Source organism: Panthera onca, chromosome B1 (assembly GCF_046562875.1).
Source record: "Panthera onca isolate mPanOnc1 chromosome B1, mPanOnc1 haplotype 2, whole genome shotgun sequence".
Lineage (NCBI taxonomy): Eukaryota > Metazoa > Chordata > Mammalia > Carnivora > Felidae > Panthera > Panthera onca.
The window spans coordinates 99,334,207-99,478,385 of NC_138342.1; the positions used below are offsets into that span (position 1 = coordinate 99,334,207).

Here is a 144,179-nt window from a genome sequence, read left to right on the forward strand (position 1 = left end):
TCAAAGAAAGGCTTCTGGAAGCTTCCACAAGATACTTCCAGATATATTTCATCGGCCAAAATTCTGCCATATATCAACCTGGAGTTGGAAAGGAATGTGAGAAATGTTACCACTCTGGGTAGCCATGTGCTTACATTTAGCCCCAAATCAGCAGCAATGTCACATTGGAAAATGAATAATAGATATTGAAGACAGCTATCATTTTTTTTGCCATATTTTCTGTATCATTCTGGATTAACATAGTTTTTATTTCCCTTTTTCCTACATTTGATCTTTACTTATCTAAATCCAGATTCTCTGTTAACTGGAGAAAATCAGAAAGTCCTTGACATTTCATGAAATTCTTCAATATTAGTATTATTATGAGGCAGATTTTTAAAAGTATGATATTGCCTATAATGTTTCTAAGTAAATACTTATATTTTCACACATGTATATTTGATTAGTGTAGGAATGAGACCAAATCCAGTTCTGATAAAGTGACTAACAATAAGTTGCTTTTCAATATGTCGTCTTAACTATTACAATACAATTAATTATCAAAGCACTTCAGTGACTTGAGGCATTATTTGATAGACTGCATTTTGCTCAAAAACACTTCCTTTCCTATCTTGGTGAAGGATTATTACTTCTGTTTCACAAACTTCAAGCTTGATTATGTGACTTGCTTTCATGAAAAAAAAATGTGACTGGAAGTGACATGCGTCACTTATGAACAGAAACCTTAGGAATCAGTACATAATTCACCATGTTCTCTTTTATTCTGCATGACTACCAGTATTGTCCAGATAGAGGTGACCCCATCTGCCTGGGTCCTGAGCAAAGATAACGAGGGGCAGTATTTCATTTGACCTGGGAGATTAAGGAATAGTTTTGTTTACTGTACCATAATCTTGCCTATCCTAACTTAAAAAATAATTATGTCTAAATTTCAGGATTTCTCAAACTCACTAGTCTTGTCAATCAAAGCCTTGCTTTTTATTGAAAGTCTTCCAGCGCTTCCTATAACACAGAATAAAACTAAATATCTTAATATAACCAACAAACTCAAATGATTTTGTCCCTGGCCTATGTCTTCTGCCATGCCATTCAGTAAAACTATCCCCCACAGCTACTGCACTTTGGACTTGCTAGCCTTCTTTCTGTACCTGAAAAAAGATCAAGTTTTTTGGAGCTCAGAATCTCTGCAATGATGATCTCCTCTGCCTAACTGCCAGTCCCTGAGCTGAATATATCTCTTCCTCCCTGTCATGCAGGTCTCACTGCAGACATACTTGGCACACGTTGCTAACGAATCCCCCTTCTCTCAGGAACTCAGTCCCACAATTCTATTTTCTTCATACCACCGCCAACATTTTGTTTAGCTTGTGGTTTACTAAGTTATTTTAGGTCTCTTCTCACTAGACTCTAAGCAATGTGAGGGAAAAGGGACATTTACTGCCTGGAATGAAGTGGATAAGCCAGAACTGAATGGTTGAGATGAGATAGGACAACATTCGCATGAGATGAGCCTGACAAGGAACTCCTACTATTAATTCAGAAGTATAAAGGATATCAAGGCAATTTCTATCATTGGCTGGATTTCCAAAGATTCGGAAAGCTTTCCAAAGCTTTTCAGAGTAAGACTTTAAAAAGATCATCGCTTGGATAAATCTAGTATCATTTTCTCCAATTACATTATCATCTATAAATGTTCAGGCTCGGATCAAAGTAGGTGATAATTCTGCCATGATGTAGCAATTGGAAGTTCATGTTTAGGGTGCATTTGGAATTTTTGAATACTGAGGAACATTATCAGTTAGAATTGTGATTAAATTTAGCAGTAAAAACTCATATGGGTAAACTGCTTATTGTTCTGGTTATGGAGGCAGTTCACAGAGGCATCTATAGGGAAGCAGGATTTATTCTCAACCTCCTGAGATACTAAACCCAATCTCTCAATATGCAATTAAAAATGTCCTCTTTTCAACATGTAATGAGGACAAATGAGAATATTTAAATTCAGTTGACAACAGGCAGGATGGGGTTCAAAGAAAAAACCCTTGGTTTATCTAAATAGTGACAATTTAGACTGTGGTTGTTCAATGATATGGCTTTTGTGGTTTATGAAAATGATTTTAAAGGGAAAATATTCTCTCAGTTATCTCAGAGAGTCAATTTAAAGGCATTGTTTCACCATACAAAGTTTTATTAAATGGTTATTCTTTTTGTGTTTTTGTTTTTGTTTTTGTTTCACAGAATGAGATACATTAAACTAGTTAGAACTTCTGGAAACCAGCATGCTTATAATCTTGTTTCTTCACTGAGATTCACATGATTTTCACATAATTAAAAGTGATAAATGTTAGATAATTTATTAATGACTTTTTTCAGTCTGGTCCCTAACTGCCTACCAGTACTATTCTTCCAACACTAAATGCCTTTTTCAGCTGAAGAAAGTAACTAAATTCAACAAAATACATTCAAGACGTTTACAGTTAAAATTATGAAACATGTCCTAATTCTAACCAAATTGACCTATAGAGTCAATGCTGTTTCAGTCAAAATCTCAATAAGCTTTTGTTGATTAAAATTGGCTATTCGATTCTATCATTTCTGTGGAAAGGCAAAGGTCCTAGAAGAGGCAAAATCATCCTCAAAATAAGAATAACAAGATTTTAGAATGTCATTACCATATTTCAATACGTATTAAAAAGTTATACTCATCATGATGCCATGATATGGGCATAAAATTAGACAAAAATATCAATGAGACAGAATTTAAAAATCGAGAAATAAACTGCATGCTTATATGGTTCATTATTTTTCAACCAAAGTGACAAATTCAATGAAGGAAAATACAGTGTATTTTCAACAGATGATGTGAAACCACAGAATAAATTTGTATCAAGAAGTAAAACTTCCACCAATACCTTCCACCGGATGCAATAATTATCTCACAATGGATTATAGGCATAAAAAGTAAAGTTACAAATCTTCTAGAAAATACATAGAAGAAAATATTTGAGGCCTCGGGGAAGGTAAAGATCCAATGGTGAGGATGCAAAATGTACCATTATAAGTAGTGGATAAACTAGACTTCATCAAAACTATACACTAAAGTAATTATTCTTTATTTATTGTTTAAATATTATCTTTTCTACAGCTCACCAAAAGACAATATTTAAGAAATGCAAGGGAAAGCCTAGACGAGGAGAAAATGTTTGGCCATATATCTAAGGAATAGTATTCAGAATATATAATATGCTTTCATAAATCAATAATAAAAACACAACTGCCCCATACAAATGGGATGAGGGAGCGAAAATTAACAGTTTATAAAAGAAAATATATGAATGGCCAATAAGCATTTTTAGAACCTCCTTGATAGAGTTAGCATTCAGGGATATCCACACTAAAACTACCAGCTTAGAAACATTGGAATGATTATAATTAAAAGGACTAAAAACACCAATAATTGATTAAAGTATAGAGCTACTGGAATCTTCATATCTTGCAAGGAATAGGAGATAGTCCAATCGTTTAAGAAGACAGTTTGTAGTCTCTACATGTAGTTAAACATGTAGCTACCCTATGACCTAGGAATTCCATAGGTATTTAGAGAAATTAAGACCCATGTCCAGAAAAAGACACTATCACACTATCCAAAGCAGCATGAACTAAACCCTGGATATTAATTAGAAATAACTATGCTGTGTAGGAGTGGAAACAGCCAATCATCCTCAACATGAGAAGGAATAAATACATTGCAGTATAGGTACTATTTTTAAAAGAATGAACTACTAGCACATGGAACAACATTGGGTGGATCTCAAAAGCATCTTATTGAGCAATGAAGCCAAACCCAAAACCCTACCGTGGGGATCTATTACATTAACATCGAGAATAAGTAAAATTAACTTTTTACTTATTGGTGGTGATAAAAACAGGACGAGCAATTTCTTGTGGGCATTGGAATCGACTAGAGGTACAAAGGAATTTTCTGAAATGATAGTAATCTTTCATAGTTTTACTAAGCTGTTGGTTACACGGGTACACATAATCAAATTTGAGGGACTTCCAGCTCTGCATGAACCTGGAAATCACTTTTCTGTTCTAATAACAAATAAAAAGTGAAGCAAACTGAAAAACAACTCTTCTTAAATCTGGAAGAGAAGTGAGGCTGCAGGGAAACTCACTGCGCTCAAAACTGAAGACACAGGGAATCACAGCTTACCTGAGTTGAAACCCCAGTGGGAGCCAGTGCCGGGGTAGGAAGCCTGAACTGTGGTTGACAAATTGCGGGAGGCTCAAAGCAGACAACTGAGTGTTAAAAACTCCAGGGGACCCAGTTAAGAGAGGCTCCCGCACTTTGGGGAGCTTTTTCCCCAGCACCTGACCAGCTTCTCACAGTAAATACCTTTCCTGCTTCTGTCTGGGAAGGGGAAAAGGAACCATTTTGACATATGCCAGAGCACTGTGTTTTTATAAAGGCCTATCCTCTGGCGAAACTAATTGTTGAGAGCCTCACCTGCCGGGGTTTTAGCAAAGCCTACCTCACCTGGGAGAAGGGAACTATCCAATCCCAGTCCAGTCTAGCCATCCTGTTCTACCTAAGGGGAGAGAAAAAAAGGAGGAACACTTGTGAAGCTCACAGTCCAGGAGCACAGGCTCACTAAAAGAAAGACCTAATCACAGGGCTATAGAATTCTTCCCCTTCCCCCACACCTCACCACTGCATTGCCAGAGGCCTATTTGCAGCAGTAATTTTGCCTAGTGTATCATGTCAGCCTATCAGGAAAAAATTACAAGGACATACAAAAAGGCAAAAAACAGAATTTGATTTCTTTTAGGTTTGAGTGTCAGGTGAAAAGGATTTACTGATTTCTCCTGCTAGATAACACTCCTTTATTACAAAACGTAGAGAAAAAATTCAATAAAAGTAGCAGAGAAGAATGATAGCCTAACTCTTTTACCTTGGTGTTAAAATGCAAGATGCTTGAGGCAGTATAGCATCCTTATACAAGATTGCACCCAGCTAATTATTATTACATTTGCTTTCATGTGGAAGATTGCATGTGTTTCTTTTAGGAAACTATTGCTTTAAAAGCAAAAACTGACAAGTTCTTAAAAACAACTTGCAAATTCCTATCAGATTATCTCAAAGGTGGGTAGATATATATTTTAATTAGGGAAATGAAATCTGGAACATTTTTATGCAAAAATGTAATTATAATGGATATGAGTGTCTCTCATTGCCTCTCAGTCTGCTTTTTCTTTTTTCTTTTTTTTTTAATTTTATTTTATATTTTATGTTTCCGGTGGCCACTGTAACAAATTAACACAACGGCTTAAAACAACAGAAATTTTTTCTGTCCCTGTTCTGGGGGCACCTGGGTGGCTCAGTCGGTTAGGTGTCCAACTCTTGGTTTTGGCTCAGGTCATGATCTTGAGATTTGTGGGTTCAGGCCCCACATGGGGCTTTGCAGCTGGCAGTGGGAGCCTGCTTGGGATTCTGTCTCTCTCTCTCCCTCTCTATCTCTCTCTCTTTACCCTTCCATCATTTATTCTGTCTCTATTCTCTTTAAATAAACAAACTTAAGAAAAAAACCCTGCTTATATTGTCACAGTTCTGGAGGCCAGAAGTCTCACATCGAAGTTTCAGCTATATAGCACTCTTTCTGGAGGCCCTAGGGAGAATCAGTTTCTCGCCTCTTCTAGCTTCTGATGACTGCTGGCCTTTCTTGATTTGTGGTGGCATCACCCCAATCCCTGCCTTCATGTCCACCTTACATCTATCTATCTTCTCCTCTGTGTCTTTTATATGGATACTTATCAATGGATTTTGGACCTACACAAATAATCCAGCATAATCTCCTCATCGCAAGATCCTGAAATCAATTACAACCGTGAAGACCCTTTCTTTTAAATGAGGTACCATTCAGGACACCTGGGTGGCTCAGGCAGTTAAGCGTCATGGTTTGTGAGTACAAGCCCCACATTGGTCTCTCTGTGGTCAGCACACAGTCCTCTTTGGATCCTCTGTTTCCCTTTCTCTATGCCCCTCCCATGCTTGTGCTCTCAGACTCTCTTGTTCATTCTCTCAAAAATAAATTAAAACATTAAAAAAAATAAAAAATAAATAAATGAGGTACCATTTACAGGTTTGGAAGATTAAGACACAGACACATCTAGGGGCGCCAGGGTGGCTCAGTTGGTTAAGAGTCCGACTTCCGCTCAGGTCATGATCTCACAGTCCATGAGTCTGAGTCCCACATCGGGCTCTGTGCTGACAGCTCAGAGCCTGGAGCCTGCTTCAGATTCTGTGTCTTCCTCTCTGACCCTCCTCCATTCATGCTCTCTCTCTGTCTCAAAAATAAACGTTAAAAAAAAAAGACACATCCTGTGGAGAGTCTTTCAATCCACTGCATATATCAATTAATATAAAATGAACATTACCCTGTGCTCAAGACTGTGTTTGAAGCTACATCAGAGGACATATAGAGTAATAGTTGTCTCCCCAAGTGCTTGATTTTATATCCCACCTCAGTTTCTTAAACGGAGTGAGAATGGGTAAATTACTAATATTTATTATGTTTTGATTATCTTTAAAATGGAAATAAATAATATCAATAGCAAACATTATTTTGGGATTTAAATAAGAACAATGAAGCAAGTAGAATGTTTTCTGTCACATACTAAGTGTTGAATATTTTTTAACTATTATTTGTTCAATAAAAAAGACACATTCTCTGATTTTAAGGAATTTTTACGTCACCAAATCTACACTAGAGGAAGAAAAAACTACAATCCCAACCTATCCGATACATATTTAGAATTTGTGGTCTCATCATGAAAATGATTTACCTTCCTAGCAATTTTTGCTTCTGTTATACTGATAAAAGTTGTGTTTCCTTGCTTTATATCACCTGGCAAGTGAGAGAGGTAGATCAGAACGAATACAAATGGCTTGAGAAAGGTAGCCTGGAATTTAAAGTTTGACATCAATAACTGGAATAGGAGATCATCCACAGGCATATTTTTCCTTCGTCTCTCCTACTTTCAACCTACTTGCCTCCTTTCTTTATACTCCACCTTGTTCCATAGACAGTTTACCAAAAGAGCATATGTTGAAAAAAGAACAATACAGTAAAATAACAAAGTTCAAGAAAACCAAAATAGATTTGTCTTTTCCAATAAACAGACTTTCTGGTTTCACATTTACTCTCTATTCTGCTGCAAGGCCCCCAGACTGATGCTCACAGCAGCAGAGAACTTGCAACAATTCAGCTTTCAGGGGTTGAATGTTTACAAACACTCCACTGTACTTGCTTCAAATCCTATTGTTTAATTAAATATTATGTAGCTGGAAAATTATTAATTTGAAACAAAGTTGGTTGTTTTTATAAAAATGAAGTTGAACTGTTTAGCAACGTTAGATAAATGCAGTCATTTAAAATGGTTTCAAAATAGTTACAGGCTGCAGCCCAGGATGGGGGAAGAAGGAGGGAGTTTAAAAATATCAAAAAATTCTACACTCCAATTGCTTCACAAATGTATTTATTCCACTTTAGAAAACTGAAACTGGAAACTGCAGTTTAAGCGAAAACATCCTCTTTGGAATTCTAGTCTGTGAACCCAATGCAAAGAAAAAGCCTTCATCCCCTAAGTGATTACCAATACATTAGTTTCTGACAGCTGCCTTAACAACATACCATACACTAGGTGGCTTGAAGCACAAAAATGTATTGTTTGTTTGTTTGTTTGTTCCAGAGGTTGTAATTAAGTTGTCAGCCGGGAGGGTCCTTTCTGGAGGCCCTTAGGGAGAATCTGTTCAATACTTCTCTGTTAGCTTCTGGTGGTTGCCTGAAACACTTGTTCTTTGGCTTGTAGACACATCACTCCAGTCTCTGCCCCCAGCTTCACATGATTTCTTCCTTCCCCTCTTTGTCTTTTTGTGTCTGAATTTGCCTCCTCTAAAAGGGCACCAGTCATGACCTCATCTTAATGAGATTACATCTTCAAAAAACCTTATTTCCAATTAACGTCATGAGTTATGAGTGTACAAGTTATGAGTATACATGAATCTTTGAGGGACACTATTCAACCCAGTATAGCTAATAAATTCCATTTGTATTTATGTTTTAATATAAATTAATGCTTAGGGGCGTGTGGGTGGTTAAGCGTACAACGCTTGATTTCAGTTCTGATTATGATGTCACGGTTCATGAGTTCAGATTCAGGCCCCCACATCAGTGTGAAGCCTGCTTGGGATTCTCTCTCTCTCTCCCTCTCTCTCTGCTCCTCCCCTGCTCTCTCTCGCACTCTCTCTCTCTCTCAAAAAATAAACTTTAAAAAAAAGCTAAATTAATGCTCAAAATATTCTTCTATAATTTTATCACCATCTTTAAGTTAGTTACAGTTAATCACATAACCACATATCCTAATTGCATTAATATAAAAAGAATAAATGATTCAGATCAGAAACACATAAAATATATAGGACTATACTTGAGCCTTACACTGGGGAGATAGGATAAGTTATATAGCTTTTATTATATATTTAAGCTTCTATCTGAAGAGGCACAGCAAATAAGGGGTGCCTGGCTGACTCAGTTGGTTAACCATCTGACTCTTAATTTCGGCTCAGGTCATGATCTCACAGTTCATGAGTTCAAGCCCTGTGTGGGGGCTTGGTACTGGCAGTGTGGAACCTGCTTGGGATTTTCTCTTTCCCTCTCTCTCTGTGCCTTTTCTACTCTCCCTCTCCCTCAAAATAAATAAATAAACTTTTAAAAAAAGGCACATTAAATGAAACCTAAGAAATATAGAAAAGGACAGAAACAAAGAGAAACAAAGAAATATAAAAATTTTTAAATGCAAATAAAAATCAAATGATAAAATTGGTTCTTTGAAAAAATTAAAATCTATAAATACTTAGCAAGACTGATCAAGGCAAAAGAGAAAATATAACTTTAGTATCAGCAACAGGAAGGGGGACATCAACTACAGATTTGACAACATTAAAAAGATAATATAAAAATATGTTGAATACATTTGAAACATTACATTTAAAATTTTATATAAAATGGATAAATTCCTCAGAAAAAAAAAGGGCACACCTTATTGGAGCTGACAGAAGAAATTTAAAAATCAGATTGGTTTGATGTCTATTTTAACAATTGAATCTGTTGCTAAAATCTGTTGACACAAAAATTCCTTTGGCAGAGATGGATTAACCAATACATTCTTTGAAGTGTTATTTATGGTGGAAAAATTTTATACAAACTCTTCCAGAGAATAGAAAAAGAGCACTTCTTAAAATGTTTCACATGAAAAGCATAAACTTCACAAAAATGGCATATAAGATTATTGTTAGAATGCAGTAGCCAAGAACCATCTCTCTCCTGACTATTGATACAAGTGTCCTAAGTTAAATGTTTGCAAAGTAAAATCAGTGATCTAGAAAAAAGATAATATATCATGACCAGGTGACATTTTCTCGATTGAAATATTGATTTCACATTCAAAACCTAATATAATTCATCATTAACACATTAAAAAGGTAGAAAATTCCTATGACTCGATAGGTTAAAAAAAAGCAAATTTCCCCAAAATTAAAACATTAAAAAAATTAAAAAACAGAAAATAAAACAAAAACTTCTCAGCAACCTAAGGCACAAGATACATTCCTTAACGTTGTAATGACTGAGTGACTATCTATAATATTTAAAAAAGGAGAAAAAACTATAGCAAATATCATTCCTAATGATGAAATATTGAAAGCTTTTCCTCTAGTTTGGGGAAAAAGTGAAAAGTATCACTGTTACCTCTCTATTTACTATTATACTTGAGTTTGTAGACAGCATACTCAGGTTACCAAAATCTATTGAGTATATAAGGATTAAAAAAAAGGAAATAATATAATTACTAATTTTACATAATTTTACACAAAGGAAAAAACAGAAAAACTATGCTCTTAAAACTAATACATAAGTTTTTCATGGTCTGTGAACACAAATTAATACATCAATTTTTCATGGTCTGTGTATGAATATACACATATATTAAATACATATAAAATAAAAATAAAAAGTAAAACATGAATAATACTATTCAAAATACTTTGAAACAATCTTAAGACAAATAGCTGGGACTGAATTACAAGGGAAGATATATAGGACCAGTACACTGAAAATTAAAATATATTTTTATAAGAAATTTTATAAGACAAATGTAGTTATATATATCCTTAATTTATCACAGAATAACATTAAATAATATCATATCATTTCACAAAGAAGTAATTCCATTTCTCCACCACCAACCTTGGTACTCTTCTTGACATGTCTTACTTCTACACAGGTTATAAATATACAATAAATTTTCATTATTTTTGCTTTAATCAGTCAATGGTCTTTAAGGAAATTTTTTTTTTCATTAAGCCCGAAGAACTCCTTTAAAATTTAAGTGTCTGTGCTAGTGCTAAAATTTTCAGCTTTTGATTTTGGAAATATCTTTATTTCATCTTCATTTTTATAAAATATTTTATTCAGTATGGACTTCTGGGTCATTTTTTTTTTTCTTTCTGCATCTTAAAGATGTTACCTCTTTTTCTTCCAGCCTTCACAATCAGCCATCTTTTGTTGCTATTCCCCTGAATGTAACATATATTTTTTCTTTCTGGCCACTTTTAAGAATTTTTTTTTTAATGTTTATTTTCCGGTATTTGATTACGATGAACTTAGGGGTCTGTGTGTGTGTGTGTGTGTGTGTGTGTGTGTGTAATGTTGCTTGAGGTTTACTGAGCTCCTTGGATCTGTTGATTGATAGCTTTCATTAACTCTGAAAAATTCTCAGCCACTATGTCTTCAACAATTTCTCTTCCTCTATTTTTCCTCATTTCTAAGACACTAATTATGAATATGTGTGTGCATCTAATATTATGTCATAGGCGTTGAAAATTGCGGCTCAGTTTTGTTTTACATTCCTTTTTTCTCTTTGCACTTTGGTTTAGGTAATTTTTTTTTTTTTTACTTGTCTTCACTTTCTTAAACTCTATAGTGTCCATTGTTAAGTTCATTGAATAAATTTCCTATTTCTGATGCTATATTTTACTGTTGTGTTTCATTTTATTTCCTTATACTTCACATTTTTTCTGTTGAAATGCTCCATTTACTTATATATTTTGAATACTTTTCTACTAGATGATTTAAAATATTAGTTAAAAATAAAATAAAATAATAAAAATATCAACTAGAGTCATTTTTAAGTTCTCATTTTCTAATACTAATATCTAGAACATCTATAATTTAGCTTCTGTTGACTATTTTGCCTCTTAGTGTTTATAATTCACATTTCTAGTTTCATTTCATATTTCCTAAATTATATTATATATTGAAAATTGTGTGTCAGAAAAATAAAGATTAAAATTAATGATATGTAACTTCAGAAAAAGACATGTTTCTTCCCCTATTAAGTTGTTTCAAGAGTGGTAGAAGGAATCACTGTAATATATACTTCAGCTGGTTCTGAGCTTTGTTGCAGATTTGGTTAGATTCATTTTACCACTGGCTTCAAATATTTTGCTTTTGAGATCAGAATATTTTCTTCTGCATGGCTTGGGATCTGAGTCCTGGCAAGACTCCAGAGCTCTCTCTCTCTCTCTCTTTGCTTTTCAATTTATTAGCTAATTTTCTGAATTGTAAGAGAGCTGTTTTATAGTTTAGTATCCAGCCTTTTAGGTAACTGGGGCCTTCTCTTTCTTTTCCTAGCTTTTCACCTTTGAGAGATCTTGCTCCACTTTGCTGCATTGTTCCCAGGCCACAGTGGCTCTAACTTGAGCTAAATAAAAGTCTGCTACTCTACACTTGGTACAGAGCACCTGCCTGCAGTTGATGAAAGCCTTGTGGACCTCCAGAAAACCTTCCACATCCTGTCCCCCTCTCCCATCCTTCAGCAACCCAGGCAAGGCCCTATTCATCTTGAGAGACTTTCTCAGCCCTTTTACCCTGTGTCCAGTCTTCAACTCACCACCTCCTTGCACTCAGTGATGAATACCTGAAGGAATTCTTTCAGTTCTCCTGTCCTGCTCTCAGGCTGCTGAGTGCCTAGCAAGGTCCTCATGTCTATAGGGAGTATTTTCTTGCTGTTCTGTTCTTCTGACAACATTTAATATGCTGCTATTATGCCCTCAGTCAATGCCTTGTGTGAAACAATCGAAGAATGAGCAGAAACTGATATTGCTTGGGATACTAATTAGTCATGTCAGGCCATATGGAGACATTACAATGGCCACATACGTTGAAATGGGCCACGCTTTTTTCTTTGCTATTATACGACAGGTTCACTCTCTTCCCGCCAGGTGTGCAAAGATGAAAGCAGCTGGGTCCCACTTCCCTTAGGATCATTTCCTCCTCCTTAGAATATTTAGGTTTTTCTGGTGATCTCAAATTCTTTGATGAGCTTAAAACTATGATTTTTAACCTATTCAGTTTCTTCTTGGTAGGCCAGAAACTTTTTCTTAATTAGGACCAAAAAAACCCCTAACTATAAAGAAAATATTGATCACTGCAACTTCATGAAAAATCTATTTATCAAAAGACTTTATGAAGAAAGTAAAAATGCAGTATATGGGTAGGAGAAGATATTTTCATACATGTAACTGAAAAGCAATTTATATCTAAACTATGTAAAGACTTCCTGCAAATTAATAAGTAAAATGCAGGCATCCACCAATAAAAAAAAACAACAACAACAACACAAAAGAAAGCAAAATTTCAAAAGAAATATTAAAAAGGTTTGAAAAAGGCATTTTATAAAAAAGGTTATCCAAATAGTCAATAAGAATTTAAAAATGTCTTCTATCACATAGCATTCATGAGGAAAAAGCAAGTGAATACAGCAATGCCATATCACCTTGTACCTAATACGGTGGCAAAACTAAAGAGCCTAACATTATGCAATCTTGGCCAGAATGTGCAGCAACTGAAACTTTAAACACTACTGGTGAGAAAAAAACATTCTGGAATACCGTTTGCCAGTATCTGCTAAAGCTCAATATATGTATGCCCTGTGACTTGGCCATTCCATGCTGATGTATATGACCAATAGAAGTGAGTATACATATATTCACCAAACTACATGTACAAGAATGTTTACGGTAGCATTGTTTGTAATAGACAAAAAATGCAAGCAACCCAAATATCCTTGAAGAGTAGACATACATAAAGACAGCATGGGAACATCTAATACTCATTATGTTGTCTGAATAAAGACAGACAAGAGATTTAATTTTTGCAAGGTGCAATAAAAGGCAAAACAAATACAGGATGATAGAAGTCATAACATTTTTTTTTCTGGTTGGTTATTGAATGGGTGTATATGCGAGAGGTTTCTTGGTCTGTCCTAATACTCTTTTTCATAATGGAGGTACCAATTATCCATTTGTAAACATTATTCAGACATACACTTAAGCTCTGGATATTTTATATATTATATTTTTATTTTTAAGAAGTGTCGGGGCTGAATCTCAAACTCCTAAAATCTAACTGAGGGTCACTAAAACCTTTCCACCGCTGCTATTTCACCAGGCTAACAATGATTAAGGTGCTCTTCTTTTCTTTTTTCATGTAATAAACATGCACTGTGGCTCCAAAAAGCCAGTCTTCTTACACTTGAATAACGTGATTTTGCTATGAAAAAAGTAAAAAACTCATGTCACCACACAGACGGGCAGATGCCTTAAAGAAAATGCCACATTTTGTCTTTTAACTTTGCAGATTCACATTTATCATAATTCTTGACCTCTGATGTTTCTGTCTTACCTCCTACCAGTTCAACTATGCATTTAAAAAGATATTTTAAATATATCATCCAGGATTCTTAGGTGTTCTCTTCAGGAATAGTTTATCCAGACATCAAGTATGCCAGATCATCAGAATTATTTTAAATCTTGTTAAATATTTTTAACACATTATTTTGTATTTTTTTTTCTTCTCTCTAGTTCACAGTATATAAATTTTCTAGCCTTTATCATACATTCTGATTAGGAACTCATTTTCATTGTTTTCTATAGTCACTCCCCAAACACGGATTTGTCCAGACCAGCTCTTAAGTTGTTTTTAATCAGGACCCTGTGAGTTTCAACTGTTCTGAAGCAGTTTTCTGCTGACTTCTCAGCTCAGTTTTCTAGAATCTTGTAGGGAGCATTGTATCAGGCCCCACAGCAATGAGTCAAGCTTTAGGTTCCGGTACCTCCTCAATGAGTCTTTATCCTTTCATATCCCAACTTAGATTGGTACCAACATGCAGCTTCCCAATGTCAGTAGGCACAGCCGCTCAGGATCCTATCCCTGGATGGGATTAGTCAGTGGATCCCTGATTTACTCAGGATTATACCTAGTCCCTGTATTGAACAAGCTTGAGACACTATTCTTCATTTCTATTTGAGCATTAAAGCCACCACCTCAAGGCTTTTACTTGATTCTTATAGCCTTCTGTTTCCTACTGCAGCTAATGTGGACCAAGTTATGTTCTAGTTACCTATTAGTTCTAGAAATTGTTCACTCCTTTCCTTATTTGAAAAACTGTATAGTTTGAAAGTATTATATTATACCTAACATATGTATGTGGTGTCATGTGCATGTATTTTCAGTGAGTGGGGTTGTCTTTCTATATTAGCTTGGTTTACCATATTGACCAGAATTTTGTTAGAATTTGAAAATACATGTATTTTCTTAATGTTTAATTTTTTATTTTTGAGAGAAAGGATGTAAGGGGTGGGGGCGGGGGGGGGGGGGAGAATCTCAAGCAGACTCCACAATGCAGGGCTTGATCTCACAAACTGGTAGATGATGACCCTAGCCAAAACCAAGAGTCAGGTGCATAACCAACTGAGCGACAGAGGTGTTTACTTTTTAGAAACAACTTACCTGGATTTCCAGAGTCTTCTTTATCCAAATGTAATCTTCCTACACAAGCATTTTACTAGTTTCAAATTCCAGCAATATTTGGGAAGAGTCCCAAGATTGTTGGGCTACTCATCTTTATTCACTTCATATTAACTGTAGAATACACTTTTTAAATTCATTATCCTCAGGAATATGCATCAATTAGCAATTGTTTGTAATTGGCATAAATATGTATTTAAAAATTTTATAATTACACACATTTAAGTGCAATGAACAGGTTTCTTTGAAAATCTTTTATTTCCCAAACCAGTTCCTATGCAACAGAAGCCATCTGCTCTGTAGCCAGCAGACAAACTTGGCTAATGATCTGCTGATTTCTGTGATAAAAGTTCATCCACTGCTGCCTCCAGCCTTCCTTTCTGATGTGTGCAGACACTCCTACCCTGTGCTCATCCAACCTGTCTTTAAAACACAGACTACCACAGAAATTCAAGCACCTTTTATGCACTGTGCAAATATACATGTGCACTTGCCTATCTTAAACCATGTTCTTCTCCCTCGTATATTGAAATATGACACGGTAATTTCCCTCATGGTGTTCTGTTTGTCACTGCTCATCCAACACTGTAAAGAGCAAAAGTTTTGCCAGCATCTGATGCCATGTCATGTGATGTGCTATTTATTGGGCTGCATTATTTTTAATTTGAAATTTCATACTCAATGTGACATGTCATATGTCAGGATCAATGATCTTTAAACTTACAACTGTGAACAGAGTTTTGGCGATAGCTTCCTCAGACTGAGGCTGCTCCAATCCTCATACGCCCAGGAATATGTATTTCTTGTGTTCTGAAAATCCTGGTAGCAAAAGTTTTCTGAATGATCTACAAAATGCATTTATGTTTGAAGCTGCTCCTTAAATGTCTGCAATTTGTTACCTAGGGCCTTGTCAAGGACTGCTATTGAGGCTAGATTTATTTGTTACACAGAAGTTGTACCATTGAGAGACCTTATTATTTACTATTCTAAAAGGCAACACTGTACTACATAATTTAGAAAACTTTTAAAATCACAATTTTGAAAAGAGCAAGTTTGCACTATAAAGAGCAGTAATCCCCCAAACCACGCTGTTGAGTCTGTTTATGAAATAGAGACAGGGATATTTTCAAGAATTTTAAAAGCATAAAGTTAGAGATTCTTGCTTATGGTACACTTATTTTACTTTATTTATTTTTATTTTTATTTTTTTACGGACAGAGAGGGAGTGTGAGTGGGGGAGAGGGGCAAAGGGAGAGAAGCAGAGGAAGAGAGAGAGAAGCCCAAGTAGGCTCCACACTTAGAACAGAATCCGATGCAGGGCTCTATTCCCTGCATGACTCTGGGATCATGACATGAATGGAAACCAAGGGTCAGACACTCAACCAAATGAGCCACACAGGCACCCTTCATATGTTTATTTTAAAATGTTAATTCAATATTCTGCATTTTGACCATATAACCTAATATTTTAAGGCATTTGTGGATGATCCAAAATCTGATAAGTTAAAAAAAAAAAAAAAGGACTTTGGGCAGTATATAAACATTTGACCAAAATTCTAGAAAATTGATTATTTAAACAAGCACATTTATTCTTTCATATGAGTGATGGACAGCTTCCCACCAGGATTATCAGACTGAATTGAAAAGTCCTATTCAAACCAGAGTTGAGATAGTGTTTACGACTAGTCCAGGCTGGTGAAATTTCTGAGGACTTTCAAATGGATTCAGTGTAGTGAACAAAGCTGTGAAGAAAATAAAGTTCTGATCTTATTCAGCTTTCCAGCAAAATAACCCAAATTAATGTATCTATTACAGAATCCTGAGAAGTTGCTAACAAAGCAAAGCTGTTATTATCCCAACCCTTTTTGTTTTGTTATTTTCAATAAATGAAAGGGATTTCTATCACTACAGAACTAGAACATAGAGTATTATATCTATATGCACACACACACACACACACACACACACACACACACATTCTAAATGAAGAATTATTAAAATTGAATCTAATTGATTTTCCTCCTTTTTAAATTGAATTCATTTTTTCTCAAACTAATATTTCCTGGCAAAAAGTCTCCAACTAGTAGCATTCCAAAGAATCCTGAGATTTACCCAGGGATATTGTCATTTTTCACTTTCTTCTAGTTTATTCATTTTCTTCTTATTCAGAGACAGTATCTTGCATTAGACATTCTATTTGATTCCTCAAGAAAGTCAAACTGATGAGTTATCTTCCTTAAGTATTTCTACAATAGAGGAGGACTTATAAGCACTTGAGCACTGAGTATAATAAAAGTAAGATGAAAATGGGAATAAGTTATATTCTTGGGCAATATATAAACATGCTTTATTAGTATGATAGAGACACTATTCTAAGATCCACTGGTGACTCTTGCATTCCATTTTCCCTTAAAGTGCTCTTAGGTTAATATTTGCTTATTATCAAATGAAATGTTTTCTTTGGCATCTCATTACACTGCAACAGGTCCATTTCAAGAGAGCTCTGTCTTCCTACATTGTTTCTAGAAGTTTGAATATGTTGGATACTTAAAAGTATATAATTCTGATAAGAACAAGTTTTGTTTTTATGTTATATCTTGTTTGTTTGAAGTAAAGCTTTCCTTTAGAAATGAGACATTTCTCACTGGTGACCTCTTAGGCCACTGAAATGAATTTCCTTTAAGTAGCGACAGATTCCTCAAAATATTTTTTATCTTCTTTTATACTTGTTTTTGTTTTTTTACATTTATTTATTTTTGAGAGACAGAGAGACAGAGCACAAGCGGGGAGGGGCAGAGAGAGAAGGAGACAAAATCCGAAGCAGACTCCAGGCTCTGAGCTGTCAGCACAGAGCCCAACGAGGGGCTTGAACTCACAAACCATGAGATCATGACCCGAGTAGAAGTCGGACGCTTAACTGACTGAACCACTCAGGAGCCCCTTAAATATTTTTGATTTTTAAGGAAAGACTGTTTTGCCTTAATGCTGTGTTTACTTTTAAGGAATCACTTCATTTTCCTGAAGATTAAAAAAAGTGGGTTTTTTCTCATGTTTCTAAAAGGAGGATTTTTTGGAAATTGTCACATGTCCCTTAACGACAATGTTGCCCAGAATAGTTCCATTGTCAGTCTTATGCCTGCTCTGTGATGTGCTCCCAGTTTCAGGTGCTAGAAGGAAACAAGAACACAAAGACAGATAATGGAGGCTTCTGCATTACTCACAAAATTAAATAAATAAATAAATAAATAAATAAATAAATAAATAAATAAATGTGGGCTAAATTTGTCCACTTTAGTATCTGAAAATAGAATATTTAAAATAATATTTAAATAACTATTCGTTTTTGAGAGACAGAGACAGGATGTGACCAGGGGAAGGGCAGAGAGAGAGGGAGATACAGAATCTGAAACAGGCTCCAGGCTCTGAGCTGTCAGCACAGAGCCCAGCGTGGGCCCTGAACCCACGAACTGTGAGATCATGACCTGAGCCAACGTCAGACACTGAACCAACTGGGCCACCCAGGAGCCCCTGAAAATATATTTTAAAGGAAATTAATTTTAATTCATTCTATGAGATATATGTTTGTCTATAAAGATAAATTCAACTCATAAGCTACACATAAAATATACTTTTTAATTTCAAATAGTATATTAAATATTAGCAAAATTTCTCCTATGGAGATTTGAGTTTCTACCTGCCCCACACCCTTTTCATGAATGGTAGAGAAAATCTTGTTAATTGCACAGAAGCAGCAAATATATTAAAGTTACTTGTGGACAATTTGGCTTCATGCTGCTAAGTGCTGAGTGATTGATTCAAAATATAAATTTGAAATAGCTGGTCACAAATGAATTAGTTGAAATGGCAAATGTATTTCTAGTCATTGATTATTTTCATATATTATTAACTTTGTATACATAGAGGTGTTTGCAACTTCTGTATTTTTACATTTCTGTTCTTTCTATTTTTAAAAATTCTCTTTTAACCATAATGCTTATTGGGTTTACGTTCATGAATTTTTTATTTTATTTCTAGCTGCAGGTGACTTGTCTGAAAGCAAATTTCAGAACTTTAACCATCATTTGGATAACACCTTCTATTTTTTAAAGTTATTATTTTTTTAATTAATTTGTATTCTGTCAATGTTGTCCACTTCATTTACTTTAATCATGTTTTTGTCTTTTCCCTTTGCATATGTGTTTTACTTTAAAGCAAGGTTTTTCCAGAAACATTTTAAGCATAATTTTTACTGTGCTATGCTCTTATTGCTACAATTTCAAATGATTTCTGCTTTCAAGATTGAAGCTGTATAAGGAAGTATGGGCAACCTCACTGCACATTCAGTGACATGTTTAGAGAAGAAAATTGAGACAAAATGCTAAGAAACCTGTACAAATTTTCCAAACCCTCTGAGAGTTCACAAAATATATTACTTTCCCCCCCTCCCCAACTTTTGATAAAAGGAAAAAATTCTTAAAGGTATGTAAAAATTGCCAAAACATCTCCACGACACACAAAATTATAAATAATTTGAAGCCAATGACTAGAAATATTAATTTTTTGACCAATTTGTCATGTTGAGCAATTTGTCATTATGATCATTTTGTCAAATCAGCCAGTTTATTTTCAACCAATTTACCTGTAGTTTAATAAAATTGTTCTGTAGTTTCTGGTGTTACTAGAGACATTTAAAGGCCCCTAGGAGAGAAAATTCTGTTCGAAGTAAATGTTCATAAAATCTTCCAAGAGAAGTACACTTTTTCTTTGACCCTTGGTTTTATTCCTGCCAGACCATTCAATTACTATGTGTACAATATATTCCAATTTGGTAAGTGCATTTGATTTTGACCAACATTTAATGTAAGAGTGTGGCATACAAGTATCTTGAAGGTACCAACTTTACAAAACTTCAAGAATTAAATATATTTAAGATATATCAGAGGCTAAAAACAACAAGTTATGGAAAAATATGATTAGCATGATTTTACACTTGCACAAAATAAAACAAATAATACAAAAGTTTGTATTTTTATGACAATTCCCTGAGCAAATGGGATTATACCAAAAGGAATTATAAGGTAGGAACTCTCATTTTTATTTCATAGTTTTTTGTGTCATTTAGAATATTTAGAAACATTTAGTACTTTCATAATTGAAAGATTACATGGTTTGGGTGACTAGGCAGCCATTTGGCTAATCATACAGATAGGCCTGAGCATGTGTCTAGAGAAAAGCATCAACGTCTAGGGTAAAAATTGGAAACTGGCAGATCTAGGCACAAGCTTGACATTCAGCAGACTGTGCATGATAGTCATGCTGAAGATACTCATATGAAGGTAATGAGTGTCCTTGACTCCCTAGAGCCCAAGAGAGGATTGATTGGTGAGCTGAGTCTCTTCTGACACTGAGATGGAAATTACAGAGCAGTAGGCTTCCTACGTTCTGTCAAAGCAAAAATTGCACCAAAGCTAAACAAGTAAGGATCTATTCAAGACTATTCCAATAGAGAGGTGCCTGGGTGGCTCAGCTGCTAAACATCCAGGTCTTGGTTTCAGCTCAGGTCATGATCTCACAGTTGGTGGGTTCGAGCCCTGCATTGGGCCCTGTGCTGACAGCATGGAGCCTGCTTGGGATTCTCTCTCTCCCTCTATGCCCCACCCCTGCTCATGCTTCTCTTTCTCTCTTTCTCTCTCTCTCTCTCAAAATAAATAAACTTAAAAAAAAAAGGTTGTTTTTTTTAAGATTATTACAACAGGAGTGAGAGACTAAACTCAACCCTGCCAAAAAAAAAAAAAAAAAAAAGTCAGGAGAGTTTTTAAGTCAGGGTGCTAGTGGAAAAGTACTGGAGAATGTTAGGGGGTAAGTTCATCAATGGGATGCATCAAGCATATTGAATTATTTCCCTTTTTTTTTTTCTATGGGATTAAGCCATCTGTTTGCTAATTGGTGCCCATTGAATTTAGCTTCCTACACTCCAACAGACTAGGAAATAGGGGTACTATCTTCCTTGATGATTGCATTTCAAAGTTATAGCCCCTAGGTTTCCAAGAAAGACTTTCCTGGGTTGTAAACATGCAAGAAGCTTTTTAAATGGGGCACAGAAAAAATTCACAATTGTAAGTTTTCTAAGGTAAATGCTTTAAGAAAAAGGAGATTAGGAGTTTGTGGTTAAGAAGAAACCTATATAAATTTCAGTCAAGCTAAGTGGAACATTGAGATAATCTTGGTCATTTATTTATATTTGGATCCCATAAGGTCAACATTTCTTTGCCTTTCACCACCTAAGGGATTATGATAAGAATATGACAATAACCAGATATGAGCTAAAATGAGTTTGTAAATTTAAATAATATATAACATATTATATAAGGGAGTCTAGTAGTCAGAGAGTCAAGGTGAGTCAGATTTCAGGACACAAAAATTAAAGATACAGAATTATTTGAAGAGTTAGTTGCACAAATACCCGAATAACCAAATAATAAAGCACTTAAGGTTCAATGCACCACACAAAAATAAGACACACTCAGGAACCAAGTTTGCCTTAGCAAACTAAAGGAATCAAGAAATGATTTAAGCAAAGCATGTTACTCGTTAAGACTTTTTGGTTTATTGATTTGAAACTCGTTTCATTGGTTTGAAAGTTTAAGTTCAAAAAATATCTTACAGGGGCACCAGGGTGGCTCGGTCGGTTAAGAGTCTGATTTTGGCTCAAGTCATGATCTCAAAGTTTGTGAGTTCAAACCCTGCATCGGGCCCTCTGCTGTCAGCTTAGAGCCTGCTTCAGATCCTCTGTCTCCCTCTCTCTCTACCCCTCCCGTGAGCTTTCTGTCTCTCTCAAAAATAAATGAATATTAATTAAAAATATCTTACAGTACAAATACATATAGAGATAGATATTGTATGGGAGAAGCTAGGGAACAGGAGATATAATATAATAGGTCCAAATGGGGAGAGGGGAATGTAAGTATGGAACATGGGTAATAATGTAACAAATAATAACACTAAAAATTCCTAAAGGAAAAAAACATGCAAGTTTGTAAACCAGAAGGACTCACCTGTTTTTCAGGTGGATGATGAAAAATTATACATACTTAGCTCTTAGCATGGTCAAATTCTGAATCTAAAAGACAAAAAAAAAATCCTTTCAAACTCTCTGACAGAAAGAACAAGATAACTACAAAGGAACAAAAGAAAAGAGAGCAGATGCCATATATCAATACTATTTGTCTGGAATTTAGAATATTATACATACTTGCCAGGGAGTAAGAATGCTATCAAAAGCATCTGAAAGAAAATACTATCCATCAAATACCTAATATATGAAATGATGTTTCATTTCACAAATAATCAAAAAATAGGGTATATTTTAAGATCATGGAGGAAAAGAAGTTATACAACCAAAAGGCAATTGTATTCAGAGTAATCAATATACTGATTTCTTCAGAAATTTTCAGAAAACGAGAAGTAACCTCAGGTTTGTAGATGATTGCAACAAGAAAAGGTTATCAGACAGTATAAGATTCAGAGAAGGGTATTTAGAGAGAAGAGAGTGAAATTGCAGAGAAGGAAGATTGGGAGACAATTTCTAAGTCTCTTTCGATTCTGCCAGTTTCAAAAACAGACTGTCTTTGCTCTGGCCAATGTTTTCAAGGATGTTTGTACAGCAAACAACTTTGGGAGATAGAGAAAACAAAGGGCAGATACGTTTACTGGCCATTGCAATAAAAATAGTGTCTCCCTATTTGGCGAAGTTCAGGCAGTCTTATTACACATTTTGAAAAATCTGTGTTTCCTAAGCACAGGGTTCCTCTCCTGTAACGCATCCCCATGTGCACCTGTGTTACCTGATCCTCTCCTTGTCACCCTGCAGGAACTGGGTTTCAGAGAGCTGGTAGAAGAAAGATGATATTCTGGCCACTGCTCTTGTTGTAATAAACTGTCCTTTGTCTGTGGAAAGAGGAAAGAAAAGAAAAGGAAAAAGAAAAAAGAAGGAAAGGAAAGGAAAGGAAAGGAAAGGAAAGGAAAGGAAAGGAAAAGAAAGGAAAGGAAAGGAAAAGAAAAGGAGAAAGAAGAAAGAAAGAGAAAGAAAAAAAGAAAGAGAAAGAAAGAAAAAGGAAGAAAGAAAGAAAAAGAAAGAGAAAGAAAGAAAGAAAGAAAGAAAGAAGTAGGGAAGGAGGGCTAGAGGAAGGAAACATTCTCCAAATAAAAGAAAGAAAACTACGACTTGGAGACAGTGAAGGAGAGAAAGAAAAATGATGACATATGAACATTAATTAATACATATAACCACAGACAGAATATGTTTCTCTATATACTGTCATATTTTAATGGGCTGATAATCTTTCTGGGAACAAAAAAAATATGAAACCTGGAACAAAAGAGGACATACTACGAGGAAATCCTCAAAGGTATTCTGTATCTCCTAAAACCTAAGCGTTGGTACAGGAGGGAGTGGAGGTACAATACTAAATCTTCCCTCAGATAGTGGAGAAGGAAGAAAGGGAGAAAAGGAATAACTGTATTTTGAAGATGCCAACTGTGGGATGGATTATGGCACTGTGGAGATGAAACAGTGCTTCTCAGCAGGGGGAAAAAGTTGGCATCTTGTTGCTAAATAATAGTCATACATGACCGAAAAAACTAGAAAAGCAGAAGTAACTATGAATATAATGGTGAGGCACAGAAAAGCCTCTACATGCTGGGGTAGGGTGGGGTTGGGGTAAGGAATTGATAGCATCTTGATTAAAGAAGAAAAAAGGAGGAGGAGGAGGAGGAGGAGGAGGAGGAGGAGGAGGAGGAAACATCCTTATTTTGTGCATGAAGGCCTCCTGGAAGGCACTGAGAACCAAAAGGCAGCCTTACCTGGGATGGACTGCAAGGAAATAGGGGCTAACACGTGAGCCATTCCAGGCTGGCTGATATGGCAGTATCCTTACCTGCAGAATTACAATTGAGAGATGCACAGATATGGAGGTAAAAGGAGCTCTGAAGAATTAGAAAAGGATGACAAGTAATTACCTCTGAATATATGGGAAAGATTTCTTGTTCAAAGTTAAAACTTCTCCATTTTCTAGCTTGCAACAAAGAAGGTTGGCAGCCAGCCATGTCACTCTTCCATCTTGGATTCATACACTAGTATGAGACTCAAGACCTCTGAAGCCTCCAGGGTTGGCAGGGGTGAGTGAGAAGTGGTGAGAGAGCAGGACAAAGTCTTTTTTGATTACCATCTGACATTGGTTTCTACTAGATTTGAAGATATTTGATGCCAAAATCTTTTCCAGTTTAAACATTTCTGACAATTACCTCTTATCTTCCTAGTTCACTGAATCTAATACCTTGACTCTGAAACTTCTCCAAGACTGGGACCCATATCCATTGATCTCACTCTCTTTTCAGTGCATAACTAGTACCTCCAGCTTTCATCCTGTAAAATACCTACCATTTAAAAATTTTCTCAGCAGGAAACATTTTATTTTCAATATACAAATTTAATAGTAATCCATTTTAAGCTCATATTTTAATATGCATTTACATCAATGTATACACACACACACACACACACACACACACACACACACACACACACACATTTTATGTTCCCCAAACTCAATATAACATTCTAAACAACAAAAAAGTGGAGGTGAATCTTAAGATACATTTTAAATATAATTGACAGAATGTCAGAATTATACATAAGTGTATTGAAGATGTTTGCATATAAATAGCATGCAAACTAAATACATTTTTACAGGCAGAGCAATTATTAGTTATTGGCAAGTAATAATTTTATGATTTGTCATCTAGGAGCGCCTGGGTGGCTCAGTCAGTTAAGCGTCCGACTCTTGATTTCAGCTTCAGTCATGATCTCACAATTCATGTGCGTTCCAGTCCCAAGTCAGCTCCACGCTGGCTGCGCGGAGCCTGTTTGGGATTCTTTCCCTCTCCCTCTCTCTCTGCGGGTCCCCATGCTCATATTCTGTCTCTCTCTCAAAATAAATAGAATAAAGTTAAAAAACAATTTTTCATTTAAATAAGATAGTTTTTTTATTCACGGACACTTTACTAAGTTTAGTTACATTTAAGGAAATTGGTTGGGGCTTCAGAGGTAATAAATAAATTTTTTATAGTTTTCCCTTTTCTTCAAAATAAGATATAGGCTCTTGGTTAGCTGTTTTGCACAAAACATCTGATTTACAGCGATGGATTACTAACTAAATGGGGATCCTCACATTTCCTCACCATCCGGTACACGATGTCTAAGTTAATACCACATGTATTAGTTCTATGTTATGGCAGCCCCTTTAAGTTTCACATTTCTGTGTTAAGGAAGTCACAGTTGTTATAACAAACATGCATCAAGATTTCGGGGACAAAAAAATGTTGCTGAGCTTACTGTTATAGTTGCAGGCCCCGTCTTCTGGTGGCAGAGTGCCATCCCTGGCCTCTATTGTTTTAGGTCCTCATCAGTCTCCTTGCCAAACTGTGTGACCACCTCTCCCCATACAAGTCCTAGCCGGCCGACGAGAGCTACCACTGAACTTCTTAGTGATGCCAGTGCCCCTCTCAGGCAGTATATTCCTGATGAATATGACTGATATGTCCTCTGGACCCTCTCATATTTACACTACTCCTCTGAGGGGTTTTATGGCTTCTCACAATGTACTCATTCCAACATGCCTATCTTACTGGACTCTTTAATCCCTTCCATCATAATTCAGGCATTTCAACGTCATTTGGTGTGGACCACTGCTTTCTCTACACTTCTCAGAGCTACCATATCCCTGACTTTGCCTATTCCTACTGAGTCCTACCAGAGAGTTAATGTCCCAAAAGAGCTTATGCAAGTAAATTAATTCTTGCTCATCTAATCCTATCCAATGCCATAGGTCCTCCACTGAAAGCTCCAAAGAACTTCAGAAGTCACTAAGTGCTCTTTGGTAGCTACCCAAATATTCCAGATACCAGGGAATTCCCAATAGCAAGAAGATATGGGATGCTATATTTGAAAGTATGGGGAATCACCAAAGCCAGGGGACCAAGTAGAAGTTATAGTCAGATATCAGGTGATCTGCAGGTCATAAAGAGCCTGACTGGTACCTGATAAACAAAGAGCAATGGCCCACCTTTCTGGGTGCAATTGTCTTGAGACAATTGTCTCTGTTTAGAGCAGACTAAGTGGTGCACCAGCTGCAAAGTCTCCATCTCTGAGGCTGTGAGAATAGTGTAACCCAGAGCCTGGTAGTAATGAGCCATGACCAAGCTGCAGAAACGGCTTTGTGTGAACAGAGGTCCCCTGCCAACAACTTGAGAAAATGCCAGTTCTTCCTGTACTCAGATACTAGTCAGAAAAGGAGGAAGAGGAGCCAGGACTCCAGGAGGCTGGAAAGACAGATGTGATAGGGAGTTAATCTTTAAATTCGTAGAATAAATTACCCAAAAGGCATTCATTTAGACTGAGGGAAAAAAGGTCTAAACTAGAATTTAATGATATATGTAGTCCTTATTATTGCTAATCTCCCATTAGGCAAATAGGGTTTTGTGTGAAAGATGATATCCTTGTTGAAAATAAGGAAAGTTTAGATCTCTGTTGTTTTCATGTCTATTCAAATTCTTATTTCCCTAAATAGCTTTTTCTTAAGTTCTTTTGTTTATGTTCATCTGTAAGAGGAGGCTACTATATAGGAAAAATGAACCTATTATACTTAAATCCCCAGTATACAGTCCAGCCTTCTTTCATGGATAAAAACATAGAGCTTGGGTAATTGACTCCAGATCCAGGAATGATCCCTAATTAGAAAAGCCAGTCATGTCACCTACTTCCCTTGCCAGTAACTGGTTGAGGAACCTAGATGGATCACTGTAGGGTTTTCCCCCAGCAATAGGAAGGTGACTTATGCTAAATTCGAACACAGGGAAAGATTTATTCTATGGATACAAAAGAGGAGATTTGTACGTAAGAAAATAATCAGTTCCTTGATTTACGTAGCCATATTATAAGCACGGGGAAAGAAATTAATATGGCACAATGTAGACAGGAGACATGGAGGGACCTGAGCCCTTAATGATATTCTTGAGCTGCAGAATCTAACAAACTTGGGGTGCCTGGGAGGCCCAGTCGGTTAAGCGCCAGACTTCAGCTCAGGTCATGATCTCACAGTTAGTGGGTTCAAGCCCCACGTCGGGCTCTGTGCTGACAGCTCAGAGCCTGGAGCCTGTTTCAGATTCTGTGTCTCCCTCTCTCTCTGCCCCTCCCCTGCTTGCACTCTATCTCTCTCTCTCTCAGAAATAAACATTAAAAAAAATCAAAAAAAAAAAAAATAATCTAACAAACTTGAGACTCACACAACTTCTACACTTTTGTAATTTCTTTGTTGTTTGAGCCAGTTTGTGGCTGGAATTTTCTTATTTGGAACCAGAAGCATCCGGATTGTTACACATCAATATGAAAAGTCAATATGAAAAGTCATGCCACAGGCAGTTCCTTTTGAGTTCTCAAATACTTGTATTGCCAGTCAGTACTAAAGCTTTAACAGGAGTTAATGGGCTATTCCTAAAATAGCAACAGAAATAACCACAGTAGCAGTCAGCTTGTCTCTTCAGTCAGAGATGCCATATTCTGTAGTCCTATTATAAAGATCAGTGAATTGTTCTCCTTATTGAATTCATTTTTAAAAAAGACAAATGTATTTCTTAAATTGAGAGATGGAGTATTTTCCAGGAAAGAAGAGTATCCCCTATTGACAGACAATCTCCAAACCCTCCATGCTAGTAGAAAAAAAATTTTTACAAGAAGATGACTATCATGTAATGACATTACTCTTATAATTTTCATTTCCACTACTTGCTAAAAACCACCACAGAAGTGCTACCTCTGCAAACACACCTGTGTGGAGTTCATTTCTAATATATAAAGTTGGGTAGAAATTACTCTGCAAGGTATTGCACAAAGAATTTTAGAGGGAAAAAAAGTTATATAAATCCAATAGACTTAACTATTTTGAAGAGAAAAAGGAAGAACCTAAAAGGGTTTTGTTTGTTTTTATTAGCTTTACTGTACCAATAGAGGAATTATATACATGTTTGCTGAAATTCTCTTTTATCTTAAAGCAGCCTCTCTTTTTATCATTAGAATAGCGTGTTTAAATACATACCTGAGACAAAAGTACGATACTGCTGCTAATGTTTTGTTCACTACATCTTGTAACTAATTGTTGCAACATGTGTGAAATGACGTATCAGGTAGGAAGTTCAAAAAGACAGAGATTCTAAAGGAACCCACTACTGCGTTCTCCAAACTCTAGATGCAGAAGCACTATTAAAGCCAAGGGAGATTTATATTTTAGATAAGTCAGCTGATGATAGACTTTTAGAACAAAATGTTCTTACTTGTAATATTTGCCTTTAGAATATATCTGCATAGGCAAAGCTACTCTTAATTCTAAATTCTAAAATTGTGACCTGAACTTGTAAGAGCTCCCTTTGCTACTTAAATTTCCATTCAGGATTTACTCTAGGAGATCTTTAGAGTTAGTCAATATTTTCTTAAAGTTTTTTAGGTATTGAAAATAGTATTAAAATGATTAACGTCTAATCAGATAAAAACTATATAAAAAAGAAAAGATATGGCCCATGTTTAGCTGAAAAAAGCATAGCACATACACTTGAGAAAAACAAGACCCTTCATACTCCCCGATGAGACATCACTCTTAGAGTGAGTTTTTCATTTATTTTATAAATAATTTTATTTTATAAAATAAATGAGCTTTTCTAAATGGACCTCTGAATAGTTCCTTAGAGCTATAAGATTATATTATCTTAAGAACATATCAATATTGAAAGCATATTAACAAGGAGTAAAGAATGATCAAATCTAAGCAGGATCCTTGAGAGAATTTGAAGCCCCATGGGGTGAAGTATTAGTGCTTCTGTAATGTTCCCATCAATAGAATAGAATCTATACCATAAGTCTTAATCTGTATTTTTAATAAATATCATTAGATATCTCACATTATCTTATTTTTAAAAAAGGAAATTATAATACCATAGCTTATTCTCCTATATTGTATCTCAAATTATATTTTTCATGGCCATCAAATGCTCTGAGATTTTTCCCTTGACTTACTATTTCTAACAATTCAAAAATAAATTCTATTTTAAATTAATTCTATTTTCATTAGCTAAGAATATCAGAATTTTGTTTAATTTGGGCAAGCTGCTTCCTGAGTCTGAACCTCAATTCTTTGGCAATTAAGTGAGAGAGTGAGGATGTTGGATAAAGTTGTTTCCGTAGTGTCCAAAGTGCCCATCAAGACTGAAACTTGATGATTCTATAGACCAATTAAGAAATACCTACTACATTATGTTTTCTGGTGGACTGTGGAGCTACAGGCAAAAATGGAAAAGTTCCGTGAAAATTACTACATGTAGCTGTGAGAGAAAACCTCAGAAATTGATTTTACAAATAAAAATCTTAATTTTTTTTAAAGTAGCCATTTTCCAAAGTAACAGAGGTTTGCTTGTATTGCCTGAATAATTTGAAATTATGTAACCTACTAAAATAACTATTTCGAGGACATCATCATTCATTTGAAAATAAAACTCCTAAAAATCTTATTCGGTAAAAGTGATATTCCCAAATACCCAGGATCTTGGGTATATAGGTATATAGATGGATAGATGAATAGATAGATAGACAGATAGACATAGATATAGATATATCTATCTGTCTGTCTAGCTATCTATATATTTTTTTCCCTTTTTGAGAATCCATACTTTAGTAAAAACTAATTATGAACTCTTCTTTATAATACATGGCTTTTTGCCACATAACAATATAAAGATGTGAATTTCATATACACCAGACATATCCTTAGAGGCACCTGATATATGTTCTCTTTCTGATATGTTCTATAAAAGTAGAAAGATCCACAAAGCATGTCATGATGTTCTCAATATCTTCTTAAAGTTCTGTACAGGCAAATGCTCTGACCTGTAGCAGGTGAGAGGGATGGGATTCTGAGACAGGTTATTTGTGATAGCTGATCTCACCAGAATTAGACTCGAGGCATGGTGTTCAGACACAGACTACTATTGCCAATCCTATCCCACTGAAAAAGAAAGACTCTAGATAATATGATTTTTTCTTTTCCTCAAAGGATTAGAGTCATAGATTTTTGATGGTTTATTTTTGTCACATACTATGTTATATACGTTTTGCTGTACCAGCATTTTAAAATGAGATTATTTGCTTCTAACAGTACAGCTTAGTAAGCCTTTTATACATATTTACTATATATAATAGCACATGTCTAAATTGCATTTAAATTATTCATTATTCTGGAAAATCAAAATCTTTTAACTACTTAACCAGAATTTGTAAGACCTATGAGACGGATTGTTGTTCAAAATGGCTACAAGATCTAAAAGCAAATTTTAAATATTTTTGCTTAAAAAATGTGTTGTTTCCATTGTAATTTTTATTATATAAATTTTGCATTCAAAATTTTGAAATTGGATCATCAGTTTATACTGTACAAGCTAAATCTATGAAGCAAGTACAAGTATTTATAAATAAGTAGAAAACCCCACTCTTTACCCAGACAACAAAATGGAGGATTGCTTATAAACAATCCTTGGCTTAGTAACAATTAGTGATGTCTGCACATCCAGTGCCTGAATCCACACTAAACACTCTATCTTTTAAATCATTTATAAAATTTTAGTGTAATGTATAACCTGCTTAAGTAAAACTGTTTACATTTATAATAACATTGAAAAGAATTCAGAGGGGAGCCTGGGTGCCTCAGTCGGTTAAGCATCCGACTTCAACTCAGGTCACGATCTCGCGGTCTGTGAGTTCGAGCCCCTGTCGGGCTCTGGGCTGATGGCTCAGAGCCTGGAGCCTGCTCCGGATTCTGTGTCTCCCTCTCTCTCTGCCCCTCCCCCATTCATGCTCTGTCTCTCTCTGTCTCAAAAATAAATAAACGTTCAAAAAAAAATTTTTTTTTAAAAGAAAAGAATTCAGATTCTACTCACCAGTGTGTTTTAACCTTAATCAGAAAAAAAATTAACATGGATCCCATTCTTGTTCAACTCTTGGCTTGTTCAAAGCTGGCAGTTAGCATCAATTGAGGTCCTTTCACAAATAATCTTATTTGTGAATAAAGTGAATTTATATCATCAACAGATTAATCATCAGCTACTGAACAGATGGGAACAATTTTTAGTTACTCTCAATTTTATCAGATTTGTAATATTAACTTAACTGTGTTAAAACCTCTGTGTTAAAAACCTCTGTCTTATATTATGTATTCTTCATGTGGATTAATTTATTCCTTTTTTGTGAAAGATACATAGTCTTAGCAATTTCCATTTTGTTTTAACAAGCTTTTCATGTTCCATTAAGTTTTTCATTGACCCAAATGTATACTCATTCCCATAAAACTAAAATCTTTGAGTACTAATCTGAAGTATGATTGGATTAAAAGAAATTTTCTGCAAGAGAGTAGTTTTTTTCTAACTGCTTAGTAGACAATTTGCCTCGTTTAATCATTTAAAATCACTAAATACAATATAGTAAAGATCTTTGTTATCTCTACTTTTCATTTCCATGATAAAAATGCCGCATTGGAAACTTTTGTTTGTAACACTCAGATTACATCTATTAACATAGCATTTTATGCAGAACCTAAATATATAGTAAGGAAAAACAACTATGAGAATTCATCCAATTATAGTTAATCCGCATTATTTGTGCATTCTGTATTTGTGAATTATGAATTCATCTACTTGCTAAAACTTATTTGCAACCCCAAAATCGGTACTCAAAGTGCTTTGGGGTCATTCATGGGCATACACAAAGCAATGAAAAATTTGAGTCACCTGTTTTAGGCATTACTAGCTGAGGTCAAACAAAGCCATGCTCTACCTAGTTGTTTTAGTTCTCATATTGTAAACAAATGTTTTCTGGTGGTCTTTTGAGCCATGTTATTTCACTATCTAAAGTGGTCCCCAAGTGTAGTGCTGAACTATTTCCAAACTCAAGAAGGCTGTGATGTGCCTTATGGACAAAAAGCGTTGGATAAGTTTCATTCAAGACATGCATTGTAGTGTTATTGCCTGCAAGTTTACTGTTAAAGAATTAATGATATATATTAAGTGTCTTTAAATAGAAATACACACAAACCAAGGTTATGTATTGATCAGGTGATAAAAATTTTGTGATCAGAGGCTCTCAGGAAACTAATTCTGTATTTCTGGTAGGAGTAATGATTCAATATGCATTAATTCAGTATTCACAGTGATTTTATAAACCTTAACTACTGCAAGTAATGAGAATATATCATATCCATTTTCAGGTAACTAGCATTATCCCCAAGTATACTATAACCTTTTTAATTTCAAGGACTATAGTGATATCAATGCACACTGAGTGGAACAAATGCTAATTCAAATAAGCAGACCTGGGGCGCCTGGATGGTTCAGCGGGCTAAGTGTCTGACTTCAGCTCACGTCATGATCTCATGGTTTGTGGGTTCAAGCCCCATGTCAGGCTCTGTGCTGACAGCTCAGAACCTGGAGCCTGCTTCAGATACTGCCTCCCTCTCTCTCTGCAACTCCCCCACTCACGTGCACACCTCTCTCTCAAAAATAAACATTAAAAAAGTTCAAATAGGCAAACTACTCATGAGAAAGGTACATGTATCATGGGCAACTCTGCATTTTTCTTGGATTATCATTTATTTGACAGGGACTGTGCATTTACAGAAACTATTACAGAGCCACAATTTTTTTCTTTGAAATGTTCTATAATGAATATTTTATAAAGTCATTGTGAGTCAATTTGCAACGAATTTGACTCTTTAATCAACATTATTTCCTCATCTATATACTTTCACAGATTGACATTTCTAGAAACCCTGATATAAACTCTGAAAGCTGCACCAGGATAGAAAATGCCTTGAAGCACAGATAGGAAAGATGCTAAGGGAATTACGATCTCCAGCATTTACACAAGTCCTGTTCTTAACAACCACTTAGGTCAGAGAAGAAAATAAAATCTGTTATGACCTTATCATATGAAGGAGTGAGTCCCACTTCCTTCCACTTTCAATGAAACTTCAATTTTTCTTTGATTCAGGCCACACTGTCCTTTCAAAAGCATGTGAACATTTTTGTCTTTTTTTTTAACTGCTGAAGCAAAAGCTACATTTCAGATTCTCAGGCTTTTGCAGATATGAGATTATTTTAGCACAATAAAATTTTTGAAACGTTTTTAGCATGTTAGTAAATTAACAGAATTTTTTTGCAGTCCAAGAAAAAAAATAACTGTTTTAGATACATCTGAAACAATAGCAAAAGCTATACGTTTTTAGAAATTTCTTAAAGCAATACAAATCCCCCCTGCTGTCCAAAGCTGAAGGCAGAGTTTCCTAACAACCTTGAAATATTCTACCATAAATATTTATTGATACTTTAAGAGTACTCCTTTTGTACTAGTGGTAGATTTTAAACAAGTCTGCAAATGCACTTTTACTTGAACTCAGCTGGGAGTCTTAAGAGATATAATCAATGGAACTGTACTATAATTGAATTGCAAAGAATGAAAGAAATAAACTGCATAACAAAATTTGATCAGAAAGAGCTCTTTCTAAGGGAAAACTTTTTAGAGTATGTTGGAAAATAAAGCTTCTGGAAGGCCTTGATTATTTTTTAATCACATTAGCAATCTGGAAGCCCTATGACTCAATGCAGAGAATGCCTTGGGCTTCCCCAGGAAAAGATTATATTGATTTCTGCATCAGGTCCTGAACAGATGGATGAGGGTCATAGTCCATTATGCTAGAAATCAATGCCATTTGACTCTATCACTTTCCAAACAATGAATACTCTGTTGTAACTGATGCGTCTTTTTATTTTAGCGTCTTTTATAAATTCTAAGCACAATGCCAACCTATTAAATCTTTATATTCTACTCCCAAAGTAAAGTAATTGAAAGAGGTAATTACAATTTTTAAAAAGGGGGGGTGGGTCAGGCTGCCAGTATAAATACAGATATTATAAAAATTCTTTATCCCTACCAGAAATTCCAACTCAAAATTGCTATCATGAAAGCTCATAAGAAAATGTCTGGACAGTGACACCCGGAAATGTTCCAGACAAAATCTTATCTAATGTGCAATCAATCTGGTGCTTGCCCGAAAGCAAACTTCAGACAGAACCGGAATATAATCCAGCTGCTTTCTCAAGTGGCACCCAAAGGATCTTCTACATCCTCCACTGTTCCATCTATGCCAGAGGAATCTTTTATTCAGGCATGATTTCTGTTAACACAAGTCATAAATCTTTTATTTATGGTATTTAAACACACTTACCCATATAAGATTGGTAGGTTTTCCCTTCTATTCTTGCAGAACTTAATAATTGCCTTCCTTGTTAACAAACATGCTTAAGAAAGAAGTATTCTTTTAACAAAGAGAGTTCCTCCAGGCATTCTTATTTTTTGAAAACTTCAATTTTGTTTTGCGTGCCTCTTTTGAGATGATGAAATTCATGATTGAGAGCGGTTGTGACTTTCTATTTTCTTTCTCTTGCTCCCTTGCCTTTGAAATAAAGGAAGAATGGGATTGCCTGGGTCTTAGGATCTATTTCCTCTCCTTTTCAGACCTCTTAAATTCCTGAAAATGCATCACCTGCTGAAAACCAAACTAGGAAAGAAAATACTTTGAATGACATATAAATAGAAAGAGACTGGAGGAATTATTGGTACTCATATTCCATATATTTTACTTCACATAATTATGAGTTTTGACATTTCATATATTTTACTTCACATAATTATGAATTTTGACATCTCTGTACCTAGGAAGCTTAGGTCTTAAAGTCTGTTCAAATAACCATAAAACTCAAAATCAAAACAAATAAATACATTTTATGAGCTTCTGCCAATCACTGATTTGCAAACTGGAATGTACACAAATTATTTAAACTGTGCTTACTGTGCAAAATACACTTTGGCTTATAATAAAACTGGTAGCTAACACGTATAGGGCACTTATGGAACAAGCATTTTCTAAGCACTTTACATAAATAACGTCAAGGTAATTATTCAGGCGAATACCAAAACTACCCCTCATCTACACGTTACATTTGGGATATAGAGGGGTCAAGTCATTTGTTCAGTTTTCCTGCAACTGGTATGCGGTTAGAAATGGAACCCATTTTTGGACGTGGGTGCTTTTTGAAAAGTGAATCATTAAACAGGTTTAAATCCCACCCTCCAGGTTTAAAATTTCAACCTCAAAAGTGATTCAAAGTTTTATGAATTAATTCATAAAACTAGAGATCATCTTTCATAATTCCCATCAGATGCTGAAATCCCTTGAATACTTTCTTTGAATCCTTTGAATTTTTATATATTCCAATGCTATTTATTTTGGTGAGGTTCATCTTTATAAACTCCTATTCAGCATATCTTGTCTCGGTTTTCCAGGCTGTTACAGAAGAATCCCATTTCTCACCTGAGATTCAGTTGATCTTCAGTTTTCTCACCTCAGATGTGTTCCATACACAAAGCATTTCCAGCCTCTCCTCTGCAGCTCTTGAAATCACTAGACAACTGGGATGATAGATGGCACTTATGTTCCCAAAAAGAAAATGTCAAGCTACTCCTTCATTGTCAAAACTGTCAGAAGTTGTTGAAGTTGAATCTAGAAGCTCGGCTTACAGTGTATGAGCTCGTTAAAATATCCCCTTCACTCTCCTGGTCTCAGAACTGTACTCTGGGCTTGCCTCACTGTGCTCTTCCCCACCAGTGTCCTCAGCAGTAATGGGACAGCAACACAGAGGTTGAACAGGGGTGTTAAGAGTACAAAGGGGCTGGGGGAAGGCTGTACCGTTTATCTAAAAGGAAGGAGAAAGCTGAAACAGCAAAACATAATCCTATCAAAAGGAAGATAGTGCCTATGGGAACTTCCCTTGATAGACCATTTGGAGAAAACTTCATACTTGCATTAGCCAATCTCCCTTTATAAGCACAGTGCCATTGTTAGACAGTTACATTTTCTACCCCGGTGTTTGTACTGATGTATATTTGTATACTCTTTCTGTTACTCTTTATTATTATATAGCTATAAAATAGGCCCTATTTGTGAACAGTGACAATGATAGAAATACAGTGACTCAGAAAGTCTTGAATATATTGCCCAACAGAGACAAATTATTACTTAGGTAGCAATAGTAACAGCAGTATTAGTGTGGGTAGATGTTTTAAAACTTGGTCTATGAACCAAAACTTTCCCTAAAACAGATTTTCATTGAATTTTTGTCAGTATTTTTCATTTAATTTAGGAAAATATGTAATCAGATATGTCAGGGAAAGATTATTATGTTCAATCCCATTTGAGATGCTGGCCTCAGCATGCTGATGCACACTAACACAAGTCTTCAGAGTGTTATTAAGAGAAATAGATTGAACTCCCGACATGAAATGGGTAAGCTGCGATATTTCTATTAGTTTAAAAATAGGACATTAGAGTGTGTGTGTCTCCAGAATTTCTTATCACTCTGGTTGATTTTTTTTCCCAATCTGTTCATCCTCTCCTAACACCTTTTCCATTCAGCATTTCTTCCCCCAAAGTCCAAATATTTTTTTAATTATGTGATTGTAAATAATCTTCTAACTTAAAAACTGGTCTATTAGTTGTGAAATTAATTGTAGAGGATACAGTTATTAACCATCATATAATTTCTTTCTACAAAAATCCTGGATGATTAAGAGGAAAAAATAAATGGGTTATGGATTGGGCTGTAGTGTTTATAATTTTAATAGTGTATAAGAACTTACATGACTGGTCTCTCTATTTAGTGTCTACATTTATAATACAATGTCAATACTTAAGAAGGAACTGATCTTTATGAAAATATCACTCTGTCTTGTATATTTTGGTGTATGGTCAGTTCCTACTCTACCTCATCATTACCCTCAAATGCCCCCTTCAAAACCGAGCTTCACTCCACCTCTAGTTTCCTAAAGGACTCATCACCCAACACAAAGACAACCACTTTATTCTCAGATCTTTGTAATAAATTGCCACAAGTTCTAGATTTGTTGCTTTATGGCATTTTGCACCTTATTTCAGGAATGCATGTTAATATAGTCACAAAAAACAAAAAACGTAATTTAAAATTCTGTTGTGTCTGCCCCATCATAACATGCTGTGCTTCTGGAAGTTGGAGCTCAATAAATGCCTTTTAAATAACCGAAATATATTTTTCTGCCAGTAGCATGCTGGTTAGGAGTTTTCTGAATCAATTCACATCTCCCAAGAAATGAGAAACTCATCAATGCACGAGACTTAGCCAAATGATAAATATAACATTTCTGCAGAGAAAAACAACATGGTGATTAACAATCTGAAAATCTGCCCCAAAGCTGAAGAGCCCTTTCTTATTATTAAGATCTATATAATCACAACAAAAATTAGTTTGGACCTAATCCCAGAATTCCCCTTAGCAGTGCGTGTACGTGCCTTATGGGTGCCGTGTGGTATGGGAAAACACCGAATCCATTGCTTCACTTGTGACTGATTTGGACACAGTCACGGAGCTGTAGGCTAAGGTTGCTTCTGCATTCTTTCTGAACAAAAACGATCCCTTTGGCCAAAAAAAGCAGACATTACATTTATTTTTCCACATTATTTTTAACTATTAGTAGTGCTACGAGATACAATAGCAAATGTGGAAGGAATGTTGTTAAAATGAACCCAAATGGAGTTAAAATTCAACTTATTCTCATTGTAATTTTATAGTTAGTGATTTTTTCTTCTCTTCAATGATTTCCTCAAAATCAAAAACACGTTAATTATATTTTGGTCCTTAGTTTTCTTATAATAATTGTGATAATAGGCATATTTTTCCAGATCAGGAGGAGATATAATTTGCACACCAAATGTGAGAAAGAAGTTGAAAAAATTTAAATAATTCAGACAATAATTTAAAATATATACTTGGACTTCAGATTCTAGTTTGGCTATATAAATCATGGCATGCCATTAGTCCCATTGTAAGAAGTAGAAAAAGATATATTAAATCAAAGAAAAAAATTTACAGCATTTAAGAGTTTTGTATGGAAAACAATCTAAACTAATTGGTGCTTTGAAAATTAGCAAAAATTGGCAGCTCCTTAGCTCTGAGAGTTATTTCTAAGTAGAAGTGGGAAATTGTGCCTGCCACCAGTAAAGGAATTCTTGAGAGGTTAAGAAGAACCAATCGGGGACTTTACTGGCCGCCTAGTCTGATGTGGTAGACGGGGACCTGGAGGACATCCAAACTCAGAGCTTATTCCCCCTGATCACCAATTATTTGCCATGGGCTTTAGCTGAGTGTGTGCCAGTGTGAGAAGGAAAAGCAGACACATCTTACTGTCTCACTTCTTAGATTCCAAAGCTCTGCACGTTGCAATACATACAGGACAAAATTGCCATCCTGTATTTGGAAATCATTATTCCTTATTTATGCCATTTTTTTTCTTAATTCCATTCTAATCATTTTCTTTAAGATGTTAGTTTTTCTTAACACTAGTAAGTCTTACATTAATTTTAAAGTATTAATACTGTTGGAGCCAAGGGCAGGCTGCCCTAGGTGGGACACTTTGGCATAAAGATTATTTTGAGTTAAAGGCCATCAAAACCCAGCAGATTTAGGAAAAGTTCTTTTACCCCCCCCCCCCCCACACACACACACAAACAGTGCCTGAAAAGAATTTAGAGGATCTATTCCAGGAAGAGAACTATCACTAGCATTATACTAGGAAATGTATACTAACTAGGTATGGGAATATGGTAGATAGGGAAGAACCTAGCAAGGCCTAAGTTTGATCAAAGTCTTCCTTGTCCTGTGGTTTCTGAGTGCCCCAGTAAACATTTGTTTACCAAACATTTAGTCTTTTTTCAACTTTCTGTAAATTAGATTCCTTCTTTTGAAGTCCAGATCCCTATCCCTTCTCCTTAGTTTAGAATAACATGTATACCTCATCTTGCCTGTCTTTGAAATTCTTTGAAATTTCCTATTGGTGTGGATTCTCCCTATGTAGGAAATTAAATTTGATTTTTTTCCTGTTAATTTAGCTCATGTCAATTTGATTCTTAGTCCAGCGAGAAGCACCTTGAAGGTGACAGGACATTCTTGTTCCCTGACAATACAAATTGGTACCTAAAACTTTTTAAAATTATGAAAAGCATTTCATCTAAAGCTTAAAATGTATAATTTTTCACTCTTACATGAATTTTCCCATTTTTGCCTTCCTCTTTTAAGAATTGAATATATGGTACTCATTTAAAATATACAACTGTCAGACCTTGAAAAGGGACACAGTTAGTTTTAAAACTAATGGAAGAAAGGACTAGGACAGAGATTAGAAGAATAATAAAATAATTATTTCAAAGGCTTAAATGAACAATACAAAAATCATATACTCAAGATAATTTGCTTCTAGCACGTTAAAACCCATGGACATCAAGTTTATGGCAGTAAAATATTACTAAAGAAATTTAGAAAATTATGAAAAAAATATTAAAAAATAATCTAGAGGACAATATTTTACATACTTTAATGTAACACATTTATATCAATATTGAGCCTTTCAAGTAAAAGGATGGTATATAAAAGAAAGGTCTTTAAATTGAGATCTCCGTATACCCATAATATATCCCAGAACAAATGATAAAAAGGAACCCAGAATGACACATTGCAAATAGCTATGACATTTCTAATAACTTTAGAGAGATAACTGATCTGTCAGTGATGATCAGAAGATAGAAATTTTCTATCAGGAGGTAGAAATTGTTCTAGCTTCTTTTTCACCGGGCATTTTTAAAATTCTGTCACCTTAGAACTGTTTTTCTCTTAGTTAGAATACAATAGTATGTGTTTGTACTCACCCACTATAGATTTTACTTTTTTAATCAGTTAACTTCCAAAATAAATGATGTTCCAATCTTTGATGGTCTATAACAGTCCTATTTCTTTTTTTTTTAATGTTTATTTATTTATTTTGAGAGAGAGAGAGAGCCAGGGGAGGGGCAGATAGAGAGGAGAGCGAGAAAATCCCAAGCAAGCTCCGCATGGTCAACATGGCGCCCAACTTGGGGCTCAATCCCACAAACCATGAGATCATGACCTGAGCCAAAATCAAGAATCATAGATAAGTAAATGACTGAGCCACGCAGGCGCCCCTAACAGTCCTATTTCTGAGGGAACTTCCCTGATCTCAGATTTTATTGTGTTTTTGTTGTTTTAGTTTGGGTTTTGAGTTTTGGGAATTTTGTTTCATTTTTGCTGTAGGTTGTATTAAAAGCATTATAATACTAATAAGAGAAAAAAAACACTTTCTGTCTTCCAACTCAATTTTGAGGCTATTGGTATCTGTTGTTTGCCTGGATGCCAGCTAGAAGACACTGATCTGAACCCCTGCCATGGGGAAACCTCAACAGCAAAGTTAAGTGAGCTCACCTTGTGAGAATGGCTCCTGTAGAACTACAGCTTGCAGCAAACTTCATCCGGATACAATAGCACCTGGGAGCACCTGGGCAATGAAAGGTAACTGAAAGTTGTTATTACAACTACCATTGAGGAAGAAGAAATTTTCCTCTGTCTAAGATTTTTATAGTTGGACTAAGAATCAAATTGACATTAGACAGATTAATAAGAGAAAATCAGATTTAATTTCTGACATATGGGAAGTCTACACAGACATGAAATCCCAAAGACAGTCATGTAAAATGAAGTATATATGTCATTCTAAATAAGGAGAAGTGAGTACAGGTCTGGGACTTCAAAGGGAAGGGATGAAATTCACAGGAAGATAAAAAAAAGTCAGTGTTTAGTAAATGTTTGCTGGGACACTCAGAATCAATGGGACTTAGAGAGGAATTTTAACAGACTTTGAAACTTCCTCCTTGTCTATAATGTAGTTATCTGGTCCTCTATCTAAATTCTTTTTAGGCAATAGGTTGGTTGGGGGGGGGGGGGGGAAGGTCAAAGATAGGGAAGGTCATCATAATCTCCATGCTGAAGTAACCCATCTTGGGGTGGCCTGTCTTTGGCCTCTGTACAACACAGCATGTTTATTGCTTGGTATAAAATGATATATAAACAAATACATATTTACCAATTTCTAAGTACATTATCTTTGGATATGACATGACCATTGTACTTACAGGTAGAGGACTAGGTTTTTTTACCTAGATTTTTAGAAAACCAAAACACAGTTAATCTTAAGTGTAAATACAGTTTAATAAAGATGTTTCTTTTCCTTTAGCAAAGTTTTGCTCTGATAAGTAAAAATAAATGCTCCTTACATAATTGTAAGATTATTTTCACAAATAAATAGATGATGTTGATTATTATGCAGGTGCTTCTCATTTGTCAGCTCATAAAAAATCTAAAATATTGGCTTGGGCAATCAAGGCCAGGTACAATTAGAACCCTGGTATTAGCCTGCATTTTTTTTTTTTTCTGCAGCACCTATCACATTTCATAATACTCTACCTACTTATGTTGTTAATTGCCTCTTCTCAAAAGGTAATCCTAAAGGTCAAGTTTTCACATCTGTATTCTTCATTGTGGCATTCATAGCTCCTTAAGCAGTGCCTGCTTGGGGGAGGAGAAGGAAAAGATTGAAGATGGCAGTGTAGGAGGATGCTGGGCTCATCTTGTCCTGCTGATTGCTTAGATTCCACCGACATCTGCCTAAATAACCCAGAAAAACGCCAGAAGACTAGCAGAGTGGACTCTCTGGAGCCAAGCAGTAGACAAGAGGCCGACGGAGGAGGGTAGGAAGGGCGGAGAGGTGGTTCATGCTACACAGACTGGCCGGAGGGAGCCAGGGCGGTGGAGGGACAGTCCACCTGACAAGGCAGAGCCCTCAAAGTCTGGCTTGCAAAAGCGGAGGGGCCGGACTCCATGAGTTCTGACAGCCAGCAGGACTTAACATCTGGAATGTTAAAAGTCAACAGCTCTGCTCTCAGAGCAGGGAGGGTGAGAGGACACTGGGAGGGACAGTTGTTGAGTCCCTCAAGACAGAGCTCAGCTCAGCAAGGGAACAAATGTGGGCAAGTGCCATTTCCCTCTTCCATCCCCCAGCCAAAATTCCAAAGGGAACCAGTTCCAGTCACCAAACTTCCTTGCACCACGCAAATGTGCAATGCTGTGCTTCTGTGGATCCATCACTCCCATGGGCCTGCCTCCCTCCCAGTGCTGCAGGGTCCCTCCAGCAGGGGACCACCCATGGCAAAGCAAGCTAAGCCTGCACCTCCTGCCCCTGTGCACCTTGCAGATACACCCCAGCTAATACACCAGATCCCATCGAAGCAGCACCACAAGCCTGGCAGTGTGCAAGCAGCCCAGACAGGGGCCACACCACTCCAGAGTGAGTCCTGCCCATGGGAGAGGGGAAGATAAGGTACACACCAGTCTGACTGTGGCCCCAGCAGTGGGCTGGGGTCAGAGAGCAAGTCTGACTGCGGCCCCGCCCACCAACACAAGTTACTCTGGACAGCACAGGGGAAGTGCCCTTCAGTTTAGAGCTATTGCAGGGACTACCCAAAAGAATGAAACGGAAGAATTCTCCTCAAAAGAAACTCCAGGAAGTAGTGACAGCTAATGAATTGATCAAAAATGATTTAGGCAATATAATGGAAGAAGAATTTAGAATAATACTCATAAAATTAATCACTGGGCTTGAAAAAAGCATAGAGGATGGCAAAGAATCTATTGCTACAGAGATCAAGGGACTAAGAAATAGTCACGAGGAGCTAAAAAGTGCTATAAATGATGTGCAAAATAAAATGGAGTCTGCCATAGCATGGAATGAAGAGGCAGAGGAGAGAATAGGTGAATTAGAAGATAAAATTATAGAAAAAGAGGAAGCTGAGAAAAAGAGATAAAAAAGTCCAGGAGTATGAGGGGAGAATTAGGGAACTAAGTGATGCAATCAAACGGAACAATATCCATATCATAGGAATTCCAGAAGAAGAGAGAAAGGGCCAAAGGTGTACTTGAACAAATCATAGCTAAGAACTTCCCTGCTCTTGGGAAGGAAAAAGGCATTGAAATCCAAGAGACACAGAGAACTCCCTTCTGACGTAATTTGAATTGATCTTCTGTACAACATATCATAGTGAAACTGGAAAAATACAATGATAAAGAGAAAATTCTGAAAGCAGCTAGCGATAAATATGCTCTGACTTACAAAGGGAGACACATAAGAATAGTAGCAGACCCATCTACTGAAACTTGGCAGGCCAGAAAGGAATGGCAGGAAATCTTCAATGTGATGAACAGAAAAAATATGCAGCCGAGAATCCTTTATCCAGCAAGTCTGTCATTCAGAATAGAAGGAGAGATAAACGTCTTCCCAAACAAACAAAAACTGAAGGAATTCATCACCACTAAACCAGGCCTACAAGAGATCCTAAGGGGGATTCTGTGAGTGAAATGTTGCAAGGACCACAAAGTACCAGAGACATCACTACAAGCATGAAACCTACAGATATCACAATGACTCTAAACCCATATCTTTCTATAATAACACTGAATGTAAATGGACTAAATGCTCCAACCAAAAGACAGAGGGTATCAGAATGGATAAAAAAAACAAGATCCATCTATTTGCTGTCTACAATAAACTCATTTTAGACCTGAGGACACCTTCAGATTGAAAGTGAGGAGATGGAGAACTATACATTATGCTACTGGAAGTCAAAAGAAAGCTGGAGTAGCCATACTTATATCAGACAAACTAGACTTTAAATTAAAGGCTGTAACAAGAGATGAAGAAGGGCATTATATAATAATTACAGGTCTATCCATCAAGAAGAACTAACAATTATAAATGTCTATGCGCCGAATATAGAAACCCCAAATAAAAAACAATTAATCACAAACATAAGTAACCTTATTGATAAGAATGTGGTAACTGCAGGGGACTTTAATGGCCCCACTTACAGCAATGGAAAGATCATCTAGACACAGGATCAATAAAGAAACAAGGGCCCTGAATGATACATTAGATCAGATGGACTTGACAGATATATTTAGAACTCTGCATCCCAAAGCAACAGAATATACTTTCTTCTCAAGTGCACATGGAACATTCTCCAAGACAGATCACATATTGGGTCACAAAAAAGCCCTTAATAAGTATAAAAGAATTGAAATCATACCATGCACATTTTCAGACCACAATGCTATGAAACTTGAAATCAACCACAGGAAAAAGTCTGGAAAACCTCCAAAAGCATGGAGGTTAAAGAATACCCTACTAAAGAATGAATGGGTCAAACAGGCAATTATAGAAGAAATTTAAAAATATATGGAAACAAATGAAAATGAAAACATAACCATCCAAATGCTTTGGGATGCAGCGAAGGCAGTCCTGAGTGGAAAATACATTGCAATCCAGGCCTATCTCAAGAAACAAGAAAAATCCCAAATACAAAATCTAACAGCACACCTAAAGGAAATAGAAGCAGAACTGCAAAGACACCCCAAACCCAGCAGAAGAAGAGAAATAATAAAGATCAGAGCAGAAATAAACAATATAGAATCTAAAAAAAAAAAAAACCTGTAGACCAGATCAATGAAACGAGAGTTGTTTTTTTGAAAAAATAAACAAAACTGATAAAACCTCTACCCAGGCTTCTCAAAAAGAAAAGGGAGATGACCCAAATAGATAAAATCATGAATGAAAATGGAATTATGATAACCAATGCCTCAGAAATACAAGCTATTATCAGGGAATACTATGAAAAATTATATGCCAACAAACTGGACAACCTGGAAGAAATGGACAAATTCCTAAGCACCCACACACTTCTAAAACTCAAACAGGAAGAAATAGAAAACTTGAACAGACCCATAACCAGTGAAGAAATTGAATCAGTTATCAAAAATCTCCCAAAAATAAGAGTCCAGGACCAGATGGCTTCCCAGGGGAATTCTACCAGACATTTAAAGCAGAGATAATACCTATCCTTCTCAAGCTGTTCCAAAAAATAGAAAGAGAAGGAAAACTTCCAGACTCATTCTATGAAGCCAGCATTACTTTGATTCCTAAACCAGACAGAGACCCAGTAAAAAAAGAGAACTACAGGCCAATATCCCTGATGAATATGGATGCAAAAATTCTCAACAAGATACTAGCAAATCGAATTCAACAGCATATAAAAAGAATTATACACCATGATCAAGTGGGATTCATTCCTGGGATGCAGGGCTGGTTCAACATTCGCAAATCAATCAACGTGATACATCACATTAATAAAAGAAAGATAAGAACCATATGATCCTGTCAATCGATGCAGAAAAGGCCTTTGACAAAATTCAGCATCCTTTCTTAATAAAAAAACCCTCGAGAAAGTCGGGATAGAAGGAACATACTTAAACATCAAAAAGCTATTTATGAAAAGCCCACAGCTAATATCATCCTGAATGGGGAAAAACAGAGCTTTCCCCCTGAGATCAGGAACACGACAGGGATGCCCACACTCACCACTGTTGTTTAACATAGTGTTGGAAGTTCTAGCATCAGCAATCAGACAACAAAAGGAAATCAAAGGCATCAAAATTGGCAAAGATGAAGTCAAGCTTTCACTTTCAGTAGATGACATGATATTATACATGGAAAACCCGATAGACTCCACCAAAATTCTGCTCGACCTGATACATGCATTCAGCAGTTGCAGGATACAAAATTAATGTACAGAAATCAGTTGCATTCTTATACACTAATAATGAAGCAACATAAAGACAAAGAAAGAAACTGATGCCATTCACAATTGTACCAAGAATCATAAAATACCTAGGAATAAACCTAACCAAAGATGTAAAAGATCTGTATGCTGAAAACTATAGAAAGCTTATGAAGGAAATTGAAGAAGATACAAAGAAATGGAAAAACATTCCGTGCTCATGGATTGGAAGAATAAATATTGTTAAAATGTCAATACTACCCAAAGCTATTTACACATTCAATGCAATCCCAATCAAAATTGCACCATCATTCTTCTCAAAGCAAGAACAAGAAATCCTAAAATTTGTATGGAACCACAGAAGACCATGAATAGAGAAAGTAATATTGAAGAAGACCAAAGCAGGAGGCATCACAATCCCAGGCTTTAGCCTCTACTACAAAGCTGTAATCATCAAGACAGCATGGTATTGGCACAAAACAGACACATAGACCAATGGAATAGAATAGAAACCCCAGAATCCGACCCACAAAAGTATGGCCAACTAATCTTTGACCAAGCAGGAAAGAATATCCAATGGAAAAAAGACAGTCTCTTTAACAAATGGTGCTGGGAGAACAGAACAGCAACAGGCAGAAGGATGAAACTAGACCACTTTCTTACACCATTCACAAAAACAAACTCAAAATGGTTAAAGGACCTGAATGTGAGACAGGAAACCATCAAAACCCTAGAGGAGAAAGCAGGGAAAAACTTCTCTGACCTCAGCCACAGCAATTTCTTACTTGACACATCCCCAAAGGCAAGGGAATTAAAAGCAAAAATGAACTATTGGGATCTCATGAAGACAAAAAGCTTCTGCACAGCAAAGGAAACAATCAACAAAAGTAAGAGGCAACCCATGGAATGGGAAAAGATATTTGCAAATGACATATCGGATAAAGGGCTAGTATCCAAAATCTATAAAGAACTCACCAAACTCCACACCTGAAAAACAAATAATCCAGTGAAGAAATGGGCAGAAAACATGAATAGATGTTGTTTTAAAGAGGACATCCAGATGGCCAACAGGCACATGAAAAGATGTTGAACATCACTCCTCATCAGGGAAATACAAATCGAAACCACACTGAGATATTACCTCACGCTGGTCAGAGTGGCTAAAAAGAACAAATCAGGAGACTATAGATGCTGCAGAGGATGTGGAGAAATGGGAACCCTCTTGCACTGTTGGTGGGAATGCAAACTGGTGCAGCCTCTCTGGAAACAGTGTGGAGGTTCCGCAAAAAATTAAAAATAGATCTACCCTATGACCCAGCAATAGCACTGCTAGGAATTTATCCACAGGATACAGGAGTGCTGATGCATGGGCACTTTTACCCCAAAGTTTATAGCAGCACTTTCAACAATAGCCAAATTATTCAAAGAGCCTAAATGTCCATCAACTGATGAATGGATAAAGAAATTGTGGTTTATATATACAATGGAATACTATTTGGCAATGAGAAAGAATGAAATATGGCCTTTTGTAGCAACGTGGATGGAACTGGAGAGTGTTATGCTAAGTGAAATAAGTCATACAGAGAAAGACAGATACCATATGTTTTCACTCTTACGTGGATCCTGAGAAACTTAACAGAAGACCATGAGGGAGGGAAAAGGAAAACAAAAAGTTAGAGAGGGAGGGATCCAAACCATAAGAGACTCTAAAAACTGAGAATAAACTGAGGGTTGATGGGGGGTGGCAAGGAAGGGAAAGTGGGCATTGAGGAGGGCACCTATTGGGATGAGCACTGGGTAATGTATGTAAACCAATTTGACAATAAATTTCATATTTAAAAAAAAGAGTGCCTGCTTCATAAATATTTGTTGAAGGAATATTTAAAAGAATGTCTGAGGTGATATGAAGACTTTTTATAAATATATCTAGATCATAACTAGGAGAAGTTCTTATGTGATCCGAAAAATCTTTCTAGTTACCTTCTGACTCCATGTTTTTTACACAGTGAAATTAAGAATTCCAAATTGCTCCTTCTGGCATTTATCCTTATTTTGTCATAGACTAGCATTTGTGTTGTGCTCTCTAGAAATTTTAAACAGCACATAACAAACAAAAATCATGGAAACAGTATGTATGAGATATCTGTTGCATAACAACCAATATTCCTCCTCATTACAGATCTTTCATACATGCTGGGAAGCCAAATGTCAGTATCTGACAAATTGTTGAATGTAGCAATATGCATCTTTCCTAAGGTTTGGAAGCCAGCCTCCATACCCATGATGAAGCTTTAATTGTGGAGGTATTAGTATTCATAGGTACGTCAAGAAAAGACCACTTTGTCATTGTGCATATCTATTAAATTTTATGTTGCTTCAATTCATCAAAACATATTTTTAAATACCTTTTGAATTAAATAGACTTTGATCTGATATCGAAATCTCAAAATTTTGATCGTCTAGTTTTATAAGTTTAAAAATATGGAATACAAGTCAGGTACCATCCATTTACTTATTTCTTTAGATCTAAGCATGGCAGATAAATGAAATATATAACAAAATTGTTTTGAAGACCATTGGGATGTTCAGTAACTTTTTTCTAAAAATTCTATGTATGTAATTATAGTATATAATTTACATATAGTATATATGTAATTTAGTTCTAAAAAACCTATACATAGTTATATTCAAGGCAATTAATTTTATTTAAAAATATAGCCATGGTCAACTAAGAATTGTGAAGTTTTATATAGCATGTTTCTTATCTTGTAAAAACTTAAATTAATGAACAAGATGTCTAGTTAATACCAATATCTTGCATGTCAAAATTTATCAACAAGAAAATGTTTTAGATGCATATCTAATATTTCAGGAGGCTTTATAGTCAAGGATTTTTTTTTTTACTGTATACACAAACAAATACCATTTATTGCCCTATAATACGCTAACATTTACCTTCTTGTAAAATAAATCATGCACAACACATTTTTAAATATGATCCCTAATAACAAAGTTTGACAAGGTGCTTGTTTTTAATCTTTCTTGGGAGGTTTAACTCCAATCTGAAATGCTATTTACATTCAGCAGTACAATCAATTCTTTCACATTCTATTTTACTGGAAACAGTTTCATTGAAATGTGCTAGTGTAAATGGGTTTCAAGATGTTTATTAAATATCTCATAAGCCTCTCGGCAGTACTAGACTGTGATATAGTTTTAAAACATTTCAAAGCTGTGGGTCTACATAACATAAAGTAAAATATTTGTAATTATGGTGAAATCTCACAGAGTTAGACACTTCATTCAAAATTCCTAATAATTTAAACCCATTGCTATGATGTCTGATTTCTTCTGGCTTCTGACTGTAATTTAATGAGGAAAAACAAACAAACAAAAAAACTTTTAAGGCAGAAGCAATTTACACATTTAGAATCCCTGACATTGTATTATGAATACAAATTCCTTACTATAGAATTGTTAATACAGTTGTTTATCATTGGAAGGGCTAATTGACATCACTATGACTAAAGAAGTTGAGTTAGAGGCTGTCATATATAAAGCTAACATCTAACTGAGTGATTAAGTATTTTAACAGAACAGTTCTTAACATTCCAAGAGATCTAAAACTCATAGCTCATACCCAAATATAAAGGCATTTGCTTTCAATACTTAAAATTATATTTACAGCTTATGAAATAATTAATACTGGATTTGTTTTAGTCTTCAATGAATTTATATTATACAGTTAAAATAAAACTCACGTGTTGCATTGTATCAGTGCCCCATTGTTGCTATAAGAAATTATTAGAAACTTAGTGGCTTAACACAACACAAAGTTATTCTCGCTCTTACAGTTCTGGATGTCAGAAGTCCAAAATGAGTCTTTTAGGGCTTCCATCAAGGTGTTAGCAGGCTGATTCCTTCTGGAGGCATTAGGGGAGAATCCATTCCTTATTCTTTCAGCTTCTTTGGTTCCTGGCCTCTTTCACCTTCAAAGCCAGCCATTTCATCATCTGGCCTCTGTTTTCAAAACTCTCACTTTCCTGCCTCCCTCTTTCCCTTGGAAGGACTCTTGTGATTACATTGGGCCCACTTAAATCATCCAAAATAATTTCCTTATCTCAAAACACTTAATCGCATCTGCAAAGTGCTTTTACCTGTAAAGTACCATATTCCCAAATTTTACCGACCGGGTCATGGAGCCATTATTCTGCTTGCCACATAAACAATAGTGAGTTTTCTTTTAATTTTTACCAGCACATCAAAGTTTTTTTTTTTTTAAAAGGCTTAACCCTTTTAATTATAGCATTGAACATACTGTTGTATTTTAGGTTAATATCTGTCCTATTTTGATACTGTTTTTTTTTTTTTTTTTTTTTTTTTTTTTTTTTTTTTTTTTTTCCACAAACAGTTCTATTTCCTTCTGGTCATTTCAGTTAATATAAGTGAATATCATCATCCAATTGAAATAGTTATTTTGAACGGATACATGACTTTTAAAATGTTCTTTACTGTTTGTGTGCACCATTTTCATTGTGTTTTTATAAGTGTGTAACATTTTTTTGTGAATCATAACCTTTCTCAAGAGAATACGCCTTAATAGTTCAACTGAGACTTTTCCTTCTCTTTTGAAGCCAATTCACACACTTAGCCCCCACTTCAGTTACCTCTTTCTTGTCATGTGAGGCACGTTTTTAATGGCATAAAAGAAGTCAGGTGTTATTGTTAATTATAAAGACCTCATGAAAAATTTAGCAATTCTGTACCTTGGGTAGTGATTATTATAAACTTCACCAAAAAATTAAGTGTAGGATCTAGAGATGTTTTTTCAACACAGATATATGACAGCATAATGAACTGCAAAGAAAAAAAAATTAAAGAAAACAGTTTATTATTGAAGGAGGGGAAAGAAAATGAAGTGGTTTATCACTAAGCACAGTCTTTGTAGACAAGCTATTTAAAAAACAGTGGGAATTTTATTGCTGTCCTTGTAAGGAATGGAATGTACCTACTCTCTTCCTCCCTTGACTCTAGTTCAAGCATTATACATGGAAGAATACACAAAGGACAGCCTATAAAATTAGGATGTTTTATTGCTTCCCATGGTTCACTGATTGGAAGGCAGTAGAAGATCCTGTGCCTATGTACCATTGCCTCTATTAAAGAGAAGGAAGACTAGATAAGAAGTAGTGATTCTATTTATTGTTTATGCAAAGAATTTTGGGGTAATTTAGATTTCTATAATTCACATTGCTGAGACCAAACTTGGGCCCATGGAGAAAAAAAAAAGGAAGAGAAAAATTTATTCAGAATAAAATTGAGAATCTGCACAGATCCTTCCCACAACTATACTTTCCTACCATTCAAACCATTGTCTGTGAGGAAAAAACTATTCCTAGCTTTTAAATAAGTAGTTCATATGAAAGAAAACTTTATTTTTCAGCCGGCAACATGTTCAAAATCCATTATCCCTGAGATGATACTGCCAAAAATTTTAAGAATGTAGACTTGATTTATTAACAGAAACATGATAGATGCGGATTATAAATAATGTAAAATGTAAATAAATAATTTAACAAATCAATAATACTCTGTATTGGTCATGCCATATCTGGAATATTGTACTTAGTACTGCACAGCTTTTCAAATCAGTAGGTATAAAGAAGAGGATGAAACCTTTATAGTAAACCTTTGATGGCTCCAGAGTTCTTAACCCTTCAAAAGAAGTAATAAAGTTTCATCTTGGCCCCTGAGGGAAAGTTTCTGTTCAGAAAAACATTTGAACAGTTAGTTATTTGAGTGGGTTATGTTGTAAATAAGCAAATTAATTAATTAAAAATCTATCTTAAATTAGTATAGTTCTTAAGCTGCAATGTGTTTTAACATCAACTGTTTTCTTTCACTTCTACAACTTCCCTAAGAGAGAGACAAAGCAGCAGTCGTTCCCCTATTCTAGATAAGGAAATCAAGCTAAGAGGGATTGAGTAGTTTGTATAAAATCACACAGTAAGTGGTAGTCCATGTCTCAAATATTGACATTCTCTTTATAATTTTGTATTCTATACATGAGACACAGTAGTCTCTTGTGTGATATTATTGTGTGAATTAAATGATACACTATATATATATATATATATATATATATATATATATATATATACACATAGCATGATATGAGACAGTATAGTGGATTGAAACAGAGACACTGGGGCACCTGGGTGGTTCAATCGGTTAAGCATCCGACTCTTGATTTCAACTCAGGTCATGATCTCATGGTTCGTGGGTTCAAGAACCACACTGGGCTCTGTGCTAACAGCATGAAGCCTGCTTGGGATTCTCTCCCTCTCTCCCCCTCTCTCTGTGCCTCCCCTGCTCAGTCTCTCTCTCTCTCTCTCTCTCTCTCTCTCCTTCCCTCTCTCTCAAACATAAATTTAAAAACTTTAAAATAGAAACAGAGACACGACACAAATTGCCTCAATTTATATCACTGTCATACCAACTTCTAGCTGTTTCACCATTTGTGAAATGTGTTAATAATACCACCCATCCTACAGGGTATTTGGAGGAATAGATAAGTTAGTACGTTATAAAGTGATTTGCTATAAGAGCTTTATCAGTGTTAATGACCATAAAAATTTATTATTTTCTGACACATGAAAGGCACTCAATAAATGTTAACTACATTAGCTCTCCAATATCAGAGTGTTAATCCAGATGATGAATTAATATGTTTGTCATGTTGTAGAAGACATTCTAGAAATGCAGGGATTGGGGGAGAGTGGGATTTTTAATAAGCAATCTCCTGAGTTCATTTGTAAATTTCTGTAAATCACTGTGATGTAGGGAATCATATGGAAGTTCTCTCCCAAATCAAATACATTCTTTTCCATAAAGTTATATTCCATATATATCTAATCTATGCCCAAGGTGTAACTGAGTGACTAAATTTGCAAACTGTCCTAGGCTTTGGTAAATAAAAAGATAGTCATGGCTATAATTATATATGCATAATTTCCTGTATCAATTTCAATACCCACCAATTTATAGGAATTTTTATCAAAAGTCTTAATTGCTGGTGAATGGATAATGTAACCTCACTGAAAAGATTTTCCTTATTCAGTTTTTTATTTAATATCATTTTTAAGTTTGCAGATTATGCATTCTATACTGGTGAAAGTCAATTCTCCATATTTGCTTTGATGTTCACAGAGAATAAAATTCACAGAAGAACTAAGTTTACGTATTTCACTACTAAAATCTAAACCAAGGTGAATTAGATGCATTTTTTTTCCTCTAGGCACTGGAGCAAAAGCAGACAGTAATTTAGTCACAGTACATCTCCAGAGGAAATTACGATTTGTAAATATGTCATGATCTGAGAAAAGGTGGATCCACTATACATATTTTACAACTATAACACTGTCTTATGTGTGTACAAATTTATAAACGAGAAACACTGTGTTCTCTGCTAGATTCATGGTCTTATCTATGGTACAAATTTATTCTTTTCAATATTAACTAGAAAATGATTACACTAGGCCAAGGGAGTATAACCATGTATTATGAAATAATTCTAATAGTTCATTACCATGTTGGTGTCTTGAATGGTAAGTAAGAAATTTTTCAAATTGATTTATAATTTTGTCAGAAAAAGGAAATTAATATTTAAGCTAATGTAAAAGAAAAAGATGCCCATAAATTATTGACAATGCAAGATCTCTGTATAAGTTTTACAAATCTATATGATGTATGAAGAAAATGTTTTCCATTTCCAAATTGTTGTTTTGTTTGCTTTGTTCTTTTTTTAAATGTTTATTTATTTTTGAGATATGGAGCGTGTGCACGAGGAAGAGAGGAGCAGAGAGAGGAAGACAGAGGATCTGAAGTGGGCTCCACGCTGACAGCAGAAAGCCCAAAGTGGGGCTCAAACTCAGAAGCCAGGAGATGGTGACCTGAGCCAGAGTCGGCTGCTTAACTGACTGAGCCACCCAGATTCCCTTCTTTGTTCTGTTCTCTATGGCTAATCCCTTTTTCCTTTTTCTGTTTTTTTTTTTCCCTCACATTATTCTTCTCAATTTTCTACTGCTTATTTGTTGATTTCTTACACACATGTGCATCTAGATTGATTTCCATTTTGTGGAACTTTATGTGAAGTTTATACTATATAACCTCTTTTTACCTGATGTCTTCTGATTTACGTGATTTTAAGATCCATTCATGTTATTATGTATATCAGCAGTTGGTTGCATTTTATGACTGAGTAATACTTTGTTATAAGGATTTACCATATCTTTATATATGTACCAGTTGTAAATATTTGGGTTGCTCCCAGTTTGGAATATTATAAATAAAGCTGCTATAAATATTGGTGTATAAATGTTTATGCAGATACATATTTTGTTTTGTTTTGATAAATGCTTTGAAGTAGAATGAAGTGAGTTATATTGTAGGTATATGTTGAATTTGACTAGACACTACTAAACTGTTCTTCAAAATAGTTGTACCATTTACAACCCAGTCAACAATGTATGAGAATTTCAGGTTTCTACATTCTTACCATCTCTGAGTATTATCAATCTTCTTAACTTTGGCCATCTAATGGGTATGTATCTAATTGTGGTTTATTTTGAATTTCCACAATGATTAATGATTTGAGTACAATGGCCATTCATAAATCTTCTTGAAGTGTTTTCTCAAATCCTTTCTCATTTTTAATTGGGTTTATTATTTTCTTACTGTTGAGTTGTAAACATTCTTTATATATTGTGGATAAAAGTTCTTTCTCTAAGAGAAGTGTTGTGAATATCTTCATCCAGCCTGTGGCTCACTTTTTATTTTTTAATCATTTCTTTCAAAGAAAAATTGTTTTAATTTGGATGAAGTCCAGTTTATATATTTTTTTTTCTTTCATAGATTATCTTTTCGTATTCTAGCTAAGGAATCTTTGCCTATCCCAAGGTCACACAGGTATTCTCTCATGTTTTCTTCTAGAAGTTTTGTATCTTTGCCTTTTACATTTAAACATGTGATCCATTTTAAGTTAATTATTTTATGGCAGTGTGAAGTAAGATTGATCTTTATTATTTCCATAGTGATATCCTATTGTTCCAGTACTATTTCCCAAAGAGTAGTGTTCTCACTGAACAGTCTTATTTGTTATAAATCAATGACAATATATATAATAGGAGTCTAATCTAATTCTGGACTTTTTCATACTTGTAAATATTATTTATAAATATTGCATTCTAAATATTTAGAAATATTTATATATTTTGAAACATGTATATTTAATATATGTGTGTATATATATATATATATATATATTCGTCTGCCAATACCAACAAAATCTAGCAAGCAATAACATAAGGTTCACTATCTCCATCAACAATAAAAAAATACTGGACATGCAAATAAAGGAAATATGAAAAATTAATCAATACAAACAAAACCAGAAATACATAGATAATTAAATTTGAAGATAAGGATGTTAAATACGTAATATAAATACTCTCATTCTGATAAAGGAAGTAAGGAAAACAAGATCATGATGAAGTGATAAATGATACAAAAAATAGTACTTCTAGAGATAAAAATACAACGTAGTAAGTTAAATGGGATTAGCAGCAGATCAAACGGTGCAGAAGAAAATATGTTTGAACTTGAAGATATAATAATCAAAAATATCCAAATTGGAGCATTAAAATAAAAACAATTTTTTTTTAATGAACAGAGCATTTGGAAAATAACTACTGACCTAATAGCTACTGGAATAATTTTATTAGAGTCTCAGAAGAGAGGAGTGGGAAGGATGAAAAAAAATGCTAAGACTTTATAGCTGAAAATTTTTCTAATTTGATCAAAAATATAATTAATAAGCTCAACAAACACCAATCAGGATAATAATAAAAATGCCAAGGCATATTATAATCAAATTGTTAAAGACAAATAAAAATGGATGCATTAAGTGCAAAAGAACGAACACAAACACAACAGCCTTATTGTCAGAAACAATGCAAGCCTGACAACAATGGAGAGACATCTTCAAAGCAATTGAAGAAAAAGATTTGTCAACCTAGAACTTTCTTTAGTGAAAATATATTTCAATAATGAAGGAAAAAGAATTTCTCAAGTAAAAAAATTTACACATTGTATCTCTATCAGAACTAAAATACAAGAAATACTAAAAGTGACCAGAAGGAAATTGATACCAGATGGAAATTGGGAGCTACACATAGGAATGAAGAGCACCAGGAATGATAAACATGTATATTTTCCAACAACAATGGTGCAAAGCTAATGATCAATAACAAAACAAAGCTGGAAAATCTACAATGTAAATATTAAATATTTAATATGTAAATATTAAACAACACACTTCTGCATAAGTAATGGACCATATAAGAAATCAAATGGCAAATCAAAATATGTCTCAAAACAAAAGAAAAAGAAAATACAAAATTCCAAAACCTATGAGATGCAGCAAAGCAGACGTCAGAATGAAATTCATGCTATAAATGCTTGTATTAAGAAACAAAAGTTCAAATAAACAACATTATAACAGAAGGGACTAGAAAAAGAAGAAACTTAGCTTAAATTTAGTAGAAGAAAGAACTAACAAAGAAAAATCAGAAATAAAATAGAGACCAGAATAAACAATAACATAACATTGAAAGTAATGAACAGTTTTTTTTAAAAAATGGCAATGCTCTAACTATATGAACTAGGAAAAAAAGAGAGAGGACTCAAAATGGAATGAGAAATGGAGGAGAAAACAATAAAACAGATAACCACAGAAATACACAGTGTGATAGCAGATTACTATAAACAATTATATACTAACAAGTCAGACAATCTAGAAAAAAAAAAACAAAAAAAAAAAACAGATAACTCCTAAACACACACACGCAAGTTACCAAGATTTAATGTTAAAATCTTATATCCAAGAAGTAAGAAATCTTCTTAAATCAATAACAAGAATAAATAGCTGAATTGGGAATTAAAAATATCCCAGCAGAGAAAAGCCCAAGACCACACAGCTTAATTGGTGAATTCTACCAAACATTAAAAAAATAATAATAATTAATAACAATCTTTATCAAAATCTTACAAATAATGGAATAGTGGGAACACATTCAAAATTATTCAATGAGGCTAGTACTACCCTGATACCAAAGCAGGATAAAAACAATACAAGACAAAAAAGTCCAATATAAGTATTGTTACTCCAACATTCTTTTGACATCCATTGGCTTGATAAATGTTTCTCCACCCCCTCACTTTCAATCTGCAGGTATATTTAGGTGTAAAATGAGTCTCTTGTAGGCAGCATATAGATGGGTCATATTGTTTTGTCCATCTTGACACCTTATGTCTTTTGATTGGAGTATTTAGTCCATTTATATTCAAAGTAACTATTAATAGATACATATTTATTGCCATTTTATTACTTATTTTGTCATTTGTTTCTGGAAATTTTCTCTGATCCTTTCTTGTCTTTGTCACTTTTGGTCTCTCCTTTACAGTTCCCTTTAATATTTCTTGCAGGGCTTGATTAGTGGTCATGAACTCCTTTAGTTTATATTTGTCTAAGAAATGTTTTATCTCTCCTTCTATTCTGAATGATAGTCTTGCTGGACAGAGTATTCTTGGCTGCAGATTTTTGCCATTTAGCACTTTGATTATATGATGCCAGTCTCTTCTGTTTTGCCAAGCTTCTATTGAGAAATCTTCAACTAGCCTTATGGGCTTTCCCTTGTAAGTTAATGACTTTTTTAAAATTAATTTATTTATTTTGAGAGAGAGAGAGAGCATGAGCAGGGGAAGGGGAAGGGCAGAGAGAGAGGGAGAGAGAATCCCAAGCAGGCTCCATACTATTAGCACAAACCCCAATGCAGGGCTCAAATTCAAACTGCAAGATCAAGACCTGAACCGAAACCAAGAGTTGGACGCTTAACTGACTGAGCCACCTAGGTGCCCCAGTTAATGATTTCTTTTGTCTTTCTGCTTTTAAGATATTTTTTCTTTATCACAATAGTTTTCAAATTTAATTACAACATATCTAGGTGTTGGCCTGCTTTTGTTGATTTTGATGGGAGTTCTCTGTGTCTCTTCGATCTGGATGTCTGTTTCCTTCCCCGGATTAGGGTAGTTTTCAGCTATTATTTCTTGAAATAAATTTTCTTCTTTCTCTCCGTTGTTCAGCTTCACTATTTTCCATTATTTTGTCTTCTAAGTCACTAATTTGTTCCTCTGCTTCTTCCAGCCTGCTCCTTATATCAAGTCTATTTCTAATCTCATTTATTGTACTCTTCATCTCTGATCCTTTTTTAACTCTTTTATCTCTGTGGTAAGGGTCTCACTGATGTCCTCTATTCTTTTGTCAAACCCAGTAAGTATCCTTATGACTGTTGCTTTAAATTCTCCATCAGGCATATTACTTATATCTGTTTCACTTAGATCTCTGGTTATGACCTTATCTTGCTCTTTCATTTGGGATAAATTCCTCCATCTTGGCATTTTGTCTAACTGTCTGCCTTCTTCTGTGTTTAAGAAAAGCCAGTTAAGTCTCCAGCTGCTAAAAGTAATGGCCTTATGAAGAAGAGGTCACGAAGTGCCCAGGGCCTGGTACTTCAGGGAGCATCTCCAGTGTGTGCTATGTGCGCTATGCTATTGTGTTCTGGCTGCTCTGTCCTTCAGGCAGTCATCTACCGAGGCCCTCCTTGACTGCTGTGGGCAGTGTTTGGTCCCTGGCCTGAACGTGGCAAGAGTTTTAATTGGTGTGCTCTGGTCTGCTTATGAAATGAGACCTGGCACCAGTCTTCTTAAATTTGTAATCTTTGTTATGCCCCTTATTATGTCAGTTAACCAAGGGGATTCTTCTGCGTGTTCTTGAAGAAAAAGTGTATTCCATTTTTCTTAAATGGAATGTTTTATATATATCTTTTAGAACTATGTACTGTGAAGTGTGCTTCAAGTAAAAAAAAAATGTTCTTGTTGAAAATAAAATAAATTTAACTGAAGGGCACCTGGGTGGCTCAGTAGGTTAAACTTCTGACCTCAGCTCAAGTCATGATCTCACAGTTTGTGAGTTCAAGTCCTGCATCAGGCTCTGTGCTCACACCTCAGAGCTGGAGCCTTCTTCTGGTTCTGTGTCTCCCTCTCTCTGCCCCTCCCCTGCTCACACTCTGTCTTTCTCTCCCTCTCTCAAAAATGAATAAAAACATTTTTAAAAATTTAAAAAAAAACTTTAACTGAGGGTACTCATTTATTTTTTTGTTTTGATTTATTTTTGTGAGAGAGCATGAGTGGGGGGAGGGGCAGAGAGAGAGTGGGGCAGCGGATTCAAAGTCAGCTCTGAGCTGACAGCAGCAAGCCTGATGTGGGGCTTAAACTCAAGAATAGTAAGAACATGACCTAAGCCGAAATCGAACACTCAACGGTCTGAGCCATCCAGGTGCCCTGAGGGTACCCATTTAAAATAAAACATATCAGAGGGAAGGTAGGGAGGATGGGTGAAATAAGTGAAGGGGATTAAGAATATACTTATCACCAGGAGCACTGAGTAATGATGTATCAAATTGCTGAATCACTGTATTGTACACCGGAAAGTAATATAACACTATTCGTTAACTATACTGGAATTGAAATTAAAAACTTAATTTAAAAAATGATAAACATGTTGGTAAATATAAATCAAAGTTTTTCTTTTTTTTAATCTCTTTAAAGAGAACTGACCATCAAGTCATTTTAGTAGTTGGCAGGAGGTCCTAGTATCTTTCCACATGGATCTGTCTGGGAGATTGCTTGACTGTCCTCACAACATGACAGCCAGTTTCCCTCAGAGTGAGTGATCCAAGAGGTAATGAGAAGAGGGAGCTGTAATGCCTCTTATGACCTCCAAAAGTCATGTATACCTTCACTTTTAGCACATTCTAGTCATTGGATGTGAGTCACAAAGTCCACACTCCAGATAAAGAGAAGGTTTTAAAGGAGGAGTGTCAAAGAATTTGGGGACAAGTTTAAAGACCATAGGTATGTGGTATGTTAAACAAGTGAAAATAATAAATATTATTTTTATCACACAGAATTCAAGGTATCCATTTTTGTCAAAAGAAAACTACTTTGCTTTTAAGAAATTATCTTTCACTCATCAGCTAAATACGGTGGGAGTGTCTGCCCCCCAACCAGCCCTCCAGTCCCTCCCTAACCCAGAGCACAAGCATGTGATCCAGAGGCCTGTGAACAATATCAAAACAACACCCTTGTTTTTGTGCATTCAGTATCTGTTTTTCCTGGTGAAGTATTCCTCCATCTCAAGACATACAAAGATCAGTTTGAGAGCAGGGACAAAAATACTGCTGGGTAATCACAGACTTCTGTGCATCTTGTTAGACACGGGTCTACTAGAGTGAAGTAGTAAAGAAAATGGATTCTGATTGAGATCCCTTTGGGTTGGCAACCTGGCCCTGCCACCACAGAGTTATGTGACCTTCTGAAAGTTACTTAAACTTCTCTGTGTTACATTTTCCTCACATCTAAAATTGAGATTAAAAAAATAGTATCTACCCTTCATGGGTTATTATGAATATCAAATGAGTTAAGACATATCATAAGTTATGTTATACATTTATATTTACCTTTATATGTATAATTATATTTATTTACATGTAGTCACCGGGAGAATCTGAATCTGTGGCTGCAGACATCCATTTTCCTAGTCATGTAAAAGGAGATCTGTAGAATGAAACCAAAACAAAGATAGAATAAAAATTAAAAGGTGGTGCCAATATCATTGTTTGAACCCCTGAATCCAGCCGTGCCTGAATCCATAGATGCACTCTGCTGCTTAGAAGGCCAATAAGTTCCCTTCATTTTTGCCTAAGTTAAATTTGCATTTGAAAGAGTCTTGAGAAATAGATTATGTAAAGCTAATAGCACTGTGTTTACCACATATTAAGTTGCCAGGAATGCTGACCTACACTGTCCCTGTAGTTCATGTAATTTAAATGGGGAAAAACACTGAAATTGTAATAAGTTTTGAATGTTGAGTAAGTGGTCATTGGTTGACTGTCCTCAAGCAATGTCCTGACCTCACTGTAAGTGAGCTAAAAGGGAGTGAACTAATTATTAAATTCTGATTTATTGGATCGTAGACTGAGAAGACTATCTCTGCCCTGAAACAGCAAGGGCAGTTCCAGATGAAGTGAGGCTTGGGTCAATTGCCAAAAAAAAAGAAATTAAAAATAATAACTTTTAAAACATATATAAAAAGGGGTACAGACAGTAATAAGTGGATGCTGGTATAGGGAAATTACAAAAATTTTTACCTTCTTTAAAATTTTCCCTAGAAGTAGTATGGCACTTGTGTCTTACCATTTCAAAACTCTAATGAATTATGTGAACCAACTCCCTATCTACCAATTCCCCATCAATCATATGTCAGCTTTATACCAAAATATTCCTAAAGTTATTTTGCTGCACAAAAGAAATTTAATTGAATATCTAATAGCTTACATTTAAAGTAGCATTTGTTTTATTATTTATGATGATATGAATTATAACTTTCTATCAAATATGTAGTTATTTGCCCTTTGAAATCGTGTCTGAATATGTATATTGTATATGAGAGTATGTAAGCTGATACATACACTCACATAGATAGTCTCTAAGCAAATAATTTTCTTTTATGTTATATATTCCTTGCTAAAGCATGTTTAAAAAGTGATACAACAGTCAGTCTTTTGATAATTTATTATAAAGAGAAAAAGCTAGCAAAGCAGTTTAATAATTACCTTCAATTCAAAACAATAAAAGCATTATTCCCTTTCTGGTGCTCAAAAGGAAATGCAAATGTTCTTTTTAATTCAAATAATGGACATTAAATAACAAGAAAAATAATATGTATGCTATATTTTCTAGAACTAGACAAAAATCACTTATCATAATATTAGTATCAAAATGTTCTTAGTTAAATTTCTAACCAGAAACAGAAGTGGTCACAAACATTAACAATGAGGGACATAAAATTTAATTAGACTGGATTTGCAGTGACAATAAGAAATGCCTATGAGTCCATTGCATCTTATTCAAATAAGTCATATGTCATATGACCATAAACGTTGAAATATAAAGTGTTCAACATATCTAAAAAAATAAGGGATATTTCAAAATATTGATGTTTGAAATTTGGCAAATAATTGATTTAATTTTTTATTATTCACTGAATTATTCACATCGGCAATGCCCATGCCACAATTGCATCAACATTACCTGTCAAAACTACACACACAATCACATAATATATTGATAGCAGGTTGATTTTGAAATGTAAAATTAGAATTTGCAGATGTAGCCTGGTGCTGGAGTGTCACATTCCCCAGAACTTCATGGAAAATTGAAAACATTTTAACAATTTTTGTGAATTGAGATTACTTGCCGATTTTCACTACATATGCTAATTATTCTTTAAACATTCATGCCAGGGGACATGTTCTACAATTCTAAGCCACATAAGTTAGCAGGTTTATCTTGGCCATAACTGTAAAATTTGGAATTTGGAAAGTATAATGAGCAACAGGGATTTAAAGGGGAGAGAAAGAGAATGACCCCTTTCTTCTGAGCTTGAAGAAGGCATATCATGCAGAAGAGAACGGAAGGTGACCACAGTGAGAACTGACTTGTATTCATACCACATGCTAATATTTTAGATTTCACTGCTATTTTCTCTCAGTGCAAATAGTTCACACTCTTGGCTTCATGTCGAGCAACGCACCTGGTAGTAGGAAGAAGATCTTGAGGCAGATGATCTGCTACACTGCTCATAGCACCTGCTCTGTGGGGAAGCTGTGCTCATTTTGAACTCTGCTGTGGATGAGAAGACAGACCAATAACCTGTGGTAAGTTGAAACACACACGAAATTAACCTTGATAGGCCAATAATGGAGAAACCAATCAAAAGACAACATATTAGCCAGTACACTAACTCTGATTGATTTGCCATGCTTTTCTCTAACAAGGCATTTATGGTTCGAGTTAAAGTAACTGGCTTGCTCTCTTTCTTCTAAAATTCACATGGTTATAAAGCTAGTCTCTTTTCAAAAGTACTTTGTATTTTTTCCAAATGTCACTTTGATAGTCTTCTATGAAAATAGAAAAAAATCCTTATGTTTCTTCCTAGTTCTTCATAATCATTTAATCTTTGAATGTCACTATAATCATTATTATTAAAAATAATCATCGTATTAATGGTAATAGCCTCCTGATATTGCTGGGGTTTTTTATATTAACATTGTTATTATTTTCTCCCAACATATCCTGGAATAATTATCCTATTCTTTAATAGGCTAACAAATGGGGAATCAGAGTATGATAGTAAGATAATAAAGGAATGGCAGTGACCATTTTTCTGTTTTTAATGATACATTAATTGAATTTTTATTTTTTCATGTTTAATTTACTTATTTGGAAGAGCAAGAGAGCATGCAAATGGAAAACCTCATAAGCAATATCTACAGCAAAGCAAGGCAGCAAGGTATCCCTATAAATTTCAAAATATAACTGACTGAGAACCAACACTCAATGACCATAAGACCCATATTATATCAGCATCTGTACATGAGGAAGCAGAAGAAAGCAATACTTTGACTGATGGAACTAAGAAAAGAAGAACCTCAAAATATGCAACATAACCAAACCACACTGCCATTTGAAAGCAGTAGCTGAAACTGATTGTGTTCTTGCCAAAACCTGTATGAGATGAGTTGAGGGGTCCACAGTAAAATAATCTAAAAAGGCCAGAGCAGTTTGGCCCCTGGGAAATCTCAGAAGTGACCACTTAGGTCTCCTAAGCTAAGGAGAAACTGCCTGGAGTGAAATAAAAATTGAGCAGAACAATTATAATAGAGATGAAAGAAATAAAAACTTTCAGAGAAAGATGAAGCAGGAAACAAAACTAGGAAGTCTTAGAAAACAAGCTTCTATACTTTTAGTGTTGGATGAAAATAAAAAAAGAAGGAACTGAAAGAAGTTTAGGAACTCTTCCAGAACCAACCATCCTACTAAAAGTTCAGAAAAAAATTGGGGCACCAGGGTGGCTCAGTCAATTAAACATCAGACTCTTGATGTGGGCTCAGGTCATGATCTCACAATTCATGAGAGTGAGCCCGCGTCAGGATCTGTGCTAACAGCATGAAGCCTGCTCGAGATTCTCTTTCTCCCTCTCTCTCTGCCCCTCACCTGCTCACATTCTCTGTCTCTCAAAATAAATAAACGAACAAACAAACAAACATTTTAAAAAATAAATAAAGTTCAGAAAAAAATAATTTCACATCAAATTAAGAAGCAAGAAGTATTGGGATGCCTGGGTGGCTCAGTTGGTTAAGCCTCCAACTTCAGCTCAGGTCATGATCTCACTGTTGGTGAATTCAAGCCCCGCATTGGACTCTGTGCTGACAGCTCAGATCCTGGAGCCTGCTTTGGATTCTGTGTCTCCCTCTCGATCTGCCCCTCCCATGATGATGCCTTCCAAAAAGTGATACTTAATAAAAGGATATCTAAGTGTGTCCCCTAACTTTCTATAACATGGAAATAAAGACAGTATTATATCTAGTTTTTGATCTTTAATGTGAAGATTACATAGCGGGCAATTTTATATTTAGGTCTTTTTTAACCAATAATAAAAAACACTAAAATTTGCCCCAAAACTTAGGTTTTCAATGTGAGATTACTAGTTTATACTTTCTTTCCATAAAAGCAGGATTTCCTTTACATTTTTTTCCTCTGAAAATAAGATTTTTCTATTTAAATAAAATTAAAATTATCTATGTTCCAAGTTTAGAAATTACTTATCGGAATAAATGGAGTCCAGAATTTGGTCGTAAGCAATTCCCTTATGTATTAGGTATATGTACCAAGTCAAGATGTAGAAATAAACGGCAAAACTTCAAATGGGAAATCTGAATTTCTACCAGAAAGATGAGACAAGGGTACCTTTGCCTTAGTTTCTTCACCAGAAAATGTTTTTCTTAAACTATGGGGTTAACATATCCTATAGGCTTACATTAAACAAAAATGTATATCAAGCATGAAAGAGTGACAGATGTATTTAAACAAAAGGAATAATTTAAAATTTCACACCATTTTTTCATTTCCTTTTTAATATTTGAAATAAAAATGAAAAGAGGGAAGACTTTATTCTTTTGTTCAATACCTTTCTTAGCATATGTTAATTATTCTTTTCACAAAAATCTACTTATATTCTGATTAAAATTCCATTATTGTCATGTATGTCAGAACAGGCCATAATAATAAACCTCATTCTTTTCTAGTATATACATATTAAATTAGCTAACCAGATTTAACTATGTCTTTTTGCAAATAAATAGGGAATGCTGAAATTGAAGGGGAAAGCCCTCTAAACAATTGAGATGTTTTCCCTTACTTTAAGTTTGTAAGTACCAAAGGTCTGTTTCTTCTTTCACTACCTGATATGTCTCCAAAACTCCATTCTTTATTTTGAGTAATCACACCAAAATGGCAATTCAATGGTGTTGCATTTGGAAAGTTTAAGGGACATTGGTTTAAAAAATGTTCACTGTCTTTGTTACTAATGTCAGTGTGTCTGGATTGCCAAAAGAGTTTTTTAAAAAGCTGACAATCTAACAACGTAATTATTTTCATTGTCATTTCAATAAAGAATTCATCCAGTCATCTGACTTTGAGCAATTCATGTGGCTTTAGCTGTAAGATAGGGAACTTCTCTTTTAAGAAATAAATTGAGGGGCTCATCCATCAAATCTCTAATCACTTCTTTTCTTTTAGAGCACTTTAAACACTATATGGGCTGTGATGCTGGGAAGCTAGAAGCCAAGCATCTCTTTTTATTTCATTATTTCCAGTGAGCCCTCAGAAAATCAATAGTATTTATTTTAAGATAAAGCTTTGGTTTTTTGTACCTTAGCTCTGCATTATTTTAAAATAGGCTATTTGTTAATATACAGGATGTAATATAATTGGCACATTCATGTCAAAAAAGGAAATGTGTCCTGTTCCTAATGTAAATGATTCTGATACATTTGAAAAAGAATGTTAATTTTCTTTGTAAGATATTTGGGTTTTGTTTTGTTTTGTTTTGTTTTGCTATGATCTTTACCTTAAGGTAATAGTAAGCCCTTGGGTTGGGCGTGTAAATAAGTGTGATTTAAAAAAAAAAAAATCTTGGCAAGATATTGGAGCTACAACAGAGACATTGACAGTTACAACTGCCAATGTCTTTCCCTGACATTGAACAAGAATAAAACAGATGCTTCAATGTACCATGTAGCATTGTTCTGCTTCTTTAAAATTGCAGTCTAATAGCTAATTATTCATTCATTTTTCTGTTCATAAAATAGTGTCAATATTTTTCTCCCCCTACATACTAATTTTTTTAATATAGAAAGAAACCAAGATTAAAATGGACAATAAAAGTATTTTACATATTTCTCCTAATATAAGCAGTTTATTTTACAAGAGGAATGGTATGGCAGGCTGATATTTTATTTCAGCATAAATATTAACCAGTATTCCTTTGTTAAAATGTGTTTTTCGAACTGGGAAATAAAACGTATGGGAAATGGCAAAGGAACTGAGTTTAGCCAACCTGCAAACTAGACATTTGAAACATATAATTTAACAACTTTCAAATATACAAACTGTCTAAACACAGGGAATACTAGACAACCACACCCATCTCTACCTGAGGACAAGACCAAATGAAGTGGGCTCAAAATGTGGCATGAACATTTTAAGTTGGAAATTCAACTATTGAAAGGATTGGGCTGGCCTTTGCAGAGGGTTCTTTTTATGAGTTACAACTGGATCCCTCATCTCAATTATTTCTTTCTTTTGACTGTGACTTCTAGATAATATTGAGAATCTACTCACCAAGAAATGACATTTACTGTGCAGTCATATGTGGAAACGGTCATTCAAGGACCTGTTTCTTTTTATTGGCAACTTATCCTTATCACCTGATACAGACTATTATACACAGTAATGCGCAGTTAACTATTGGCTACTGAATAAATAAATGAGGTAATGAATCCAAGTATGGTGTTCTATAAAATATCGGGCTAAAGGAGGGCAGGGTATCACAGTAGTTAAGAGCATGGTATCTGGAGCTGCAGTTAGGAATAAAATCCTGGCCCCTCCATTTACGAAGTGTATGACCTTGGGCAAGTAATTTTATCTCCCTATGCCTCAATTTCCTCACCTGTAAAATGGGATATCAATAATTAGGTAAAAAGTTAAATATTTAGGTTCAGACACTGAAAGGAAGCATTAAAAAAACAAATAGAAATGAGTTAGTCACAGTGAACTTGTGAGAAGTACATGTTAAGATAATAACATTAAAATATATGGCACAGTGGCATAAGATTCTAGCCAGCTTCAACATAGTTAGTTCACCTATAACCAATTTCTCATTTGACCCTCAGTTGTCATTTGACATTCTATAGCCTTAATTTCCCATCTATGTGAAAGAATCTACTAATAGGGGCCCCTGGGTGGCTCAGTTGGTTGAGTGTATGACTCTTGACTTCGGTTCAGGTCATAATCTCATGGTTTGTGGGTTTGAGCCCCATGTCGGGCTCCACACTGACAGCACAGAGTCTGCTTGAGATTTTCTCTCTCCCTTTCTCTCTGCCTCTCTCTCTGTCTTTTTCCCTCTTTGAAAATAAATAAACTTAATTTATTAAAAAAAAATCTACTAATAGGTAACCCTACTATACTTCTATAGTATCTCTTATGTATCAATTATTTAAGCACATTTTCATCTATTTTTCAGGTTTTTTTAAAGAAAACTTGCAACATTTAAACTGAGGAGCAAAAGCAAAACTTGGAAACAAGCTATCCACCAGAACCAAATCCTCACAGATTGGTCAGATGTCAGGACAGTGATTTTTCTTCAGTGACAGCAAGACCACGGGCTAAGCCATTGCATGTCTCTGGAAGGCAGTGTCTGGCAGGAACCTGACAGAGGATCTGTCGAGAAGAGCAGATGGGCAAGAAAATGCTTCACAAGGAGGACTCCTCTGTGCTTTCCACACATATCCACACTACCTCAGCGCACCCTCCCTACTACCATCAGACCAACATGGTGCTAGCAGCACAGTCATACCTGACACGCAGTTTCAGGAAAAAAAAAAAAAAAAGCTTCAGTAGTCAAGTTATTAAAAGGACCCGTGAAATATCTCTCATTCTTGGGAATATAGAAAATTACAGTTGTGTTTCTTTCCTTCTTTTCCTATTAAAAAAAAAAGTGAACCAGGTGCATGGCTATGAAAATTCCAAAATAATAGTTTGAAAGATACAGGAATCCTGAAGTAATTTATCTGCATGTTTTGAAACATTCTCCTAGAGCCAAAATATTGCAATGCACACAGAGACACAGCAGGAAACTGATCATTACTGACAGTATCAGCAACATTTTCAAATTAGGAATTTTAAGAACTTTGTATGATTTTAATAGCAGTTAATAAAAATCCAACCAAGATATATACTAGCCTACTGACTTTTCTTTGGTAACAATTTGTCATTTAAGTGACTCTTAATAAATTTAAACTATGTCAAATTTTTTCATGAATATCTTAGGATGGCAGATATATATCAAGGTCAACCTATTTGCCCTGCTTCCAGGTAGATTCGAATATAACTTTTTATTGACTTCTCACCATGGTGACTTTCTACTAACTTATTTTTTAATCATTTTTTCATTGAAAAATAAAATGAAATTAAAATCCCATAGTAAACATTACTTCCCATTTTGAGATTTATGTTTCAGATAACAAAATTTCTAATTTCCATCAAGAAAATGTTGGTTAAGTATACTTTTAGAAACTTATGGGCACTATCTTCCCATCTTTTCCTTTGTAAAAATAAACTCTACCAGAATTTGAGTAAAAATCTGTATCAGTTTATTGCTTCAGAACTTATTCTATTTCTACTATCAAGATCAACTAGACTGACTTTGGACAATTGAGTTCAACATTCTCTGCTGAGCATAATTCAACTATGGATAAGGAGAATTCAACTATGGTCTTAGAAAAAAAAAAAGCCAAGTAAAGGATTTTGATTTCTTATGATAAAAATGTGCTTTTAAAAAAATGATGTTTTAGTTTCCTTCTTTTATAGGTAACCCAGGCTCTACTTAAATCTATTACAGTCCTCTGCCTGATCATTATACTAAGAATTTTTTCCCTTCAAATATTTCCTGCAAAGCTATTTCTGAATCCATTTCAACCACAGAGAAGGAATCACACTAAAGTTGCTGCTGAGTAAAAGAAAAGGGAAATGCAAGCATAGAGTAACCACTTACTGAGCTTTTAATACGGGCCACTCAGCTGAGTGTTTCTTTGTAAACCACATAGAAAAACTCAATCTGTTTTAGAAAACATGGAGGTAAATTACATGAAATTAGGAGATAAAATAATGGGATATAATCAATTATTATTCTTTTTAAGTAAACAACAAAGAAAGCCATCAAGTTCACCTCTTTATTTAAGGTTATATATTATCTATTATTGAATTTATTTGAACTCTTTTCATTATAAACTGATTTTGCTTTCAGAGATGCACAATCGCTGGAGAAGATGTTCATCTCTGAAAACAAATAATAAAAAGATGGTAACACTGAAAATTGTCCTTCAGGATACCGTTACATCTCAGAAGAAGGGCACAATCAAATTGCACTATTGGCTGCAGTCTCTGTCCATGTATATGTTGCTACTCTTCTTCCTGAGGGGTAAATATTTGTTAAATGCTACATCTGAATCAAAGAGATCTTTTTCAGATTCGGAAAGAATAACTTGGTATATTTGCGTATATTCTTTGCAATATATTTGTTATTGATAATTAACAGCTCCTGATATCCTACTGGGACCTGACAGAACACTTAACCATGGGCAGCTCTAAGGCGGCATATGAAGTGTGCAGTATGGGCTGGGATCTGACAGACCCACCAACTCAGAAACTTGGGCATGTCCAGGAATAAGTCATTATAAATTGGAAATGGTATATCTATTACTGAGCACAAGGAAGACAACAGAATAGAAATAGACTACATTGTTTCATGGTCCATTTATTCTATCACTGTTTTACCAGCACTGCTCCCTCAGGGCACATTTATAGCCTCACAAATTGTGGTTCTTTATGATCAGCTGACAAATGTAGAAAAATCTGAATTTGATTTGTGAATAAGTCAGCTTAGGATGTGTGTACATGAGTTCAAGCCTACCAATGTCCCGAAAAATATTAAGAGAAATCTTTTCAGTGTGCGCTGTATCTGCTCATCTACTTTGTGTGGAAAGGGAAGAATGCCAACGTTAGGATATATAAAGGCATATGGGTAATGGGAAATGGCTTGGTTGGTTGGACAAAGGCCTAGAAGCATTTGAAGAATGAGGTTAAGAAAGTCTGGGCAAAAGGCTTATGGATGAATATATGGGACTGGACATCAATGAGATCTTTGAATTACATGTTGACATCCTCCAGGAAAGTTTGCACCCAGAAAAGGCCTGATTCAACAATCAAGTAGAGAGAATAACTTGCTAATTGACTTTAGTCAGCCACTATCATAAGACTTCAGAGTACTGGCAAATGGACACATCAAATGAGTAGACATAGGTCTGTCACTATGGTGTCTCATTCACCAAGGCTGATCTAGCTACTATTAACACCGAACGTTCAAGGTACCAGCAAGAAATATTAAAGCTGAGCCTCCAGGGGTGCCAGGGTAGCTCAGTCGGTTAAGTGTTCCACTCTTAATTTTGGCTCAGGTCATGATCCCACAGTTCATGAGTCTAAGCCCTACGTCAGTCTCCACACTGATGATGCAGAGTCTGCTTGGGATTCTTTCTCCTTCTCTCTCTGCCCCTCCTCTGCTCACTCTCTCATTATCTCTCTCTCTTTCTCTCTCTCTCTCTCTCTCTCAAAATAAATAAATAAACTTAAAACAAAACAAAACAAAACAAAAAGCTCCAATATGACACACCAAACCTTGCAAATTCCTGAGAGGTGCTCTGTGGAAAATTGACTACATTGGACCCCTTCAAACTTGGAAGGAGCAACAATTCATATTCACTGGAATTGACATATATTTTTGCCTTTCTTATTCATAGCATCTCATCCAGCAGAGTTCGTGTTTGACCCAACACTATATCACTAATCGGTATAATGCAAGAGTCTGGGAACCAAGAGGAGACAGTAGGAGTGGTCTTATTTAATATCACTCTAAATTACCCATTTCTGTGAATTTGTACTTCCTCTGGTTGTGACTCTTGATTCTGAAGATTTAGAAGTCTTGGATCACAGAAAGGAGAGAATACTTCTACTAGATGATATGTTAATATATTATTCAATTTTAAACTAGAACTGCCACCCAGTTGCCCATGATAAGAGGGGTAATTGATTCTTCACTAAGTCTTTTTCTCAGAGTTTGCTTTGCTGGGAAACTGGCCTGCTACAATCCCCTTCTCAGTGAGGCTTTCCTGACTATTATATTTAAAGCTATACCTCCAATACTTTCCATTCCTCTCCTCTACTTGTTTTTGTCCTTAATACCATCTAACCAAGCTATTTATTATAGATAGGTGTTTTGTTTATTAAAACATGTGGGTAGAGTGTTACCCATTTTTTCATTCCTGTATCCCCAAATCTCTGATTCAGCTAACAGTTGCCACAAAAACTAACTCAAAACTCAATGATTTCAAATAATAATGTTATCCACTTGCAATTATGCAGTCAGTGCCATGAGTCTATTTCATACTACATGCCTGCATCCACTAGGGCAGTCATTAGATATGTCATCATTCAGAGTCTTTTGATTTGCTATTGTCTAGTAAAATTCTTTGGATCTATTTCATCTGTAATTTTTTTATCTATTCTTTAATACATACTTTATAGAAAAAATACTATGTTCATAATTCACTAAATTATGCCTCTAATTTTAACCTTTGACCAAAAATGTGCTACCTTTGATAATACCTAAAGCATAGAATATGAAATCTCATTTCCCAGAAGTTTTTTCTTTATCTACTAATCACCAAATAAACTTCATGGACTTTGAAAAAGGATCACAAGACTTCACTGTCAACTATTTAATACCCATAGTCCCTATATTGTGATTTTAGGAAACTACTTCTGAAAGAAACTTTTAAGAATGCGTTTTCATTTTATCTCAAAGCACAAAGATTTTATTTATGAACATTTTCATATATTTATATACAAATAGTATTTCTTTGATGTTTCATTTTTGAAGGCAAAGAAGACATGTTTGCCTCAGGCATTTCATTCCCATTATGAGCTTTATGGAAACAGACACTCTATTGTAGTACTTTTAAAAAATTCTGGTAAAGAAGCACATGGTAAGCCTGCTTCTGTTTATAGAATTCTGATGTAGAAAAGCATTAGAAAATGCATTAGAAAATTAACATGAAAGATTTATGGACCAATAGATTTTTTAATGAGATATGTTAAAATTTTGAGATATATTGATTATTAAACCAAGAATAATATGTGAAATATTTATAAAAGTAGTCTGCTAAAAAAAAGCTGATTTGACTCTTTAAGGAAATATAATTTAGGACAATTAAAACATTTATATCCACAAACATATGCCATACATGTATGTATCCACCTGCATACATCAGTACACATATATGTACAAAGGCTATATGGGTTACACTTTTCAGATAAAAAATGTCTTGGTTTTCAAAGTTAATTTATTATCATCATGAACTTGATATTCATTATCCACAAGTTTGCATATAATAATGATGTGTCATTTTTATTAAATAAACATTACTTACATTTTAATTAAATATAATATAACTTGCATACGTTGTTCCTTAATAAAATCTGTCATTTTTTCACTTTAATTGAAATTATATAACTATCCTTATTCAATCTATAGAAAGCTTAATATTATAGAAATATAAATATATAACAAACATAAGTTTTTCCAAAAGGTTAGAACATACACAGGAGAAAAATAGTAATAAACAATGGATATTAAAAAGATAGAAGCAGTAATGGAAACGAATGGAAAAATAAAATCTGTGGGATTAGAATTGAACATGTTATGCACACACACAAAATGTTTTGATCCTATGATATCAAAGATATTTAGGGAAGTATCAACAAAGAAAATATATTCAAGAAGAATGAGAAAAAGAAAGGAAGGCAGTGAGGAAAACTACCCTGTGAAATGATAACTTTTTATTTTCATAAAGCATTTAGCATGGACACTGAAGCTGAGAAACAGGTATCTTAAAGGCATGTATATGATATGAGAGAGAGAGACAGACTGACAGAGAAAGAAAGAGGGAAACGCCCTCTAACTTCAGAAATTACTCTTAGACTCACTAATGAATGACATGGGTGCCTCTCCATAGATATGCTAGTAAAATCCCACACTAATTTTCTAGTGTGTAAAAGCAACTCATTGTCTAAAAAATCTTTGATATGGCAGAGCGACATCAGAATTGTTGTGATAAAAAAGAGAGACTTTCCCCCAAATCCAAGACTTTAACAGTCCTAAAGTCAATACAAGTTAATATCTCAATAAAATCTGCTATCTATGTAATTATTTATAAAATACATACTTTGTATATACATACATGCCAAAAACACAAATTTTCACTTACAGCAGTATACATTTTTCATAAGAGGATAGAGAAAACTCAAATTCTCCTATGGTTATTAGCTTAAAATTTGTTTCAAAAAAATATTCAATTTCAACATTCTAACCTAGTTAAAATTTATTATGGTATTAAAATGTTTCTATTTTGTAAATATCTACTTATTTGATTGCCTTAGATTTTAAAGCTACATGCATGTTCATAGCTATAATTTTTTGCCATAATACTAAAAACATTGTTATATGAAATTGATTTTTTTATTTTGCAAAGACATTGATGAAAAAATGAACATAACTCAAGCAAGTATCTTGGTATTTAGATATAATTCATTTTCCTGATTATTTGACTTTACATAAATACAAATATCAATATTTACATATACATATAAGTCTATAGTATGTTTTGTGTATTCATGTAAAGCATCATTAAAATAACAGATCTTTTTAAGTATGGTAAATAATGTCACAAAAGATGAGAATAAAATTTCATTATGTATGTCTTTAAAATCCCAAAGTATTTGAAAAAATATTATATTTTTAGCTAGTGATAGGAAAATTTCCAGATGGTAAAAATGTGAATGATAAAAATAGGCAAATTGAAATTAGAACTGTGATGGATTAATTTCCTTTTGGTTGTCCTTATGTTGTTTATATTCATGCCAAGTACATGAGCCAATAGTTTCAAACAACACAGTCAGTAAAGAAAAGGAAAGGAAAAATTTTTAAGTAGTTTTCAATAACATTTGCAATTTGAAAATCAAAATAACTATCCACACACACACACACAAAATCTTAGTTTCTTTACAATGTTTGGTTTCAAAATGTTTGCCTTCAACTTTAAAAGCCCTCCCACATACTTTTGGATGTAAGAGAATATTAGATGATTACTAGAAATACTGTGGCCAAAGGTAGAAATTTAACTTGCCTGTGAAAACAAAACTTTCCTAAATTGTCATATGAACAAGACAATCAAAACATTCCCAATTGTAATAGGCTATTTTTTTCTTGAAAATAAAAATGAATTGACCAAACACTCAGGAAACAAAGTAGGAAGGAATCAAGAAAAGCATAATTTGACTGAAGAAAGGTTAATTTTTCAATTGTCTCCTCTTTATATCTAACATTATTTATTATCAATAAATGATAAGATTTCACAATAGCCCAAGAACGGTACTAGCAATGTTCAGTAGCAATGTTTTTGGTTTGAAAAAACAATAGTGAAAGCTGATTTTTTTTAATCCCCCCCAAATTCCCACAAGAAATGTCTTTCGGGCAGTCATTTAGCTAAAGGCCACCTGTGGAAAAGCGCTGGCATGTGCTGGATCCTTTTTCTCCTAAAGGAAAATAGCATGAAATATCACATTGACTATGCTTGCAGTAAAACATAGATTAATGGAAATGCTCTCAAATGGAATTTTGGAAGTCTTATGCAATCTGGCTGCAGAAAATCTCTTCCTGGTGTTAAATTTTTGTTATTGATAACCATTTTATTCTAATATTTACCAAATGTTTCAAAATGCCTACATATACAGCAAGACTAAGGGTTCTGTGATTAAATACCTGTGACAAATGCTGAAATAAACACACTAAACCCATGTGTTTGGCATAGGTATCCTCAGACATACTAATATGCTAATGAGCAACACGGATCTCCAGGGGGACATTACTGCCTGTGGCTGTTCCAATATAGAAGCTAACTCATACATCTGCTAGAATCTTCTTGTCCTTCAATTCCTAGGTGACATTGCCATAAAATTTGAACTCTCATTCTTTGGATTTTGAAAGTATTTTGCCTACTACTGAATTTTTGCAAACTCCCTGAAGGATTTGAGACAGGTTGAAGAAAGGAAAAGTTTTAGTCCTGAAGTTTATTTAATTTTGTAAGCAATTTCTAAGAAAAAATAGTATAAAAGTACAAATACATAAGGCATAAAAATTAATATTAATATTCACTTGAGAGCAAAGAAGAAATCACAATCAACGGTGCATACTTTTAAAGCTGAAAAATTCCACAAACACCGCAATGTCCAGAAAAAATATTTTTATTAATTGAAACAATTTTATTATAGTTTTATCATAATTTTAGCTATACAATTTTTTACTTTCTCTATGACAACAGTTTTGTAATAACTTTTCTGTAGGGAAACAAATCCCTCTCCTATCACAAGAGATTAAAATTTGGTTTTTATTTTTGAAAATTTAGAAAAGTTACTTTCTTGCTTTTTAAGTTTATTTACTTGAGAGAAAGAGAATGCCTGTGAAAACAGGCTGTCAGCACGGAGCCCAGCGCAGGCATCTGATACAGGGCTCGGTTAAATCATGACCGGAGCTAAAATCAAGAGTCAAAGGCTTAACCCACTGAGCCACCCAAGTGCCCCAAAAATTACTTTCAATTTAACAAATTGTTCTTGATGATGCCATGTAAGAATTTACTACAGTTGCCCAATTTGGGGAATTTTCTACCAAATTTCTTTTTCTTATTTAATATTTTTAATGTTTATTTATTTTTGAGACAGAGCATGAGCAGGGGAGGGGTGGAGAGAGAGGGAGACACAGAATCTGAAGCAGGCTCCAGGCTCTAGGCTGTTGCAAAGAGCCCAATGCAGGGCTCAAACTCACAAACCATGAGATCATAACCTGAGCCCAAGTCAGATGTTAAACCAACTGAGCCACCCAGATGCTCCCAAATTTCTTTTCTATATGGACTGTAATATTGTAGTGTGTATTCAATTTGTCTTGTGTATTGACCAATACTAACTATTCTTTGTTTTTTTTTTTTTTTTGTTTTTTTTTTTAAGAATCTTTTTTTATTTTTTTTTATTTTTTTTTATTTTTTAATATATGAAATTTACTGTCAAATTGGTTTCCATACAACACCCAGTACTCATCCCAAAAGGTGCCCTCCTCAATACCCATCACCCACCCTGCCCTCCCTCCCACCCTGCCCTCCCTCCCACCCCCCATCTATTCTTTGAATTGATGGTGCTCATTCACCACTTTCTCTCCAATGTCTGTTGAAGTCGCATATTACAGTTATGGATATCATCATTAATGATCTCTATTTACTGTACTATATATTTTAGTATTTAGTTTTACTTAGGCTCTCAATTTTGCCATCTAGTATTTAACAAATGGATTGTTTTGTATTTGAATTTACAAATACAAGTACCCTTTACTAACAACTTTTAGAAAAAGAACTTCAGATAATTCAGAAGGGAAAAAATGCTTTCTTGCTGTTGCAGAAAGAATGCCAGTTGGGATGATAACATGAGACAAGAGAATCTGCATTGATAAGATACCAAATTAAGAATAGTGACAAGAGTATCAATGTATTCCTTTCTGATACTAAACATAGAATAAAAATGTTTACATTTTTAAACTTTAGCCATTCTTGTCTATTTTCTGTTATCATAACAAATGTATTTGTAATTTATTTGCAAAATAAATAAATTTTCCCATGACCCTGACATTTTAATGCTGATTGTTAGAGCTTACAGAACATAATCTTTAATATCAAATGGCCTTGTTGTCAACTGGCTATTTTGTGTAATAATATTAAAATTGGAATCTCTGGTTGATTAAGACATAAATATTGAGTGCTTTTTTTTCTCAATGAATCTTAAAAATTTCATTTGCCTAGTTCCCTTTTGTGAATAAAGGGGAATATAAATGGCTCTGTTGGATTTCTCATATTAATGAAATGTATGTAAGAGTGTTCCCATTTTCATTCATAGGTTTTAGTTTGTTATATCATCCTATAATTTTTAGTTATTTTATTTAGAATGTTTTCATTGATACTTACTGACAACACAAATGAGACTAGCCTGTATTTTTCTTTTTGATGTTTTAATTGTTAGGTTTGGAATCCATGTATAAAATTTTCCATAAAAGTAACTTGCAAATTTTATTTTTGAAACATGATGAAAAGCTTAAATAGCATTGGAATTATCTACACATTATGGCATAAATAGAACTTGCAGCCTCACTCTTGCTTTTGCTTGGTTGGGAAGAGGAGGTGATGCTAAATCTTTAATGAGTCTGATTCTTCTAAATTGCTGTATTGAGTTCATCTCTCCTAAAATTAATTTGATTAAATTATATTTTCTTTGAAAATGATTTCTTTCACCCAGTTTTCAAGTTTCAATAGAGAGGAGTAAATTATTCATGGTAGTTCCTGGTCAGGAAAACAGAAGCCACTCTAGGTATTCAAATAGAGGACATTTAATGCAGGGAATTGGTTGTATAAGTGATGGAAAAGCTGAATGGCTAAACAGAAAACAGTAAGGAACCCTAAAGGAAGCAATAGCAAGAAGGTGCTACCCTAGATGGACAGAGGAAACAGGTAATGTAACCACAGCTCAGAAACCAGGCTGTCAAGTGAGAATAAGAACCCAGCAGGAGAGGCCTGAGGGAAGCTGGGACCATGACAGGGAGGGACTGTCCAGTGAAAGCTAGAATCCCAGACAAAATGTAGATGGCTTCTAAGGCATTATCTAATGTGGGAGTCAAAAAATACCCTGGATTTTCCCTGGTGCTTTCCCTAACCTATTTGCAGAAGACAGAGAGCCAGGGAGGTGGGAAAATATAGTTCCCACTGATGTGGAGCAGAACAAGGAAATCCAGGGAATGGATCTGAGAGTAATCATGACAGGAAGTTTTAATTTTCTTTGATATTTCTCCATAGTCTTTTCTTAACTTACATGTAAATATACATAGATTATATTTCATATCATTTTTAAGATAGGCTAACTGATGATCAATTTCATTACTTTTTTCAAAGATGCAGACATTGCCCCTTTCTAGCCATAGGGTATACCAGATGCTGGAAAAGCTACTGTTTCAGAAATTTTGGATGCAACATGTGATCACATTATGTGCATAGCTGCCAGCACAGTCAGCCAGCACCACTCTCCAAATGCATACAGTATTTGGTAACTATTGACGCTAGATGGAAAATTCTACATAATATTGCATGGGAACAAGGCACTTACTTTAGAGCAAAGGAGTCCTAACGGTGGGCACATTCCCATTAGACTCACTGCCCTTATCACATGCTGCACCACTCAGAAACTGCCAGCCTCATAGAGCAGTCAAAAGGCCTTTTGAAGGTACAACTGAGGCACCAGTTTGGAAACAATACCCTGAGAGGTTGGGGCCCATCCTCAATGATCCCTATATCACACTATATCAGCAACTTATATGCCGCTGTGTCCCCAGCAGGTATAATACATGAAACAGGGAACCATAGGATAGATATTGACATTCCATTCTTACTATAAACTCGCATTATCCTCTTTGGAAAATTTGTTCTTCTTGTCCCCTCAACTTTAGGACATACGTGGTATGTGCTATATAAGTATTCACTGTTATTTTTATGTTATGTTAATAGTAAATTATTATTTGATATTGTATGAAGACAAATTCAGAGGAATTGTCTTTCCTCATAGCCAAGAAGATACTCTTGAATAAAAGGTCCATATCAAAACCGCATAATATAATAAAATGTACCTATATAAAACATATATAATCACATGTAATAATCAAAACATAATAATATAGGAGTTATATTTTAGATTTACTGACCAACTGTTCACAATTGTCCATTTTTTTACCCTCTGCATCGTTTTGACTGAGTGTTTGTGTCTGTATAATATGAATTTCTATCCCTAATCTCTTAAAAATCACCTGAAATTTTCTTTGACTTTAATTATTTTGATTTTTCTTACAAATCCAGTTGACAGATTGATACTCTTACTATCTAAAACACATTCTGCTTGTGAATTATAATTTATCACAAGATTAGTAATGATCATTTGACAAGCAATTGTTGTAATGAAGACACAAGTAGTCTTAGTAGCCATAACAGTATCATCAGGAGTTAAGGACAATACACACATTGGAAGACATTTCATAGGTCAAATAGCTACTGTCATCTGCTTTAACCTGGAAATAGGAGAAGCTCTAATATATAATCTGAATAAGAAGATGCATTTTCAAGAACATGACATGCTAAAAAATAGAATCTCAAAACCCACCCAGAGTGGAAATGAACAAATAAATTGCCATGAGAATTATCTTTATCAATGCTTATTATTACAGTGAAGGCTTTGTTCAAATATAGAAAGTATGTGGGAGGTTATAAAGGAAAATGTTTCACTAAATCTTAAGACTGTGTAAAGTTTATAAAAATTACAGCAATTGCCTAATATAAAGAAGGTGGAGGAGGAAGCGAGGAAGATGAAAAGAACAGTAAGAGGAAGAAGAAAAGAAGCAGAAGAACGGCAGCAGCAGCAGCAAGAGCAGCAACTTTGTCCTTCAAAGGACCATTGGAAAGTATCAATGCCAATTTAAAAATATTACCCATTGTTTACACCTTGACACAAGCCCTGACACACACCTTGACCCACTGTTTACACCTTGACATAAAACAGGTCCATATTTTATTTTATTTTTTAGATATATTCATTGTCAAGTTAGCTAACATACAGTGTATATAGTGTGCTCTTAGCTTCGGGAGTAGATTCCCATAATTCATCACTTACATACAACACCCAGTGCTCATCCCAACAAGTGCCCTCCTCAATGTCCATCACCTGTTTTCCCCTCTCCCCCCACCACCTCCACAACCCTCTATTTGTTCTCTGTATTCAAGAGTCTCTAATGGGTTTGCCTCCCTCTCTCCTTGAAACTATTTTTCCCCTTCCTTTCCCCCATGGTCTTCTGTTAAGTTTCTCAAATTCAGATCCATATTTTAAATAAAAATATAATCCCAATTCTGGTGTGCCACTGATTGACATGAAAAGAGTCCATAGACTCTTAAGAAATGAAAATTTTTAAAAATGTAATTGGCCTTCTAGTAAGCTTATAATTATACTTGGACTTTTATCTAAATAACTTCTTTAACATGTTCTGTACCAAATATTTTACGTACCAGAAACTCATAACCCTAGCAGCATCTGGATAGCTCAGTCAGTTGAACGTATGACTCTAGATTTTAGGCTCAGGTCATGATCTCTGGGTTGTGGGATCAAGCCCCGCATTGGGTTCCACACTGAGCATTAAGCCTGCTTGGGATTCCCTCTCTTCCTCCCCCTCTCTGCCCCTACCCCACTTATTCTCTCTCTCTTATCTCTAAAAAAAATCCATAACCCCAGATTAACCATGAGAAAATATCAAATACAAATTCTCAAAATATACCTGACCAGTACTCTTCAAAACTGTCAAGGTCATGAGAAACAAAAAGGCTGAGAAACTGTAAAGATTGGAAGAGATAAGGAGGAGACATTGTGATTAAATGCAATGTAATATCCTGGATTAGGTCTTGGAACAGAAAAATATCATAACTGAAAAAGCACAAATAAAGCCTATACTTTAATTAACAGCACTGTACCAATGTTAATTTTCTAGTTTTGACAAATGATTATATAAAATACTACCATTCAGGAAAGCTAGGTAAGGGGTATATGAGAACACTCTACTCTCCTTGCAACTTTCTGTAGATCTGAAATTATTCCAAAATAAAAATTTGTTAAATACATATAACCCAATTACACATTAAGTGGCTACCTTTGTGACACATTTCTAAGTACCCTTTATCTTACACACATATCACATCTACTGGATAGTAAAAATAAATAACATTTGTGCACAGGAATAGTTTTGATTATCTAAAACCCATCTTAAATTTAACTGAAACTGGTATGCCCATGTTAATATTATAAACAAGATAAACATTTCTTGAGTTTATGAGATTTTTAAATTTTATAATAATAATAATTAACCAGTAACCCTGCATATCTCGCATTATTCTAAGCACTTTATCCACTGATGTATTTAACAAATATTTGACAAATTCCTACAATTTGCCTAATATTGTTCTAAACAATACATACACTAATAAAGCGAAAGAAAAATGCCCTCTGTTACATAACTCACTTACTAACAAGGGAGAGAAGCAGGAAATCAATTACACAACAAATATATAATATCATGCAATGGTAAATAGAATCAGGAAAAGTAAATTGGGGGAGGGGAGAATAGCTAGTTTAGACAAACAGCTGCTCAATGGAAGTGACATTTGAAGAGATCTGAGTGAAGTGAAGCAAACACAGAATGTTTTAGAGAAAAATTCCAAGAGAAAGGAACAAGTTAAAAAAAAACAAGATAGGAGCATGCTGGAAAAAATCATAAAAACAACAATACCTGTAATAATCTATAGTTAAATAAACAAATCACTAATTAAACATAATAATTAGAGCGCTAAAAGTTAGCACTAAAATAATTAATTATGGAAAATGCTTGCAGATACCTCCAGGGAGTCAGGTTTTTACTAAGGAAGGGAGGAATAAGAGGTTTCTTGTTTCACAATAAGACTTCCCGAAATATTTGATGCTTTACCATGTGCGTATACTTTATTACTTTGCTAAAGGTTAAAATAATTATATCTAACTCTAAGACTTCGGTCAGTACTCCCATACTTCTGCATTATAATTATCAGTTTTATACCCAGTAGGGATAGGGCTATACTTGTGTAAAATATGAAGTAAGAATTGAAAAGCCCTGCTATTAAATTTGCAAAGTTGGATTAGGATCCAACTAGGAATTCCTTTTCCAATTAGGAAAAGGATTGTTTTCCTTTCTGTTCTGTCTTCTCTACGAGCAACTTCTCAATCATGAATATGCTCAGCACCTACATCTGCTTTCTGTTCTTCAAACTCACTTAACCTCATTTTCTAAAATCTGAAATAATTTGTAAATTTCTGTCTAAAATTCTCAGTCCTCATCAGAACAAACACTTAAGGTAACTTCAATTCTCAAGCATACTGCCTGGTTAAGAGTTTAAGACAAGTTTCTGAACATATTGTGAATGTATCCAAATGCATGTTTTCTTTCCTCTGTGTCAGCATTTTACAGAGGTCTCTTAAAGAGTTCTAGGGGATATCAGTTTGTAATCACCCATGGAAAATAAGAATAGGAAATACAATAATAAGTTCCAAAAGCATTTAGCATGATAAGTTCCTTTGTATTATTTCCTATATAATACATGAGTCGCACATGTATTATTTCCTATGCAAATCTTTTGCAAATAGTACTTTGGAGAAATTTGTCATAGGAATTGAAGATAGTGGGTGAGGTTGACATAAATACTAAAATCTATAGAGCATGCGTTTATTGTTTTTGTTCTCTGTCAAGGGATGGCATCATCAAACTGTAGCATAATGTTTAAATATTACCTTTCTTAATAAGTGAGAACACATCTTTCTCAGATACTCTCAGATATTAATAGTAGTATACTTAAATATTTGATTTTTTTCAATAGTATATATGAATAAGTTGAACTATTTAAGTAAGCACAAGAGTAAATTAAGTAAGATAACTTTACATTAAATCAACGATCAAAGGATTGAAAACAGCTTCTGTTTTTCTAAATATTCCTTTACCCTTTAAAATATTTTTTTCATAATCACTCCCTTTTTTCTCTTTACTAAAGCACATAACAAAAATTGTATATTATGCTTCCAGATGGTCATGATCAAACTGAATGTCTTCAATTTAGAAGTCCACATTAGCTTCTGTTAATTGTTAAAGTAAAACAATCAAATAGCTGAGGAAGAAATTGATAATAACTGGCAAATCTTAGCAAATCTAGTGTTTTCATTCAGTCATACCAAAAAGAAGACTTCATTCACAACCATTTGGTACATAATAAAGGATTGTATTTCTTTTGTTTCAACACTGATATTTGTAAAAGTATGTTCACCTAATGTAAAAATTGCTGAAATTTAGTATTTATACTACATATTATTCTTTAACAAGGTGAAACTTAAATATAAATGGATATAGCACATAACTGGCGATGAAGCAATGTCACTTCTAGGAAATTCACAAAGTAATGTGAAATTATTTAAAGAATTGCCTAAAATATGCAAATGTTATTTAATGAAGATATTCATTTATTCATGAAGGATATGCTACATATGTCAACTATGTACCCAAGCACTATATGATGCACCGGTGAGTCAAAGTTAATGGAGCAAACCTCAGTGCTCACAATCTATAGCTGGAAATAATAAGAATGCCTTCCCAGAGGAGAGATGGTCTAAAGTGAGCTTTTGAGAAGTAAGTGCTTCAAGGCAAAGGATGCACCAAAACATGACTCCCGAGGCAAAATCTCACAGCTGTTTCAGAGATGTCATGAAGAAGGACTTGGGTGAGCTTTAGAAGAGAACTCTGGAAACCATGGATGGAAAACTGACCAAGAGCCTTACATGCTCTGCAAAATTGTTTGAACATTATAGATAGAAACTGGAATTGCGTTGAATGTTTTTAGAAAGAATTTTATATTCTGGAGATTTCTAGGCTTGAGGAAACTCTTACCTATGTACACAAGTAAGTTATCAATTTAAGGTATTTCTTTTTATAAGCGAATCAATTATTCCTCTTTAAAAAAAACTGCTAATTCTGCCTCTTCCTGTGTTTCTCAATTATTACATCTGCAATGTAAACTGACATGTAAATGTATGCACTTATCTTTAAAATTAGAATAGTTAGCACTCCCAAAAATCATTCCCACTTCACCTGCCCCTTCCTAAACACAATGACCAGAAATCTAAATTGCATCAAAGGAAAATAGAGGGGGGTGCCTGGTTGACTCAGTCAGTTGAGCATCCAACTTCTGTTCAGGTCATGATCTCGCAGTTCATGAGTTTAAGCCCCATGTGGGGCTCTGTGCTGACAGCTCAGAACCTGGAGCCTGCTTGGGATTCATTCTCTCTCTTTCTCTCTCTCTCTCTCTCTCTCTCTCTCTCTCTCAAAAATAAATAAACATTAAAAAAAGGAAAATACAGAACTTTGTAATTTTCTAGCTACCTTCCCTTTCTTTAAAGATCTGGTGGGATGCCTGGGTGGCTCAGTTGGTTAGGAATCCAGCTCTTGATCTCATGGTAATGATCTCATGGTTCTTGAGATTGAGCCTCGCCTCAGGCTCTGTGCTGACCACTTGCTTGGGATTCCTCTCTCTCTCTCCTTCTCTTCTCTCTGCCCCTCCCCTGCCCTGGCATGCTCACTCACTCTCTCCCTCTCTTTCAAAATAAATAAATAAACTTAAAAAAAAATAAAGATCCGGAAACTGAGACCAAAAGAAGACAACTTCCCCAAGTCTTATAGCTTTGCCCTAGAATGCAAGCCTTCTTAAAAAGGCAGAATTTTATGGTGTGTAAATTATTCCTCAATAAACTTGACTTCCAAAAAAAAATAAGCACTGTATTATGGGCAATCATACAACTGGGGGGAAATATTACAGAAAAAAATTGTGCACAGAAATGATGAGTACACTAAGTACTTTAATTTCTGTAACATTCTGACATTACCATTTTGTTATTTCTTTTTTTTTTTTTTTACTATGTGTAGTTCTTACAGAAACCCATGCAAGTAGGAAGAGAATATTATCTAATATTTACATGTAGTGATAACTGAAACTCAGAAGAATTAAAAATCTCGCCTTATGTAACATAGCCAGGAGCAGACCATGATCTAAACCCTGGTCTTTTAAATCTAGTTCACAGCATTTTCAAACATATCTTCTGTCCTCTACCCCACTCACCATCTTTCCCATACAAACTGACAAAATATAGTAAAAAGTTCCCTTTCTAAAACTTCACAAACCACACAAACTCAGTGAAATAGACCAGATACATCCTACATATCCTCTACTTCTTTTTTTTTTTTAATTTATACAAATAAGGATAACAATATCCCCCTCATGAGGATTTGTATGATGAGGGATAATGAGATTATTATGCACATGCTAGTCCCAGACAATGACTGTCATATAATAGACACTCAATAGACATTAGGTCCATTTTGCCCTTGTTATAGCCTAGTATTAGTCTACTTCTCAAACTGGGTTATCTCTATGGGTAGGAAGTGGTACACTAGATGATAGAGAGTTGACAATGATGCTCTGGGTGCTTCAATTTTACTCACAATTTAGGTGGATATTACATAATTTAAGTGATCAATAACTATACCTTGGTTAAACTCAGACAAGAGAGAAAATAAAAAATAAAGCTGATGTAAATTTTCAGGATTTCAAAGGAATTCTATTCTTCTGGATTACTTTGGGCAATGCCTATATTTGTTCTACCATGCCATGACTGGCATTTTACTGGAAAGGTATGAGAAGCAAGCAAGAGAAAATTTTAAAACAAACTATATATACCCATTTTCAAAACTCTTTAGCAGGATTTTATAAATCTAAGCATATGCCTATCCTCAACCCAGCTATTCCACTCTTGGGTATATGCCTAGCTGAAATATATATATATATATATATATATATATATATATATATATATATATATATATATATGAAACTACACAATCAAATGTTTATAGCAATACTCTTTGCTAGATCTCTAAACTTGAAACTACTTAAATTGCCTGGAGGGTAGAACTGATAAATTATGGTTATTCACAGCAATACACAGCAGTGAGAATCAATGATCCAAAATCATATGCAGCACAGAATGAATTTCACAGACATAACATTAAATGACAGTGACTAGAAATAAGAGTACACACAGTATAACTCAACTTCCATAAAGATCAAAAACAAGCAAAACTATGTCAACAGATTTCAGGAGAACAGTTACTGTTAGGGAGATGAAGTAATCAAAAATGGATCAAGGGGTTATTGGATATTTATAATATTCTATTTCTTATTCTGTTGCTAGTGACACAGGTTATTCAGTTTGAGAAAATTCCTTGGACAGCACACTTACAATAAGTGCTCTTTCCAATGTGCATATTATAGTTTAATAAAAGTTTTTTTTAATTACAGAGATATAAAAAGGATCTATCAAAATTTCACAGATTATCTTTCCTTATGTTTAGAGATGGTGACTGAAGATAGTCCCATATTTCATAGAAATGGATAAACAACTTTATTGTATTGGGAATTTCCAATACTAAAAACATGGATTTTTTTTTTTAATGTTTATTTATTTTTGAGAGAGAGAGAGAGTGCACAGCTGGGAAGGAGCAGAGAAAGAGGGGAGACACAGAATTCAAAGCAGACTCAAGGCTCTGAGCTGTCAGCAAAGAGCTCGATGCGGGGCTCGAACTCACAAACTGTGAGACCATGACCTGGGCTGAAGTCAAATGTTTAACCAACTGAGCCACCCAGGAGCCCCAAAACATGGATCTTTATTCCATATTGGATTCTAAAGTTTTACTCTAAAAATGTAAATGTACTTGAAATGAGTTTGAAATATCTATAGAAAAACTAAAACTTTTTATGGCATTTTAATGATATTTTTATGTATATTTTAAAGAACTACATTATATGCTTATTTCAGTGAAAAATAATTTTACAGAAACAGACATATTTAATAATTTACAAAGCTATATTTCAAGAACTCTACTTTGTCCATTTGTATGAACACACTAGAAAGTGCTTAAAGGCAGGAGCTTTGCCTCACTTATTTTGCCCTTTCCACTACCTGGTACAGATTGTGATACATGGTAGGTGCCAGATGCATGTTTCTAAATCAAAGATTAACATGGTAATAGAGGAGTTAAGATGCAGGGAAGATAGTTTCTCTCTCTCTCTTTTTTTTTTTCTTCTAATCACACTGTAGTCCATCTTCCCCAGGTGACACACCATGAGGATGTTCAAGTAGCCCTCTAAAGAATGTCTCATGGTGAGTGTGATGCTAAGTGAAATAAGCCATACAGAGAAAGACAGATACCATATGTTTTCACTCTTATGTGGATCCTGAGAAACTTAACAGAAACCCATGGGGGAGGGGAAAGAAAAAAAAAAGAGGTTAGAGTGGAAAACAGCCAAAGCATAAGAGACTCTGAGAAACTGAGAACAAACTGAGAGTTGATGGGGGGTGGGAGGGAGGGGAGGGTGGGTGATGGGTATTGAGGAGGGCACCTTTTGAGATGAGCACTGGGTGTTGTATGGAAACCAAATTGACAATAAACTTCATATATTGAAAAAAATAAAAGAATGTCTCATGGTAAACAACTGAGGCCTTTTGCCAACAGTCAATATCAGTGAAACAGTTATGTGAGAAAACCACAGTGGAGGTATGCCCACCATCCTCAATTAAGTGACTACATCCTGACCAATATCCTAGTTGAAACCACACTTAAGATCCTAAACTAGAATGGCTTAGGCAAGCTACTCCTGAATTCCTGATCAACAAAAAAGTGAGATGGTTAACATTTTTTGTTCTAAATCAGATGTTTAAGGTAATTGATAATAGATAATTCACTAAATTTTGCTGATTATGAATAATGCTATAATTCACTAGACAATTAACTAAATTTTGTAGATTATGAATAACACTATAAAACATAGTCTTTGTGTGGACATTTTATTCATTTCTCTAGTCTAGGAGTGAGATCTCTGGATTGTATGGTTTATATATATGGTTGTATAATGCTGCATTTTCACAGGCAGCATGAAAGATCCAATGGTCCTGTGACTTTTCAGCAATTGGTATTCTCAGTTGTTGTTTGGGTTTTCTGTTATTGCTCACTTGTTTTAGCTATTCTAATGGGTAGGGAGCGGTATCTTATTGGAGTTTAATGTGTACTTCCTTACTGAGCATCTTTTCCCGTGCTTATTTGCCAGTCATTTTTCTTCTATGGGTTTAATGTCTGTACAAGTCCTTTAGCACTCTGTAATGGATTGCTTTCTAATTTTTGAATTTGGGGAGTTCTTTTTATATACCAAAGTAAAATCCTTAACAGGAATATGTTTACAATTATTTTATTCCAGCCTCTAGGTAGTCGTTTCATTTGTTAAATGTCTTTTGAAGAGAGCTTTTTAATCCTGATGCAGCAAAATTCATTGTTTTATGATTCATTCTTTTTGTGTCCTAAGATAACTTTGTCTAACTCAAGGAATTCCTTCTGTTTTCTTCTGGAAATTTAGAGTTCTACATTTTAGTTTTAGGTCTATGATCATTTCCATACCTATGGCCCAGAGATCATCTTCTGCTGAAGTTGAAGAACATCACTCTGACATCTCACATTAGAAGTGCTACTCATCAGGCCAGATGACAGATGACAGAAAATTTGTTTGAAAGCATCCTGGATTCTCTCAGTGTCCTTCCCTTTCCTAAAGAAGTGCTACCTAAATGATGTTATATGGGCTGAGAATCTGGTGGCATGAAACACAGCAGGTTAAAAGGTGGGGGAGAGTCTTCTAAGTAAATAATAAAATAAAATAAAATATAAAATCAGATGATCATTCCCAACAAAAAGTCTGCTGGGATTTTGACTAGGGTTGCTGTAATTCTACAGATAAATTTGCAAAAACAAGTTAATATTGTTGTTTCTTCTGGTCCGTAAACATGGTATATTTCTTCCTTTATTTAGCTCTTAAGTTTATCTTCCTTATTTAGTTTACCTTCCTTATTTATCTCTTAAGTTTATCTTTTTACAGTTTTAGATATCTAAGACGGGCATATCTGTTGCCAAAGTATTTCACGCTTTTGATGCTATTGTAAGTTTTTTTCTTTCAATTTCCACTTACTCTAGAATTTAGAATTAGATTGTTTTATATATTTATGCTAGCACTGAGATGAGCTAAACAATGTCATCGTTTCAACTAGGTTTTTTTTCTTGCCTTATTATAATGCCTAGCTACACTAGTGCAATCGAAATCGTGAGGGTAGTTATTGCTTAGTTACCAAAGTTAGGAAACTATTAAATATAATGCTTCCTGGTTTTCAAAAATGGTTGAAGAAGTTCTACACACGTAAATTTGACAACTTAAATGTATTGAAGAAATTCCTTGAAAATCATCATCTATCCAGTCTCAGCAAGATGAAATACATAAACTGAACAGCACTAAAACTAGTAAGGAATCATTAAAAACCTCCCCCCTGACAGACCTTGGCAAAAAGATACCTTCAGGCTATGATACTTCAATGGAAAATTTCACCAAACATGAAAGAGGAACTATGACCAACTCTAAACTATCTCTTCCTAAAAAGAAAAGACAGAGGAACACTTTCCAATTTATTTTATGAGAGGAATATTTCCCTGGTACCCAAATAGACAAAAGACAGTACATAAAGAAGAAAAAAGCAAAGCAAAAAAAAAAAAAAGAAAAAAAACCACTACACAACAATATTCCTCATGAACATAGACATTAATTCAAAAATATAAAACCAGGTAAAATCTACTAATAAAGTGGATTTTCTCCTGGGAAGTCAAGACTGATGATATAGTAAAAAATCAACTCATATAGTCTACTATATTCTCAACATAAATAAGATCAATCCCATGATCATATTAAATGATGAAAAACATTTTATAAAATTCACACCCATTTCATGATAACTCTCAGTGAACTAAAAATACAAGGGAAATTTCTCAATCTGATAAAAGGCATCAGCAAAACCTATATGTCACATTTGTTTAAAAAATGGACTTATAACTCATATTATGACCAAAATAAATTCCAAATGAATCAGAGATGAGATGAAAAAGAAATATCTATACAAACATTAACAACAAAGCATAGATAAATAATTTGTGGTGTCAAATCCAAAAGCAATAAGAAACAAGATAAATGTGATGGTATTTTTATTTATTTTTTTTTTTTTTTGTGATGGTATTTTTAAAAGTTACAGCAAGAAACATCAAAAGTGAAGTCAAAATACAAATGACAAACTAGGAGACAATATTTGCAATTTATAGCTAAGACAAATTGTTCTTAAAATTCAGATAAAAATAGCAAAAACACATGAGTAGCCAACCCTCAGGGGAAAAAAATATGTACATAATCCTTAAACATATGAAATATACAATGCTTCACTCCTAACAAGAGAAATGTGAATGAAAATCGCTGGCAGTGTCATTCATTGCCTATCAGAATGGCAACTCATGTTGGCAAGGCAGTCTTCTCAAACACTCAGAGGAATTTGACAATACTCTAAATGACATTTGCATTTTAACCACATATCCAAATTCCAGGATCCTTCTAGGAACCTTCTAGGAACCTAAAAATTCCCCTAAAGTGTGTATGTGTCTTCTAAAATACAATAGTTCAAGTGTATAAATTTAATTACTGATAGCAAAATTTATAAACAAGCAAACTGCCCAACCACAGAAGATGAATAAATTATAGTATATCTATATGAAAGAGTACTCAGCAGCAGAAAAAGGATGAAAAATATTTCTATAAACTGATATGTAGTTGTCACCTAGATAGTTTAATTGAACAAAATCAATGACCTTTAAAATACCTTAACAGGGGTGCCTGGGTGGCTCAGTTGGTTAAGCTCTGACTTCCAGCTTAAGTCTGACTTCCAGCTCAGGTTGTGATTTCATGGTTTGTGAGTTTGATCCCCACACTGTTAGTGCAGAGCCTGCTTGGGATTCTCTCTTTCCCCCTCTCTTTCTGCCCCTCCCCTGCTCATGCGCTCTCTCTCTCTCTCTCTCTCTCTCTCTCAAAATAAATAAATAAACTTTACTTTAAAAAATTAATGAGTCAGATAAAATACCTTAAAAAAATAAGGAAACAATAACAACTAGATAAAGAGTGGCAAAATCTGGATTATTTTAAAATCTCTATGTCCCTACTATTCTTGTTTCATTAAATATTTTTAACATTAGTCATGCCAAAATTTTTAAAAATGTGGAAGTTAAAAAAATCATATACAACAGTTTTGTTCACTCTGGAATTTTCCTTGAATTTATGTAAGATCAGATCTGCAGTTTCAAGCAGAAGAATCATGATGGGTTATCCATTGTTTCGTCCTTAACATTTCAAATGGAAAAGAAAGTACTGGAAGATGCATACTTTGATACCTAACCAGATTTTAACTGTTTTCATTGTAGGGTGACAGAGAATCACTCAACTGGAAAGCAGGTTTTACCATTTTTTCACTCAGGAGAATCTCTAGAGACCACCAGGTATTACTCCCTCAAGAACATGAGACTGAGCATATCCACCCTTAAGAATGACAGCATTTGCTGACCCTGATAATGTGCTTTCTATTAGCCTGCTGTTGCCCAAGCATTAAAAACATTCTGTTGTGCAGTTCTCTTTTTAAAAAATTCACTAACCTTACTTCTTTGTAAAAGGCATCTGATTTTAAAAGCACAGGTAGATGGACTTACTGAGTTTTATTCTCTTGATAGAAACTCAACACCAAACATTGGGCAAAGTCATCTGTCAAAAAGAAAAAAAAATAGACCTTCACCCCCAATTTAAGCAAAACCTGTAGCTTTGGTTTAATTTTGTAAATATAAAGAATTTAAACACTGAGAAAATGGAAACATATCTTGAAATTTACTATCTGAAAGAGCAAATCCTCTAAAATTTTCAGAATTGGAGTTTATTTTCCTTTCAGATTCATGACCCAAGAAAGGGATGTTCAAATGTTTTGTCTGTACTGACATCATGCTATATGAATACCCTCAGATTTCCTTCATTTTCTCTCAATCCTTAAATATGTTCTTTAATATTTAAGCTTTCACCTGTCTTGCTTCATCTGACACAAATTGTGATTCTACTGGATTGAAGAGAAAATTCCTTTGTAGCTTACACCATCATATATTTTATAACTTTGCATGCATTTCTCAAGTGGAAAGTGTCACTAACTTAAGTCCTTCCAGCATAAGTCTATCTTCCCCACCCTGTCTCCATCATGGCCTCACATGATTTCATCACTCTCTGGCCTTCTTTTAGTTGGCTGTCTGTAGTGTTAGATTGTGAATTGCATGAAGACAAGTAATCTCTTTTTTTTTTCATTATCTACACCATCCATAAGGTACTTAATATTTTAAATACATAAGTAAATGAATGGCTGAAGTAGATACCTTAATTAAATGACTCATAGAAACATCTACAGGGTGAGGTGTTTGCTACGGCCCTTGGATAGCTACAGAACACAGTATGCCTGGGACCCATCCTTGACCCCTGTTCCTCTCTTATTTTGCCATTCAGGGCAGGTCTGTATCAGCAGGACTCATATAAAAAAGGTGGAAACAGAAAGGGGGGCACATTTGCTTCTGAAATCTCCCTTTTAGTCTATGCTGAGTGCGGCTGTTCTTCTGTCATTGTCAGTTTCCTTTCTTGACATTCCTTACCTCCTACTCTTTTCCACCTAACTTGAAAAAGAAAGTTGTTTACTTTGAAATGAAGTCGAATATTACCGCCTATCAATAAAACTGTTTGTGAAGCAAACAGAACTTGAGGCATCATTCAAAAGGTAATAAACATCCTGAAGTGCTATAAACTCCATGAGAGAGCAATTTGAGAGCTAGCCATAATAGTAATAATTAACATTTATTGAGCACTTAATATGTGCCAGATATTTTGCTAGGCAGTTTACACTTAACCCGCTAGCAGTTTTTTGAGATAAGCATTATTACCTTTTACAGATGAGGAAGCAGTCACATAGCATTCAAAATAGGTCTATCTGACATCAAAATACATTCACTTAAACATGCAGCTGGAGGCACAAAAAGTAATCACGGAAAAGAGGCACTGCTTTGACCAAATAACAGCACTGTGGCATCCTTTGATCCTAAGACATTCAAACTGATGGAGGGACATGGATTTATAGTTAAATATTTCTACACCACTGGAGTTGTTCTAAAGTTGGGGCTGGGTGGTGCTATAGGCCTTGGAACCCAGCACTGTGATTATGTCCCTTAAAAAAAAAAAATCCATGCAAACAACTGAAGGAAGTCCAATGCTGTTCTCTACAATATTCAGTTACCTCTCAGATTTATTGCCAATAATACCATCCATTTATTAATTAATACCTTTTGTGTTATCAGTTATAATTATTTATTGATCATTAAGGTTAGCACTAAGTTAAAAAATTCTTTCACTTAACACACTTGAACAACTAAAATACTTAACTAGAAATATCTGGTATCTTCCAGTAGTTTATTAGTCCTGGTACCATACGATTATAATCTTAACATGGAATAGTCTGTTCTTTAAAGCAAATCTTAAATCCTAAAAAAGAAACAAAACAACAAAAGCCAAAAGAACTATATCATCTGTCTTTTCATATTTTTAGCTGATTTAAATTAATATGGCTATCAGGCTTATTGATGTCTATAATGCTTTTCTTCTAAGATTCTCTAAAATGTTCTGAATCAATTTTAAAAACGCTAAGCCTGTCATCCTCCACCTAAGCTCTTCATTACTTTTCAAGTCAATATCTTCTCTTTAAATTCCTTTTGCCTCTCCTCTCCTTCGGCATCTTTTCTGACCATTCTCTAAGCTCTTTTAAAACCTCCCTTGTACCAGCATAGCAAGTCACATTCCCCCTCCCTCATCTTCCACTGTGTTGTCTTAGGGTGATAAAAGAGAATGAAAAACAAAGGCTTTCTTAACATTGTTATGATTTACGTTTCTTAATTAAGTGATATATCCCAGTGGCAGTGAGAACAGGGTATTTGGAGAGGGCAGGGAGAAACATTTGGATCTGAAAGTACCAAGCTGAAATAAACATAATGATGGCAATTAAACTACAGTTCTGACTTGGGAGGGATTACAAGAGTCGAAACGTTCACAGAATAGAGTCTGGCACATAGTGCCATTAAAAGGTATTTCACACTCATCATACACATAGCAATGACAAAGCATTCAGTGGAGTTACTACAAATATTCAACAAGAGATATTTGTCTTCATTCCTCACTAATAATTATCAAAATATATTCTTAGGGGCCCAACTGATCCAACAGAAACACAAATATGTATTCATTCATTTTGCAATTGGATAAAGGAACTAAAGGACTTTAGATTAAGGTAAGCACGCAACCTACCCACATACATCCTAACTATGAATGTAGAAATTAATTCTATTGATCACTAAGTTTATCTGAGTATATAAAAGTAAAACAAAATGAGAGTTAAGTAAATTATAATTGATGAATATATAAAGAGGTATTAAGTTAATTTATCATTTTATTCACATGATACACCGGGTGACATATCGAGCGCATTTCCAGAACTTATATGTATTTCTGATATTAGGTTCACTTAAAGGCAGAACATTCACTACTAGGTGAATAGACCTTTAATGTATATGGAAGTAAAACTTCAAATTTCTTTAGCTATATAAGTTGTAGAACTGAAATGCACCAACTTCTTTAAAACAAAGAACTCTGTCATAAAATATTAGTGACAAAAATGTAATTTAAAAAACCAAATGCAATCAGGAAACATGTGCTTATGGGCAATGCATAATCTTAAAAAGAATTTAAAATAACTCTAAAGTTATTGATTTTGTCCCTTCATTTCATAAAAACTACAAATTCAATTTCATGATATACAAAAGAAAAATGTTTCAAAATAGTACAACCTAAAGGAGTTTTTGTGTTTGTGGATTTCAATAATAGAATAAATCTCTCTTTTTAAGATGTCACTTTAGAAGTTTTTTCTTAAACTTCCAAATGTGTATATTTTCAGTTACTTTAATAATAACTCTTCGTTGGCCTTCTAGGAATTCTTACCACTGCATTTTGATGTATTGTATTAATAATGTTCTGATGTATGTTTTGGTTTAAATAGGTATTGTTAAAGGTGACCTTTTGGTTTGATTGTTTAGCTGACTTTAGTGCTAATAAGATAAAGAATGAGGTGTCTAATGAACCTCATGTATGGAAATAATGATAGATGGCTTATTTGGAATTCTACAGACGTGACACTGCCAAGCCCGCTGAGGAGTCTCTGGAACCTAACTAATTTTAGAGAGAGGTTTTATTGATTACACAGAGACAGGGCACATTGTAATCATTTTTACAGCAAGGTATTGCCTGAGGTACCAAAATCCATTAAGCAAGGATTATAAACTTTGTTTTAAACTGGATCCTAAATTGTTTCTTGATGTATAGTCAACAACAGCTCGGTAAGATCAATCACAGTTACTAAGGCATATTAAAATCAACTTGTTTAATTTTAATTGCTCATATGCCTGACCCTCTGAGGTGCAGCTGTTCAGGAAGCTCAATTATGTTTTTTCCCAGATAGGAGTTTCATTTTAGTTTACATTATAATCATTTCTTTCCGAAGGCCACCACATAATCTACTTTTTACACTTCTACTTTTAATTTACTTTTCCTATCCTTAAAAATGTACAGGAAATGATGCCTCGCTATGACATTTTGGGTCATTCTGTACATCGTTTCATCCTTTTAGGAAATAAGATGTTTCAATATAATTATTTGAGTTGAATGTTAAAATATATTGTATATAACTGTACACAGACACATTTGCAAAAGTTTCATGTGGATATATTCTTACAGAATCTTAATAGTTTAACTAGACTAGCTTCTACCCGGGAGTCAAAATATTTAGTTTGTTTAATGGCATGTAAGTTGTCTTGTTTTAAATGGGTACTTTATATATTTGATGTATTGCATAGCTAGAGTATGAATACATGTACATCTTAAATATTTATTAAAATGTAAAAGATTGTAAATCAACATCCTTATTCTGCGGCATATGAGAAAAAAAGGAAAAGAAGGTAAACATGTGAGCATGGCTTACCTGGGAATAAAGTGACTTTAACAATCAGAAGACCTGACATCAAGATCTAGAGTCCCATTAAATAATTATATAACCAACAACCTAGTTAATTTCTTTGGGCCTCCATTTCTACATCTGTAAAATAGAAATAAAATAGAAATAAAAAAATAAAGATATGGAAATTTGAATCTCACTATGCAATACATCTGACAATGTTTTAGAAATTTAAATGTTCAGTATTGTACATGTGTACATATATACATAGACTGATATATATATATGATCTATTCAATTTGTCAAAGGTCAAGAAATACACAAGTAACTGTAATCAGGGAAGAGGTGATGGAAAAGAGTCCAGTGCAGTGGGAAATTAATCTAATTTTGAAATTATACATTTTATGTTAAATGAGTTCATGCATTTTTAAAGTTATAAGTTCAAAATAACTAGACCAACACTTAAAATTTCAGGCTTGTTAGGTTGATAGTGAGCTAAACACTAAGATTGCATTAGTTAAAATGTATCCATTGCATGTGTATATAGTCGATCTTCTAGTAATTTAACTGTTCTTTAACTCTCTAGCTTCAACTCAATAAAAATATTTAAAAATTAACTTCAATGTTTTGAATTTCAGATGAAGTTGAATATCACTGTTGGTGACATATCCTTAAACACAAATTGAGTGAGAAAATTACCAGCGTTATCGTATTTAGTAATATGTATATCACTTCATTTCTTAAATACCAAAATGTGTTTACTAATGCATCAATTATAATTATGAGTCACTGATTATTCTAATCAAATTATTTAAGGTACAGGAATGAAATGTCAATGTTCAATTCCAGTTTTCCCTTTGTTCAGTCTTAAATGCATTGTAAGTTAGCACAAATAAAACACTTTGTCAATTTCCTAAGGGAAAGAAAGAAGTATAGCATGACATGGTGTATCAGTTTTGTTGGCTGACTGATAACTCTCCACCCCAGAATGTATCATGGATATTACATCATGCTGCTTGGTGTGGTTGGGAAGGCAAAATCCAGCTGACAACAGAATAACATTCCCTCCATTGACTAGTCTGTTCTCTTTAACTTCCTGGATACTTTCCCCTCTATCCCCTGCTCTCTCTCTTAAATTCATCACCCTTAAAAAATTTTACCCTTCTTCCAGATTTCTTTTATTTTTTCCTCCGTCTCCTAAGAATCACCTACAATTTCTATTATCATCACTTTGAAGATGATCCTTAAATTTTTATTGGTAACCTAGACTTCCTATCTAAGCTTTAAAATCATTTATCAAATTACTTCCTCAATGGCTACTAAGACATCCAAAAAGGCAGAGACGACATTTCGACTTGTCATAGTAACTCTAACACTTAGCATAGTGCCTGGCACATAGTAGGTAGACATGAAATAAATGGAAAACGAAGGAATGAATGAATGCACATTTTATAAGGATTAATGTGATGTCTACATTAGATGAAGAAGACACTATGAGAGATTCTGATTTAGTTTGAGGCCTCTGGCAATCATTCCAAACAAAATGATGAGGCTGTGCAATAGAGTGCTGAGTGTAGGACTAGAACAAAAGTTACCTAAAGAGCCATTATTCAGAAGAAAGGCCTTACATGCCTATCTTGCAGTTTATGCCATTACCTCAATCTGGAGAGCCCTTCTCCTATCAAAATTATTCCAATTCTAGAAAGAGGCTTAAAGCTCACTTATTCCATTAAATTTAAGCTATTTATCAGATCCCACATTATTTTTCTTCTCTCAGCTCTTACTAATAAATGAATAATTACACACAACCCCCTGCCCCCCCCCACACACACACACAGTGGAAATAGCGTTAGCTTCAGAGAAGAGTAGACACATGTAAAATTTTAACACTGTCAATCACTACTTCTGTGGCTACAGGCAATCTTTTTAAGGCATCTGAGATTCACTATCTTCTTATCCTACAAGATTATTATCAAGATTAAAATTAATAAAATAATACATAAAATTCATTTTGCACAAAATACATAGAATTTTCATTTCTATTGCATTTAAAATAAAGTTCATACACACTGGCACGTAGTTTTTGTCTCTGAATACTTCAGGTTTGTCACTTAACCAAAGTGAGACATTTAACAAAGATCATATGGATCTTTGTAGCCTCCACGGCACACACTTTATACTTGATACATTCTTGATCATTATTTGAAATTTTTGCAACTAACTCCATTTTATAAATATTTTTTCTATAGTATTTGATTTGAAAATGTTCAAAGTTATGCCCCTCAGGCATGTAGGTGCTTAAAGCTTTAGGGTAATAGAAATAATAATGCATTAATCTGAGTCTACCAAAATCTTGCTTTTTCTGGGTGTTTCTAATATGCTTGAGAAAATATTCAAATTCCACACAGTGAAGACTAATTTTTGAGGTTCTAATAAATTTAGTTATAAAACCTGAGGTTTTTTCAGGGTTTTTTTTCAGCTATAGGCAAATAAAATGTTGACATTATCAGTATCCGTGTACTTAGGTTCTTACATATACTTCTTTTTTTTTAATATGAAATTTATCGTCAAATTGGTTTCCATACAACACCCAGTGCTCATCCCAACAGATGCCCTCCTCAATACCCATCACCCACCCCCCTCCCTCCCACCCCCCCCATCAACTCTCCGTTTGTTCTCAGTTTTTAAGAATCTCTTATGTTTTGGCTCTCTCCCTCTCTAACTTCTTTTTTTTTTCTTCCCCTCCCCCATGGTCTTCTGGCAAGTTTCTCAGGATCCACATAAGAGAGAAAACATATGGTATCTGTCTTTCTCTGTATGGCTTATTTCACTTAGCATAACACTCTCCAGTTCCATCCACATTGCTACAAAGGGCCATATTTCATTCTTTCTCATTGCCACATAGTATTTGAGGATGTGGAGAAATGGGAACCCTCTTGCACTGTTGGTGGGAATGCAAACTGGTGCAGCTGCTCTGGAAAACAGTGTGGAGGGTCCTCAAAAAATTAAAAATAGATCTACCCTATGACCCAGCAATAGCACAGCTAGGAATTTACCCAAGGGATACAGGAGTGCTGATGCATAGGGGCACTTGTACCCCAATGTTTATAGCAGCACTTTCAACAATAGCCAAATTATGGAAAGAGCCTAAATGTCCATCAACTGATGAATGGATAAAGAAATTGTGGTTTATATACACAATGGAATCTTACATATACTTCTATAACCATTATGCCATAGCTACATAATTCAACCTAAAACTATTAAACATCAAATCAAGGGCTTAAGTTGATGATAAAAGTGATTGAGTTTTGCTAAAAGGCAGAAATGGTAATATAATCTAAATATATATTTTTTTCAAAGTTGCTATGTATTTAGTATTTCAATAAAATATTCACACATAATTCTAATAATTTTAAGTATTTCATATAACACTTTAAAGGACAGAAACCAGTATAAAGTACTTTTGTATTTTGCTATAAATGGTCTTTAGAAAACTGAAAGTTTCTGAGTTTTCCTGGTGGCCTGTTACTAATATTCATCCCCCTATTATTCTATAACTCACTCAGGCATACAGGGTAAGGCTTCTAGCGAGTTGGAACCACATGTTTCACTGCATTTTGTCAGATTACTCTTTGCCAACATCAACAAGGAAATTTATGCAGACGGTCTCAATAGATTCACCAAGTTAACAAACAGACAAGTAAGGATAAAAATTGATAAATTACAGTCACCTTTTCTTACAAATGCCAGACTTTATATGCTATTTAGATATGTTGAAGTTGAAAAATTTAAAAATCTATCGTGTGAAGCAAACATTCTGTGGTGTTTGCTATTTAGACTTTCATAGAGAAATCATCCAAGTGAAAAATTGGACCATCTTGTTACTGTCACACGATTTCCCATTAGCTACTAACCTGCATTGCCTTAAATTGAACATGTGGCACACTGCTGTATATTTCATGTCACATTTCTCTCAGAAGGTCAGCTTTTTCTGAACGTACACTGGTATTTGTTGAAAGTAAGTTCCAAAGAGAACCGGGAGTTTGAGAACTTGGGCCAAAATAAAAATATGGCAGAAGGACATTTGCTCCTTGATGATCTAGTTCTGGACACATGTACCACACACACTTCTGGGATCCAAAGCTCAGTCATTACCTAGCAGCCAATGACAAGGCCCAAACTCAAAATACTAGCAAATACAGGGAAGATATCACATGATTCTGTGTGGAATTAATTGGTAATATTTTTTAAGTGTACAACTGCCTTGGTAAAAAATAGAAAATTTAAGATGCTATATAAATATCGTTGGTTCGTTCAAAAGCAAAAACATTGGAATTATCAATTAGCACAGTAGACAAGGAGCTTAAGTTTTAGCTATATAGCTAATGTTGCATTTTTAGAATGGTCATTAGTCACTCATGCTGGTAGAGGGAGGTAAAGATTTCCAAGAAACATTCTAAGTGTTACTAAACAGCATTTTCAGATTATTTTATTAATCACCAAGCATTGTATTAAGCACCTGTGAGTTGCAAGCAGCTGAGTTCTGTGCCCAACAGCAAGTCATATAGACACTGAGCGTGAACATGGACACTGACCGTGACCATGGACACAAAAGTATACCAGGGAAATAAGTTTGAAAAATTTTAGTGATATTACAAAAGAAAAAACGTTTAGTGTTTTAGAAGGAAATAACAGAGAAGCATAACAAACTTGTTATCCTTTGCCAATTAAATCAGCTATAATACATTTTATTCTTATATATGGTTTTGCATGTAACCTAGGAAGGAGTGGATATGTATCGGTCAAAAAATGGCACACTGGGTTGGTCAGGCAAAACATCCAAATCAAATCTGGCAATTAATATACTGGAAGTTGTTGCATGTCAATTATGAAGTATGAGGACATATTAAGTGAAAATGTCAATAGGAAATTGCGGGGGGGGTGGTTCATGGTAAGGCTCAAAACAGAGGTTGAAAATAGGGATGTATATTTAAAAATCATCCATGAATAAATAAACGATGAAGCCACTGGTGATTTATAAGGAAAGAATAGAAATAAAAGGGCAAACTGAGGATAATTCTCATGTAAATACTAAAAAAGGAAAAGGAGCCATACTTCAACATAGTGTTTTCAGATAAGAGTCCCTGATACCTAATGTGCTTCTACTGAATATATTGTAACTTTGAGATACTACTACCCTAATTCAGTTAACCATCAAAGTTTAAAAGTGGTTAAATACCAGTTTAAAAAACATCTATTTCATAATAATGCTATTTATTACAACTGCTAAAAATAAATTCTAGCACATTACTGCTTAGTAAACATCTCTGAACCAAATTTACAGCAAAATATGCACATCAACATATACTATGTATTTAGAGAAATAGCATGATAACATTGGAAAATTTTCAAGACTTGGTCCATCTGGCTCCACAGCTTATTGCTTTTTCTGTATCAAACTATCAATGGCCAAGTTATTTGGAGAACATGAATATCAGAAGTGAAGATAAGCTGTATAAAAAGAACAGAAAGATAGAAGATAACTGCAGTGATGATTGTCAACAGCTCTACTAATAATCTAGCTTTGCAATCAATTATGAAATGTACAGACAATAGAGTTAACTGGCTTAACTCTGGATTAATCTGATGTCTACATCAGATGACGAAGATGCTATGGGTGTTGTTTTATGGTAGAATCATAGCTGAATCACTTCCATGTACTCAGTCCAGATCTATCTAAAAATCACACGATGGATTTGCCAAAACTGGCAGAAACAAGTTAACTATTATTCCATAACAAGATAATTTTTTAATATTCCTCTTCTTAATCATTATTATAACCTTAAATACTATTATGGCATAATAATATTAGTATTTAAGGTACTTTTTTCCCTTTCTTTGGGATTTCAAGTTTTCTAAGGCCTGTATATTTTAACAAACCATTGGTTTTAATATTATTTTTTCTGGTTATAAGCCTTCTACCCTCATCCATAGATTTTTTTTAAAAATCATGTCTTGCATTGATAAAACCTAAGAGTGGCCAGGGACATTGAATTTTTCTACTTAATTTAGAACCTGACTTGGTTGTTTCAAATCAAAATCTAGCCTGAAGCACATTTTCAATGAACGAGCTAAGTTATGGAGGGGGTTAGGGGTGGGGAGTTATCCGCATTCTCAGTGGCTCAGTATTATAACATTAAATGAAGTGGCAAAAATGTGGCTTAATAAACTTAAATGAAAAGTTTTAAAATATTATTTTGATAGGTAAAGGAATAAGCAAAAGGTTTCAAAACTAATAATTCTCAGAATATACTTTTAATAAGTAGAATACAAAAAGATAAACATTTAATAATTATAATGGAAGAAAAATAACTTTCCAAAAAGGTCATTCTAAGTACAGTTCACGTTTTCTTGACAGCCCTTTGAAAAAATATAAGTGGTACTTACTTGTGGAAGAATCGTGGTCTCCTGAATTTTGATGCTCACAATCATTGCTGTGGGTTTTATATATTATGAGTCACTTTGATTACTCTCATTATATCCTCTTAAGCTTTGATTCTGCCAGATTCTATCTGCAAATGGGCTGCCCCCAAAACAATGGCACCATTAATAGCTAAGTGAGCTGAAAAACAATGAGACCTGCAGGCTCTTGTACAAATGGACAGTCAGAGCCATCGTCCTAATCAGATACGGTTGTGCTCACTTGTGGACTAGTTGGACTCCTCAGAAATGTTGCCCACATCTGTCACTTTCTCACTTCTCACAGTAAGCACATGTCAAGCTTTATCGTTCTACAGTCTTGTTTTCTAAGAAATCTCTGTGCATATATGTGAGCAAGAATCATATTGGTTTGACATAGTCCTTCACAGGGAGCTCAATTAGAAGCCAGACTCAGAGAAAAACATAAAAAATACATGAGTATAAGAAAGGTTCAATATTTGTGTGAGTTAAAAGGAATAATACAGTAGTAAAATCTAAAAATCTTTCAAAAGTCATGCATAGATTTTGTTAACACTGTAATTTCTGATCTAAGTCAATACACCACCATTTCAGAACTCTATACACCCATAATCTCCCATCTAATGCAAGAAAACACACTAATCACATTTAATTTTAAATAAAAATCAAAAATTAAAAAAAATATTTGTGTAAGGGTTTCCATAATTATAAAGAATTGGCACCCAGCTTTGGAATTAACAGAAACAAAAAAATCATTGCATTGAATTCTTAAATAACAACTATTATAATTATTTCCCTCATTCTCTGAGACAGGAATACAAATATTTGATAATATAAACAGCAAAATAGTCTCATTTGTGCACATGATTTAAAACTTACATGTGATTTTGATTTCAAACTAGGTGGTTTTGGGATCCTCTCCTTGGACTTGACTAGTTCAGTTGTTCAGAGAAAAAATATTAGAAACTTATCAGTTACTGGGATGCCCGACTGGCTCAGTCAGTAGAGCAGGCAACTCTTGATCTCAGAGTTGTGAGTTCAAGCCCCACACTGGGTGTAGAGCTTACTTGAAAGAAAGAAAGGAAGGAAGGAAGGAAGGAAGGAAGGAAGGAAGGAAGGAAGGAAGGAAAGATGGAATGAAGGAAGGAAGGAAGAAAAGAAATTACTACTCTTTTTTTGTCGTTTTCTATTGCCATTTACCTTTAAGTGCTTGTTATTTTTGCCTTGCAAACTAAAATTATAAAAGCACAGAGGACTTGTTTTAAGAATAATAAATCACCTACATAAAAGGTAATCAAATACAGATGCATGTCTATTTAACAAATATTTGTTGCACATCTAGCTAAAGTCAGGTCCAGTGCTAGCCTGGAGACCCCAAAAGTAAATGAGAAAATACAACTACAGCCACAGATCTGAGTCAGCTTGTTGAATATACATAAGTGTCTGCAAGTAGTTAGTCTATATTTTCTTTGTCTATTCTAACCTGTTCTTCTGAAACAAAGATGTAATCTATGAGAAGGGCATAGGCTTAAAATCTGGGAAACTTGGATTTAGGAAATTAGGACTCATCCCTGAAACTATTCAGCAGTTATAATTTAGGAGAGTCACTTAAACTTTGTGTCTTTGTTTCCTTATTTGCTTGTCATGTGTTTTTCTTCATAGCTCCCTGCCTTTGCATAAGTTCATCATTATAGGGACACTGGTAGTGTGTCTTATTGTCCTTAGTTTTCCTGTAGCTTAGTAAAATGTAGTAAGAGTTCAATTCAAATTCTTTCAACCTAACTAAACTTATAGGTAAAATAAGAATTTTCACCAAACTACTAAAATTTCTTTAATATACAGACACGGTTATAGGCAGTATTGATTTTAGCCCAAACTTTATGGAAATAAAATGAATAGCTATTAAGTCTGGAATTTGTTTTATATGCAGGGATTGCTCTATGTTCTTCAATGCAATTATCTCATTTAATATTTTCAAATGTACTGTGTACTAAGGAGTAGTTACTTAGCAGTAAAGATTCACCCAAACAATCCAGGACAAATCTTTAGTATATCTATGTTCTTACTATGAATGTAAAGTCTTCACCATCATACAAGTTCACTATCAGTTAAGTCACTATCTTTGTCTTTGTCCTTTTTTTCTTAAATTTTTTATTAGAATCACCAAACCAAGCACATAAAAACAGAGAGATATGTATATGCAACCATCACCAACCTCTTTCCCTCTCTCCACTGATTTATTTTAAAGTAAATCCCAGACACTATAACATTCCACTCTAAGTACCCCCAAAATATTATCACACATAAAAATAAAAATAAAAATAATTTCTTATCATCTAATACATATCTAATAAGTTTCAAATTTCCCCAATTGTCTCATAATTGTTTTAATAATTGGCTTGTTCAAATCAGGATTCAAACAAGACATACAATTTCTTCTTTCAATATATTTCTTGTAATATCTAGCATACCTGTTAGTTTTTCAAACTTTCTACTCCACTACTTGTTTTGTTAATAACTAATTATTTTCCCATTTACTTATTTCATGCTTGTAAAAACCCATTTATCCTAATGCAAGAATGACCAGTTTTACTCTGATAATTTGGCTATATTGCTACACAGCTGGAATCAAATATATTTGGGCCGGAACCATGTCCTGTCACTATTAAATAAAATAACAATGTGCTATTTGGTCATCATTATTAATTATCACTAAAAGAGTTATAGATATTATATGCACAGTGGTCAATAATTTATTTTCCTAGAGCAATCCAAATAATCTGTCAATATAGAACTATTCATTCAGAGTTAGTATTTTTGTTTCAATAAAAATATTTGTAACAAAGGCTTTAAATGTTTAAGGTGAAAATATTCTTTTAATTGATCTAGCCAGATTGGAGACAACTATAATTATTATTTTGCCATACTCGATTTTCTTGCTTATATAAGAAATAGAGAGGTATGGAATGAAGATACAGAGGGACTAATAGGAGTTATGGGGGCAAACTCTAGATTCAGGTAGAACTAATCCAAACCCCATTTCTGGTTTCATAGCTTTTTGATCTACAAATCTCAATCTTTCTGAGCATGTTTCCTCACTGAAAATAAATTAAAATAGTCTATATTGTTGAGAAGTTTAGAGAAATGTTGTGTGGCCATTAGGAATGCTAGTTCATTCATTATACAGCATAGATTTGTCTATGCTTAATTATTTACTAACTGGACAACTTATTAATGCCTTAAGAGTATGAGCTGTAAAGTGGTATTAATAATAAGGTATAAATGGGTATCTTATTGAAAATTTGAGAGAGCCTGTGGCATCTTAAAAATATATTTTAAAAAAACAACAACAAAACTTTCACTAAAGGCATTTCTGGTTTGAAATATCTGATCATACTCCTGTCACCAAATTTTAAATATTGTGATAGATAGCCATGGCTTCAATTATATTATAGGTTCAACAATGGAAAAATAGTCAATATATATATATATGTATGTCACCTAACAATACAAAGAGTTCCTCTTGCTGACTCTGTTCACTTTGTTTATACTTATTTTTTTAAACAAACTATTGACCCATTTGACTTGCATAAATGTAAGTTAAAGACAATTATCTACAACTTAAGGACACTTCTGCCACTATGTGAGATGACTATATATTACTGTGATCTTAACTAGTGGATATAAAAATAATTCTCTTCAGCCTTGCAGCTGTCTAGATGCAAATAAAACATTTGAGATTTTGTACAACCTATACTCATTTGCAGACTTAAATGTGTCATTTTTAGTCCCTCCGGGAAGAGATAACCAAAAACCTACCCAAAACATGCTGCCTTCAATTTTTACTAAAATGTAAGGGGAGTCAAAGGGTTCTCTTTGGTTCAGAAATAGTTCATTTTATAATCCACAAGAATAGTCTTTCTGCCTGAAGTAACTACCTTGATTATTAGAAAAATATTGTATCAGAGATTTGACACAAAATGGACGTTTTAGGATCTACATAACTGCTTCTGTATTAACTTACTTTTATGTAACGTCCGAGTAACAGAAACCGAGTAACAGAAAATATTACCATAAGTAATTGATTATTTAAAATAATTTTAGATGTGGTCCAGAAGAATAAAAACAGTTTACTACTATAAAGAGAACCTTACAGCAAGACACTTTAAATACACTCAATTTTTTAATACAACTTCAAAAAGCAATTCAGAATCCTAGAAAAGAGAATTTATGGAACCCTAGGGAGGAGACCCAGATATGACGCCTCTGGTTTCCACCTGGACAGTTCCATTAACACGTTTGAAACACAAGAGCCTCCTGGGACTCAGTGCAGCGTTTTGTCTCACTGACTTTATCCTTTCCATCTGACAGTCACCCTTTGAGATCCAGGCCTGGACTGTGTCCAAGCTACAACACATTAGTTATGTTAACTGTGATATAATAAAGAATGTGCTTTAAATAAATTGAACTGTGTATTATAAGCAAACAAATATAATGAATACAAAAGATTTAGAAAATAAATGAAAATGGTAAAGCTTAATGGCTCAAAATTAAAGCAAGCAGTGTCCCAAGCAAGTGTGTACGTGTATATGACTGAGCTGGGCAAGTGGCTTATGCAGAAGGGAGAAAATGTCAGGCGTGGTAGAGGAAGTGAAGAGAAAAGACTGCTTCATGGAATTAGCCAAATCAGTGAGAAGCCTGCCTAGATAGAAGGGAAAGCAGATGGTACACAGTGGCTACACTAACAACAGCAATACAGATTCTAAAAGTCAAACTCCTACTGCCCGGTTTTTGCTTTCTTGATTCAGTCCAAACTACCCATTTTTTGCTGTCACTGAGACACACGCACACAGTCTTTGGAAAAGTTTACAGTACTTCCCTTCCCATTCACAATTTAAAAAACTGGGAATTTTCATTATAAAATATTCTTCCAATGATAAACCTAACATTTATTTTCAAAAGCATTCACAACTTTTAGTAAATAATGGTATGTGAAATTTAGGGTTTCCTAAAGTTCGCTTGACTTACTATAAATTGTTACGTGTTCTCAAAGCTTTCATTCTGGGATTAACTCACAGGGTGGCTTGTTTTAAACCTTATCCTTATGTGAATGAAAAATCAGAACTTTTTAAACTTTCTCTAAAAGGAATATAGTTATTCTCTCTTTGGCCCTGGTTTACATAACTAAATACTATTGCAAAATATTCAAAACTATTGTTTTGAATTTTCCCATTGTGTTTTTCCTCAGAGATTCCTCTTTTCTCAAACATCTCTGATAACTCAAATCTCACTGAAGTATAGAAAAATACAGTAATAGATGTGCAGTACAGCATTAATGTGTACTTAAAGAGTTTACACTTGTATATAATATGAATTTATACTTCTCTTTGCTATGTTTATGTTCATCCAATCCATATATGACTCAAATTATAGATCTACTCTGAAGGAAAGGTGGAAAATCAGTAAGAAAGTAGACAATTCTATACTGTCATTGCAGGTGGTAAAGCGATAAGTAAAAATAGAGGGTTTTAAGATCCTAGTATCAGGAAAGAGATAATAATAATTTAAAGTAGATAGTATTAAGCCAAGAATACTTGTTGTAACCTCTAAAATAATCACTAAAAGAATAGTAAGAAATGTATGACTAACAAGCTAATTTGGGTGTAGAGGTAAGGGGGAGGAGGAGGGCTAAATAATCTAAGGCTTGCATTTGGTTAATTCAAAGAAAACAAGAAAAAAAAAGAATAATAGATGACATATGGGACAAGTAGGAAAACAGTTATTTAGAAATTTAACTAGAAATATATAAATCAGCAATTTTATTAATAAAAAATGGACTAAGTATTCCAAAAGAATGTGAGACATTATTAAAAAAATAAGCTACTTATGAAAGGTATATGTTAAATATAAAGCTACATAAAGTTTGAAAGTAAAAGTAAAAATCCAAACAAAAAGAAATTTTTTATAGTTATAGACTTTAAGGCAATACATATTATTAGAGAATAACTGGTACTTCAAAATGTTGATAAGCTGGTAAGTCCACTTGAAAGAGAAAATTCAAAATCTTTATTGATCTAATGGTTTTGTTTCAAAACATACTCATCAAAGGTTAACAAACTAAAAGGAAAAATTGATTAATCCCTAATTATAGTGAGAAATAACATTTCTCTAAGTGATCAAATAAACAGATAAAAAATCAGTAACCGCATAAAAGAATGACAATGAACAAATCTGACCCGTGATTGGTATAGATTACCACACACCATAATGAATGAATGCATTTTCTTTTCAAATAAACATTTATCAAAAGGAACCATATGTTGAGTCATAAAGGAAGGCTTAACAAATTGCAAAAAATTTAAATTATTTACAGTACGATCTCTGACCATAGCAGAAATACAATATAAGAAAATTCCCAACTTCTAAAAAAAACAGTCAAAGAAGAAATCAGAATGAAAAGTATGAAATGTTTTTCACTAATTGATAATGACAAAACGATATGCAAAAGCCTAGGAATACAGTTAAATTTGTGCTTAGAGGAAAATTTATAATCTTAAACATATATATTGTACACACAAAAAATGAAAATCAATTATCTATGTATTTGTCTTTAGAAATTAGAAAATAAATAGCAAATTAAACTAAAAGAAAATAACAAAGTAAATAAAGTAAAAGCAGAAGAAAACAAAGGTAGGTAGGTAAATTTACAGTAGGTAAAAGTCAGTAAAACCACAAATTTATTCTTTAAAAAGACAAAAAATGTTGACAAATATATGGCAAGACTGAGAAAGGAAAAAAAAAGGAAGAGAAGGCAAAACTTATCAACATTGGAAATGAAAATGAGGACATAATTACAGAGGCTACAAACTTTAAAAATATAAGAAAAAATATACATACAAGTATATACCAATAAATTTTAAAATTTACATGATCTGGAAAAATTTCTAGGAAAATATTTTATCAAAATTTTACAAAAGAAGTTTTAAAATTTAAGTATTCCTATTACTGTTATATCTTTATTTTTCATCTTTTTATAAGGAAATCTCCTGCCCCAAATTAACTTACCCAGAATTTTTTTTCCAAATATTTAAGTAAAATCCTACACAAAGTCTTCCAGAAAATAGAAAAAGGAGTAATTCCCAAATCATTTTATGGAGTCAGCATAACCTTGCTACAAAAACCTGATAAAGATATTGTAAGAAAGATAATACGCAGACAAATATCTTCATGAATAAGGATGAGGAAGAAACCCTGAACAAAAACATTAGCAAATCAAAGCCAGCCATATAAAATGAATTAAAATTTTATACTTACAGAGAGTTTTCTATGAGCAATCGATAGCCACTAAAGATATAGGAAGAATGATATTCTTTTAATTATGGTTGATCACAATCCAAAATATATTTCAAGTATAATATGATGATTTACATTTATGAATTAAGTAATAGAAACTCTCAAAATAAAATGTGAGCAAATATGGTTAATATTCTGGCCATAATATGCAATATATTTCCTGATGTAGGTTTCCTCACAAGGTTTTCTTGTGACCTTAATAAATCAAATATATGTAATAAAAGATGTCTCAAATATGTTCCTCAGAATTCTGGTACATTTTAAGAGGAAAACACACTAGAGTTTCCCAAATTTGTTTGATCTTGAAATCACCATCTCCCTTTTTCTGGCATGAAGCAGTAAGCTTCGAGTAATTTTCTTTAAGTAAACTTTAAGTAAACTTGACAATTCAAAGAACCTTTGAGGTTGGTATGCCATGTATTATACAAATGAGGAAACTAAAGCTCAAAAAAGTAAGATTTGCCTAAAGTCACTGGGTAGACAAGTGGAACAAAATACACACATTTCACTTTCAATGTTTTATGAAGTCCATATAGAAGTCTAAGCTGCTATTTTATTCATTTAGATTGTGCCAATTTTGTCACATCTTTACAAAAAAAATTAGTCATATATCAGCAACTTGGGAATTATATTTTAAAAACTCATCCCTCATTACAATATACATGCAAAACATGAAAGGTAAGAGGTAACTAACATTTATCCCTCTTCTTAGTCCTACTTTCTCTCTTAAAACATCAGATCATTGGCAATGATACTGAATATAGCAAGTTCTCTGATCCCAGTTTTCCTTATCTATCTGAATCTTCCTAGATCAATTTCCTTTTACTCTTTGACATTGTACATTTGTCTTGCCAATTTCCAACCCTGGGTCAGCCCATCTGCTCATTTCCTTTGTTCCGTTTCCCAGGCTGCTAAGAATATATTACATTGAAATCAATATCGTTATGCAACTTTCTCGCTCTGTTTTTAGAAATACATTTTACACTTGTTGTCCCAATCCACTTGTTGTCCCAATTCTTTAATCAACCACTAGTAGATTTCAAATCCCAGTTTGTAAGCCCAGCAGATGTCCTTGTTTCATTATGTAAGGAAATAGAAACCATCAGGAGCAAATATTTTCAAACATCCTCTCCACCTCAAAATTTACTTTAAAAAAATCACTTATTATCAATTCTATTTGCTCTTTTCTCCAAGAAAATCATGCCTTTCCCCAATAATTAATTATCTACCAATTATTGTCTGCCTACTCAGCTCTTCTTGGAAGAGTCATCTGTATTTGCAGCCTCCTCTTTCTCACTTGCACTCATTCTTCTATTTATTCTAACCTACTTTTTCTCTGATTACTCCACTAAAAATGTTCTTGAAAAAAATCTCCTATTGTCTCACAGTTGTCAAGTCCAATGACTTCTTAAAAGTCCTCATCTTTCTTGATCCCACAGTCCCAATGTTCTAAAACTGACGATCCTATCTGTAAAATTTCCTGATCTTTTATCTTCTATTTCACCTTTGTATAGCTTCACTAAATCTCTGATTATGCTTCATCTTCTTTAACAGCAAGTTGCCCTTTATTGCTACTTAAATACTTATATTTCTCAAGGTTCTATTGCTATCCATATTCTCTTCCATCTGTCTTCTCATGCAGAGTAATCTAATGATTCACATGAATTCAACTATTAATTATACAGTCTGAAGTCTACATCTTTGGTCCTGGCCAGTCTTCTGAATATCAGAGACATGTTTCCAAATGACTGCTTTATCAAACTTATCTCACTATCCCTCCAACTTAGTCCATTCAAAACTGAGTTCCTCATTTTCCCTCCAAAGCCTACTTTTCCACCTGTCTTCCCATACAACAATGAATCCTCATTTACTCAGTTACCATAGCCAAAAATCTACAATTCACAATTCTTTCTAAGCTTCTAATATTAAATAAGTCTTTTGAGCCTTATTTTCCTTAATTACTTCCTTAAGTATTCCATCCTATTTTCATTATCCAAATTAAAAAAAAAAACTCATTATCACAACGATTTTTCGAGTCTGATGATATCCTTTGCCCATTTTCTCTCAAAGTAAAAATACCCTTTACCTTGCTATCGGGTTCTTTCAGTAAATTTTTTATTATTTTCATCTTCTATTGAAAAAAATCTTACACATTTCTCCACTATCTACAGTATATAGATGAAAATCATCACTATAGAATTCAAGGCCATTTGATTTTTACTTTATTTTATTTTATTTTTTTAATTTTTTTTCAACGTTTTTTATTTATTTTTGGGACAGAGAGAGACAGAGCATGAACGGGGGAGGGGCAGAGAGAGAGGGAGACACAGAATCGGAAACAGGCTCCAGGCTCCGAGCCATCAGCCCAGAGCCTGACGCGGGGCTCGAACTCACAGACCGCGAGATCGTGACCTGGCTGAAGTCGGACGCTTAGCCGACTGCGCCACCCAGGCGCCCCTACTTTATTTTATTTTAAATAGGCTTCCACACACAATGTGGGGCTCTACCTCATGACCCCAATATCAAGAGTCACATGCTCTACAACTAAACCAGCCAGGCACCCCAATTCAAGACCATTTGTAACATAGCCCCAAATACCTGCGTAGATGCTCTTCCAATTGCTGCCTTCATTCATTCTATGTTCTGTCACACAAAGTAATTAAGTTACTTTATCAGTCATCACCATACATCCAGGACTATTTGCAAGAAACACAATGTGATTTTAAAAATTATTCTTTGCTTTTAAATTTTTACTTTTTTATACCTTTCTTCTAGTCCTAGCTAACATGCATGCAGAGTTAAGACACGATGAAAATGCACCAAACTCTTTCAGAGCAAAACCTGCTCATCTCTTCTTTCTTTTACTCAGCACAATCACTTTACTTTTCATCTAAAATTACACAGCCTTTAGTGAGACTTTTTATGTTATACATAGTTGTGAAATAATGAAAATAAAACAGTATGTCATCTGGAAAATCAGAGGTATCTTAATTCAACCCCATATCTTTTTTTTTTTCTTTTTAACTATGAAATATTGGCGAGGTCATTTATCATCTAAAATTTAGTTTCTTCATCTGTCAAAAATATATCACAGGGACGTTGGAAAGATTAAAAAAGATACAGTGCCTAGAACATTAATTGTTTGATTTAATTTCATTCACTTTAATAAAAACAAAAATAGCAACAATAATAAAAGAGTAACATCTATTAGGTACATACTTTTATGTGCTTTACATGTATTGACTCATTGAATTCTCACAATACCACTAGTTGATTATTACAATAATTTTCCCATTTTATATATAAGGGATCAAATCCTTAAAAAGGTTAATTAATCTGACCAGTGTCACAGCTATAGTGTATAGGAGAGCCCGATCTCAACCTAGGCAGTCTGGTTCTAGGTCTCCATCCGGCTAGTAAAGGCAAACTTGAAACATCCTTTGATATTTGTGCTGTTTGTTTAAACTCTCTCCCTTTCTTCACTGCTATCAGCTCCAGTTCTGGCCCCATCCCTGCCCAGATTCTCCCAGATGGCTTTTCCTACCTTTAACCTCTGACTTTCTTGTTTAGACTTAGTCCTTCTAGTATTTGAACATCAGCTTTGCCCAAAAGGTCCAGTGTTTAGCTTTTGCATTTCCAGCAAACTCCCAAACATCTCCCCACCACCAATACCACTAGTTCCTCACCAGACCAATGCCCTATATTTCTTACAACCCAATTTTGGTCATGTGGCCAGTATTTCCATAGGTCAATGCCCTTCAAATGATAAGGTATTATGATAGTACTTCAGAACTATTGTATTGAGAACCAAATGATTCTCATTTCTCTTAAATAAGGAAAACTAAATCTAAGAGAAATTTAATTTAATTTAGGTCTTCAAATTCCAAGTGTGTGTCTTAAATGAAAATAATTGGTATTTGGGTAAGAGAGTTTTATAATTGCTGGCAAACATGATATTCTTTTAACAAGTCTCACAGAGTTCCATTCTTCCTCATCTTTTGACTATGATCCTCCACATACCATATCCATTGTTTCTATACTTAAATCTTTGTACCCAGCTCTCTCCCAGCCTTTTATATTATCTTCCTGAAAATATTCCAATGAAGAAGCTGACAATCTTAATACTATGCTACTGGCCTTGAAGCATTTTCTTTCTTTCTTTTTCTTTCTTTCTTTCTTTCTTTCTTTCTTTCTTTCTTTCTTCCTTCCCTCCTTCCTTTCCTTCTTTCTTCCTTTCTTTTTTAATTATTTGTTATAATAAATCTATAAGGTAAACTGAAATTTTTCTTAATCTCAAGTAATTCTGGTTATAAGAGAGTTTCTCTTGTAGGAAGAGCTATAAATCATTAGACATACAAATAGATAATATTAAATGGATGTAGAAGACATACAATATATTTCTTTACCTTTATTTGCTATGAATAAGTTTTCAGCAGAAATCATTAATCCATGTAATTCAAATAGCAAAACTGAATGGGATGTAAGTTAAAATATTTATTAAGCTTTAAAGACAGATAGAAAGCAATTTCTTTTGGAGATGTGTAGAGGAAGAAATATTGGGATCTACAAAAGGAATCTAAGAGGTAGAAATGCCAACATGCCTAGAAAGCTCTTCCTTTCATACCTAAACCCTGAGCTCAGATGTCTTGAAGATTGCATACCCTGAGGCAAAACAAACAAGGAAGAATGATTAGTTAATTTTTATGGGGATATTAGTGATGTATATATTGCTTAAGATTCTGCTTCAATGTCTAAGAAGAAAAGGTAAGACATTTTGTGGCTCACTGACCTAAAATTGATTCTAAGAATTGAATGATCACAAAGATGAAAGATATATCTAGAGATATACAGGTTACCAGACACCAGCAGTTGGCACTTGACAGGTACTGACTATATGAAGAAGAAAGTCACTTATTCTATTTTATCTATGTATGCCATAGGAGAATATATTTGTGCAGTAAGATGTGGTATTAATTACAGCAAATTTCTACAAAATAGCTATAGGATTTAGAGAAAGTCAAAAGCATTTAACATGATCTTCTTTAGCTGCAAATATATAAGGACCAAATATCAGAAATCAAGTGTGAAATAAATGACCACTGGGCCCAGAGTAGTAAACTCTCACAAACTCTACTTTTCACCTGAATTGTTAACACTGTGCAACAGTAAGACTATCAGCCTGCAGAGAAAATTAATAGCTGGACCTATGCTAGGGCAAGGAAAAATGCTTATAACTGGGCCAAAATACTCACATAAACTCCCTTATTCCATATTTAATCAGTGTCATTTTCCAGCATAAGAAATTTTCATCTTTATTTACAGCTTCTACCTTGGGGAGCAGAATTTTCATAATCTGTTTCACTTGGAATGCTTTCAAAATGCTGTTTAAAAAAAATGAGGCTTTTTCAACATATTTCCTATAACAAGACATAGTCTTCCCTCTGGTAATAAAACATTTTCTCAGAGGGCCCACTACAATCCAACAATCAAAGTAGACTGTAAGTGGACATTCGAAATAAGGAAATTTATCCCATGGAGAAGGTATAAAGAAAGTCTATTAAGACTTTCTTCTATTCTCAGTCCATCAGTGGGCCAAGCAGTTTGTTTTATCAAATTAGCTAATTGTTGCCTTGGGGAAATAGGTAATTGGAACCATAGAGTATGAGTTAAAAGTTGGGAGATGGGATCCAGGACAACAGCACAACCCTCGGGCAACTGAGAGTATCACAAGGCAAGACTTAGAGAACAGACATCTGGAATAGGGGCTGGATGGAGTCCTTTAAATCCAAAGGTCTTTTGCTTGAGTCACAGAGAATTATGATTGGAAGTCAGAAAAACATTCTTGCTGGCCTGGAAGAAAGAAAATATTCACAGTGTCAATGCAGGTAGTCTCTAGGAGCTAAGAGAGGACCCCAGCTGACAGCCAGAAAGAGAAGGGGAACCTCAATTCTACAACCACAAGGAATTGAACTCTGCCAACAGCAAGAATGAACTTGGCAATGAATTTCTCTCCAGAGCCTAGAGATAAAAACTTAGCCGTGTGAGAACTTGATTTCAGCAGCATGAGAACCTAGGCAGATAACCCAGCAACTCTGTGTCCAGACTTTTAACTTACAGAATTGTGGAGCTAATAAATTAAATAGGTGTTGTTCTAAGCTGCTACATTTTTGATAATTTATTACAAAGCAACAGACACTAATATAGTTAGGAAAGTGATGGTGAAACATTAAGAAGCAACTATAAAGAATACAAAAGGCCACTCAGGCTGGCATCGTACTTCAGGAGTAAAAGGAGTATCTTATTAAGACTTAAACCTTCTGCAAACATGATATTTCAATTTGGCAATTTGGGAGCAGATGACATAAATAAGGCATAATATAGAAGCAGATGTAACTGAGTTCCTGCAGTTGACTTTTTCTATGGTGTTATTCCAGATACCAAGAACAAACTTTTTTTTTTTTTTTTTTAAATCACTGGCTTGGCTTTTGTTCCCTGTGGCTGAAGAAAGATATTCTATAGAACCATTCTCACACTTTGATGCACATTACAATCACTGAGGAGTTTTTGAATACTTGCAGTGATTAGGCCACTCCCCATTCCAATTATATCAGAATCCCTGGGGGGTGGGACCCAGATATAAATACATTCTTTTAAACTGCCCAGGAGTTTCCACCCAATGAGAAGCCCAGTGTTTGAGAACCAGTGGTATAAAGCCCATAACCCAAAAAGTGAAGACTTTATATTCAAATCCCATTTGGAGAAAAATTCAACTAAAAACTAATGGATTTTCACTCAGAAAATAATGGCAGCTAATATCTGACAAGTACTTACTATCTATCTGTCCGAGTTAAGCATTTTCCAAGTAAAGAAAAGTCCTATGAGGTAGATATTATTTCCATTACCCCCATTTTACATATGAGAAAACTGAGGAACAAACAAATGAATAACTTGCTCACAGTCAGTGAATTAGTCCATCAGAACGTGAACAGCAGCTGACTGACCCGAGTTCCCATGCTAAATCTCCTCTCCACTATGCTTATATTTAATGACAACTGTCCGAGCTATTATGCCCCCCCTTACCAATGCAGACAAAAATCAAATAGCATTTTCTGCAGTTCTCTTGCCTCTGACATTTTCTCCCCCAATATGCAGAACAAAACAATTTAGGCTTTTTTTCAAAAACATGGAGTGCTAAATAAACTTCCCTGATTCTTTAATTTTTATTTGATTCAAAGAGGCTATTAAATAATAGAATTCACTTAGGGCCTATAATTAGAGAAACATCTTTCCTTTTCCAGGGTGAGTCCAAATGTAATATAAGATATCCAAACAATATTAAATACATTCCTCAGAAAGTGATATAAGAAACCTTTGGTGCTTATGAAGTGAGAGAGAGTATAAATAAGTTAACACTTCACTGAGTATTGGATGCTTGATGAAAGATGGCCCTCATGTGCCTCAACCTTTGAGGAAATCTGTGAGAGAAAGCATCTTCTTCAAGAAGCACTTTTCATTTTGTTACACAATAAGTAGATAGAAACACTTTGAAGAGAAATTTGTACCCACTAAGTCTCCATTAGAAATGTGCTAATTTCTGAATTTAATTAATTTGTCCAACAGATATTTATGAGCACCTTCTAGGTACAAGGCTCAGTGTTAAATGAAGATATTAATAAATTGAAACAGAATATCCTTCAAAGAGATATAACCTATAGAAGAAATTTAAACGATTGCTTCTAATCAGTCAGGAATAAAGAAAGGTCTATGCATATTTTTATTTAAGTCATTTGCACATACTGGAAAACCATCACTGTGCTCAATCTTGAGTGGAACTCCATAAGAATCTATTCTGGCCTTTCATTAGTATTTACTTTTGGTTAATTATAATTTAAAAACATTCTTTGTAACATTCAGTTCCACCAATAAAGCATATGTCACAAATACAGAGCATTATAGAGAGAAATAGCCATAAAGTTTTGCTTCCATATGATTTACATTTGTGTCTGAAATTTAATCTATGATCACCCCAATTATAACCGAATTTCATGAAATTGCTTGTATTAAATGCACATGTTATTTCATTGCAGTCCATCTTTCTTTCCAGCTCTCAGGACTAATGTATCTTTTTTTAAATTATTTTTAAGTTTATTCATTTATTCTGGGGGTGGGGGATGGGGAGGAGGGGCAGAGAGGAGGGATAGAGAGAGAGAAACCCAAGCAGGCACCATGCTGGGCTTGATCCCATGAACCGGGAGATTATGACCCCAGCGGAAACCAAAAGTCAGACGCTCAACTGACCAGGCACCCCAAATCCTAATGTATCTTGAAGAGAATTAATTATATCCTCTATTTTACAGATGAGGAAACATCAATGAATTTGACTTTCTAAAATAATCCCATAAATGACTTAACAAGACTGATGTCAAGGACCCTAACTTCCCTCTAACTGTACAATACTCAGTCCTACATGTTCTCTTGTCTGCCTTGAGTGAACAAGTAGATTACAATGTGGAGGCCCTCAAATTGTTAATAAATCATCCCTGCACTACTAATTTGCATTAATCAGGGTGAGTCATGGCAAACAAAAAGGGGGATCTGTTTTTAGCATTTATTATACCAAATAAATAATTTTTACCCCCACGAAAGGGACAAGTAAAAAGGGACAAAGTTATCTTTGCCTCCATGTGCTGGAAAGAACAAGTACTTCAGCCAGGAAAGAGAGCTACCTGTGGCAAGGAGACATAAGCCACTGCGTAGATGCTCAAGTAAAAGTAAGAATTGAAAGGTCAAGCAAAAAGCAGTGAAAACATTCATAAAGGTGCTAAGTAAAAAGATCAGATGCTCATCAGTTTGCAGAGCCTAAGAGGGTACAAGAAAGACTTCCACGAAGAACAACTGATAACTATTGGGTACTTAAATATTTAATTTGAAAATAAGTGGTTAAGGGGGCGCCTGGGTGCCTCAGTTGGTTCAGTGTCCTATTTCTGCTCAGGTCAAGATCTCACGGTTCTTAAGTTCAAGCCCCATGTCAGGCTCTGCTACTTCAGATTCTCTGTCTCCCTTGCTCTTTTCCCCTCCCCTGCTCACTCACCTGCCTCTCTCTCTCTCTCCCCCTCTTTGTCTCTCCCCCTCCCTCAAAAATAAATAAATAGGGGCACCTGGGTGGTTCAGTCGGTTAAGCATCCGACTTCTGCTCATGTCACGATCTCATGGATCGTGAGTTCAAGCCCCATGTGGGGTTCTGTGCTGACAGCTCAGAGCCTGGAGCCTGCTTCAGATTCTGTATCTCTCTCTCTTTCTGCCCTTCCCCCACTCACGCTCTGTCTCTCTCTCTCTCTCAAAAAAATAAACATTAAAATATAAATAAATAAATAAATAAATAAATAAAACAAAAAAGAAAATAAGTGGTTAAGAAAAAAACTGAGGATTCTCTGTGATTTTTAATAAGGACTCTGAAGCAACCTAATTCATAAGACATCGATGACAGAGAGAATCACAAAAACTTGGATAGAGATCATACCAGATTAGACTAATCCATTAGCCATTCTAATTAAAAGTTAAAACAAGTTCCTTTTTATTGTGAACTGGAAGTTGATATCAGAATACTACTAAATATACTTTTACTTATTAAATGTATTTATACCAAAATTTGCTATAAAATAGGTATATTTAATATCTCAGAGTATGCATTCAATTTTCTCAGCTTGTTTAAAAAATCCCATCTTCTTAAAGTTCCCTATTTTAAAACTCTACATTTATTATTTGATGTAAAAAAGAATATATGCCTATTCATCTCCTGACTCGTTCCCTCCAAAATTAATGTTGATTACAAAATTATATATAGACTGAAGGGAGAAAACATACAAAATAATGTTACACACAGGTAATTATTTCAGTTACCATAATGGAGCTCAGTGAAGATAAAATGAGTGAACAGCATCCCCACAGACTATGACCTTACCAGGGCTTAGGTTTCATTGGATGCCACTGCATTTTACATTTGATCACCAAAACACTGCAATGACTAGCAAAGAAGATGTGTTTACTTGAAAATCAGCAGTTTACTACCTTCACTTGTTAATAGCATGGCCTTTGTGTACTACAGGACAAAGACCTGTGGCTGATTTATCACTTTATTCCTCAAGCTCATCATACAGTTAGCAAATGAGTAAATGGGTATAATAAAACTCTTCATGTGAAATGGAGCAATTAATGCTATGAAGACAACAAGCATATGAAAATGCATGAAGTCATAGTTTTCAAAGTCGATATCTGCCAGTTTCAAATCATATAAATACTCATTATTATGACAGCAGAATTCAGTCTCTGTGAACTTCAAAAAAAAGAAAAAGTCCAGAACTTTTAGTTAAAAAATGAGAAAAGTGCTGCTTAATTTGATGAAATTTAATATTTAAAAATAAAAATTAACCAACCTTACCAAAAAGTAAATATAATTTAATTCACAGAGTAATAGATTTTGAGGATGGAGAAAAGGTATACTCTAAAATATTATAAGATTTTTTCTTCTGTCCAGGATGGAACTGGATTTACTCTCCGACCTGAAACAAACAAAACAAAACACTGCATAAAAAAACAACCTCCAAGGACATAGGCATCAGGCCATAATGACAATGATCCCTGAGAGAAGGGAAACAATAGAAGTGAACACTAAGATTGCCTGAATTTATACTGTACAGTACAAGAGGAGGAATCCAAGAATGGAAAAGATAAAGATGGACATCTGGGGAAATCAAAGCAGCTAGAGCTCATAGGACAGAGTGACAGAGAGTAGGAACCCCAGAGATCTGTAGAAGCCCCTCCCCAAATCTTTAGCTAAGTACTACTTAGCACATGCATTTAAAGAAATTACCTTAGCATGGAAAAGAACCACTGGAAAGGAGAAGAGGGAACAAAGAACATTACTTGAAGATTGCACTAAACTAGAAATATTTCCTGTTTTACCAGCCAGAGTAGAAAATTTAATTGGTGAACTTAGGCAGGAGTATTTAGGGTGGTTTTGTCTCAGTAGGAGGAAAATTAGACCAAATGTTGTTCTGGACTACCCTACAAGGCTTAAAGCAAGACCTGACAGGATAAAAGCTTTTATTTCAGAAATACAAGTTTGGTTTAACACTTTAAAAACAAGCCATGTAATTCATCACCACACTACAGAAAGAAACTTATGTGATCGTGTCAATTGATGTAGAAAAAGCGTTTGACAAAATCTGACATCTATTTCTTATAAAAACTGCAGGAATAGAAGAGAACTTCCCAACTTGATAAATGGTATTTATAAAAGCCTACAGTTAATACAGGACTTAATGGTGAAAGACTAAATGCTTTCTCCCTAAGATCTGGAACAAGGCAGCACCTACACTATGACCACTTCCATTCAGCATTGTACTAGAGGTCCTAATCGGTGCAATGAATCAAGAAAATGAAATAAAAGGAAAACAGTTTGGAAAGACAAAGAAAACTTTTTTCTCTCAGATAACACGATTGTCTATATAGAAAATGCTATGGAATCTACAGCAATGTTACTAGAACTAATAAATTAATTTTAAAAAGCTATGAAATACAAGATCAATATGAAAATCTATTACATATCTGTATAATAGCAATAAATGATCAGAAATTGAAATTTTAAAATTATTTAAAAGCATCAAAAGTGATAAAATACTTAGAGATAATTCTGACAAATGTTGTATATGTGCACTGAAAACTACAAAACTTTGCTGAGAGAAATTAAATAAGACCAAAATAAATTGAAAGACATAAATTCACAGGGAAAAAGAGTAAATTTAGTTAAGATGTCACTCTCCTCTGAACTGAACTATAAATTTAAAACAGTCCAAGTCATAATCTCTGCAGGCTTTTTTGGTAGAAATGACACTGAGTCTAAAATTCATATGTAAACACCAAGGACGAAGAGCAGAGAACACAACTTTCCAAAAGAATGAAAAATTTGGAGGATTCACACTACTTTACATCAAGACTCATTATAAAGCTACAGTAATCAATACAATAGTGTTAAATAAATAAGAAAGAGATTTGAACAGAAAAGTGATTTTAGAAATAGACTCAAACATATATTAACCACTGATTTTTTGGTAGAGGCCATCCAAAAAAGGAAAAATAGTGTCTTCAGCAATTAGTGCTGAAAAAAAACCACATCCCTACGTGAAAACATAAAATAAACTTTAATCCATATCTTACACCATGTAAAAAAATTAACTCAAAGTCGATCAGGGACCTAGACATACAACCTACAACTATAAACTTCTTGAAGGAAAGCAAAAATATAATTCATTTAAAAAGTGACATACTTCATCAAAATTCAGAACTTCTGTTCTTTAAAAGATACTGTTAAGAGAATGAAAGAACAGGCTACAGACTGGAGAAAATATTTACAAATCACATACCTGACAAAAAACCAGTATTGACAATATTTAAGGAATGCTCAGTGACTCGATAATAATAAACAACTCAGTTTTCTTAAATGGGCAATACAGATACCAAATACGCACCTAAAAAGATACCCAACATCATCTTTCATTAGGAAAATGCAAATTAAAACTACAGTGGTATGCCACTATACATCTATTAAAATAGCTGAAATTAAAAAGACTGATCATACCAAGTGTTGGCAAGGATGTGGGTCAACTGGGACTCTCATACACCAGTGATGAAAATATAAAACGGTGTAGCCATATTATAAAATAATTTGTCAGCGTCTTAAGAATTCAAGTGTACAACGCCACATGACCTAGCCATTCCGCTCCTAGATATTTCCTCAAGAGAAATGAAAATACGTCAAACTTTATGTTCCTTTATATTTAAGATGTGTCTCTTGTAAGTAGTCCAAAGATAGTTCTTTAATGTTGTCTGATAATTTTCATCTTTTAATTGAAATACCTATTCCATTTTGTTTTAATGTTATTGCTGATATATTTCTGTTTAAAGTTTCATGTTTAAAATTTTATTAGCAAAGTCAAAAACTGGAAACAACCTGAATATTTATAAATAGAATGAATGGATAAAAATTCATTGTCTATTCATACAGTAGTAATAGGAAGACATACTTCCAACAGCATGGATGAATCTCATAATAATCAGGCTGAATGAAAGGAGTTAGGCAAAATTAAAAGTATATGTTTCTAATTATATTTATATAAACTTATAGAAAATGTTAATTAACTCCAATTAAAAGTATATGTTTATAATTATATTTATATAAACTTATAGAAAATGTTAATTAACTCCATAGTGACACAAAGCACATCAGGGTGAATGCCTGGGAAGGGCTAGGATGAGACAGAGGGATATACAGGAAAAGAAGAAAACCTTCGGGGATGATAGTATGTTCATTTTCTTTATTGTGGCATATACACACAGGTGCATACATATTTCCAAATATTTAAAATTGTATACTTTACGTACAGCTTATTGTGTGGTAACCACTACTCAATAAAGCTATCATGAAGTACTAAGTATAAAAATTATATTCTAGATTTCCATACTATGGAAAGTATAATTTTAAGTAGCATAATATTTCTATATGTTTGAAATGAAAAGTTTTTGTTTTTAATTAGAGTATACCCTCTATATCATGAATAACTGGAAAGATTGTGTCCTAAGAATGAACAATAAGCTTCGTAAGTAAAACCTTCTCAACCAAGATTCAGCCTAAAGCAGTTCTACAAGGAACCATTCAAATTTTCAAGAAAGGTGTCTATAATATAATCATATTGTCCAAGTTTATTTACATCCCAAGGGAAAAGACAATGACCAGCTGGTAAAAAATGTTCATTCCCATCACTTGAGCCATATTTGGAAGAATTGCCTACCAAGAGAAATACAAAAAATGTCCGATCAGCAGCCAAATATTCCCATCCTCACCTGACACACAAAGTTGCATCCTTTATTTTAAAAACAGGCAATTGCTTGGTATGTGTTGTGTCTTCATCAGACATTTCTTATTTGCTCTGAGTAGTACTGAGTGGAAAGTCATAGCATCCTGCCAATTATTATAAACAAAATACAGACACAGAGAGGGGCCAGCTGTCATAACCTGTGTCCTCCAAGTGTGAAATGGCTCTAGATTTAATTCTTTTCGTTTTACTGTTCTGAATCATCACTCCATTCTTAGAAACATCCTCTATAATGTGGGTAGGGGTCAAGAAATTGAATTACTGATACAAATAATGATAGCGACTTACTGTTTCTAAGGCCCAACAGATTATTCTGACTTTTATGGTAGCAATTATCAGTTAAGCTTATGGTAATCACTTTTTCTGAGTGGCTTCATAAAGGTGTGTTTCTATAGGTTAATTCCCACATCATGCTTTCTAACGCATTGTCACTTAAAAAAATTTTCATGATAAATTTTTAAAATCACTTCCTTTTAACTTAGTCCATATCATTTTTGCCTTTCCCTCATATTATATGCATTTCTGTTTTCAGAAACGTATATCAATAGGTGGCTGAAGAAAAATAAAGGTACCAAAATTTAGTCAATTTCATCCAGAAATGTTGCCCATTGACTTGCAGTGAGTCTGAGACCAAACACCATACACTAATATTAAGGCCACTGACCTAAGCTAAATTGTACCTAAAGCTTTTCTCCAAATGTTTGGTCTTATTAGTGTTAGTATTGCACTGAATATTTACTTAAGTAGAATTTACTAGATGAAGAAAAGAGTAACACTGGATTTAGGAACTGACTACAGGGGCACCTAGATGGTTCAGTTGGTTAAACATCCAACTTTGGCTCAGGTCATGATCTCATGGTTTGTGAGTTCGAGCCCTGCATACGGCTCTATGCTGACAGCTGAGAACCTGATGAAGCCTGCTTTGGATTCAGTGTCTCCATCTCTCTCTGTCCCTCTCCCACCCGTGCTCTGTTTCTCTCTCTCAAAAATAAACATTAAAAAAAAGACAAGGAACTGACTACACTATATGATTTTATTTTAGAGTACATTAATATATGATTTTATTTTAGAGTACATTATTTTTACACTGTTGGAGGGAAACTCACATGAAACATGAGACCATTTTTGCAGGCTCGGAGAACAAAAATACTTAGGATGGCAAGTGGAGGCAATACAACCTGCTAAAAGGCTTCCCTGTGTCCTAGGCAGATCAACCACCCAACCAGCTGACAGTGTTTTAAGAAATGCCTACAAGTTATGAAATATTCAGGGACATCTAAAACAAAATATAGGCACACCTCTTAGTTTTTACAGAGTTAAGAAACTAAGTGGAACACGAATTAACATACGCATAATTCTGGGTGAATAACTGTGAGGAAAGGGTGCTTCCGGAGGGCTGGAGTAAAAGATCACAAGTCTCCCTACAAAGCCTCCAGGGGATAAAGAGGGAGAGAGGACAAGATCTGACAGAGTATGCGGACCTTGATTTCAAAGGGATGACACATTCAATGTGCAGTGTGACCCTAAGTTGTGCTCAGCATCCTCTGCTGACAATCAAATAGGTAAGGAGAACTGAGATTAACAAGATTTGAGATACTGCTGCAATTAGACATATTTTTAGCTACCATATTTGTAGCAAAGATGGAGACATACCAAAATATTTAACCCTAATAAAAATGCATCAGTTACAGATTTTATAAAAGGAAATCTAAACACCCCACATGAATGTTTTGACTGGAATTCATAGTGTCCATATGAATTAAATGTTAAGGGGGAAAAAAACCTGTTTTCTGCAGGAAATAGCACCAACATAAACTGAAATGGAGATGTTACCCAAGAATCCCAGTTCCTTTGTAAGTGCAACCAAATGTGATCATTAGATTATGCTGTGCTATCTACACAATTGATGAATCATACTTTTACTTTGAAGACACTTATCATAGTCTATTTCTTTTGAAAGCTCAATATGGTGAACAACATATGTGAAACAATTTTGAAACCCTAACGTATGGTAGATATGAAAATTCCTATATTATTATTGATACTTAAATAAATTTAAAAGCAGAACATTACAACACTAAGCTGATTTCCTGCCTAGTGAGTTAAGATAGTTTAATTTTTATTTGGGGCAATAAAAATATTAATAATTTATGAGACTACAAAATACTTCTGGGAAAATAGTACATCATTATTCTGAGTCACTATGACTCCAAATCAGAGCAATCTAACATCTGTTTATAAAATAACAGGTTATAACTGACATAGACATAAGCATTTTGTCAAGATGAATCAATGAAAACAATAACCTTTATAGGAATTTTTTAATTAAAAAAATTTTTTAATGTTTATTTTTGAGAGAGAAAGAGAGAGATACAGAGCATGAATAGGGGAGGGCAGAGAGAGAGGAAAACACAAAATCTGAAGCAAGCTCCAGGCTCCAAGCTGTCAGCAAAGAGCCCAATGTGGGGCTTGAACTCATGAACCACGAGATCATGACCTGAGCTGAAGTCACTCAACCGACTAAACCATCTGGGTGCCCCTATATGGAATTTTTTAAAGAATCAAGTTTGTTTACCAGAAAATACTCTTATTTCTAAATATAGCATGATTATTGATAAATTAAGCAGAATGAAATGGTGATGTGTAGTATTTTTCTGAGTCATTTTCACAGAAAATACTTGTGTTATCTAATTACTAAATATCTTTAAATAGCCAGAAGTTTCCAAGAGCTCTTTCCAGTATCTAAGTGAAGGTACAGAACTGAAATCTAGAAACCTTGCCAGTGTACGACAAAACCTTGATTTTTGTTAAATAGCAGATTTAGGTTTCATTCTAGGAAGAGATGAGAGTAGAAAATATTTTAGTTGGGTTGGCTTTACTAACCATACAAACATTTCATTGAAGATCTGATAGTGTACACGTATCTTCTTATAATTTGCTTATCCTCTAAATTTGCTGTACACAATACAAAACTTATCATTTTCACCAGTCCTGAATTAGGTGACTAGAAATACTTGGATGACCACTGGAGTTGTTTTGTTTTGCTTTTTGCATCCTTACATACCATGTACAGATTATGACCATAAAAGAAAAATTTTAAACTACAAACAGCCATGTACAACTCTAATCTTTGTATTTACCCAGAGGAAAAATTAACAGTTATGGGATGAATAATAATATAAATAAGAAACCACCCCTGAGAACAGTGACTGACACATGTAAGCTAACTGCCAGCCTAATTGACAACAGGACATTTCTGAAGTTATCTTTTAATTTTTCTAAGATAGCAAGAAGTACCTAATAGCAATTATTAAAACTCATCATTATGAGTAGTTGGCTTTGCATAGGATTCAAGAAAAGCTGAAGTGTCCCATGGGAAAGAAATAGCATACTACTTCTCAGCAGCATATCAAGTGTTGGGACCTGTTCTCTGCTAGAGGGAGGTCCCACATTGATTAGATCTTCAGCCATATGTAGTCAGCGTGAGATGAAGTCTTTACTGAGGCGTGGTAGGAAAATATATGTTGAAATTTAGGAAGGTATGAAAAATGAAATGCAAAATACTGCAAAAATTTTTATGATTAAAATCAATACAACCATATTCAGGCATAAGTTCTATATGATATACCAGTCCTTAACCTTACCTTGCCACCAGAGGCAAGCTGCATGAGATCAGGGATTTTCATCTGTTTTACTTGCTAGAATGGAAAGGTAGAGATCTTTTTTTAGGAATTCAGAAATAATCAGTTTGACCTCAATGACATTATGAGGACATTTACATACAAATTTCAAGAGTAGTTTAGAAATACACACACACACACAGCTGATCCTCATTATTTGTGGATTCTGTTTGTGCATTTGTCTATTCAATAAAATGTATCTGTAACTGCAAACCATAACTCAGGGCATTTTCATAGATATGTGCAGAGCTGCAAAAAATCTGATTCGCCCAACCTACATGTTCCCAGCTGAGATCAAACAACACTGTCATGTTGTTTCAGGTCTCATATGTAAATAAGTGTCTTTATTGTGGTCTCTTTATTGCTACTTTTTTTTGTAGTTTTGTATTTTTCCTTGGTGATTTTTTTTTCTTTAAAATTCCCCCCCAGCATAGTGATGAAGTGCTGTCTAGTGTTCCCAAGTGTAAGACTGTGATGCCTTACAGAAAAAAAAAAAATGTGTTGAATAAGCTTTATTCTGAGATGAATTATAGTGCTGCTAACCATGAGTTCTATGTTAATGAATCAACAATACAATACATTCAGGGAAAGGTGGAAAAATGTGCCTACCGATATGTAAAATGTTCCACAAAGTGCTAAAGTAACATCTATAGTATGTGATAAAGCTATGGAAAAGCAAGTAAATTTGTGGATTCATGAGATGACACCTGAAGAATAATAATAATGATAATAATCATTGATTATCATCATAATAAAGCATAGTAGACAGTATTGTTGTAAGGCTCAAAACTAAAGAAAATTATAGTCATGTAATCCAAGCACATGTTAAATCCTTCTCAGCTAGTAGGGGCTACCTCACACATTTCAAGAGGTGATATGGTGTGAAAAATGTTAAACTTGCATGCTAGGCAGGTTCTGTGGATCAGAAGTCTGAAGAAGAATTTTTTTTTTTAATATTTGCTAAGTGTTATAAAGAAAAAGTTATGTGAAAGAGTAGATTTTCAGTACTGATGAGACTGGCTTGTTTTGCAAGGACTTTAGCTTCAAATCATTTAAAGCCCATGCAATTACTTACTTGTAAGAAATATATATTAAATAAGGCTTATGTTTTACATATGTTTATATAGATAGGTAAGGCTTATGTTCATATATATATATATATATATATATATATCTGTGTACATATTCATAAGTGTGTGTGTGTGTGTGTGTGTGTGTGTGTGTGTGTGTGTGTGTAACACATAAAACAAGGTTGTGTCTTGTTTGGTTAATGAAATCGTGACCAGGTGATCACAGGAACGTAACCCTCTATTTCCCATAGGAGCAATGGTTTCATATGAACTAATACAGTGATCATTACAATTTTATAGGACACAACCAAGAATAACAATAATTATGTGTATGTATAGATATATATCTATATATATACATGTACAAACTGAGACTATATACATTATACAGTGTGTATATATAACATGTATATATATTATATACACACTCCCTAGACCTTTACTAATAGAATTGGATATTTAAAATATATAAACAAGCAATTTAATATATCAAAGAATAAAAAAAGGAAACTTATCTCTGTGTGTGATTCTTGTTTTGACCAATAATTCTTTGGTGCTGGAAGTCATTTGCAACTTTCCAGATAACAGAATCAGTGCCCCTTGACTTCTGTGGTGAATGTTCATGGCTAATGGGTGGGCTTGCCCCTTCCAGTATGTTGATACAGCTGCTCAGAGAGACATTATAAAGTTGACGGTGTACTTTCTATGTGCCCTGCCTTAATCTATATAAAGTTATACTTTTGATACTGCCAAACCTCTCAACATGGTGTAGAAATTCTACTTGCAGTTACCAAATGGTAACAAGCAGAGGTTATTTTCAGAGCTTGCCATAGCAAGGGAGTAGCCCCCATCACTTGAGTGGCAGGCTAAATAATGCCCCTCAGAGGTCTTATATTAGTTAAGATTCTCCAGAGAAACAAAATGAATAGGAGATATATGTATATACCTAGAGAGATATAAATATTTATCATAGTATACATAAAGAGATTATAGTAAACAATTGGCTTTCTCAGTAATCAAGAGATTGTTATAAGGAATTGGCTGAGAAGTCTCAAGATCTGTAGTTGGTAACCCAGAGACTCAGGAGAGCTGATGGCATAAGTTCCAGTTTGTGGACAGAAGACTGATATTCTATCTCAGCAGACAGGCCTGAGATATTCCCTTTTACACAGGCTTTTAGATCTTCAGTTGATTGGATGAAGGTCACACACATTAAGGAAGACAAAATGCTTTACTCAATCTGCTGATTAAATGTTAATTTCATCAAAAATCTCTCATAGACACACCCAGAATAACGTTTTGACCACATGTCGGGATACCTCATGGCCCAGTCAAGAGACATATAAATCAATCATCACAAACGTCTATGTTTTAATCCCTGGAACTTGTGAATATGTTACCTTACAAAATATGTTACCTTATGAAAAAAGTCCTTTACAAAAGGGACTATGCAGCTATGATTAACTTATGAATCTTGAGGTGAGGAAATTATTCTGGATAATATTGGTGGGCCACATGTAAACACAAGGATCCTTATAAGAGAAACGCAAGAGAATCAAGAGATGTGACAACAGAAGTAGAGGTCAGAATGATGTAGCCACAAGTCATGAAATGTGGACAGCCCGGAAAAGCTGAAAAAGACAAGGATCAGATTTTCCCCTAGAACCTCTAGAAGAACCACTGCCCCGTCATCGCCTTGATTTTAGCCCCGTAAAACTCATTTCAGACTTTTAACTTCTGGAACTGTAAAATTACAAATTTGTGTTAATAAGTCACTAAATTTGTGGAAATTTGTTACAGTAGAAATAGGAAACTAATATGACTTGCATCTGGCACAAACCCAAAGGCAGGCAAGGAAGTTGGGAAGTTTTAAAGTGAACAAAAAGTAGGGCTTTAAACTTTTTTTTAAATGTTTATTTATTTTTTAGAGAGAGAGCATGAGTAGGGAAGGGGCTGAGAGAGACGGGGGCAGAGAATCTGATGCAGATTCTGTGCTTACAACAGTGAGCTCATGTGGAGCTCAAATTCACAAACCATGAGATCATGACCTGAGCCAAAGCCAGACACTTAACCAGCTGAGCCACCCAGGTGCCCCAGGAGGACTTTATACTTTGACTGAAGGCTGTTGGCATGGGAAAGGTAGAGGTAGGATGACTCAAATTAAAGCATCATCTGTGATTGGTTTCGGAAGTGTTTGGTGCCCTGGTTGGTCCTGAGTTGGAAACCGGGTCAAAAGGTTTGTGGATTCATGATGAGGCTGGCAGTCATCGACCAAGTCCTGATTTTCTGAGCCAATTGTTTCAGAGATTGTGGTTTGGCTTCCTGGACTGCCTCCTACAGAAATTACTGGTTACATCTTATTATCATGTTTCATTGTCAATAGAGGATTCTGCTGGAACCTCAAGAAATAGCCCCTCTGGTGTGTGTTGTATACTGCTATTGCATTGTTTCTGATGAACAGTAAGTACATACTACTTTAGTGATGGAGGCGATGTCTTTTCTCAGCTGCATCTCAAATTTTCCCTTCTCTGCTTTCTCCATATTTCATCTTCACACGTTTGACAATCATATCTCTAACAGTGGTTAACTTTGTATTTATCTTTCTTTAGGTTTGCTAAGTTTCTTGGATAAATGAGTTGATATCTTTTAAATTTTTTGGAAAACTTTTAGCTACCATGTGATCAAAATGGCCTGGTTCTCTCTCACTTTTTCTGGAACTTCAATTACACATATGTTAACCCCTCTGGTATTGGTCCTTTAGCCCCTGGTGTTCTGCTTATCCTCTTTATGCATTTGCCTTCAAGTTTTATGAATGGGTTCATTAGAAAAAAGAAAACCCAAACAAATAATTAACACATGTAAAACTGCTCAACTCATTAAAATCAGAGACATATAAACTGAAAGCAAAATTAGATGCCTCTTTACATCCTGTACACCATGAGAATGGTTATAATTTAAAAGGACAGAAAGTACCAACTGTTAGTTTTGACACATGACAAGTAAAATATCTTGCTCCTATGTTAAGACTTTGAGATCTAGATTCCATTCTCTCCCATTTCTCCAGAAGTTGCCACCATTGCATCATGATGTTTTTTTAATTTCCTACCAGATTATACTAATCAGAATGCAAACCAAAAATAAAATTCTGCTCTCAATCCTAAATCCCTCTCCGGTAACTACCTCCCTTCTATGCTCGCATTTACAACTTCCTTGGTGACTTCATTCAGTATCCTGGCTTAAAATATATCTATAGTGTGATGGCTCACAAACTTACACTTTTAATGCTGAGCTAGCTCCTAAACTCCAAATTCATACATCTATCTCCATCCCCATTGGATATCTTATAGACAGCTTTCCTGGAGAAAAAAAATAACTGCTTCTGTTAGTAAATGACCACTTTAGCTATCTAGCTGTTTAGTGCAAACACTTTGGAATCATCCCTGACTCCTCTCTCATTAGAGCTAATCTTTTCAAAAAAAAAAAAAAAAGCAAGTTTTACCTTAAAAATACATCTAAAATAAAAGCACTTCTTATCCTCCCATTCCAGGCCATAACCAGTCACCCTGTTCACACCTCGTGCTCTTACAGCCTGTTCTCAACACAGCAGGCAGAATGATCTTTATAAAACTTCAGATTCTGTCACGCTTCTGCTCAAACTCTCCCATGACTGCACATTGCTTTCAGAATAAAATCCCAAGTTCTTACAATCCCCTGTAAATCTCTGATGATTGAGTCCTTGTCTAACTTCATGTCCTGTTACTCCCCTTTATGTTCTCTATGATTATTTAAAATTTCATTATATAAACCAAAACCTCAGAAAATACATTATCCTGAAGTAATATCAGATGAGAACCAAAAAACATTGTTTTAGTAAAAAATAATGAGTAATTTTGATCATATCATTTTTACTATTTAAAAATATGAAAGAAAGATGTTACTGGTCTATATTGTCCTTGATGGCAAAGCTCAAAACATTACAATATGAATTAGCTTTTCATTGGTTACTATATCTCCAATCTCCAAGGTGATGTGGCCTTAAATCAGGTCTGAGACTGAAGTCTTAACATTAAATTAACATTGAAATATGTTTTTTGCAATTTTCTCCAGCCCTTAATCATATGCTATTTTATACGGATTATAAATAATATCACAAAAATCAATATTATGTGTTTACCAATATTTGTGGGCAGAATATATAAATTGTTTACTGGAATAATTTCTCCATTAAAATAAAAGCATCTTAGTAATGGTATTTAAGTATTTCCTCTTAAACCAACTTGTGTAAAATGCTAGCCATTTCTCAATGCCCTTTATATGGGATGCTAGCAATAGACTACTGATCATATAAATTAAAAGGTGTGTATGAAATAAGAAAATATATATTTCTTAAAATATATATTTATGTCTTTTGCTACTTCTTAACACAGAGCTCCTAAAATCCTTGTAATTTTCTGAGCACTAGGGGTACTAGGAGAAGCTTTTGTTCTGATATTTGGTGGCTGACCCTGGTTCCTGACAAAAGAGCTTCTAAGACAGCTGGAATCTCCAGAGTGTCTTGTCTGTATGGTAAAGAGATGACCGGTGACTGGGGATCCCAAGTAGCTTCGGGATGGAAGCCAGTCACCGGGAAGACCAAGCCATAATTAAAAGTTTAAAACTTTCAGGGGCACCTGGGTGGCTCAGTCAGTTAAGAGTCCGACTTCAGCTCAGGTCACGATCTCATGGTTTGTGAGTTTGTGCCCCGTGTCAGGTTCTGTGCTGACAGCTCAGGCCCGGAGCCTGCTTCAGATTCTGTGTCCCCCTCTCTCTGTGCTTCTCTCTCTCTCTCTCTCTCTCTCTCTCTCTCTCTCTCTCTCAATAAAAAAAAAAAAAATTAAAAAATTAAAGATTAAAAAAAGAAGCTTAAAACTGTCAGTCCCCTACCCATCCTCTAAGAAGAGGAGAGAGGCTGGGGATTCAGTCAGTAACCAGTCATGTCTCTGTAATGAAGCCTCCACAAAAAACTGTGGGGTTTGGAGAACTTCCAGGTTCACCCCGTTAGAAGGGTGATGCTCCCTGACTCCACAGGGACATGAGCTCCTGTGCTCAGGACCCTCCTGGACCTTGCCCTATGTACATTTTCATCATGGCTGCTCAGCTATATCTTTATTGTAACCTGTGTAATAAACCAGTAAACATAAGTATTCCCCTGATATCTGTGAGCCATTATAGCACATGACAAGACTGCCACCTCCACTTCAGATGTCAACCATACATAGTGAGTCTCCAGGCTACCCACACTTAGGTCTGACCTGGCTACAAATTGGGGGTTCTACAACCACTTCCTCGGGTTTGATAATTTGCTATTACTGGGTTTCCTGGAGAAACTGTTTGCTTGCATTTTCTACCTCCTAGAGGCCATTTGGTTTCCTTGACTCATGGTCCTTTTCCTCCACATTCAAAGCAGCAATTCAGGCCACATCCTCCTCAAGCTGCCATCTTTCTGGTTCTCTCTTCCTATTCCCTTTTTTGCTTTTAAATACCCTTGTAATTACATGGGCCTATCTGGATAATCCAGGATAATTTCACTATCCTAAAGTCAGCTGATTTGCAAACTTAAATCTGTCTGTAGCCTTATTTTCCTTTAACTATGCAACCCAACATATTCAGAGGTTTTAGTGATTAGGTATGTACTATTATTCTGCCTATGACAGTACTTAATCTTCAAATTTCACTCTTAACTTCTAGCAATCAAGTCCCTGAGAAACAAATAGACAAACAAAGGGCACAGCAAGATAAATCCTATATTCAAAAATGATAAAATATGCCTAGTTCTCCAAGAGAGGAATGCTTTTCTCTAACCATATTTGTTGAAAAGTATTTATTAGAAAGGTCTTTAATATAGGAGAGTGAAAGTTGTATTGAACTATGGCATCATAGCACTGTTTTTTTTTTTTTTTTATAAATGGAAAATTCTATTTCACACGGCTCTTTTTGGGAGGGGAAATGATGCTTGCAAAAGCATATCATTAAACACTATTTAGAGATTTCTTTTTCTCATTTTAAAAAAATTTCATGCTGAGAACTTGCCTCATTCAGGAAATACTTGTTGAATTGCTTAGAGCTCTAGTGACAGGCATCTTGAAACAATCAGTGAAAAATATCATTAATAAAAGTCCTTCAGCCACAGAAAATGTAAGTAAATGCAATAATTCTTGATCTTGCTTTTCTTATATTCTGAAAAAGTGGCCTGCCCAATATGATTTAAAAACATCAGCTCACATCCTGTTTCATCAGAGAACAGAATTCATAAAATAAAAACAGCTGCAAATCACACGTCCAAAATATTATGGTAATACAAAGAGTTCATGAAATGTTCTATTTTTGTCCAATGAGTGATCTACAGATACTATTTAAGAAAATAAAATTTTCTTAAAATCATAAGGTTTATTTCTTTAGTGTATACTACTTTTTGTTACTGCTGGGCTACAAAGAAAAATGAAGTATACAACAACCCATATAAAAAGTTAGATTGCTGTGGAAAAGAATGATCTTCTTAAAGACAATTGTCCATAAAAAGCCTTTAGGAAATATAAGTAACCAAGAGGCATTAGCAAAATAGAATTTCTTAGGTACTTGGATCCATAAAATTATATTTTTGTAATTATAAATTATATTTTGTCTGGGTATATATCTAGAAAGATAAAGATAAATCTTGTCACCTAACTCTGTTGAGAGTTTGTTTTTTATTTTTTTCCTAAAGCAAGCAAGCCAAAATGCTTTTTGTTCTAAAGCATCCAGGGTTTTATTGTTGATATGTTTTTAGTATTTTATTTTTCTAATTTTTTCTTCCATAACTAGAGGCCCAGGAGAGAGAGGCATTGGCTTCCAGTGTTGTGTTTTTAAATTCAAGACCACCAACGTTGAGAGCCACTCATTTTAAACTAAAGCGCCCTTTTTCCAACAGTATTTGCTCACTTGTCTCTGTGCAACATTCTGGCAATTCTCACAATATTTCAAAACTTTTCATTATTATTATATTTGTTATGGGCATGAGTAATCTTAGATGTTACTACTGTAATTATTCTTGAGGTACCATGAACCACACCCATATAAGAACAGCAAACCTAACTGATAAATCTTGTGTATGTTCTGGTTGCTCCACTGACCCATCATTTCTCTCTCTCCCTCTCCTCAGGCCTCTCTAGTCCCTGAGGCACAACAATATTAAAATTGGGCCAATCAATAACCCTACAATGGCCTCTACGTGTTCTACTGGAAGAGTCACAGGTCTCTCACTTTAAGTCAAAAGCTAGCAATGATTAAGCTTAGTGAGGAAGACATGTTGAAACCAGAGATAAGCTGAAAGCCAAGCCTCTGGCACCAAAGAGTTAGCCAAGTTGTAAATGAATACAAAGGAAAAGTTATTGAAGAAATTAAAGGTACTACTCCAGTGAACACACAAATGATAAGAAAATGAAACAGACATATTGCTGATATGGAGAAACTTTTAGTAGTCTGGATAGAAGACCAAACCAGCATAACATTCTCTTAAGACAAAGCATAACCCAGAGCAAACCCTAACTCTCTTCAATTCTATGATGGCTGAGAGGAGTGAGGAAGCTGCAGAAGAAACGTTGGAAGCTAGCAGAGGTTAGTTCATAACACAAAAGTGCAAGGTGAGGCAGCAAGGGCTAATGTAAAAGCTGCAACAAGTTATCGAGAACTGGTTAAGACAATTGATGGACTGGATCCTTCAACATGGTGGAGAAGTAAGAGGACCTGAAATTCCCTCGTCCCTTAAACATAGCAGTGTTGAGGCCAAAGGACTTTGAATCCAAGAGTCCAGGCTGCACAGTGATAGAGACGTCTTCAGGGGCCCATGAGGACAACCTGGCAGGACACAGGTGCATGATTGCGAACCAGGAGAGATAAAATGGGTGGCGTAGGCACAGATGGGAGGGATCCCCTTCTGCAGAGAGACAAAGGGAAGAGAAAGAGAAGCTGTAAAAGTGTAAGACTGTATTTGGACAAGAGAAAAACCACAGACAGGGACAGAGAAGGATCCAATCTCTAATGGGGTTTCTCCAGACTGGGACCCAGCTGCCTTGTTGGTGCACCTGGAAAGGAGGGGATCCAGCCTCCAGCTCAGTAACTAGTTCTGAGGTACAGTCCGCAATGGGAGAAAGCAATCCCCTTCCTGGAGTGCTGTGGGAAGAAGGTATATAACCATTCAAAGGACAAAGGACCCCACCTGCACCCACTAGCCAGAGGCCATTTGTCAGCAGGCAGAGTGGCACTGCCCTGGAACTGGGGCACACAGAGCAGGACCCTTTAAGACATCGGGGTTTAAATCCCAGCCAAGCACCAGGGAGGTGTGGAAGTCAGCAGAGCAGGACAAACCGCCTTGTTCGCACCCAGGGAATTGTGAAGATGGCCCGAATAGAGTGGTTTGAGACACCCAATCCAGGGAGAGATGGGTGTCACCATTTTTCTCACCATCACCATCAAGGTGGGGCTTTAGGGATAGGACAGCATGCCCACAGTAGAGGCAGGACCGCATACACCAAACCAAGCCCCTCTGTGCCTGGTAACTGTGTATGTACTGGAGTGGGATTGATGCTGAAGAACAAGATGCACCCCCCCTCTAGACCAGAACTGCCACCAGTTCCAAGGCACCCAGTGGTTTTGCATTTTCTGACTTAAATCTTAGACAATTCTTATTATATATATTTTTTTCTTCCTTTTCTCCTTTTTATTTCTTCCCTCTTCTAGTCTGGTTATTCTGGTTGTTGGTTTGTATGAGGAGACATATTTAATCTATTCTCTTTATACCTGTTCTATATCTCCCACTTTTTTTTCCCTCTCTCTTTCTCTCTCTGAATTAAGCCATATAGTTTCTCTGCCTGATCAATTTTCTTCTTTTCCCCTGCCCCTGTCATTTCTTTTTGTATGGGATAAGGCTTCTTCCATCAGCAAAACTTCCACCCTATTGTTAACTTGTAGCTGGTGTTTCTGTTTTTGTTTTGTTTTTGTTTTTTTTGTTTTTTTGTGTGTGTGTGTTTGTTTGTTTGCATATTTGCGTGTTTTTGTTTTCTGTTTGTATTTGTTTGTATGTTTTCCTTTCCAGGGCTACTTCAAGGGACAAATCAAAGCACACCTGGTCGAGGGTCCAAAACATCACTATGAGTAGGAAGATAAAGTAACCAAAGTCACAACAACGAAGAGCAAGTAACACTCTTCAAATAACAGCTCCTGAAGGGCCAGGCCCTGGACAGTATATGACCCCTCTTTGATATAGCAGTGTTTGAAGGTTCAGGGCACAAAACAAGCTTTTAAAACACATAAGGGAGAGAAAACTATTCAAAATGACACAACAAAAGAATTCTCCTCAAAAGAAATTCCAGGAAGAAATGACAGCTAAAGAATTTCTCAAAACAGATATAAACAATATAACTGAACAAGAATTTAGACTTATAGTCATAAGAGTAATTGCTGGGCTTGAAAAAAGCATAGAAGACAGCAGAGAATCTATTGCTTCAGAGATCAGGGAACTGAAAAATAATCATGATGAATTAAAAAACACTATAAATGAGGTGCAAAATAAACTAGAGGCGGTGACAGTGAGAATTGCAGAGGCAGAGGGGAGAATAGGTGAAATAGAAGATAAAATTATGGAAAAAGATAAAGCTGAGAAAAAGAGAGATAAAAAAAAATTCTGGATCATGAGGGGAGAATTAGAGAACTAAGTGATTCAATGAAACGGAATACCCGTATCATAGGAGTTCCAGAAGAGAGAGAGAAAGGGGCCAAAGGTGTGCTTGAACAAATCATCACCATTAAACCAACTCTACAAGAGATCCTAAGGGGGACTCTGTGAGTAGAATGTTGCAAAAACCACAAAGGACCAGAAACATCACTACAAGCATGAAACCTACAGATAAAACAATGACACTAAATCTGTATCTTTCAATACTAAAATTTAATGTAAATGGACCAATGCTCCAATCAAAAGACATAGGGCATCAGAAAGGATTAAAAATTAAAAAAAAAAAGGACTCATGTATTTGCTGTCTACAAGAGACCCATTTTAAACCTGAGGACACCTTCACATTGAAAGTGAAGGGATGGAGAACCATCTATCATGCTACTGGAAGTCAAAAGAGAGCTGGAGTGCCTATACTTATATCAGACAAATTAGATTTTAAACTAAAGGCTGTAACAGAGATGAAGAAGGACATTATATCATAATTACAGGGTCTATTCCTCAAGAAGAGCTAACAATTATAAATGTTTTTGCACCCAATTTGAAAGAACCCTAATATATAAAACAATTAACCACAAACATAAACAATCTTATTGATAAGAATTTGGTAATTGCAGGAGACTTTAATACTCCACTTACAACAATGAGCAGATCATCTAGGCAGAAAATCAGTAAAGAAACAATGGCCCTAAATGATACACTGGACCAGATGGGCTTGACAGATATATTCAGAACTTCTTATCCAAAAGCATCAGAATACACATTCTTCTTGAGTGCACATGGAACATTCTCCAAGATAGATCACATACTGCATCACAAAACAGCCCTCAGTAAATATAAAAAATTTGAGATCATACCATGCACACTTTCAGCCCACAATGCTATGAAACTTGAAATCAACCACAGGAAAAAGTTTGGAAAATCTCCAAATGCATGAACGTTAAAGAATATCCTACTAAAGAATAAATGGGTCAACCAGGCAATTAAAGAAGAAATTAAAAAATATATGGAAACAAATGAAAATGAAAACACAACAATCCAAACCCTTTGGGATGCAGCAAAGGCAGTCCTAAGAGGAAAATACATTGCAATCGAGGCCTATCTCAAGAAACAAGGAAAATCCCAAATACAAAATCTAACTTCACACCTAAAGGAACTAGAAGAAGAACAGCAGAGAAACCCCAAGGCCAGAAGAAGAAGAGAAATAATAAAGACTGGAACAGAAATAACAACGTAGCATCAAAAAAAAAAAAAGTAGAACAGATCAATGAAATTAACAGCTGGTTTTTTGCAAAAATAAACAAAATAAATAAACCCCTAGCCAGACTTTTCAAGAGAGAGGACCCAAATAGATAAAAATCACAAATGAAATTGGACTTACCACAACCAATCCCTCAAAAATACAAACAATTACCAGTGAATACTATGAAAATTATATGCCAACAAACTGGACAACCTGGAAGAAATGGACAAATTCCTAGACACTTACATACTACCAAAACTCAAACAGGAAGAAACAGAAAATTTGAACAAACCCATAACTCGTGAAGAAAATTGAATCAATTATCAAAATTCACCCAATAAATAAGAGTCCAGGACCAGATGGCTTCCCAGGGGAATTCTACCAGACATTTAAAGCAGAGTTAATACCTATCCTTCTCAAGCTGTTCCAAAAAATAGAAAGGGAAGGAAAACTCCCAGACTCATTCTATGAAGCCAGCATTACTTTGATTCCCAAACCAGACAGAGACCCCACAAAAAAAAGGGGAATTACAGGCCAAAATCCCTAATGAACATGGATGCAAAAATTCTCAACAAGATATCTGCAAATCGAATTCAACAGCATATGAAAAGAATTATTCACCGTGATCAAGTGGGATTCATTCCTGGACTGCAGGGCTGGTTCAATATTTGCAAATCAATCAATGTGATAAATCACATGAATAAAAGAAAGGATAAGAATGATATGATCCTGTCAATAGATGCAGAAAAAGCATTTGACAAAATACAGCATCCTTCCTTAATAAAAGCCCTCAAGAAAGTTGGGATAGAAGAAACATACCTAAACATTATAAAAGCCGTATATGAAAAGCCCACAGCTAATATCATCCTCAATGGGGAAAATCTGAGAACTTATCCCCTGAGATCAGGAACACAACAGGGATGTCCACTCTTACCACTGCTGTTTAACATAGTGTTGGAAGTCCTAGCATCAGCAATCAGACAACAAAACAAAATAAAAGGCATCTAAATTGGCAAAGAAGAAGGCAAACTTTCACTTTTCACAGACAACATAATACTCTACATGGAAAACCCAAAAGAGTCCACCAAAAGTCTGCTAGAACTGATACATGCATTCAGCATGGTCGCAGGATACAAAATCAATGTACAGAAATCAGTTGCATTTCTATACACCAGTAATTAAGCAACAGAGAGAGAAATAAAGAAATTGATCCCATTTACAATTTCACCAAGAATTATAAAATACCTAGGAATAAACCTAACCAAAGATGTAAAATATCTGTATGCTGAAAACTATAGAAAATTTATGAAGGAAACTGAAGAAGACACAAAGAAATGGAAAAACATTCTGTGCTCATGGATTAGAAGAATATTGTTAAAATGTCAATACTACCCAAAACAATCTACACATTCAATGCAATCCAAATCAAAACTCCACCAGCATTCTTCTCAAAGCTAGAACAAACAATGCTAAATTTTGTATGGAACCACAAAAGACCCCAAATAGCCAAAGTAATACTGAAGAAAAAAAAAAGTAGGAGGCATCATAATCCCAGACTTTAGCCTCTACTACAAAGCTGTAATCATCAAGACAGCATGGTATTAGCACAAAAACAGACACATAGACCAATGGAAGAGAATATAGAACCCAGAATTATACCCAAAAATGGCCAACTAATCTTTGACAAAGCAGAAAAGAGTACCCGCTGGAAAAAAAGACCGTCTTTTTAGGAATAATGCTGGTAAAACTGGACAACAACATGCAGAAGAATGAAACTAGACCACTTTCTCACAACATACACAAAAATAAACTCAAAATGGATGAAAGACCTAAATGTGAGACAGGAAACCATCAAAACACTAGAGGAGAAAGCAGGCAACAACCTCTTTGACCTTGGCCACAGCAATTTCTTATTCGACACATATCCAAAGGCAAGGGAATTAAAAGCAAAAAATGAACTTTTGGGACCTCATCAAGATAAAAAGCTTCTGCACTGCAAAGGAAACAATCAACAAAACTAAAAGGCAACTGTTAGAATTGGAAAAGATATTTGCAAATGACATATTGGATAAAGGGTGAGTATCCAAAATCTATAAAGAACTCACCAAACTCCACACCTTAAAAACAAATAATCCAGTGAAGAAATAGGCAGAAGACATGAATAGACACTTTTCCAAAGAAGACATCAAGATGGACAACAGACACATGAAAAGATGTTCAATGTCACTTATCATCAGGGAAATACAAATCAAAACCACACTGAGATACCACCTCACACAGGTCAGAGTGGCTGAAATGAATAAATCAGGAAACAATCGATGCTGGCGAGGATGTGGTAAAATGGGAACCCTCTTGCACTGTTGGTGGGAATGCAAACTGGTGCAGCTGCTCTGGAAAACAGTGTGGAGGGTCCTCAAAAAATTAAAACTAGATCTACCCTATGACCCAGCAATAGCACTGCTAGGAATTTACCCAACGAGTACAGGAGTGCTGATGCATAGGGACACTTGTACGCCAATGTTTACAGCAGCACTTTCAACAATAGCCAAATTATGGAAAGAGCCTAAATGTCCATCAACTGATGAATGGATAAAGAAGATGTGGTTTATACACAATGGAATACTACTTGGCAATGAGAAAGAATGAAATCATGCCATTTGCAGCAATGTGGACAGAACTGGAAGGTATTATGCTAAATGAAATGTCAGTCAGAGATAGATAGATATCATATGTTTTCACTCATATGTGGTTCTTGAGAAACTTAACAGAAGACCATGCGGGAAGGGGGGAAAAATATGGTGCAAGCAGAGAGGGAGGGAGGCAAACCATAAGAAACTCTTAAATACAGAGGGCAAACTGAGGATTGATGGGGAAGTTGTGGGAGAGGAGAAAGTGGGTGATGGTCACTGATGAGGACACTTTTTGGGATGAGCACTGGGTGTTGTATGTAAGTGATGAACCATGGGAATCTACCTCCAAAACTAAAGGCACACTGTACACACTGTATGTTAGCCAATTTGACAATAAAGTATATTTGAAAAAAGATAATTGATGAAGGTGGCTACAAATCAGATTTTCGATATAGATGAAACAGCTTTCTATTGGAAGAATAAGACATATAGAACTTTCATAGCAATAGAGAAGTAAATACCTAGCTTCAAAGCTTCAAAGAACAGGCTGAATCTCTTGTTAGGGACTAATGCAGCTGGTGACTTTAAGCTGAAGCCAATGCTCATGTACCATTCCAAAAATCCTAGGGCCCTTAAGTATTATGTTAAATCTACTCTGTCTGTTCTCTATTAATGGAACAACAAAGCCTGGATGACAGCACATTTGTTAACATAGTTTACTGAATATTTTAATCCTACTGTTGAGATTTACTGCCCAAGACAAAAAAAAAAAAGATTATTTTCAAGAGATTAGTGCTCATTGCGAATTGCACCTGTCACCCAAGGGTTCTGATGGAGATGGCAATCAGATTAATATTGTTTTCATACCTGCTAATATAACATCCACTCTGCAGCCCATGGATCAAGGAGTTATTTTGACTTTCAGGTCTTATTATTAAAAAAATACATTTCATAGTGCTATAGCTGCCATAGATGGGGATCCCCCGATGGATCTGGGCCAAGTATATTGAAAGCCTCTAGAAAGTATTCACCATTCTAGATGCCATTGAGAGAATCTGCAATTCATGGGAAGAGGTCAAAATATCAACATGACTGAAATTTTGGAAGAAGTTGCTTCCACTCTTCATGGATGACTTTAAGGAGTTTAAGCCTTCAGTGAATAAAATAACTGCAAATGTGGTGGATATTGCAAGAGAAGTAGAATTAGAAGTAGAGCCTGAAGATAAGTACTGAATTGCTACAATCTCATGATAGAATTTGAGTAGTGAGGAGCTCCTTCTCAGGATGAGCAAAGAAAGTGGTTTCTTGAGATGGAATCTACTCCTGATAAAGACACTATGAAAATTGTTGAAATGACAAAGGATTTAGACTATTACATAGATTTATTAGATAAAGCAGTAACATGATTTGAGAGGACTGACTCCAATTTTGAAAGAATGCTATCAAACAGCATCACTTGCTACAGAGAAATGATTTGTGAAAGGGTCAGTTGCTGCAGCAAATTTCCTGTTGTCTTATTTTAAGAAATTGACACAGCTTTCCCAACGTTCAGCAGTCACTTTCCTGATCAGTCAGCAACCATCAATATCAACATAAGACCCTCCATAGCAAAAAGATTGCAACTTACTGAAAGGTCAGATGATTTTTAGCATACATATTGGTTACTGTAAAGTGAAAACAAATTTTATTTAGTTTTTAAATTTTTTCTGAAGTTTATTTACTTATTTTGAGAGACAGAGAGAGTGAGCTGGGGAGGAGCAGAGAGAGAAGGAGAGAGAGAGAATCCCAAGCAGACTCTGCACTGTCAGCACAGAGCCCAATGCAGGGCTTGAACTCATGAACTGTGAGGTTGTGACCTGAAATGAAACTAAGAGTTGGACACTTATCTGACAGAGCCACCCAGGTGGCCCAAAAACATAATTTTTATACCAAACTAAAAAATTCATTTTACTGTATTTATTGCAATATTTGCTTTATTGTGGTGTTCTGGAACCAAACACACAATATCTCTAAGATATGCCTGTACCAATAATCACAACTTACTAGAGCAGAAGCCTCCATAAGAGGTTAACATTTCTGGCTGTCCATACAAAATTACAACACATACTAAAAGGCAAAAATGCAGTATAAGAGGCAGAGCAAACATCAGACCCAGAGTCATATCTAGTAAGGATTTGGGAATCATCAAACTGGGAA

General features: G+C 34.7%; 1 long non-coding RNA gene across 10 annotated transcripts; it reads right to left on the reverse strand.

Moving 5' to 3' along the window:
- Positions 1-6,141: 6,141 nt before the first annotated feature.
- LOC132692159 (uncharacterized) lies at positions 6,142-100,023 on the reverse strand. 10 transcript variants are annotated; one of them, XR_014137538.1, is made up of 12 exons: positions 99,787-100,023; positions 95,897-96,010; positions 93,256-93,354; positions 91,503-91,554; positions 67,524-67,699; positions 62,451-62,569; positions 60,316-60,412; positions 41,482-41,582; positions 40,440-40,512; positions 23,793-23,915; positions 21,986-22,050; positions 16,954-18,097 (listed from the first exon to the last, which is right to left on the reverse strand). It is a non-coding gene; the product is annotated as an uncharacterized LOC132692159 (long non-coding RNA). The 10 variants fall into 10 exon arrangements; XR_013554896.2 differs by lacking the exons at positions 16,954-18,097; positions 93,256-93,354 and adding an exon at positions 6,142-6,344; XR_014137535.1 differs by lacking the exon at positions 93,256-93,354 and having other exon boundaries at positions 23,793-23,866.
- Positions 100,024-144,179: the final 44,156 nt, after the last annotated feature.